Consider the following 123,331-nt stretch of genomic DNA (forward strand, 5'->3'; position numbering starts at 1 on the left):
ATACTGCCTTCATCACTACAGTAGTGGTCACAGCCATAAGAAAGTTGGGCTGGGGTGGGGAGGGGTAGAACACGGTGTTGGAAAGCTGGGAGCTAACTACTACCTCTAACTTCAGCTCCAGGAGATCTGATGCCCTCTTTTGGCCCCCATGGGCACCTGCACTCATACAATTAACCATATACATAAGAAAAAATTAAATGTTTTTTAAAAGAATTTTTTAGTCAGGCATAGTGGCACAAACCTATAATTCCAGAAATTGGGAGGCTGAAATAGGACTGGCAAGAATTTGAGGCCATAGTCTGAACTATGCAACAAAATCCTGTCTCAAAAATCCCAAGAAACAACATGTTGCCTGAGTAGATTAAGAGACAAGTCTTGTACATTTGCATTTATGGGACAACTGAACGAAGACAAGTGGTTTGTCATTGCACACCTATGGCTGCAACTACAAAGCTAGGTTCATAGTCATCTCCCATGATCATCCTTCAGTGATCACCCATCCCACCCCCAGTGAGAGACAATGTGGCAGGCAGGGGTAGCTGCCCTCGGAGAACTGTGTCCCACAAGCCCTTGAAGCCTTGTGAGAACTACATCCTGGACACACAACCAACTCCATATGGATGGAGAAATCCCTTCCTCTGCAGGGTCCCTGGGAGCATGGGCAGAGAAGGCAGCCAGAGGCTATGCACCTTCATCATCACTTTATTTGTTCTGTTTGCTCAAGAATATGACTATAAACTCTGGGAGCCATGGTGACAACACAACCCTAGCACCTGTGGTATACAGGTCTCCAAGTTGGACTCTCTGACTTGATATCTCTCAAGAGGCCCATCTGGTGACCCCCTCCATTACACACCCTCAGCTTAGAGTCCTGGTTAAAGAAGGCTCCAAAGGCCACAGCTCAGTACTGACTCCAGACCCACCACTTTGAGACCATCTTGGTGTTGTAACATCCTTCACTTCTGCTGCTGCAAGTTGGGTGAGGCCACAGGGTGCATGGGGCTTCTGTTTGCCCCACAGAGGGTAGAGAAAGAGTACTGACATGCCTCTCCTGGCCTGTGCTGAGACTGAACACAGGAGAGACCATGGGCCAGTGCCTTGGCTGACCAGGTAGAAGGACAGGGCAGGACCCTTGCTCTAGAGCAAGCTCCAGGCTCACTGAGGAGCTCACAGCCCTGGAGACGTGTCAGGAGCCAATATGTGCACACACCTACCTGCACACAAACATGTACACTCAGGTGCCCCTGGTGGAGTTGGGAATGGGCCCCCCACCTCCTCTGAAGCAGGGAGCATAAGGACGGGAGAAATGGGACAGCCCTATGGCAGGCATAAGGCCAGTAAAGAGGGAGAGGATCATGAGGCGGCTGAGGCCCCCTCCTTTTCAGCAGGTACACTGTCATTGGTGCTCCCCTCTTCCTCTGCAGTCCCAGTCCCTAGCAGGTCATCATCCGGCCCTGGGTGCCCATCCCCATTGTTGATGGCTCTGCCCTGGTGACTCTGCTGCTTCTGTCGCCGGGTCTCCTTGTACCTCATGGTGATGTCCCTGTAGGGCAGCAAAGCCACCTCACCATTTATCCCTGCAGCAGCCCCCAGCACATGCCCCAGACACCTGGACACCTTTGCTCTGTAAGAGGCTACAATTCTAGGAATGGCTGAGTAGAACTTAAGCTGAAGTGTCAGCTACAGGCAAGGCAGGCCATCTTGAACCTTAAGAACCTGAATCCACCAGGTAGAGCCAGAGACTCAAAGAGTACAGGGGCCAAGGCAGCTAGAGCCACAAGACAAGGGTGGGGAATCGATGGAAGGGGCAGACAGCACTCACAGTGAAGCTTGAAGGCCTGGGGTCCCACCCCCACTCACCGCAGGAAGAAGCGCCAGACAGTCCACGTAAGCACCAGGATGGAGCCAAGAGTCCAGCACTGGGAGATGTAGAAGGGCAGTGACAAGGTGAGTGTGTGCGGGTCATACTTCACCACGATGAGCAGCTCTGTGACTGTGATGGCCGCCACCAGCCAGGCCTGCTGGCCCAGCTTCCTGTGGGGCTTCCTGCAGAGAGGCAGCAGCTGCCTGGCTTGCTCAGCACCCCAAATGCCCTTGGGGCTCCCAGACTCCAGCCTCCCACCCCCTAGGCCTTATGGACGCCCTCACAGTTCATCCATGAAGTCATAGATCTCACGCATGGCCACACCACCCACGTTCACGAAGAAGACCAGGCGCAGGAGGACCAGGTAGTGTTCAGGGGGCATCCACAGCACAAACTTCAGGTAGAATGTGTTCAGCTCTGCCAGCAGGAACTAGAGGATGGGAGAAGGTCAGTTCGTCAGTTGAGAACTAACCATTGGTGGTGTGTGGACACACAGTCACCAGGATGGGAGAAGGTCAGTGGGTCAGTTGAGAACTAACCATTGGTGGTGTGTGGATACACCGTCACCAGGCTGCTGGGACTTACCACCAAGATGATGCCACACACGGCCAGCCAGCGGTGCAGGCTGGAGGCTGGCTTCCACTCAAAGCGTACCCAGCTGTAGGGCGTGAACTGAAAAGCAATCCTCTTCATCTTGCCCCTGGGAACCAGAGAGCCAGGAGCCTGAGGACAATGGCCAGGTCATAGAGCTACTGCCAGAATTTGTGAGCCAGTGCACATTGCCCTCCTCAGTAGACACAAGGCTCTGTCCTGTTCAAAATCCCACACAGCTACAGAGGAGGCTACTCGCATGCCTGAGGCACCCAAACAGGAGGGGAACCTCATTCCTTATTGTCCCCAGGTTTTTCCTCTTTTGTCATACCAGGGACCAGGGTCTCAATCTTCTTGTCCTCTACCTCTATGGTGCTGGGACTATCTAGAGCTCCTTCTCTCTTTTCCTTTTTTTTAATTTATTTTTTTGTTTTATCCAGGTTCTCTATTATGTAGCTCTGGCTGTCCAGGAACCTGCTATATAGACCAGGCTAACCTAGAACTCTATCTTCCTGCCTCTGCCTCCCAAGTGCTGGGATTAATGACATGCACTATCTCACCTTTGTTGTTGAGACAAAGTCTTAACTGTGTAGACTAGGCTGGCTTCCAATTCATAGAAATCTTCCTGCCTTCCTGGGATTAAAGGTGTATGTCACTCTGCCTGGCTTGAAACAAGGTTTCACGCAGCTAAGGCCAGCTAGCCTCAAACTTACTATACACCCGAGGATGACTGAATTCCTGGTCTGCCTTTACCACCCAAGTGCTGGGATTACCGCACATTTGGTTTATGTGGTTTGGGGGTTTGAACCTAGGGCTTCAGTTATGGCAGGTAAGCACTCTACTGAGCTATAACCTCAGCCCCCACTTCTCCATGGTTTTGAGGCTCACTGGATTGCCTAGACTAGCCTTAAACTTGTGTGCTCAAATAATTCTCCTGTGTCAGCTGCTGAAGCAATGGAATCTGTAGGTGTATACTATTTCTGGATCATTTTTTTCTTTTCTTTTCTTTCTTTTTCTTTTTTTTTTTTTTCAAGACAGGGTTTCTCTGTGTAGCTTTGGAGTCTATCCTGACACTAGCTCTGTAGACCGGGCTGGCCTCAAACTCACAGAAATCTGCCTGCCTCTGCCTCCCGAGTGCTGGGACTAATGTCGTGTGCCACTACCGCCTGGCTTATCATTGATTTTTCTTAAATATCACAACTAGCAGAGAAACTGGGTATAGGGGTACACAGTAGTACTCGCAGGAGTTGGGAGGTGGGGCGAGAGTCACTCTAGATGACAGTTTGAGGCCAACTTGAGTGGTATGAGAGGTGGACTGAAGAGGCCCATAGCCTCTTGAGAGAAGCAGGCCAGGGGGACAGATGGAGGAGTAACAACAGTTGACTCTACCACCCACTCTAATGTCTGAAGGACAAAGACCCATCTTGCTTGCCACCCTCCTGAAGCAGCGAGGCCTTGTGCTTGGGGGCCCAATGCTCTGTGGTTCCCTCTACAACCCCCAAGATGTACTTGTAGGTTGGAATGTTCCAGAGGCCCTGCCACTTATATGTCTTCAGGGACAGCCACTCGAGGGTCTTCATGCCACAGTAGATGCCCAGCCCGTTGCAGATGAGTACGTCCATGATCCACTGGGTCAGGAAAGGAGAGGTGTTAGCGTTGGGCCTGAGACGACAGGCCCAGGCCCCCCAGGCCGCGCCCTGCCCGCTGCGCCTACATGATCCCACCAGCACTCGCTGAAGTTGGGCAGCTGGTGCTCCAGGCTGTACTCCAGGAACTCGAACATCACACTGATGATCATGCACATCCACCAGTCGCGGATCATGAGGGTCTGTGAGGCGCCAGAAAGCACCCCATCAGGCTTTGCCACTCACTCCCTAGACTGTGCCCTTCCAACAAACAATCCCAGCCCCCAGCCCCCAGCCCCAGGGGTCCCTGCTATGTGTAGTAGATGGCGGCTGCCCTTCTAACTTTAAGATTGTCAGTCAACATGGAGGGGCCCAGGGGTTTGGCATTGAGCTCTGACAGGAGGCCTGGTTCAAGCTGTGTGCTGTGTGACTGACAGGCAGCACTGCTGTGGGGTGTGCCAGGAACCCAGGTTGACCTGGGCTCTCTGCCTTGCCATTTCCCCCATTTCCTTTTGCTAACTGGCCAGAGCTGGGAGCAGGACACAGATCTGAGCAGCAGGGTCAGCACTAGCACTTGAGTCCCACTGAGTAGAAACCCGGACGCTTCAGTATTGTACATCCTCTCCAGGATGCAATGCTTCCTCACCAGGGCTCACCCACCTACCAAGTGGCCTGGAACATGAAGGAAGCAGAACTAGAGAGAACCAGGGTGTCAGGCCAGCTAGGTCACCCTACCTTCAGATACCAGCCAATGAAGTGTGCAGGAACAAAGCCATCCAGCTTGTCCTGTAGGTAACAAGAATGTGACCCTGAGGCACAGCTCCCACCTCAGGCAGCCCCTCCCTCAGACAGTCTCCTCCCCTGTGGTATCTTGGGCAAGTCTCCAGGGAGCATACAACCTCATGCTGTGCAGAGGCTCAGAGCCACTCCCCTCCCCCTCACAACCCTCCAGGCTAATGCCAAGTCAGGGTCTGGCAAGTATGTTGCTGTGTGGACCCCTTCAGATGACCATGATGGTAAGAGAGGCATGATGCCTCTCTGTTGGATCCTCATCTAACATGAACAGGGCCAAGGGCCTGGACCCCATGTGCAGAGCCACACCACACTGCCCCGAAGGAGCCTGAGGAGGGTAGACAGTCTTGCAGGGTACCCTGTCTGATCCCATACACACAAGGACAGTCCTGGGGCTACTGAGGCCCTGCAGTTGAGAAGAACGCCCCTACCCAGATGTTGTGGAAGGGGTCAGTCTTGTTGTCAGCATCATAGATGAGGCAGTTGCCCCCGTAGTCCCTCTCTGGCAACGGGACTCCCAGCCTGGGATCCACATACTTCAGAAACTGCCGGCCATCCTGGACTGTCTGAAAGCAGAGCCATTAGTGTCGTCAGGCTCAGCAGGGCAGCCTGGATGGAGGAGTCTGTGCTGTGACTTCTATCTCGGTCAGCATGTCACAGGGACAGCAGCCCTTCCACTCCAGCTAAAGCCGGAGACCTGGGGGCACTTTGAATCCCAGTAAGCCATTAAGGCACAAATGCCAGCCCCCTACAACACTCTCCCAGGGCATACAGGACTAGATCCCTATCCAGAAGAGGTGGTCCTGCACTGCTGCCTTTCCACACACAGTCTAGGGCCATGCCCAAGGCCATTCTGCCAGGCACAATCCCATCTTTCTGGATATGCAGAAGCTGATAAGAGTTCTGTACCCTCAGTGGAGGAAGCACTTTTGGACATGAAAGAGGAGGGGCCCCTGGAGCAAACCACAAGCTAAGACCAAAAGGAGGCTCAAAAGCCCAGAGAGCAGATGATAGGGACCCAGCACAGACAGGAGAGGAAGGAAAGGGGAACAGACTGGCCAGCTGTGTGTCTAGCCCCTGACCTGAAGTCAGGGTTCACCTGTTCCTGGTGCAGAGACTCCACAGGTGGCCATCTTGGTAATGACATGTGTCCTGGAAACTAGCAAGACTTGAAGACATGTTGAGGCAGGAATGTTCCTGAAACCACCTTCCAGCATAGGCCCCGAGGCCTCAAATGAAGTCAGATAAGGTGAGTTCTGGGCTTGGCACAAATTTAGGATCAGGGGGTATCTGTTCCTAGGTTCAAAACACCTGTTGCCCCTGATCAACATGCAAAACCCTATGACCCCATGGCACTCTTGTAGAGAGCATGGTGGGCAGGAGGGAAGAGCCAGACTGCAGAAGGACCTTCAAGATAGAGTATTAAAACTGATACGATCATCGTAATGTGTTACACACATGGCCCATGCAAATAGAGCTGCTTTCTGTAGTACACCTGAGCAGCAAACCCAGTTCCCAGACTGCATTCTCTTAAACTGTCCTCCATCCCCCAGGGAAGGAACAGGACCCCAGGGAAAAGGCAGATTCCAGGGTTCAGACAGGGGGTGCAGACAATTGGAGCATCCTATGGTATGAGTCAGGAAGGGCCTCAACAAACAAACAAACAAAAAACCCCAAGAACTCCTAAAGAAGGGGTGTGTCAAACAAAATAGAAACTAAATGAGAGCTGCCAATGGCCTAAAGAACTTCAGTAAAATGGTGGGCGTGGTGGCGCACACCTTTAATCCCATCACTCGGGAGGCAGAGGCAGAGGCAGAGGCAGAGGCAGAGGCAGAGGCAGAGGCAGAGGCAGGCGGATCTCTGGTCTACAAGAGCTAGTTCCAGGACAACCTCCAAAGCCACAGAGAAACCCTGCCTCGAACCCCGCCCTCCCCAAAAAAGAACTTCAGTAAAAAATGTAAAAGCAGCATCTGATCACAACCCGAAACAAAATACCTTTGAGTCACACTGATCCCAACAAATTATTAGATAGTTAACACATGGTGGAAAAAGAGTCAGGTTTTCCTTAAGGGGAATTCTAATAACATGGAGACACAACCCCGAGGCAGTGCAGCTCAAGTCCTGCCTCCTCCTCCCACATGGATAGCACACAGAAACTTCCTTCTAGAGCACAGACAGAAATAGGCAGTGAAGGGCACCACATGGAGGGGACACTGAAAAATGTTGCATATCCACAATAAAGATCAGTCTTCCCTGCAGAAGCCTCATTCGGATGGCACATACCTTAACCCTGGTTAAATCCTAAGAAATACAACAGGCAAATTCAAATGAACTTGATGCCAAAGCCAGAAAAAACAGTTCCAGGAAATCAAAGATATGTGTCTTGTGACTATAGATGCAAAGACCGTAGGCAAAATACTAGAAGGCTGATTTCAGGCTACAGACAGGGTCATACACCATCACCTCATCTCAGGAATGCATCTTAGGTTCCAGTAAGAAAACCATGACAGGTATAGTGGTGCACATCTATGACCAAAGCACTCTGGATGTGTAAGCAGCAGGACTACTACAAGCTCAGGGCCAGCCTAGGCAACACAACAAGACCTTGTCTCAAAAACAAAACAGAACAGAACAACCCCAAATGAACTACATTTTAAAAGTTAATCAATATAGGGCTGGAGAGATGGCTCAGAGGTTAAGAGCATTCTGGCCATTCTTCCAGAGGTCCTGAGTTCAATTCCCAGCAACCACATGGGATCTATAATGAGATCTGGTGCCCTCTTCTGGCATGTAGGCACACATGCAGGCAGAACACTATAAATAATAATAATAATAATAACAACAACAACAACAACAACAACTTAAAAAATTAATCAGCCTGGCAGTGGTGGCACACACCTTTAATCCCAGCACCTGGAAGGCAGAGGCAGGAGGATCTCTGTGAGTTTGAAGCCAGCCTGGTCTACAGAGAGTGCCAAGATAGGCTCCAAAACTACACAGAGAAACCCTGTCTGGAAAAACAAAAACAAACAACAAAAAAAATCAATATAAATACCATCATCAATAAAGGAAAAAACTCACAATCATCTCACTTAACACAGAAAATACATTTGACAAAATCCAATAACCTAAAATCTAACAATAAAAATTTAACCAGCTACAACTGAACCGATTCCACTTAGTGAAGACTTCTGGGAAAGGTCAGAGCTCTCAGTACACTCAGGACAAAAAGGCTAGATACTCCTCTAAGATCAAGAGCCAGTTCAGGTGCCCATGCTTGTACTCTATTTCTGGAAGCCCCAGCTGGAGAAGTCAGGCAAGAGTAGGAAATAGAAGGCACCAGACAGCAAAGAAGTGTTACACAAATGGCCCACACAAATGGAGCTGCTTTCTGTAGTTGAGTACTGCGACACCTAACCAGCAAATCCAGTTCCCAGACTGCAGTCTGCAGGAAAGGAACGGGACGGTAGAGAAACAGCAGACGGCAGGAACTGGAAAGCAGCAAATCTTACAGAAGTATGGGAACCATTAAGTTCAGCAAGGACATGGGACACACAGGAATCTACATGAAAATAAACTGCATTTCTACATACAATTAACAAGCAATCCAGCCGGGCATTGGTGGCACACACCTTTAATCCCAGCACCGGGGAGGCAAAGGTAGGCGGATCTCTGTGAGTTCAAGGCTAGCCTGGTCTACAGAGATGAGTTCCAGGACAGGCTCCAAACAATACAGAGAAACCCTGTCTCGAAAAACAAAAACAAACAAAACAAAACAAAAAACCAACAAAAACAAACCAAGCAATTCAAAACAAAACTGAGAAAACAATTCCACTTAATAAAACACCAAAATGAGTAAAATACTTGGGAATAGTTAACAAAGGAAGTATAAACCTACACTATGAAAACTATAAAGTATAGTAGGAAGAAATTAAGGACCTAAATAAATGGGAAGACATCCCACGCTTATGGATCGCAAGAGTTAATAATGTTGGGATGGTAGTATTCTAAACTGATGCAACCCCTGTCAGCATCTCACCTGCTAGGGCTGGGGTGTGGCTCAGTAGTAGAGCGCTTGCCTAGCATGCAGGAGGCCTGGGTTCCATCCCCAGCACTGCAAAGAAAGAAAAAGAAATCTCATGGGCTCTTTTACATAGCCAGAAAGTGATTCTATCATTTGTTTGGAAATGGAGATCAGCTGACACAGGACAATCTTGAAAGAGAAGAACAAAGTGTAGAAGACTGCACTGTCACCTGGCCAATCGTATACCCACCAGCCTCTGCAGAGCTGCCAGCCCATGAGAAGCAAGGTCAGTCTGAGAACTACACAGTCCCGAGAAGCCCAGATGTGAACCTAGGTGTGCTGTGGTGTTTTCGAGTGGACCCCTGGCAGGAAAAACACAAAACCAAGAAGTGCCACCTTACATTCATTAGGGTCTAATTCCATTCACCAGCAGCAATTCCACCTCTGAGCACTCACACAACAGAACTGAAAGAAAGGGGATAAAGCAGCAGGAATTCTAAGTCAGTGCTGGTGGGATGCAAGTCAGCACAGCTATGCTGGAAGGCAGCCTGGCAGCTCCTCAAACTACTGAAGTGTGATGTAACCAGTGAGACCACTATGGCCTGTCCAGGACAGAAATGGAAATCTGTGTCCAGACAAGACCTGACAGGAGTGTTGAGAGTGGCTTGATTCACAGCAGCTCCAAATGGGAAACCAAAGGTCTCTCAGGTCTGCTGAGTGGGCAGAATGACACCCTGGAATGTCTCCCAGCCACAGGAAGAGGCCCTGTGCCGATGACACAGCTGGGTGGACCTCAGAGGAGTATCAAGGGTTCACATGGCCTGCTGGGTAGCTCCATTCACGGACTGTTCTGAGTCTTGACAGATGGCAGGTGTGGTAGAACAGAGACTATCAAGGGATTTGAGTGAATTTTCTAGAGATGGAACTGTTTTTGGTCCTCCTAGGATTTGTACATGCACAGGGATTCAGCCCTGAATAACTGCCACAGATGGCACAATAACAAACCTGGTCACTCACTCATGAAGCTCAGAGTTCAACGAGTGAACCATTAGTGAACACACAATTTAACACTCCAGCCCCACTCCACCCCCTGGTGAGCTGCCAGCCTCACCAGCTCTGTGGGTCCCAGGTAGGTCAAAGTTCCTGAAGCTGCAACTGCTCAGCTATAGGCCAGTGGCAAATCTGCTCAACTGCACATTTCCTGTCTTGAAATCAGATGAGCTATCTTCTCCATGTCTGTCCTGTTTGTATACAGACATGGCAGTAGCCTGTGCCTGCACCCACACTAAGACAGCCCTCCATATGGGCCCTTCTGATGTTCCAGCCTGGCTTCTTGCAGGGCTCTGGGGACTGACAATTCAAGGCCTCCTCTATTATCTATTCCTATTTTATCAACCAAGAAAAGCTGCTTACCTGGAAGAGGATGAAGATGAGAAACAACTCGTAGACCACACTAACACACAGCCAAAACCGCCAGTAAGCTACAACAAGATAACAGCAATGTCAGGGGCTCTGTTCTGGGGCTCTAGGCCCCACCCAGCCCCAGGAGGTTCTCGATCACAGGAAGTATTTTTCTAGGGGGTGCTCAGGTGTCCTTTGTAGAATCTTTATAAGCAAGGCCTAAATAAATTCTCTGAAATGCTTCCTCTACTCCCAGTCCTGAGGATTTAGTTCACTAAGTAAAGTACAGAGACCTATAATGTTGGGCAGAAGTGGTGATGGCAGGATCCCGCTCTCCTATGTACCACTCAAGCTGCTGACTTGCACCAGGTTCTGCTGGGCACCTTTTTCAGGGATGAAAACCTGTTCATTTTTTTAAAGCAAGAACAAGTATAGTTTTAGTTTCTAGAAGCAGGTGTTAGGCCTCTTGGTCGTGAACCTTGGTGTGTGCTGGCGCAGCAACACATGGTGAGGAGGCGGAAACTTTATCTTCTTGACCTGGACCTGCTTCACTGCCGGCCGTCGGTACTTGCCCTCTGAAATCTCTTCCACCTTCATCATGTTAATGGAGTGTGCACGGGCACGGTGCCGGGCACCCATGTCTTGGTGGTGCCTGAGGACTTCATGGTGGTCAGTCCTCCTTCGCAGCCAGCCCCTTCTTCATTGATTTAGGAAGGTACTTTAACACAAACCCTATCAGCAGATTTCTGATATTATAACACCGTCCACCCTCAATGGCACCACAGTATTGAAAAGCCAGGGAGGCTCCCTGCAATCGGGGTGTGTGACCTATCTACTTGGTTGAGAATGACCAATCCAGAGAGGAAACATGATGTGGGAAGCTCGTAATGGATTTGCTCATGTTATTCTGGGGTGCAGACGGAGGTTATGAATGTTCTTCACACCTGAAGTGGGGGGGAGCCTGTGTGAGAATCTCCCGAAGCTCTAGAGGTACAATGGCTGTTGAAGGTGGCAAGATGGGCTACACCACTGCAGTTTGTGTAGTGGGGGGAGGTCTCCTTAAAAGGAGGCAGATACCTAAAGCCACACATTCCAACAGGAACCCCACCCCCTTTTTTGTATTTTGAGATAGGGTTTCTCTGTATAGCCCTGACTATCCTAGAACTCACTCTGTAGATTGGGCTGGCCTTGAACTCACAGAGATCTGCCTGCCTCTGCCTCTCAAGTGCTGGGATTAAAGGCTGTGCCCACCCCAACATGTCTTATGCCATCAGTTCTGAGGCTGGCGTTATCTCTTCACTATTGCTGTTGCCTGCCTTTCCCATCTTTTCAAGGAAGAGCCCAAATCAGAAGTTAAACCACCTGAATCCCTGCCTCCTTTAGGCCCATCTCTAAATATCCAGCTGCCTTTACACCCTCTCCCAAATCCCCTGATCTATGGGTGTGGTGGCTTTGATGCCAGTGGCCCTTGTCCACCCAAATACAAAATATGAGAAGGAACACAGGCAATTTAGCAGTGCTGGTGATGACATCTGAACCCTAGCTTTGGACATAGCCACAGATAAAAGAAGCAGGCAAGGGGGATGGGGCTGGGGCTCAGTGGTGGTACACTTGTCTAGTATGCATGAGGCCCAGGGCTCAGCGCCTAGCACTTCACAGATAAAACAAAAACAAAAAATTGAACCAAGGAGGGAGGTTGTTTTAAAAGAACCAGAACCTGTTTCAAGGTGTCCACTTGGAATCACAGCCAATTAGTTTCCAAATAAAGCAACTCCCCAGACAGGTCAGCTGAAACCTCGTTTTGCTGCTCTAATGAGGCCAGGTAAGCAATGGCCCCAGCTGAGGCAGCCTGACTGGGTCTTCCTAAGTAGAGTGGAGGGCAGAGCCCTTCGTGAAGCCCTCCTGGAGTGGAACCCATTTGAGCTGTCCCTCCCATGGTGCTTCTTGTTGATGTCTCTCTCAGCTATGTCACATGCCTTTGGACTGGAGGCTCTGGGGGCTCCATGCTCAGTATATTAACAAAAAGTGAGATGGGAGGTGGCTAAGGACAGATTTCCTATATAAATTTGACAAAGAATAGTGAAACAGCCTGGAGCTTATGCAAAGCTACTACACTGGAAGGAAAGGCAGAGCAAAGCTCTCAAAGTAACTCCTAAGTGAGCATGCATGTTAAGAGGCAGAGGACTCCTGGGTCTGGCAACACACGCCTTTAGATCTCAGTACTTGGGAGACAGAGACAGGCAGATATCTGAGTTGAAGACCAGTCTGGTCTACAAGGATGGGTTCTAGGCAGCCAGGGCCACACAGCGAGACCCTGCCAAAAAACAAACAAACAAACAAACAAACAACAAAAGAAAAAAAAAAAGAAGAAAGGAGGAGGAGAAGGAGGAGGAGGAGGAGAAGGAAGTGGAGGAGGAGGAGGAGGAAGAGGAGGAGGAAGATGAGGAGGAGGAAGAGGAGGAGGAGGAGGAGGAGGAACATCCAAGTACTGGGAACCAGAGCAGTAGTCACTTAACTCAGAGTTCAGTGGGAGTCTCCAAAGCTCTCAACTATTTCAGACATGGTGACTTGTGCTTGCCAGGGTATAGGACTTATGTCCCTGAAGTAGAGAACCTGCATATCCCACAGACACTTGCAGTGTCTAGTTTGGTCCCATCTGTCATGTTGACTGAGATGTGGCATCCAAGAGAGAGGAAGTGTGCCTTACTGGATGGGCTTACAGTCCTATTCCAAACACAGGGCAAGCACCTAGCAATCAGCCCCATCCCCTTTTCATATGTAGTTTTATCGTAACATAGCAATGTGTACAACTTTAACACTAAAACTGAGCGTCTTTTCTTTCCAGTGAAAACCAAATATACAGGTGTGTGATAAAAATAAATTACAAAATAGAGAATGTCAACTGCAAATACTGAGTGACCATTAGGAGAGAAACTTATTTCAGAAGTGGCCATCTGAAAATATCACAGTTAAACATGTCAAAGGAGAAACCATGCTGCTAAAACAAACTGGGCACTTTTTAAGTACTTGGCTGTTCTGTGGCTCTGCTGCAAACCCTACTGAGGCATGGCTGGATAGGCTTAGAGGGCGGAGGCCACTCAATCAATAATCTAGCAGCAACCACAGACCACACAGACTACTCGGATCCCGGAAGGGCCCAGCTCAGAGTCTCTGGGCCACAGGGGAGTCTTGTTTACAGCTCAGAACTACCTACCTACCCTTGGCAGACATGCACCATCCTGAAGGCTAACAAACTCAGGGCTAAGCCCTTATCTCTGCTCCTACAATGGTTTGCTTTATAATCAGGTAAGTACACAGAGACATATGGGCAAATCTCAGACTGTCTAATTTATAAAACAATACAAAAGCAACAACAACAAAAACCCACAAACAAAACCTAGGAAAACCAGCAGTGCTGTGGTGCTCACTTGTGGTCCTAGTATTCAGGAAGGGAGGCAAGGAGATTCCTTGAATCCAGGAATTTGAGAATAGCCTGAGCAATAGTGAGACCCTCAAAAATAAGTAAATAAATAAATGTACACAACACATCCACATTTAAGTGTTTATTTTTTTTTAAATGCCTAAAAATAGTTTCTGTATTTCCACAGTTTATACTCCCATTGAGACAGAAAAGAAACATGTTTCTAAATATATGCTAAGGTCCTTAAGTTACACCAACCAAGTTGTGGCCTCAAGGGCCTCCTCATTTGAGTTCTGGCCAACTGAGGAGACAAGTGGGTAGCCTGTCACCTCCAGCTGAGGTTCACAGGGGGCAATCCAAATCCATGGATTTGTCAGGACTTGGGGAAGGGGTGATGGAAACAGCACCCAACAGCTACCCCTACATCTCCAGCCCCTCCTATGATCCCAGGGCACCTGGGCTGTAAGAACAAGGTGAGAGAGCCATAGGACAGGTGAGGGACAAGTGGAGGAGGTACAGGCAGCTTTCCCTGCCATGGAGGTAGCAGCCACAGGAGGAGCTGGCAGAGGGGGGAACAGGACATTCACATCCAGCAGCACAGACACAACAGCTGCTGGGAACAGAAGGGCTAGGTGGCACACATGTACAAAGAAACGGCAAGTTACCTGGATGAGGTCTGGAAAACGGCCCGTCTTTGGCTTGTGTGACTCCAAAACATAAGAAAACCAAAATACTGGCCACAATACCTCTGCAAATAAAGAACAAACAGCCTCTCAGTATGTGCAAGCTTCTTCTAGGCAAAGGAGGCAGCAGGGACCCCAGAGGACACCCATGTTAGGCCAGTCCCTGGCATGCAGGAGTAGCCCACAATTCAGTCTGGCAGCTACCAGGCAGGAGGCGGATCCACAATGGTTCCCTCTACCTCAACAGCCCACAAGCAGCACCTCTCATATGTCCTTGTGTTAGGTTTCTCATGTCATTCACAGTGCCACCACTTTCCACTTGGACACATGCTGATCAGACTCCATAAAGCCCCTGAAAAAACGGCAGGATCTAATGGCTATCTGATAGCACATGTCCAACAGGCCTTCCCAGAGTTTTTGTCCTTTTGAGTCACCACCTCCAACACCAATGTGCTCTTGGAAGTACAAGATGGAAGACTTAAGTATGGCACCTACGTGTGACCAAACAGCACAGAGTGCAGAAGCATGGATCCCATAGAGCCAGGGCTGTACTACAGTAGCGACAGCCCAGGGCTCTCCGTTCAGGCTGTAGCTGTGAAGCCACCGCCCCTGCTAAGGACTGGCTTGGATCAGTGTTCACAGGGTTACCAGTCCCACCCTGCCCTACCCTGCCCTCCACGGCACATGCGACTTTCTGGATTACTTTCCTACCGGGCTCCTCACCATGCTGTCAGGAACTGAGCCCTCGCTGCTTAGCTCTGCAGGGAGGAATCACAGGTGCACTAGCAAGAAAGACAGGAGGTGGGAAAGGCACCTGAAAAGGGCACTTTGAAGTGATATACCTCAAGCAAGACAAAGCCTGACTTAGCAGCTTTCCAGTGCAGACTGCAATACTGTTAGGTGAAGGGCAGTTAATAGTTCCCATTCCCAGCACGGGGAGGGGGCGCACAGAGGCAGACAGATCTCTGTGAGTTTGAAGCCAACTTGTTCTACAAATTGAGATCCAGGACAGCCAGAGCTGTAACACAGGAAAACCCTGTCTTGAAAAACAAAAACAAAATACAAAAAAGAATTCCCATTCCCAAGAGGACAGAAATAAAAAAGATCATGACAAAGTGATGCCACTGCTCTGCTTACCTGAGACAAGTCTGTGTCACACCCATCTGGGGCCATCAGTGTGCCTCAAGGACACAGTCATCCTGCGGTGCAAAGCAGCACATAGCCATGTAGGCTGGGTGGTGAGGAAACTTGACCACAGCTACAAGGCCTGGGTAAATAATCATTTACAAGGCTGAGTTGTAAGAAGTACCTAAGTACTTCAAAATATGTCGGCTGAGCAGATAGCATAAAAGGAAAACATATGCCTTATTTTTTTAAATAGACTTTTAACCAAATAAAGTTCACACTTTCCCCCATTTCTTCAGTTCCCCCTAAAGCCCTCCTCTGCCCAGGTGTCTGGGTAGGGACCCACATGATGGGTCTTCACATCTCTTGGGCTCCTCAGGTGGTGACAGGCTGTTTCTGGTGACCCAGCTGGATGTGAGCACAACTGCTCAGCCTGTTTGAAGACTTCCTTGTTGCTTTCCTCACAGTAAGAATATGGCTGTGGGCTTGGGGAGGAAAGCCCAGGGAGCAAACAAACACCCCTTGATCAACTATAGTCTCCACTGTCAACATCCATTGTCCATTAGGACTCTGATGCTGACCTTGAGCATGGCTGTTCTCTACAGCAGAGCAATCCTCCACCCCCTTGATGAGCTCTGGGGAAGGAGCAGAAAAAGCACAGGGCTTACAGTTTCCTCAGGTAGAGTCCATCCACATGGATTCTTCTCCATGGGGACCATGCCTCTTGTCCCTGTTTATTGATTTAATCACTCATCTCACTATGGACTTCTCCATATGAGACTTCATGCTTTGTTTGGGTAATGTTCTAGCATCACTTTACTGATTCTGTGGCTCAGTTCTTTGGGTTTTGGTCTCCCCCACCCCCCAAGGTTTCTGTGTGTACTCTTGGCTGTTATGGAACTCGCTCTGTAGATCAGGCTGGCTTCAAACTCAGAGATCCGACTGCCTCTGCCTCTGAGTGCTGGGATTAAAGGTGTGCATGGCTACCACCACAAATTTCTTTTTAAAAAGAAAACATTTTTTTGTTTGTTTTGGTGTACACCTTTAATCCCAGCACTTGGGAGGTAGAAACAGGTAGATTTCTGTGAGTTCAAAGCCAGTCTGATCTTCAGAGCTAGTTCCAGGACAGCCAAGGCTACACAAAGAAATCCTGTCTCAAAACCTATCCCCCACCCCCCAAAAAGAAAAATCTGAAAACAAACCACATCTATATTGAACTTGTATAGACCTTTTCCTCGTCATTGTCCGTCATGCACTAAACCAGCTCTGTATATAGCAGCCACATTTCATATTAGCTAGTATGTGCAATTTAGAGATGATTTTAGTAAATGAGAGATGTATGTCGCTATATACTGATAGCACTGTTCATAAAGAATTTGAGTGTTCACACATTTTATTATCTTTGGAGGATCCTAAAAAACCAACACTCCACAGATATCTGGGTAACTGTATGTGTGGATATAGGTTGGTGAAGACAAGTATATGGCATTCTCTGAACTCGGGGCCTAAAGCCAGCCTTACCCTAGTGGCAACAAATAACACCTAGCACCCAGATCTTGGATTGTGCTGTTCTTCAGGAAGAGACCCAGACTCCATGGAGTCCATTGTAATGCCAGGCAGAAAAGGCTCCAAATGGGTCTACAGGTTCCTGTTGTGTCTGAAACTCAGAAAAGCCTACAGTGTTCTCAGGTCGTTTCACAGCAATGGCCTCAGTCAAAACTGAGCAACAAGCCTGGCCGGCAGTGGTGGTGCATGCCTTTGATGCCAGCACCCAGGAGGCAGAGGCAGGCAGATCTCTGAGTTCAAGGCCAGTCTGGTCTACAGAAAAGAGTTCCAGGACAGCCAAGGCTACACAAAGAAACCCTGTCTTGAAAAACAAAAACAATTTAATCCCAGCACTCCGGAGGCAGGGGCGGGTGGATCTCTGTGAGTTCAAGGCCAGCCTGGTCTCCAGAGTACCAGGATAAAATTACTTACATTTATGTGCATGAGTGTTTGGCCTGCATGAATGTCTGTACTGTATGTATGCAGTGTGTATAGAGCCCAGAAGAAGGAATTAGAACTGGAGTTACAAACAGTTATGAGTTGCCATGTAGGTGCTGAGAACTGAACCTGGGTCCTTTGGGAGAGTAGCTGGTGCTCTTGCCCACTAAGCCATCTCTCCAGTCCCCTTTCAATTGTTTTCAGTGTTTGGCTGAACCCTCAGAGATAAAGCTGGTGGATATGGGAGGTTGAAGTGTTATACATAACATGCACTTCTACTCTTAACCACCTGTGTCTGTGTTGAGCTAAAGCTGAGTTTGTTTCTGATGTTTCCCAGTGGGGACAATTCTATCCTCTGTCAATGGTGACCTAAAAACTCTACTGGTTTCTGGCATCTGTCACACAATCAAAGACATAGCAGCAGCAACTGTACAGGTACCCATGGGCTCTTACAGCCTCTCTGCCTCTGTTCTTAAAGACTTCGTCTCCTGGCACTTCAGGAGTCTCAGTGCATCTATAAATTGATTCTCTTGCCAGTATGCCTTTCTTCTTAGGGTTCTAGCCACCATCTAAGATAGGGGTGTGTGTGTGTGTGTGTGTGTGTGTGTGTGTGTGTGTGTGTGTGTGTGTCACCTGGAATACCGTGTGTGTGTGTGTGTGTGTGTGTGTGTGTGTGTGTGTGTGTGTGTGTGTGTGTGTGTGTGTCACCTGGAATAGAACCTTGACAATGCAAAACAAATGCTCTACCATTGACCTCACCCTCAGAAGCCTTATGAGAGACCACATGTGAATTTAGTGGAATTACAGACATGGCTCAGAGATTAGGAATACTGACTGTTCTTCCAGAGGTCCTGAGTTCAATTCCCAGTAACCACATGGTGGCTCACAACAACCTGTAATGAGATCTGGTGCCCTCTTCTGGCCCGCAGGCATACATGCAGACAGAATACCATATGCATAATAAATACATCTTAAAAAAAAACACAGTTGTGGTAGCGCATGCCCGTAGGATTTGCTGAAGTAGGCAGAGGCAGGAGGATAACAAGTTTGAGGCCAGCCTGGGCTACACATTCAGAAAAAAAAAAAAAAGCTGGGTGTTTGTGGCGCATGCACTTGGGAGGCAGAGGCAGGCAAATCTCTGTGAGTTGGAAGCCATCCAACCTGGTCTACAGAGTGAGTTCCAGGCAGCCTCCAAAGCTACAGAGAAACCCTGTCTCAAAAAAAAAAAAAAAAAAAAAAAGCAATGGATGCTTGTCCAGGACTGGGGTTTGATTTCCAGCACCCACAATACAGCTTACAAACACCTTCAACTTCAGATCCAGGAGATCTGTCATGAGCACACAAAAGGTACACAAACAAAATATCCATACACATAAAATTGAGAGGGGGAGGGGAGGGAGGAGAGAGATTAGTTCTCTAAGCTGCTTTCCAAAGTAGACAGGCCACTCTGCAGCCCTATTAGTAATGAATGAGCTGTTGTTGTTGTTTCAAATCCTTATCAGTTTTTACATTTCAGTCCTCCTTGCAGGTGTGTGGTGGCATCTCCCTGTTTTAAGTCTGAGACAGTGGACATTTCATATGCTGTTTCCCTGTTTCCTCCTTGGTAAGGTATTTGTTCAGTACCCACCCCATCCACCCATCCACCCATCCATCCATCCAGTTATTTTGTCTTTCAGGACAGGGTTTTTCTGTGTAGCCCTGGCTGTCCTGGAACTCACTTTGTAGACCAGGCTGACCTTGAACTCATTGAGATCCACCTGCCTCTGCTTCCTGACTGCTTAATTTTTATTACTTTTAATTATTTATGTGTGTGTATGGGAGAATGTGCACATAAGTGCAGGTGCCAGGAAAGTGTTGGATCCCCTGAAGTTGGAGTTATAGACTGTTATGGATCACTAGCCATGGGTGCTGAGAACTGACCTTGGTTCCCCTTCAAGAATAGTGTGTACTCTCAACAGTTGAGCCATCGCTCTAGCCCTCTGTCTGGGTTTGTTTTACCCCTGACTCAAGTCTTATCTTACCCCCCCCCTTTTTTTTTTTTTTTTTTTTTTTTGGTTTTTCAAGACAGGGTTTCTCTGTGGCTTTGGAGGCTGTCCTGGAACTAGTTCTTGTAGACCAGGCTGGTCTTGAACTCAAAGAGATCCACCTGTCTCTGCTTCCTGAGTGCTCAGATTAAAGGCGTGTGCTACTAACGCCTGGCTTTTACCTTACTTTCTTCAGAACAGACTTATGCTGTCCAGACTGGTCTCCTATTCATGGGTTCAAGTAATTTCCTGCCTCAGACTCCAGAGCAGCTGGGAGTGCATATGTGTATCAACAAATTTTAATTGTGTTTGTTAAATTGTGTTTGCCCTTTTAAAAATGTGGGTTGGTTTTTGTTTTGTTTTTTGAGAAAAGAGGCAAGATCTTGCTATGCAGCCCAGACTGGCCTTGAACTTAGGGTTCTCCTACTTCCAGCTCCTGAGTTCTGAGATAATAGGTGTGTGCTTTTAAATCTGTACAATTTTTTGTTTGTTTGTTTTTGAGACAGTGTTTCTCTGTGTAGCTTTGGAGCCTATCCTGGCACTCACTCTGTAGACCAGGCTGGCCTCGAACTTACAGAGATCCACCTGCCTCTGCCTCCTGAGTGCTGGGATTAAAGGCGTACGCCACCAACTCCCAGTGAATTTTTAAAATTGTAACTGAAGTGAGGGAACATGAAGTGTCCCCAGGTCCCCAGACACACATATCACGAGCATCTGTGTGGCACAGCGCAACAGTCCTGACAGTCCACAAAGACACACATCCACTGTTGTGGAGAAGAAGCCAGACACAGAAAAGTAACATAGCAGCTCCACTCATGGGCCAGCAGCAGGTACACAGATGTGTGTGCCTCAATTTACCAAGCTGAAACTTCACTAGAAATGCATTAAATTATTGGCCAATAAGGTTATTTAGAAAGAAAAAACACTAAACAGTGGTCTGTGCCTGGAGTCCTAGCTCTTCAGGAGCCTGAGGCAAAAGGATTACTTGAACCTGGAGTTCAAGATCAGACTAGCAGCTGGGCATAGTAAAGCATGTCTTTAATCCCAACACTTAGGCAGCAGAGTTGAGTGGATCTCTGTGAGTTTGAGATTATCCTGGTCCATATAGCGAATTACAGGACAGCCAGAGACCCTGTCTGAAAAAACAATAACAACACACATACACATACACACACACCCCAAAAAACCCCAAACCAAAAAACCCAGACTGGCAATACAGTGACCCCCTCCTCCCTGGTCTCAAAAACAATGATACACAAGTTGAAATTAAAGACTTTTCAAAAGGAGCAGGAGAGATGGCATAGTAGTTAAAAGCACTGGTTGCTTTTATAGAGGACCTGGGTTCAGTTCCCAGCACCCACATCAGACAGCTCACACTACCTTTGGAACTCTAGTTCCAAAGGATCCAATGTTCTCTGGTATCTGTGGGCACTTACATGCACAGAGTACACATAACTCACACAGGCACACACACACATATATATATACACATAAAAAAATTAAATAAATCTTTAGAAAAAATTTAAAAAATAGCTGGGTACACACCTTTAATCCCAGCACTAGGAGTCAGAGGCAGGCAGATATCTGAGTTCAAGGCCAGCCTGGTCTACAGAGCAAGTTCTGTGTAGCCAGGGCTACACAGAAAAACCTTGTCTTGAGAAACAAAAAAAGAAAAATGTTGAAAATAAATCTTGGGGGTCCTGGAGAGATGGCTCAGTGGTTAAGAGCACTGATCGTTCTTCCAAAGGAAGAGGCCATTCCTGGGGATCTGACACCCTCACATAGACATATACAAAGGCAAAAATATCAATGCATATACAATACCAAATAAATTATAATAAACAAACAAATATTGGAGAGCCGGAGACAACTGAGTGGTTAAGAGCGTCTGTTGCTCTTACAGAGGACCTAGATTCAGATTCCAGCACCCATAAGGCAACTCACAACTGTCTACAGCTCCAGGGGATCCAACACCCTCTTCTGGCCTCTGAGGATACTCACCTGTACTAATACTAACACACACATTCACATAAATAAAAATGTTGGGTTTTTTTGTTTTTGTTTTTGGAGACAGGGTTTCCCTGTGGCTTTAGAGGCTGTCCTGGAACTAGCTCTTGTAGACGAGGCTGGTCTCAAACTCACAGAGATCCACCTGTCTCTGCCTCCTGAGTGCTGGGATTAAAGGTGTTCGCCACCAACGCCCGGCTAAAAAAATGAATTTTAAATGAAAAATAAGTAAGTCTTGGGGTTGTATCTTTGTAGTAGAGTGTTAGCCTGATGTATGTGAGGGTCTGTGTTCCATCCACAACACCACAAAAGTTATAAAATATTTTCTATAAGGGGGATGAGATGGCAAAAGCAGGTAACATGCCTGTCACTAAGCCTAACAATTGAGTTCAATCCCTGGGATGTGCATGGTAGAAGGAGAAAATTAACTCCTATAGGTTGTCCTCTGACACTTGTGCATGTGTGTATTTACACACTTGACACACTTGAACACTCATACACATGCACACAAGTAAAATAAATGCAATGACAAATATTTGATACATGAAGCCTACCCTAAGGGCATAAGAAAACTCCCACATATTCCCAGGGAGAAGAAAAGATTTCAGGCTCTATCAGAAGAATTACAGGCCAGTAATTCAGTTGCCTTCATGCTCTTAAAGAGAAAAGAGGGAGACAAAGAACATGAGGAATGGGTGTCTGGTGTCCCCTGGAGGAGTAGTGAGGCAGCTCTGCTGAGGTCAGTGCTAGAGGAAGAGTGGCCTCACCCACACAGGTCCACAGCGTCACCCTCCTTAAGCTTGGGGAGGTCTCAGTTTTTGGACTCTCCAGGGCCTGGGTCACTTAGTATTGACAACAGGACCAACATATTTGGTGAACAACAGCTCTGTAACTGCTCTGGCAGATGCTTGGTGCCATTCCAGGAAACCTTTGCATGTTCCTGCTCTTCAGAGTCAAGTTTGCTCTTCCTTGATACAACTCTTTTCCAGTGACATCAGAGCTGGGCATCTTTAGCTAATTTTACTTCTCATATAGATAACTCTTTTTGGGAGTGTAGAGTGTGGTGTTAAGGATTAAATCCTAGGCCCCTAAGCCATGCATTCAGTCCACGGAGAACAACTTCTGAGGTGTAGCCATATCCCATCTCTTTGGACTTGAGTAAGCCTTGCAGATACTACTGACCCTCCATGCCCAGGTACACAGAGATGGATTCAGAGAAGCAGACCAGACCCAGTTGTTCTCCAGGGTCTCACTATGTAGCAATAGCTGTCCTGGAACTCTAGCTTCAAACTCATAGAGATCTGCCTGCTCTGCTTCCCAGTGCCAGAAAAGTATGCACCACTATGTTCTTTTTTATTGTTTTTTGAGACAGCGTCTCATGTAGCCCAGGCTAGTCTTGAACTCACCATGTAGCCAAGATTAGCCTTGAACTTCTGATCCTCTTGCCTCTGTTTCCCAAGTGCGAGTTTTACATGTATGAGCAATCATACCTAGCTAAGACCAGTTCTACTCGAAAATTACCTGAGTAGGTATACGAACAACCAACAGTCTACTGCCTCCATACCACAGGGGCTAGTATACACAGATGGCCCCTCTGCTAGGACCAGGACAGGAAGGGCAAAACAGACCCTACCTAGCGGCACAAGTTCCTCTCTCAGTACTAGCTCATCTCCTTAAGAGCATGCTGAGCTCACAGGCCTACCCTGGGACTTAATAGTATGATGGAAGCCTTTCCAAGAAAGGAGGGGACACAGGCAGGCCTGTAGATGAGAATAAGCAGGAATGGCCAGTATAGGCACAGTTAAACATGATGGACTAGAGAAGGGCTGGTGGACCTGGAATCAAGCCATCACAAACTCAGAAAAATCAAGCAAACTCCTAAGAGGCTGACTGTGAGTTGGAAGTTACTAAACAGTAAAGAAAACTCACAAATAATGGGCTAGGAACAGCTGGGAAAACAGCTAGAGAGAAGGTACCTGTATTGCCCAAGACAGGCAGATGGAAGCCTGTGGGTCCAATAGCCCAACTGCAGTGTTTTACCAGAAGAACCCAGCTGTACCCAAGGGCAAAAGCTCCATTACAAGGTTCATTGTTGGTGGCTCTACATCCCAGATAGGCTGGATATCCTTATGTCACTCTCACAAGGCCCACAGATACTGAGGAGGTGGGAATGGCTACATCCACGTGTTCACACCACTTCCACTGTTACCCCATTCAATTCTTATAGCAAAGTACTAGAACTTCCAATTTTCAAAAACAAAATGTTGGCCTAAAAGTGTCAGGACCATGGAGGTTCCTGGAGGACAAACAACCAAGGTTGCCTTGAGACCTCAATAGGCCTCTCACATCTCCCTGTGCCTCGGTCTCTGCCCCTACTACATCCTCTCTGGTCTCCTCTGTAGCTCTCCCAGAGCAAGCAGGACCTGCGCAGTGATAGTAACTGACCTTCCTTGTCAGGCAGCATTCCAGGGCAGACACCCAGCTAGAGAATTAGAGGAGCAATAGAAGTCTGTCAGTGCTCTGGAGCAACCTGTCCCTCCCTGTACGCTAGGGACTGGCCCCAGAACCTGGCAATGCAGCAAGGACAGTGCTTGTGACCTACTGCTCTGGACAATCCTGAGAAGCAAGGTCACAGGTGGTCATTGAATGTCCACCTGGCCTCTTATATAGTTTGTCTAAATATTTAGAAAGTGCTGGCATCGAGCACAGGGCAGCAAGATGGCGGACAAAGAGAAAAAAAGAAAGAAAGCATCTTGGACCTGTCTAAGTACATTGACAAGACCATCTGAGTGAAGTTCCAGGGTGGCCGGGAAGCGAGTGAGATCCCGAAAGGGTTTGACCCACTGCTCAACCTGGTGATGGATTATATGGAGGTCCTGATGACCAGTACCAGCAGCTGGGGCTTGTGGTGGGCCGTGGCACCTCAGTGTTGCTCATCTGCCCCCCAGGACAGCATGGAAGCTATCCCCAACCCCTTCGTGCAGCAAAGCAAGATGCCTAGGTAGAGAGAGACCTGGCCCCAAGGACCTCCCTTCCTGCGTGAACTTTGGTGTTTTAGTTTCTGGTTTTTTTTTTTAAATATTGCCCACTTGAGCAAAAAAAAAAAAAAAAAGAAAGTGCTGGCATCAACACCACCTAGGGGGATCACCCTGAAGGCTGCTGCAAAACATCTGTGTCACTTGAAAGGTGATGTGTACCCAGGGTCCTGGGCAAGAAACACAACTTAGCTCCAAGGGAAGGTAGGGGAGCTAGTCACTTAGACACACAAGGAGAGTTTACAGCCTGGGCTGACCAGAGCACCACAGAACACACACCCTCCGCACACAAGCAGTTACCTCTTAGTGTTGTAGGCTGTATCCTGAGGGGTTTCTTCCAGGAGAGTCACATAGCCCAGTGAACAGGTGAGGATGAACAGCACAGTTAAGGTGTGGGCACGCCTGAATCCAAAACACACATACAGGTAGTATCAGAGCAGAGAGAGGGTCACCAAGGATACTTACTCACCCAGCACAGAAGAGGGTCTGGCCTGCACTCCTCTTTTCCATAGACCTTAAAAAATTACGTCAGCTCCTTGGTTACTTTACTGTTATTTTTTACTAGAATACTATCTTCTCATAGTTTTTGAAAGTATCCAGTAAGCTGAGGGCATCCTTGACTTTTTTTTTTTTTTTTTTAAAGACAGGGTTTCTCTGTGGTTTTGGAGGCTGTCCTGGCACTCGCTCTGTAGACCAGGTTCGCCTCGAACTCACAGAGATCCTCCTGCCTCTGCCTCCCAAGTGCTGGGATTAAAGGCGGGCACCACCACTGCCTGGCTGGGAGTACTCTTTTATTTCTCTTAAATATACCATGAATATCTGAAAAATAAATATCACCTTTCTCCTGAGGTAAATGTTCACCCTATTACTCACATAGTTACTAAGTACCTAGCCTCCCCTAACCTGGAAGAAGTGAAGCAGAAAGGGCATCAGCCAGACAAATTCACAGCAGGTAGACTTTGGAATGTTTCAATCAATGGTTGCTCTACCCTGGCTAGCTCACCACACACACACACACACACACACACACACACACACACACACACACACACACACACACACGAGAGAGCGAGAGAGAGAGAGAGAGAGAGAGAGAGAGAGAGAGAGAGAGAGTACGATTCCAGAGGCAGGCCATCTTCCCCTTCCAGAATGTCAGCTTTGTGAACTGGTGCCTCCTACTCCTCCCTGGTGTGGGCAGACACTGGGATGGACTGGGTCCCATGACCAGAACCAGGATGAGAGCTGACCTATGTAAATCTTGAGACTTCAGCCACTGCATGGGGCAAGCATGAGGACAAACTGGTTCTTTGCTATGAGTGGAAAATACCCAGTTGTTGTTCCTCCCTAGAGATGACCATGCTCCTCATGCTGAGTGGGTAGGAAGGCAGCCCTGCCAGAACCAACCAGGGAAACATGAAGGCGTTGCCAAGAAAGGAACAGGGCCTGCCCCAGGTCTGCAAAGAGACTCCTAGCCTGTTACACTGGCCTTCCTGACCTGCTGATCTGTTTAAAAGGTATGAATTGTCAAATCATGTTTGCTAGATGTGGACAAATCTAGGCAAGCCCTAGGCCACAGTGGCTGATTACCTGCACACGCCTGAAGCTGCAGAAATAAAGAACTACTGAGTGATGGTTGCCCCAACTCACCTAGAGGGCTTACCAGAGGCTCCAAGCTCTAAGATTCCTGGGCCACTGCAAACACATGGTACACACACGCATACACAGACAGAACATCAATACACACAAATAGAATAAAATTTTAAATAAATAAGTTCCAGGATTGTGTTAGGTTTTGAGCTCTTGTTTAATTTCCTGATATATTCCCTAAGACAGTAACGGCATTCAGTAGAGGTCTCTAAAATACATACTGAAGAATAACTGAATGAATAAATGAATATAAAACAAGAAAGGAAGCTAGGTGGTGGTGGCACACACCTTTAAGTCACAGCAGTTGGGAGGCAGAGGCAGGCCAGTCTCTGGGAGTTCCAGACCAGTCTGGCCTACAGAGCGAGTTCCTGGACTGACTTCACAGCTATTGAGAAACCCTGTCTAGAAAGAAAGAGCAGGGCGTTGGTGGCACAAACCTTTAATCTCAGAACTCGGGAGGCAGGTGGATCTCTGTGAGTTTGAGGCCAGTCTGGTCTACAAGAGCTAGTTCCAGGACAGCCTCCAAAGCAACAGAGAAACCCTGTCTAGAAAAGAAAAAAAGAAAGGAAGAAAGAAAGAAAGAAAAAAAAGCCTACTCCACGATTCTTTCTCCAGTGGCCAACAACTGTGTTAGGGGAGGCATGGTGGGGGCTACCTGACAGAGAATGGTATTGAAATATCCACTTGAGTAATTTATGGCCCATCATGAAATAAGACCAACTGGAATCTTTTATTTAAGCAGGAGACCAAAAGTAGGCTCCTGCCACAAAGAACTCTTTGCCCTGAAGGCAAGGCAGAGTTTATAAAAACAAAAACCAGGTGTGGGCCAGGGATTTCACAAGCATCATTTCCCTGCAAGGGAAAATGAACCCTTTGTCCTGTCAGGAAGGATGTGATGGAGATGGTGTGGGATCAATTATGGGGTTAGAGCCATGTGTCCTGTCAAGGAGGATAAGGTATGGGGTCAGTCCTGAGGTCAGGACAGCCTGACTTCTTCTAGATCATTTCAATGTTCAAAGGACCTCAAGGGTCAGAGACGTCCATTGGCACTATGTAGCACTCCTTATCCACAACTGCCTCCTGAGTGCTGGGATTTCTTCTTTCCCTTTTAATGTTTTCACAGTCACCAGAGAATATTGAAAAGAAGTGCTAGTTTGACCCCCTTGCAGAAGCTGTCCATACCCGGGAAAGGTGCTAATAATATAAGGTCCAGATGCAAAGCTGTCTCCCACATCCACCCACTTTCCTGCTACTTCAACTGTATCTCACCAGAGCCTCAGCTACCACTCCCACTTGCAAGCCAGAGATATAGGCCAGCATACGGCAGAGTCCCTCAGAGAGCCCTATCTATGTGATGGCACCTGCTCCTGAACTGTCCAACCACTTCCAGACCAGGCTTCTGTCCCTCTGATTTTTTGGGTTTTGTTTTGTTTTGTTTGTTTTTTTGGGACAGGGTTTCTCTGTGTAGCTTTGGTACTGGCACTTGCTCTGTAGACCAGACTGGCCTTGAACTCAGAGATCCGCCTGCTTCTGCCTCCCAAGTACTGGGATTAAAGGCGTGCGCCAAAGCCCGGCTTCTCTCACTCTGATTTAATGTGCTGTCAGCACTACCACAGCTCTTCTGTTCTCTCAAATCTACTTCCACTTAGCATCCCCAGAGGGTATGCATTTGTCTCTGTGCACTTGGGTCCCACTTGTCAGCAGAACTCACCCTGGGACTCCAATATTGCATAGGTGTGTGGAAACTTAGACAGACAGACAGACAGACAGACAGACAGACAGACAGACAGACAGACACACACACACACACACACACACACACACACACACACACACACAGCAAAACCATTCCTTTCATGAAGCATGCTCTCTGGTTTATGAGTTTTGTCATTTTTCACAAATGAGGAAAGGTGAAGGGTTAACCCAAGGTCATGGGATCACACATTAGACTGGTCAGCCAGGACAGTGGCATGGCCCTTCAAAGGAACAAAGCACCTGGAATTCCTAGGCACTCTTCCACTAAAGGTAGAGGAGGTAGCTCGACCCCTCAGGCCAGGGTCACCGGAAATGGTGGCAATTAACAAAACCCAGCACACAGATATGCCATACCCATCAGGCCAGTTCGGGGCAATGCCTCTGGGGTGGAGCAGGGGACAGCAACTGTCCAACGGAGAGGAAACCTGAATGTCACCAACATGTAGTGGCGAGGCCTTCCTGAGCTCATCCCGGGGCTCCCCCGACCCGAAAAACACTCACCATCTCGCACTCAGACGACCACGGGAGGATTCCACCGACTTGCCGGCCGCTGAACCCCGGGGCGGCGCTCCCCCGACTGATCCCGGCCCCTAGAGTCCCCAACACCAACCCAAACCGCCTGTCCCAAGCCCGGACCCTGGCGCGTGGAGCCCCTCACCAAAAAAAGGTGTTGGTGCCATCGTCGTAGACCTCGGACTCGGTGCTGCGACGGCCCTCGAGCAGCGGCGACCCGGATCCCGAGCCTCCGGCGACTCTGCGCTCGGCCCTCCGCATGGCGCCCAGCCTGCGCTGCCCGCCAGGCTGCGGGCGGCGGGCAGGGGTCGCGCTGCCGCCCGGCGGGGTCTCCGCGGGAGTGGGGCGGGGCCGTGAGGCATTGTGGGACGCGTAGTGCGCGCCGAGCCGCAGGGCATGCTGGGCGCTGGCGGCTCAGGTCCTAAGCGCTAGTGGGGAAAGACGCGGTCGGGTTGCTAGGAGACCGGCCGCGTGCACCTCCAGCCAGCGAGATGGTTCTAAGTGGCAGCCGCTGGGTGTTGATAGAGTTCCAAAGACAGGTGCCTGGGAACCTAAAGAGAGAATCAACTTAAGCTCTTGTGGTGTCCCAAGCATGCGAACTAAGCACTCGGGAAGCTGAGGCAGGAGTGCACGAATTCAAGGCCACCCTGGGTTTATTCAAACATTGTTTTAAAACGCGGGTAGGTGTGGTGGAGAGTTGGTTTAGCAGTTAAGAACACTGGTTGCGCTTCTAGAGGACCGGGTTCAATTCTCACACCTTACACTGCAGCTCACTATCTATTGTAACTTCAGTTCCAGTATACCCAATGCCCTCTCTTCTGGCCTCGGGGGCACTGCACACAGGTGGTGCACAGATGCATACATGCTGGCAAAACACACGATTTAAAAAAAAAAAAAAAAGTTAAAAGCCGGGCTTTGGTGGTGCACGCCTTTAATCCCAGCACTCGGGAGGCAGAGGCAGACGGATCTCTGTGAGTTCCAGGCTAGCCTGGTCTCCAGAGCGAGTGCCAGGATAGGCTCCAAAGCTACACAGAGAAACCCTGTCTCAACACCCCCCCCCGCAAAAAAATTAAAATTTTAGCCAGACGTGGTGGGAAATGCCTTTAATCAATCTGGTCTACATAGTAAGCTCCAGAGCAGCCAAAGCTATACAGTGAGACTCTGTCTCAATTTTTTAAATTAACTAACTAATTTATTTATTACTGTTTTAAATTAGCTGGATGAGTTATATTGGATAGTTGAAAAGAGTAGGGATAGTTCTTGAAAATACTCATTTCTGCCATAGAGTAGGGAATGGGTTACCTAACTTGCATGAGGGCATATGGTTTTTTTTTTTTTTTTCAATTTTATCAGTTGTGTTGGCATGTGGTGCCAAAGGCCTGAAATCCTAGCACTTTGGGGTGGAGGTGAGTAGATCAGGAAATTTGGGTCATCTTTTTCTGGAACTAGGAGTTAGACAGAGTCCCTGATAGGCAGACAGATAGGAAGAGAACCTACAAATAGATATTAAAGGTGGCAAATTTCAGCACACACCTTTAATCCCAGCACTCTGGAGGCAGAGGTAGGAGTATCTCCATGAGTTCAAGGCCAACCTGGTCTACAGAGCAAGTTCCAGGACAGCTAGGGCTACACAGAGAAACCCTGTCTCATAAACAAATAGACAAAGATGGGTAATTTCTGGTTTCTTTTTCACCCCCCCCAAAACTGAAACAAAAGTCTGGAAGCTTAAAAGAAAGGTCGGGGTGGGCTTCTTCTCTGATAGTAAAGGCCCCACTCTGCAGACGAACCTAACAAGTTCAAGGCCAGATAAAGACATCTTTGCTCAAAAATTGTACTCCTGTTGTGGACCTGTCAGCCTCCTTACTATTCTTCAAACTGACAAAGCATAAAAGCATAGGGGAGGGATACCGCCTTAGAGATCTTTAAAGCCTTCTGCCTATGTTGCTGGTATGGGCACAGTGGTCCAAATCTTTAATCTCAGGACCCAGAGGCAGGCAGATCTCTGTAAATTTGGAGGTCATTGTAATCTATATAGTGAGTTTCAGGCCAGTCTGGGCTATATAGTGAGATCCTGTCTCAAAGAAAGACCTGATTTGGGACTACTGTGTGGCTCCTGAGCGCAGAGGGTCTTTCTCTTTATGTGCCCTGTGTGCTTCCTCACCCTAATCAAGCCTTTCTTTACCCGCTAATTCTGTCTGCTGTATCTCAGATTTCTTCTTCTGCTGCTTATGCCTTTAACTTCTTTAATTGGCAGAGAAAAGAACATAGAAAGTGACTCTTGGCTACACTGCCAGATTGAGGTCAGCCTGGGGCTACAGGAGACCATCTTAAAAACCAAGAACAAATAAGCAAGCAAGCAAACAAACAAAATCACCAGTTATCTCAAAGGGAGGCAGAACCAGAGTTCCTTTATTCTACTAGTCTTTTTTTTTTTTTTTGAGTTGAAAAATAAGGGCTACCACAACTGCAAACATTTGATTTCATTCTCAATGGTTCATGTTTCTCCAAGACTTTTTTTATTATTTTAACTAAGAATTAAAACAAAGCTCACAAACCATCATATAATCTTTTTACAACAACAACAAAAAATTACACTTACTTGGGGAGGAGAATTAAGATTGTAAACTGGGGCCGGGCGGTGGTGGTGCACGCCTTTAGTCCCAGAACTCAGGAGGCAGAGGCAGGTGGATCTCTGTGAGTTCGAGGCCAGCCTGGTCTCCAGAGCGAGTGCCAGGATAGGCCCCAAAGCTACACAGAGAAAATCTATCTTGAAAAACCAAAAAAAAAAAAAAATTGTAAACTAGGAAAAGAAATTTAAGCAATCTTGTGAATTTATTATCTACTTCAGAATTTAAAGGCAAGAGTACTGTGGATACAATGAATTTCTTCTCAAACTGACAATATCTAGGTTTCAAGAAAATAAAGTTATAGCTAGGCATGGTGGCAAATACCTTCAGTCTCAGCACTCAGGAGGCAGAGACAGAACATCCAAAGGTCAGGCTACAAAGTGAGACTTTGTCTCAGTAAAATAAAAGAAAAAGAAAAAAGAAAAGAAAGACTGTTACATTGTTGTGCCCAAGTAGCAAAGATTCCCAGAGACCACCAGGAAGACAGACCCACTGAACTGTAACAGCAAGGTTTTATTGTTCATCCAACCATGACAGGGACCTTTCTGGCTAGCAGACACAGCAGCCTCCAGAGGGAGTGAAATTCCCTGTCTACTGCTAGGTTTTAAAGACAAAAGTTACAGGATTACATCAGTAGGAACGAGTTGGGTTCTGACTGGTTGACATTTGGGAACAATCAGGAGAATTTCTCAAAGTCATATTTAGGCATGAAATACCTGTGTACCAATTATTCTCATTGGTCAGTGCTAAGAGGGAACATTCTGTGGTTTCTATGGCTTTGTCTTGTTTCTTGTAGGTGGCCTGTTGTACATAGGTACCAATAGTTTTCAGAACTGTATCCTGGAGACTACAGGGGAGGTTTTGGTCTCCCCTGGAGTTTCTTTTGTGGCCAAACAGTTCCCAGGAACCAAGTATCTAGGAGGCTGGGGGAGGGCAGGGTCTGGAGTTTCTTTGTGTTCAGTTTTGGCCCTAGGCTCCGGGAGGCCAGAGGATCAGGAATTTCCATATATCAGAGGCCTACTTTTTTGTAGCCTGTCATGGCTGCTAAAACAGGGGCTGAGTGAGGGTCTGGTCCCTTCATTCCTAGAAGTGAAGCCTTTGAGTTTAGTTTACCCCTTTCAACATGTGAAAAAAAGAAACTCAGAGACAAATTTCTAGGATGAAATATCTTTTTTTTTTTTTTTTTTGGTTTTTTGAAACAGGGTTTCTCTGTGGCTTTGGAGGCTGTCCTGGAACTAGCTCTTGTAGACCAGGCTAGTCTCGAACTCACAGAGATCCATCTGCCTCTGCCTCCCGAGTGCTGAGATTAAAGGCATGTGCCACCACTGCCCGGCTAGGATGAAATATCTTAGTATGAGAACAATAAGAGGACCCAACACATGCTTCTGTGAAACTCTGCTTTGGGGGGAAAAAAAGGCTACACCTGTAGAACTTCATGATTGAGGAGAATTACAATGTTTCAGATCCTGATCCAAATTATCTTGAGCTGTCTTTAGTATCCTTAGTAGCCATTCATTCTTCACCTTTGTATTTACCCTAACATTCTTTTTGACTATTGGGTAAAACCTGGAGAATGTATTCTTTGTCAACCACAATCCTCCAACAAACCCAACACTATACTATACCCAATACACTACACTATACCCAATACTATCAGCATCTTAAGGCCTATCCCAGAGATTGTCCTGCTTTGCAGAAGCCTGCTTATCTGTGGTCTCTATCAGTGTACCTAGAAAATGCAGTAGCAATCCCTGAATGAAAAAGAGCCAAGTGGCACTTCAAAAAATGCATAAAGCACTGAATTTTAAGTAAAAGAAACTGTGAAATTTGATGTCATTTTATTTGTGATGTTGAGTGAACAAATAAAAACACAGCTGAAACTTTTAAAAAGATTGTGTGTGTGTGTGTGTGTGTGTGTGTGTGTGTTCTTGTGTTCTTGGCAAGAGTATAGTTGTGTATGTGGAAGCCAGAGGACAACATTTGGGAGCCAGTGCCAGTTCTTGCCTTCCATCCGTATGAAATATTAAAGATGAGTCTTTTCTTTTTTTTCTTTTTGGTTTTTCAAGACAGGATTTCTCTGTGTAGCTTTGGAGGCTGTCCTGGCACTCGCTCTGGAGACCAGGCTGGCCTCGAACTCACAGAGATCCGCCTGCCTCTGCCTCCTGAGTGCTGGATTAAAGGCATGCGCCATCAACACCCAGTTAAAGATGAGTTTTTTTTTTTCTATCAAATACTATAAAACTATGTTTAAAACAAGAACTCAAAAATTTTCCATCACCTTATAAAACATTTATGCAAATATTTTAATCCCCCCACAGTAAAACCTTCCTTTACTCACAGGCTTCAAACCTTCCAGGAGCTTGATGTCTGCAGCAGTCACACCTTTCCCCTTTCCTCCATTTCTTTTACAGGAGATGTCTTTAAAATTCACCAATCTTGAAAGACTGAGAGGTCAGACCCCAGCCAATGAGGAAAAAATACAGTCAGTGTTAAGCCCACAGATGGGAAGAAAAAGACCACCAACTCATGGCCAAATTAGTTAAAACAAGCAACTGGTTAAAGCAAACTTTTTATTCCTGAACACCGGCTGTCTCCCGATAAGGTGGGATTTGAGAAGTTAGCATTGGGTGTGAGGAAGACAATGCTTTTATAGCTCAGGGGAAGGGGGTTCCCAAATGGAGGATTTGGCAGGCAAAGTAGGGGCTACAGAAGCAAAACATAAACATATAAGTTAGTCCTAATGACCTCCTGAAACAAAGACATAGTAGTTGCAAGGTGGGCATAACAAGGTAGTCATAACAACAGGTGGCCATAACAAGGTAGTCATAGGTGGTTATATAACCCTTTGAAACAAAGGTAGGGTTGGTTATAAACAACTTTTTGAAACAAAGACATGATTGCCATTCCTGGAACAGGCAGTGCAGAACCATTTGTAGTTAAGGTGGGACATAGTCCAATCCTTGAGAAACAGAGGTTTAATTATAAACAGGAATGAACCTAGTTTTGTCTTTAAGATGGCTTTTAAGCCTAAGATGGAGGCAGGCTGGTTCTTCATCACCCATGGCATTAGAATAAAAATCAATTGTACTTTCTGTTTCCAACTGTTTGCTCCTGAGAGCACAGTCACGGGAAAAGTATACCCTTGTAGAGACACTTTAAGTAGAGTGGTAGGCTCTGGTTTTGACCTTGAACTTATTTCTCACCTTGTTGAGGCAAGATCTCTCATTACTGCTCTTGTACTGCATACTATAGGCTAGCTGGCTCTTGAGAAGAAGCTGACTCTCCAGAAGAATGCTCTTGTGCCTGCCTACCATCTCACCCATAGAAGCACTAGGATTACAGATGAATGCCCCAGAACTCTACTTCTTCTTTTTTAATTTCTTTTTTATTAGAACATCACTTTTTAAAAATTTATTTATTATGTATAAAACTTTCTACTTCCATGTACATCTGCACACCAGAAGATGGTACCAGATCTCATAATGGATGGTTGTGAGCCACCATGTGGTTGCTGGGGATTGAACTCAGGACCTCTGGAAGAGCAGTCAGTGCTCTTAACCTCTGAGTCATCTCTCCAGCCCCGAGAATATCACTTCTTACACGGGCTCCAAGGATCAAATTAGGGTCTTCAGGTTTGAGGAGCTAGCACTTTTAACCTTTCTGAGCCATCTCCTTGGTCCTGGGTAGGTTTTTATTGTGACATGGTCTTCCTATACACCCTCAGCTGGCCTGCAACTCATCGTGTAGTCCAGGTTGCCTAGGAGCCTACAGCAATCCTAATGCACAGGCTCTCAAGAGTTGAGATTACAGGCACATATCATCATACTCAGCTTCATTTGTTCAGGGTTTTGACCAGTGATTCCATTTGGAGTCTGTCAGCAGTGTAGGCTGAAGACACAGCTCCATGCTGAGGCCTTCGAAACTGAACTTCTTGACTACACCCTAGGAAATTTCAGGATGAGTCAGTATAAAGTAAAGTTGGAATTAATTAAGAAGAGAGTTTAACATAGATTTACACAGGGTGGGGGTGGGTAATAGGCCTATCGGGAATAGAATAGTATACACCCAAGTGGGAATGTGTATTTCTCAAGACAGTCCCCCTTAAGTAACTTTACAGTAGCTGTATGTTGGTGTCACCTGAAGTTACATCTCAAAGGGTTGCTACAGAATTTAAATGTGGTCATAGCCAGGCGGTGGTGGCACACGCCTTTAACCCCAGCACTTCAGAGGCAGAAGCAGGCAGATCTCTGTGAGTTCGAGACCAGCCTGGTCTGCAAGAGCTAGTTCCAGGACAGCCTCCAAAGCCACAGAGAAACCCTGTCTCAAAAAAACAAACAAACCAAAAAATGTGGTCATAAAGCAGGTCCTGATGTGCACTGGGTAGGATTGCAACTGATAATGTAAGACATTAGGTCACAAGGGTTGCATGGAGGTGGTTTTGATTGTTTTGGTTAGGTTTTTTGAGACAGGGTTTCTCTATGTAGCAGCCCCGGATGTCCTGGAACTCTTATTGACCAGGCTGGCCTTGAACTCAGAGTTTCACCTGCCTCTGCCTCCCTAGTGCTGGGATTAAAGGCATGAGCCACCATGCACCATGTCCAGCTGCTTGGAGCTTTTACTGTAAACTCCTGTTTGAGAACCTCAGAAAATTTCAGGTTCCAATATGGGAAAGAAGTAGGCCCACATTCTAAGGTCATATACACTCAGGGCTCAAGCATAGCTCATTGCTTTTTTTTTTTTTTTTTTTTTTTTTTTTTTTTGGTTTTTAGATACAGGGTTTCTCTGTATTGTTTTGGAGCCTGTCCTGGAACTTACTTTGTAGACCAGGCTGGCCTCTAACTCACAGAGATCCTCCTGTCTCTCTGCCTCCTGAGTGCTGCGATTAAAGGTGTGTGCCACCAACACCAGGCTGCTCATTGCTATTTTAATATTGTTATTTGAAAGTATTCTGTATAAAAGAAGTGTATTGTCTCTAAGTAGCCGGTCTTCACAGCAGATGTCAGTTGTGTTGGAATTCTTGACTCTTAGCTGGGTGGGAAGGGGCTCCTGTCCTTTCCCATGTCTCCCCCCCCCCGCCCCACCCGTCCTTTCTAGCCTGCCTCAATGTTTACAACTTTCACATTTCATTAAAATACTGAATACTGAACCTTGCTCTATACATAAATGTGTGAGTTTTCTGGCAAGAAGAGTGCTTGCCTCTGAGGCCCCTGCGGCCCATTGCTCCGGTCCGGTGTAGGCCCTGTGGTATCCGTGGGTGTGTGAATGGACAACACAAAGGAAGGCAGAGCAGGGCCTCAGTTTCCATCCTGTAATGAGCCTTGAAGCAGCTGAGAGCGTGATGGGGTGGGTGTCACCACGACTGCATTGTCTGGGACTGAGACAATGGCCTGTACTAACATATACTTGGCGAGGAGGTGATGTCACACCACGCGGGGTAGTGCCACGGATTTACACTGTTGCAGTCCCCAAGGGCGGCTCCCTCTGAGCCATCCTTCAGCGCCCTCTTCTTGTACCTCCCTTCCGAGCTACCTTGGTGGAGGGAGATAGCTTCCCTAGTGTGGGTGTTTCTCCTGAGCAGAGACCAAGTCCCTCCTTCCCAGGCATTGCTGGAGTGCCCGCAACCTTTTCAAACAGCAAAGGCAGCAACAACCCGCGACTGTTCGACGGGGGGCGGAGCCAGAGGCCGGCCGGCCGGCTCGGGGGCGTCGTCTGGGGCGGGCCTGGCACCTCTGGAAGGGCAGTTTGGGGCCGGCCCAGGGTCAAGAGGCGGGGCTTCGGTGGGCTGACATGACGGCCTGTGGGCGGGGCAAAGGGCGTGGCCGGGCTCTGAGCCGCTGGTGGGCAGGCGCTTCGAGGGCGGAGCCAAGATCTAAAGGTCGGGCCTGGAGAAGACTGCTCCGGGGCGGATCTGAATTTTTGGGGGCCGAGCCCTGCAGCTCCTGGGCGTTGGGTAGAGGAAGCCCCGGAAAGGGCGTGGTTTGGGAGGGGGCGTCCACCTTTTAGCCGGACCACGCTGTTCTGTGCTAATGTTAGTAATCACTGCCCCGGTCTGGCGACGTGTTATGGAAAATTCTCCAAGGTGAACAAATGTTTTACAAATCTTCACACCCTGTTCAGAAACTCCTAATACTTTAGAGGATCGCGAAGCTTCTACCCGAGTTCCAGGATTCTGCAGGCACTCCCTCCGCTTGTAGGTTCGCACCAGTGTCTCACCTCCGTCTTGTCTGCGAAAGCCCTCACCCCAGTCCCTAGAGAGTGGGACACAAAGTGGCCTTTTCTCGCCTGTGAAGCCTCATGTCAGGGACCCAAAGCTCTGGAGCCAGGCAGGGCTTAAAGGAAATGGCCACTTCCGGCCTTACCCTGGGAAGGAGGGCGCCAAAGCTCAAATGGGAGTGGTCTGGCCTGGCATCAGAGCCCAAGGTTTCCTTAGACCCAGGGAATCACATTGATGGTGGGAAATAGTGGAACACTGGCGGAAATGTTTTCTAAAAATACCCTTACAAGGAAAGAAAGCCTGTGTAAAGGAACAATGGCATGTTTCTACTGGTGTGGTAAATTATAAAGCTGAATGGATTACAGAAAACTCATTCCCAGCACACCTGCCACCTGAGAGTTTTTGTTTTGTTTTGTTTTTTGTTTTTTAAGGAGAAAAGTAGAGAAACCAAGTAGTTCTTGTAGGAAGGCCCTACCCTATGTGAAAAATACAAAGTCAGCTTTAGAGAGACCTGATAGGCAAGCAACCTGAGAGATGGTTAGATCTCCTCTTGCTTGGAACAAGACTGGGAACTAACCCAGAGAGAAGATGGGAAGCAGGTTCTTGGGGGGGGGGGCGGGGTTCCGAGACAGGGTTTCTCTGTGGCTTTGGAGGCTGTCCTGGAACTAGCTCTTGTAGACCAGGCTGGCCTCAAACTCACAGAAGATCTGCCTGCCTCTGCCTCCCGAGTGCTGGGATTAAAGGTGTGCGCCACCGCGCGGTGGGAAGCAGGTTCTTGGATGCACCCACTTCCACTCACTTAGAGGCATCTTGGTGAAAGCATGAGAGTGTTACCTATTCACATCTAAGCCATCAGGGTTGAGACACATTCCTGAAGGGCTGGAGGTCCTAGGTCAAGGGTAAGGCAGACAGTGCACACTCCTGTCTGTGGAGTTTCACTGCCCCCTGGAGCCCTTGTTGGCCTTGTCATCCAGTCCACAGTGAGGCCACTGGGTCCTGGTTAGCAACAGATGCCTCTTGATGAACTTTGGCCCTTGGAAGGCGCCAAGATTTGTAGCTGGAGAAATAAGGAAGGAGTGGAAAGGTCCATGGTCCACAAGGAAGAGCCAGAGCCCCGTGTGGCCTGGGCCAAAGTTCTCTGCCTAGAAAGGCAGGGCAACAACACAGCCAACAGCCAAGGAGGCCACACCTGCCACACCACAGCGGGGCCTCATCCATGACACTGTCACTTCCATCTCAGCTACACCCAGAACAGAGACCAAAGAATACAGCAAGTCTGGGAAAACAAGTTTTGTAATGCTAGATCATGATATGTTAATAAAGTAATTTAATAGTAAACATCAAATAGATGTGTGCTTGTGGAAGAAAATGTAAAAGAATTAATCCCAGCACTCAGGAGGCAGAGACAGGAGGATCTCTGTGAGTTCGAGACCAGCCTGGTCTACAAGAGCTAGTTCCAGGACAGGTTCCAAAGCCACAGAGAAACCCTGTCTCGAAATAACAAAAACAAAAAACAAAACAAAAAAAAAGAAAATGTAAAAGAAACAAACATGAGAAAGAATCAATTTACACAGACACAAATATCAATAAATTTGTGAACCTCCTTTACAGTTGAAATTTCATGTTTTAATTTCTTTGCTTTTCATTATAAGCATTTTTCTATTTATATTTTCATGGACTGTATTTTTTTTTTTTTTTTTGCAGTGTGTGGGATGGAATCCTGACCTCTAGTTTGCTATGCACACATGCTGCTGTTGACTTAAACTCCAGACCCAAATCATAATTTTGTTTGTTTTATTTTTTAGAGACAGGATCTTACTCTAGCCTTACCTGTCTCAAGGAAGTGCCCACATTCAGGGAAGTGAGTACAGCCAGGGCCAGTTTTAGCACCCTGATCTGGAGAGAAGTTGAGCCAGTCTTTTTTAGACAGTAATCCCCAAGACTGATCAACTACTTCAGAACTGTTTCTGGTGAGGCCCATAAACCTTGCTTCCTACAACTGTTCTGAGAGGAAAAGTTCAAAGTCATAAAGATATATATTGAGATATGTCTTTTGTATCCAAATTGTAAACCAGCCAGGCGGTGGTGGCACAAGCCTTTAATCCCAGCACTCGGGAGGCTGAGGCAGGTGGATCTCTGTAAGTTCGAGGCCAGCCTGGTTTACAGAGTGAGTTCCAGGACAGCCTTCAAAACAATACAGAGAAACCCTGTCTCAAAAAAAAAAAAAAAAAAAAAAAAAAAAAAAAAAAAAAAAAAAACCAACCAACCAAACAAACAAAAACAGAAAAAACAAATTGTAAACCATCTAGATGTTCAGTAACAGGAAAAAAATCTGAGTAGACATAGTTTATTTCACCCACTAAAACTTACGATCCTATAAGGTTGGTGGTACATATTGGAAATCCCAGAGTTCAAGAAGCTAATGCAAAAGGAACACTGCAAGTTCCAGGCCAGTGTGGACTGTATAGAAAATTTTAGTGAGACCTCTTCAGAAACAATGAAAGAAGAGAAAAATAGTGAGGATGGGTGCGGGGAGCCAGTGTCTTGGGCAGGTTGAAGTGGGAACCGGCAGAAAGATAAACAGCTGTAGCATGGGTCTTAGTTTGGATTCAACCCTTACTGATTCTCTTACAGGATGTTTGAGACAGGGTGTATGTCCATAGTTTGAGGCCGCTAGGTACCAAAGGGTTCTACTTTCTTCTTTAGAAAACAAAAACAAAACAAAAAAAACCCACATTCTCTAAGCTTCTTTGCCCTTGTGTGGTTATGTGACCAGGCATGTGAGGGGTGGGTACCCTCTGTTCTTCCCTCTTTCATCTGGCTGAGTGTGGATGCAATGCTCACAGGAGATTGAGCAGTCATCTTAGAACGGAGGGATGATAGGGATAGTTCCCTGCTGAAGGACTACATGTCCCAGCTTCCCTTGCAAACTACAGAAATAATTTCCACCCCTATAAGGGGCCACATCCTATTTCCCTCTGCAGGCATTTTGGCCATGCACACATGTGAGTGTCAAGATGCCCCCTTGCTGTGAACAAATATGGTCCCACAAAGGACAGACCAAGCCTCTCTATCTTTCTGCTTTCTGTTTCTCTACAGCTGCCTTTTTAAAATAATCTAACAAAGGGAATAAAGACCAAGTGTTTAAGGTGGCAAAACACAGTAAAGACCATCTGGGCCCTTGATAATTATGGATTGAACATGTTAGTCCTCATTGTCCAACTCCCGACTTCCTTTTTAGGAAAGAAAACACAGAAATAAGCTAAGCCACTGTCATTTATTTCCATGCATTGCCCATACACTAGTATGTCCTTCTGGGTTGGCTTCCTTACTTTGACTAGGAAAGGATCCTATATTTGAATGCTTAGCCACCAGGGATTGGGACTCTTTAGTGGGATTAGCAGGATTAGGTGTGGCCTTGTTGAAGGCAGTGTGTCTCTTGGGTTCTGACTCTTTCCCTTCTGCCTTGTGATCAAGATGTAGTTCTCAGCTACTGTACCAGTGCCACGCTCCCTGCCATGATGGTAATGCACTGAACCTCCGAAACTGTAAGGGAGCCCCCAATTCAATGCTTTTTTTTTTTTTTTAATAAGAGTTGCCTTGAAGCCAGGCGTTTGTGGAGCACACCTTTAATACCAGCACTCGGGAGGCAGAGGCAGGTAGATCTCTGTGAGTTCGAGGCCAACCTGGTCTACAGAGCCAGTTCCAGGACAGGCTCCAAAACAATACAGAGAAGCCCTGTCTTGAAAAAAAAAAACAAAAAAGAAAGAAAGAAAGAAAGAAAGAAAGAAAAGAAAGAAAAAAGAAAAAAGGTTGCTTTGGTCATGGTGTCTCTTCACAGAAATACAAGTGACTAAGACACAGTTACACAGTTTGCTCTCTCTCCCTCTCCCTTTCTCTCCTCTGATTTCTGTTTGTTTGTTTTTTTTTCCCTGACAGATCACAATTCAGTCCTAGAGCCTGCTACTGCACCTAAGCAGAAGAAGGGGCGTGTCATTCTTTCAAGAAACCTGAGCAAACATGTATCAACTCAATGGTTGAACTGCAGGAGAGTAATACATGGTGACACAGTGTTGAGCAGGTGACATTGGGTTCTTCCTAGCTTCCTAGCCAGCCACCCTGTGATACTTTCCGAGATCCTGTCCTGACTAGCAGCCTTGTCTCTGTGTCCTCAGCTTCACATTGGTTTTCAGATGTGACAACTGTCATATATGTAATGGCATTTACAGCTCGGTGTCCTATGTTCCCCGCCCCCATGGAGGCCATCCCCCCCCCCTTCTAGCTTCAGCGTCCTCAGGCTGCTCCCACGTGTTGGTTACTCTGAGGCTACTTCTCCAGCAGCTGACTCAGTGCACGCTGCACCGCGGGGCTCATGATCTCAGGATCTTCCCAAGATTTAAGGCTTTAGGTCATCACAGGTATATGAGAAGACAGCCACTTTTGGGACCTATCTTGCCATCCCCTTTCCCTTCTATGGAGCCAACAGTACATTTGGAGAGTCAGAAATGAACTCTGCAGATGTCTTGGGGGCAGGTGCTACTGGGTACTTGTCTGTTAAGGTCGTCTGTGTTACTGTTTTCACTGGAAAGGGAGAGCCATGGACCCCACCCTAGAGCAAATACATTCCTACAGGGAGAATGATAGGGAACCCCAGTGCTCTTATGCCTTCTTGCCCCACCCTCACCCTTGAAAGGAAGGTATTGAGGTTTCTGGACACTGGAAAGGATTCTCTTGGCGGGCCTGCTGCTGGCTCCTCCTCAGCACACTTGGGCAAGCTATCTATCAGAAGAGAGGGCGGGGCAAATCACACACGGAAGTCAGGTAACAGGCAGCAGCCTAGCAGTCACTCTCATACCTGCCAGCACCAGCATCCAAAGCCCCACGTTGACTCAGGGATCAGCCACCAGCATGCAGGTAAGCCTGGGTTCTAAAGATACATGCCTTCAGCCCCTACAGCTGTCACTCTTTCTTGGAAGGTTTGGTGACAGGCAGTTTCCCAACAGCCTGCCATCCAGGGAGAATGTGGCTAGAGCTGGATCAGGACCTATGGGGCATGAAGTAGCTTTCTAGCCCTATCTTGGAATTCTGGAGACCCCAAGACTGGGCTCCTATGAGTGTGTGACTCAGTGTTTTTCTGCCAGAGTTGTCTGTGCAAGGTGAGGACAGAGATGCTTTGGTGGAACCCTCCAGACCTGTGACTAGCACGAGTGGGAGGGACTATGTGCACGAGGATAGACTGGCCTGGGTAGCTGTGTGCCATGCTCTCTGGATCCTGCTCCAGTCAGAGGCCAGCCCTAATTGCTGAACTTGAAGTCTAGGTGTAGAGCAGAAGGTGAGGGGTGTGTGTGTGTGTGTGTGTGTGTGTGTGTGTGTGTGTGTGTGTTGGGGGCTACTTTTTAGAAAGCATCATTTCCCCTCTTGTCAACCAAAGAGGTCACCTGTGGCAGAGACCAGCACTGGCATCCCCAGGGAGGAGGGAAGGGCGAGGTAGAGAGTGAAACTAACTTCCCACTCATGCCCAGGCCTCCCAGTGTGGGCTGTATGGGTGGCTGCTCCCTCTGCTTTTACTCAGTCCTCTCACTGGGCCTTCCAGAACCCAGCTCTGGGAGCACTGCTCAAGCCAGCACATAGACAACCCTTAGCCTGGCCCCAGTACCCCCTTACCAGTCTCTTTTCCAAGCTGGTGATAGAAAGGGAGAGAATAAGCCTTTAGGTACCTAGAGGACTTGGTGGTCCCAGCTCCTGGTTGGATCTGAGCCTGCCCTCCAGTGTCTAAATTTCTCCCATGGCTCTCCATTGTTTTTATTGAAGTCTAAGAAACCTTCCCTAACCTGGCTTCTGTAAACTTTTAGTCTCACCTGTTAGCTCTGCCCTTGCTCTTTATACTCATGCAAAGTTGGTTGAGTCACCGGGAGTAGTGACTACTGAGTTCCCAGGGGTGCTGAGGACTGCGTCCTGTCAGGACAAGCATGTGGAGGGTCAGAGGACAGCTCTTTGGAGTCAGTTCTCTCCTTTGACCATGTGATCCTAGGCTTGCTGGCAGGTGCGTCTGCCTCCTGAGTTATCACACTGCTCTAGGACTGAGTTCTTTTTTTTTAAAATTTAATTTAATTAAATTAATTAATTAATTTTGTTTTTTTGAGACAGGATTTCTCTGTGGCTTTGGAGACTGTCCTGGAACTTGCTCTTGTAGACCAGGCTGGCCTCAAACTCACAGAGATCCACCTGCCTCTGCCTCCTGAGTGCTGGGATTAAAGGTTATGCCACCTCCTCCTGGCTAGAACTGAGTTCTTGAGAGCAACAGCTATTGTGTCCTCTGAGGTGCAAAGGACCGAGTCTCTGAAGGGCTGAGGACTGAGTAAAAATTCCAAGTACAATCTGCCTCTCAGGACTAACCCACATACATTTTCTCTCCCAGAAATGCTGCTCCAACCTCTTTTCCCCTCCTGCTAGTCTCTTGCCTTATGAGGTAAAGACTGGGACCAATTCTCCCACCAGGCAGACATGACTCCAGTCCCTATATGCATCTACACCATGCACGGCCCTCCAGGGATCAGCTCTGAGAACACAGAACAAATTGACTGTTTAGTGTCTAGGGATGAGCAGATGAGCCGACACACAAATGGATGGACTGATGGGAGACAGTCGGTTATAGACAGCTGCAAGGAGAGATGGAGAGACAGAGAGAGGGAGAGAGAGAGGGAGAGAGGGAGAGAGGGAGAGAGAGAGAGAGAGAGAGAGAGAGAGAGAGAGAGAGAGAGCGCCACAGGAGTTCCTGGGAAGCAGAGATGGTGCCCAGAAAGGCAGTGGGAAAGCAGAGCCCTTGGTAGAAGATGAGGCCTCTATATTGCACACTGTGGCAGAGCAGGTGGGTCCCCTGCGGAAAATGAAACTGAAGAGTGTGGTAGGTCTCAGAGCACTAGCAAGGGAGGTAAACATGACCTTAGGGTAAATCGGGCCACAGAGGGGGTGGGAAGTGAGATCCACAAGTCTTTTGTGTATGGCTGGGATGCAGTTATGTGTATGTGTACTATGTGCCCCCAGGTCAGGCTTGCTTTGGAGACAGATGGCAGCTGTATGCACAACTGTTGACCAGGATGGCGGAGAGGATTTGGGCGGTAGGGAACAGGACCGCTCAGCTCTGGCTCCCTGTATTCCTGGTCCTTCAAAGGGAGGATTCCTGAGGTGCTATGGTGTCCCACTCACTGGAGGGGTGGCCTGTGTCCATAACAAAGATCTAGGGGTCCTAGCTGAGCCCCTGAGCCCCAGCCCACTATGTGTGGCCTGTAGGATTGGGGGTGGGAAGGACCGGGGGAAAAGACAGGAATCTTAGTACCTGAGCATGTGATTGAGGAAAGCAATGATTTCCTCATTCCTTTCCTGTCTGTGTATGTTGTCAGGGTTCTTTGTTGCAGAGGTGATATCCTCTAGGTGAGGAAACTGAGTCTCTGAGAGGACTGATCCCATCAGAGCCAGGGTGTCTGTCTGCCTGAGCTTGAATCCTAGTCTGGCTGTGTAAGACAAGGTTGGCACTGAAGGTCCATGGCTCCAGTTGAGTGTATGGGGACAGCCCTGCCCCTACCTTGTGTATCCTGGAGTTCCAGGAGCCCACACAGTTTCTTGGAGGTGAAATCCAATGGATTAGGACCCAGAGGTTTTGAATATTTCAGGAACACTGAGCAAGCTGCTGGCTGGAGGTAAAGATAGCTTCACTAGCTGGTCCCACCATGAGCAACCCAAGGGCAGCACCGAGATTTTCATGGGTATCACCATCCACTGGGGATGAGCAAGATGTTGCCCTGTACACACACTGGCCCTAGACAGCTTGACCTTGAAATCTGGGTGCTGTGGCTGTGGGTGGGTTTGTAAGCCCAGTATGCATGAATGCTGAATTTAGTGGCTGGCCCTGTCTTGCTGTGGGCTGGAATGGATGAACCAGGGATACCTAGGGAATCTCTGGCCTAGCTGATAGATTGACCACTGTCCCTGTGCTATGGTGCAGCTAAAAGCTGTTAGAGCCCCCAGCTATGTAAATATTGCTTTGCCATGTATATATAAATAGTGGTCCTGCCCAGAGTTGCATCAGCTTATACTGGCTGAAGTGACATCCCCAGCCCCATGAGGCTCCAGGTAATTGTTCCAAAGCTGCACACATCTCTAGTGGGAAGGGGCTTTCTAATTTAAGTTTTGGGCTGACTAGAGACAGCCTTCAAAGGTATACTTTGTCGACAGTCTCCTCTTCCTAGGATCCCTCTCAGTTTGGGTTCCAAAGTCCTACAGGTTCCTGATTCTATCCTAGGTCTTATCTCCACTCTCTTATTCCATACATTTTAACTCTTTGGTCCCATGCTGATGATTGTAGCTTATGGAAAGGGAAGTCATGAGAGGATGTCTGCCCAGGTCCAAAGTCAAGCATATTTCACTCACCAGTTCATCCCACATGACACTTGCTATGAGCACTTGTGGTGGGTGGATTACATAAGGGTCCCCTGGCTACCTATCCTGTTGGTTGAGATGTCACCTTCTTCCCAAGTTGAGACATGGGTGCTCACCCTGTCTTGCTGCTCTAGGTATAGGTTTCTCTCCTGGAGAAGTTTCAATCACTGCCCACAATACCTGGATACAAGTGTCTGTGGGTAGTGGGTGGGAAGCCAAGAGAGCCCAGGAGTCTGGGGAATGTTGTCAGAGGAGGGAAGGTGGGAGCAGACAGAAATGCTCCCCTGGGAGCCCAGGTGGATGGGGAAGTATAGCACACAGGATGCACACAAGACAGGGAGATGAAGTTCTGAGGCCTGTACTCCCTCCAGCAGCTAAATGGAGATGCAGGCAGGGGCAGCACTAGCCCATCCTCAAACCAGAAGCTCCTTGGGGGATGTGTGAGTGTGTGTCTGTGCACTGACAGGGGTACCGTAGGGTGTGCACTCAGCAGCAAGACAAACAAATAAAACAAAGCAACTTAGGTTAAATTGAATCTCAGATAAATAATTTTCCCCCTCAGTATAAGTATACCCAGGCAACATTGGGATATACTTAAAAACAAACAAAATTTTTGTACTGCTTTGAGACAAGGTTTTGCTATGTAGATCAGGTTGGCCACAAACTCACTGCAACCCTCCAAATTGCTGGCGTGTGCCACCATGCCCATTGCAAAGCCTGTTTGTCTATCTGAAATTCCTACATAACTAGGTGGCCTGTATTTTATCTGGCAGCTCTTGAGCTGGCCTGTTGGAGCAGTATGGTGAGACTCTGGAGGAGGCAGGAGAAATGTGTTTGGGCAGGGGAAGCAGGAGCCAGACCTGACATTGGGGTGACTTCAGGGATGGTAAGATGCAGTGTGGGGATAGAGGCAGGGACCACTGAGGATGGACACTGCGAATTGGTAACAGGATAAGCAAGACTCGGGTCTGGACCATGGGATATGAGAAGAGCATCCCAGCCTGCTAGACAGTCAGAGAAACAGCTTCATTTGGCTCAGGTACCTCCTAGGCACCTGAGTGTACCTGGTTCTGAAACACTGGAGCCACAAGGTCCTTGTCACTCTGGAGTCCCTCCATCATCCCCTGTGTGTTGCTCTTAGGGACATGGACAGGATTGTGTCACCCATGCGCACAGAGCCAAAGGACACATCATGCGTTACAAAACTGGCATCCTCAGCATCTACCAAATGCTGTTTCCTTAGCCAGTGTGTCTGCCTATTCAACCCCTCCCTCAGCCTTCACTCCATCAGGTTCAGGAAAGAGCAACCTGCTCCAACCTGCCTGGCAGCCCCCACCTCCTCAATTCTCCCTCCCTGCTTCCTACAGCCCACATCCTCAGGAAAGAAGCCCCAACTGCCACCTAACTTCAGTTCTCAGGCACCTTGTTTGTTGAGAGAAAAATGAAGTCCTAAGAACCCAAGACCCATCACTCACTGAGACAGAGACCACAGCTCCCATCGTCCTGACTCTGCTCCCTCCCTTGATAGTGTAGTTTTGTTTATTGTTTTTTTTTTTTTTTTTTTTTTTTTTTTTTTTGAGACAGGATTTCACTATGTAGCCTTGGCTGTCCTGGAACTCCACTCTGTAGACCAGGATGACCTCAAACTCATAGAGATCTTCGTGCCTCTGCCTCCCGAGTTCTGAGATTAAAGGTGTGCCACCACCCAGCTGGTAGTGTAGTTTTATTATATCTGTGAGTGTTCCTAAAAATGTGCCACTTTACTTATGAAGATGAAAAAATTGAGACCAGCCTGGGAGTTATATTAAAACCCCATTTAAGAAAAACAAAAACCCAGGCATAGTGTCCTGTACCTGTAATTCCAGCACTCAGGAAGTAGAGGCAGAATGACCAAAAATTCAAGATCATCCTCCCTCTTAGCCAATTTGAGGCCTGGGTTACATGCCCTGGGTCAAAAAAACAAAAACAAAAACAAAAACAAAAACTGGATTGGGTATGTAGTTCAATTAGAAAGCCTGCCTACAGGCAGATCTCTGTGAGTTCGAGACCAGCCTAGTCTGTAAGAGCTAGTTCCAGGACAGCCTCCAAAGCCACAGAGAAACCCTGTCTCAAAAAACAAAAACAAAAACAAAAAAAAGAAAGCCTGCCTAGCACACATGAAATCCTGAATTCAATCCCGTGTACCACATAAACTAGGCTTGGCGGTGTCTGCTAGTAATTCCAGGGCTGGGGACACAGTGGCATGAGGATTAGCAGTTCAAGGTCATCCTGGACTACTGAAGTTAAATCAATCTAGGCTATATGAAACTCTATTTCCAAAAATGAAATAAAATTGCAGAGGACGTGGGTTCAATTCTCAGCACCCACACAGTGACTCACAAACGCCTATAATTCCTGTTCCAGAGCATTTGATGCCATTTTCTTACCTCCACCAGGACCAGGCACACATATGGAAAACAGACATACATGAAGGCAAACATTTGTGTAATAAAAAACAAATAAGGATATAAAAAAAAAGGACAGGCGGTGGTGGTATACACCTTTAATCCCAGCACTTGGGAGGCAGAGGCAGATGGATCTCTGAGTTCAAGAACAGCCTGGTCTACATAGTGAATTCCAGGCTAGCCGGGGCTACAAAATGAGATCCTGCTTCAAAGAGAGAGAGAGAGAGAGAGAGAGAGAGAGAGAGAGAGAGAGAGAGAGGGAGAGAGAGAGAGAGAAAGAGAGAGAAAGAAAAAGCATGTTGGAGAAATGGCTCAGTAGTTAAGAGCACTGGCTGGTCTTCTAGAGGATCCTGGTTCAATTCCAGGCACCCACACGGTGACTCACAGCTGTCTGTTTTGGTTCTTCAGTATTATCTACCATAAGCACCAGCCAGACAAATGGTACACAGACTTAGCTGGCAAAAATGCAGGCAAAATATCTATTCTATGCATATTATTTTTTAAAGAGATCATGGTAGATGTAGATTCCTAAGGTTTGTTTTCTTAAAAACAAGCTTGTTTGAGATTTTGGTTAGCAATAGAGCCCGAAGGTCATTCTGGTGTCCCCAGCCCTCCATTAGCTTCCCATGATTAAGCACAGGCTACATCTGTGCTGCCCAGCACTTCCAGTCACAAACCCTTGTGTCTTTTCTTGTCACTGTTCACCTATCCTTCCCCCCCCCCCCCCCCAGGCAGGGTTTCTCTGTGTAGCTTTGGAGCCTATCCTGGAACTAGCTCTTGTAGACTAGGCTGGTCTTGAACTCACAGAGATCTGCCTGCCTCTGCTTCCCGAGTGCTGGGGTTAAAGGCGTGCGCCACCAACACCCGGCACAATTCACCTATTCTTGTCATTCAGGAGTTTGTGTAGCTTTTAGTCACCATCTTCTTACTTCCCCTTGTCTTGGTGGCATGACTCCCGGACTCTCGTTGTCACAGGACCCTCTGAACTTCTCTGAGGACTTAGAGTGGGATGGATTATAGGCTTCAGGCAGCAGGACTGTCACTCACTTCCACATCCCTTTGTGCATCCCTGACTCCCAGGGATATAAGGGGCAACCACACCCTCCCTCATATGGACTGGGGTGATACTGGTGCCCACTGTGTTTCCCATGCTCACAGCTTTCTCTAGGCACTGAACCTAGCCTTCAGTGGGGAGAGATGTAAGCCTGTCTCCCAGAAGATCTGGGATCCTCACTGTGGTCCAGTAGAGAACAAGTCAGAAAAATCTCCAGTCCTCCTGATTCCACGCATGGCTCTCAATGAAGGGGAATATGCCTGTCCTTAGGTTCTTGTCTGTGTCCTCAAGGATGACCAGGACACAGGGTCTAGTACTGCCCAGTTAAAAACCCAATGCAAACCCCAAGTTTGTGTGAACCCCCAGCAGTACACAAGTGCATTCCTCATGTTCCCTGACTTTGTCATCTTCAGACTCTTAAAATGTATGCAGCTAGTGTCTTCTAGCCCTCTGACCTGCCACTTCTTGGTTGCCATTTCTTCACCCATCAAGTACTCACTACAACTCCCTTCAGTGACATCCCTGTGAGCCACTGTCTGTCTGCCACGGAGGAATGGCCCGTCTGACTTTCCTTAAAGCCCTGAAGGAACTCCTTGGTGTTTTCCACACAGACTGTGTTGGTTCTCTTGTCACCTTCTGCTACCTTGTGACATCCTTAGCCTCACCTCCACCAGGAATGACCTATTTGCTAACTAGTTTCTGGTAGACCAGTCCCCAGCTTGGTACAGAGTGGGGAGTCTTGCTTCTTTGTGTACCTGTGTGTGCCTGCTCAGAGAGTGTAGGAGGAGGCTTGTGAGGGGCTCATCTCCCCATTTTTCTCTGTTCCCCAGGGTGATGAGAGCCTCCAGATCTTTGTGGGCTCAGAAGGGGACAACTTGCCACTGATGGAAATGGGAACTTGTAGGGTGAGTCTGATCCGACCTCCCAGGCTTGATTCCACTGACCTCTCACTCTGTGTATTCTGGCTTGGTTATGGTCCTACCCTGCTCTCGTGTCCATGTCCTATGCTGGGTTCCTGCCCCTTACATTTTCACCTCCTGTGTTTTGTACTGGGTTCCACATTGACATTTTCTCCTATCAGTGTCCAGTGTTCTATTTCTACCCCATACCTTCTTCCTCCAGCTTGAGGCCTTTCATCAATGGGACTGTGTCCTGGTGGCTGATCTCCAGACTCAGGAAAACCAATGGCAACGGCAGAAGCAACAGCAGTTCCTGGAGAAACTTGAGAGCAAGGGCTTCCACTTCAAGGTGAGCTAGTTTGCATCAGGGGCCGAATCATGGGCCACAGAGTTGTGGGGAAAGTCATGTCATACGCCCCAGGAACAGGGGACAGGATAGTGCCTGTGGATGAGTTGGTTCCCCTGTGGCTCTCAAGATGATAAAGGACCAGAAGAAGGTGTTCTTTGGGATCCGAGCTGACAGTGGGATCTTTGACCTGTACCGGACTCTTCTCATGAAGCCTGAAGATCCTGGCCCCAGATCCAAACTGAACAATATGAACTCCATCCCAGCTACCACAAGGTGAGGATGTATCCAGAGCCCAGCCAGGAGAACCCTTGCCCTGTGTCCAGGCAGAACATAGGCCACATCCCACCAGAGGTAGGACAACACAGCTCCATACAGTCTTAGTGTGGATGTCACAGGGGATCAGACCCCATTCTTTGAGCAAGGCTCTGTGCCCCAGTTGTCATTTTGTAATAGTAATAATGATAGCTTGTACCAGGCTTTTTCTTTTAGGCCACCAACCAACTCCCAGATCATGGCATGGAGACTTATTATTAGTTTTGAATGCTCCGCCTAGCTTAAGCCCATTTCTGGCTAGCTCTTTTAACTCAATTAACCTGTTCTTCTTTATCTATCCTTTGCCTCGTGGCTTTATACCTTTCATTCCTTCTGTATATATTACTTTCACTGCTTCTCATGTCTGTCTGTCTGGCAGATGCCTGGTTTCTGGCCCTGGGCATCTCCCTCATTCTCTCCTCTCCTCTTCTTCCTCTTGTTCTTCTCCCCCACACCTAGATTTCTCCTTCTTATTCTCTCTGCCTGCCAGCCCCACCTATCCTTTCTCTGTCTAGCTGTTGGCCATTCAGTTCATTATTAGACCAATTAGGTGACTCAGGCAGGCTAGGTGAAGCAAATGCCGCACATCTTTACATAACTAAGCACACATCCTTACATTGTTAAACAATGCGGCGTAAACAAATGTAACCCATCTTCACTCAGTTCAAATAATATTCGACAACAACAGCTCACTTCTTGACACCCTGTGAAAACTCCTGGTTGTGGTCCTTCAGTCAGAGTCAGCAGTGAAGGGAGCAGACACCCCCTCCAGACTCTGAGGTCTTTATCTCCCATAGTTCTCTTCCTTATCAAAATCCCCTCTCTGGACATCTGGTCCTGACATTTGACAGGTAGAGCCTCCTGGGCCCCCAGTAACCTGCTCCTTCATGAACACTCATGCACTCCTTTCTGGTCCTTCTGTGTCACCTACCCCCACCTCTAGGCAGAGCTGTCTGGGGGCCTGGTTAGTTGACTCTGGCAAAGGATAGTCAGGGATTTAGGTTCCAAGCAACAGAGACTCATGAACACATTTTTGTGTGTGTGTGTGTGTGCTGGGGAGGATTGAGGAGAAATCAGAAGAGTAGAGACAGACACCTTGATGGGGATGAAGAAAGACAGCCTCACGGGGAGGGGGTGCTTTCTATGTGTTCACAAGGTGACTGTATCTCAGACACTTAGGATGTGTCTGAGTATGCCTGTGTGGCCTTTGGCAAGTTACCTTACCCTCTGAACATCAGTTTCCACATAAGCAGAATGATTCATAACCATGTAAGAAAGTTTGTACACATAAACACTCAGCATGTGCAGGCAATCATGGTCTTGACTCTGAACCTGGGAGAGATGTGGAAACCTAAAGTAAGGACAGGACCCTATCCTGGAGGCCAGGCAAACCTGACTCGAGCAGATTTTCAGGGTGATTTATGGACTCTAGGTTCTGATCAGTATCAGTGGGGTGCCTCTTCTAGAACAGAGAGGGCCTGGATGTGTGAAGAACAGGGCTTTAAGGGGAGGGGTCCACTAGGCTACCATGGGGCCATTCTGATCCTTAGTTTCTTGGGTTTCAGAATCCGAATTGTGAGTTTTGTCGTGAACAGCAAGATGAAACCTGGTGGTGAGCACAGAAGGGCAGGTGGCCTAGGAGGGTGCTGCTGTGGGCTGGATTCTCCTACCCTCCATTGCTCTCTGACTGAACCTCCCTGCAACTGCTAGACACCTTCGAGGATCTGGTGAAGCATGGAGTTTTTGAGACCATGTTTCCTCTGCACGAGGTGAGGGGTGACAAATTCAGAATGGGCCTGAGGGTGGGAACCTGGGGAAGGAAGCCAAGCTCTCATTGTCTGTCTCCCGTGACACAGGGAGAAAAAGACCTGAAGAAAAAATGGGCCCGATGGAGAAACATGTTCCGGAAACAGCCGATTGATGACATTAGGTAATACCACACCAAGCAGCTCACTTGTGGGCCACAGATATGTCTGTGCTCAAACCAGATAATCTGTGGCCCAGCAAATCCAGTCCTAAGTGAGAGATACAGTCCCCACTTATACTGATGCTAGGCAGTACCCACCCTCCTACCCTATTCTCCTATGCCTATACCCTACCAGGTACTGAGGCCACTGGGGAGGGTGGCCTTGATGGGGAAGCTTTCCCACAGGAACTACTTTGGCGAGAAGGTGGCTCTGTATTTTGCCTGGCTTGGCTGGTACACCTACATGCTGGTGCCTGCTGCTGTCGTGGGCCTCATCATCTTTCTGAGTGGCTTTGCCCTGTTTGATTCCAGCCAGATCAGGTGGGTTGGGACTTGAGACCTGCAGTCTTGTGGGCCAGCAATGCAAGTGGGAGCCTGGGTGGACCCTGCACCTGAGAATCACTGGTCTTGTCTCCATACTCACAGCAAAGAGATCTGTCAGGCCGAGGACATCTTCATGTGCCCCCTTGGCGACAACAGTCGCAGATACCAGCGGCTCTCAGAACTGTGCACTTTTGCGAAGGTTTGATGCTACTGGAATCTTTCCAGGGCTTATGCAAGGGTTGGTACAGTATGTCCATCTGGAAGTGGGGAAGACAAGGCACCTGGATGCCCTGAAGAGCCAGACTCTCCCTTCCCACTGGGGGACATGGTTAGGAGGCACAGCGTGAAGCCCTTTTGCTCCTGCCCTCAGCTCACTCATCTCTTTGACAACGATGGCACTGTGCTGTTTGCCATCTTCATGGCTCTGTGGGGTGAGTTGCTGCTGGGCATCCCTGGAGGGGCCTAGGGCCAGCCAACCTGAGCTCTTCAGCCACCCTGGCCTAGGTGTGCTGTGACACTTCCCTGTGCTCACTGCAGCCACGGTGTTTCTGGAGATCTGGAAGCGGCAGCGTGCCCGTGTGGTCCTGCACTGGGACTTGTATGGATGGGATGAGGAAGAGGTAAGAGGGGCCATCAGTATCAAGGTTGCTCGCTTCTGGTGTCCCATGTGGTCCCTACCTGTGTCCTTGTATCTGCTGACCTTCTGTGTCCTTGTATCTGCTGACCTTCCCAGGAAGAGATGGCCCTTGAGCTCATTAACTATCCAGACTGCAAGCTGAGAACACATCACCATTCCTACCTGAGCAGCACTATCATCCTGATCCTGTCCCTGCTCATGGTACTGCTGGGAACCGTGGTAAGGGCTGGACGGACACCCAGCCATCCCTACCCTTCACAGCCACCCCCACCACTTTGCAGATCTGTTTCATGATTGGCATGGCCCATGTGCTGGTTGTCTACCGTGTGCTGGCCGCTGCTCTCTTCAGCAGCCTCCTGGAGCAGCAGGTGACCACTGTCGTGGTAGTGACCGGAGCCGTGGTACACTACGTAATCATAGTCATCATGACTAAGGTAGCAGTCAGGCAGGGGAGGTGCTGGGAAATTCGACTGAAGTTCTAGGTAAGTCCCACTTGATTCATTCTTCCCTCAGGTCAACAAATATGTAGCCCTGAAGCTTTGCAACTTTGGTGAGAAAAGTCAAGCCTCTCTCTGGGAGCTGGGGAGGACTCAGGGCTGAGAGTCGTGGAGCTGTGATCAGACATGGGGTGGGGGCTTCCTGTTCTTCTGGGACCTCTCACTTGAGAGGTGTAGGTCATGATGTTGGATTGGTCTAGGGAAAGACAGAATAGCCGTGTCTCATTCCAGAGGATCCCAGGACCTTTTCAGAGCGAGAGAGCAAGTTCACTGTCAAGTTTTTCATCCTGCAGTTCTTTGCCCACTTCTCGTCTCTCATCTACATTGCCTTCATTCTGGGCAGGTATGTCACCACTGTTCCATACACCCATCCTCCACCCCAGGCCCCAGCTCCTTCAGCCCTCCTGGCTTGATCTCAGTCACGCACCGTTAATCCCAGCACTCAGGGTTGGGGGGCAGAGGCAGGTGGATCTCTGTGAGTTTGAGGCCAGCCTGGTCTACATGTTAAGCTCCGGGAGCCAAGACTAAGTAGAGAGACTCTGTCTCAAAAACTAGATAAAGTAAATAAATAAATATGAGAAATAAGTAAAAGTGGCCAGAATCTTGAGGCTGGGGATATAGCTCAGTTGTTGGAGTGCCTGTGTACTCCTACAACCTCTAGCACACATAAACTGGATGTGGTGGCATACTTCTGTAATTTCAGGACTCAATACTTGGAGGCAGGAGTGAGTTTTCGGTCAGCCTGGGCTACATACGACCCCGAATTAAAGAAAGAAAGAAAGAAAGAAAGAAAGAAAGAAAGAAAGAAAGAAAGAAAGAGAAAGAGAGAGAGGGAGGGAAGAAGAGAGAGAGAGAGAGAGAGAGAGAGAGAGAGAGAGAGAGAGAGAAAGCAAGCTTGCTTGGGAAGCATATATACCCAAATTGGAACAATACAGAGATGATTAGCATGGCCCCTGCACAAGGATGGCATTCAAATTTATGAAGTGTTTCATATTTAAATAATAAGAGCCAGTTGGTGGTAGTGCATGCCTTTAATCCCAGCACTCTGGAGCCAAAGGCAGGTGGATTTCTGTGAGTTCCAGGCCAGCCTAGTCTACTCAACTTCCTCACAGGCCTTGATTTTCTCCCTAGGATCAATGGTCACCCTGGGAAGTCCACACGCCTGGCTGGCCTGTGGAAGCTAGAGGAGGTCAGTCTCTCCTAAGACCCCACTGCCTAGTTCCTGAATCCCTCTCCTTCCTTGAGCTCTGTCCCTGACCTTCACATTGGCCCCACAGTGCCATCTCAGTGGCTGCATGATGGACCTGTTCATCCAGATGGCCATCATCATGGGACTGAAACAAACCCTGAGCAACTGTGTCGAGTACCTGCGCCCGTGAGGACCTCTTCCCACCCCAGTCCAGCCTCCCACACTGCCTGTCCCTGTGCCCTGCAGTCTTTCTGTATTATCCACACACTCTTGGTGCCCACAGGTTGTTGGTCCATAAATGGCGCTTAATGCGGGCTTATAAACATGGTCACGAGTCCAAAGACCCAGAACTGGAAGAGTGGCAGCGTAACTACCGCATGAATCCAGTCAACACCTTCAGCCTGTTTGATGAATTCATGGAGATGAGTACGTCAAGCTCCAGTGGGCTGAGCAGATGGGGTAGGTACGCCGGGTGAAAAGTGGGTGGCTGTCCTGGACCGAGGGTGTCATTTCCACCCCACAGTGATCCAGTATGGCTTCACCACCATCTTTGTGGCTGCCTTCCCACTGGCACCGCTGTTGGCACTCTTCAGCAACCTCGTGGAGATCCGCCTGGATGCCATCAAGATGGTCAGACTACAACGGCGCCTGGTTCCTCGAAAGGCTAAGGACATAGGTCAGAGGGCACACAAATTGTACAGTGGAGGAGAACAGTCCGGGCATCGGGAGGAGTAACTCCCAACCCTGGGTTTCTCACCAGTCAATGCCAGGCCACCTTGAAGCAACTTGTAAGAGCTGGGGCCCCTCCCCCTTACTCCAGAGACAGTCTCTAGGTGTTCCAGATATGGGAACCAAACCTCATGGGCTCAAACCCTAGAAAAAGGCAGGCTAGAATACACCTGACAAGGCCCTCCCTGAGCCTCCAGCATGTGGCTGAAGGTCTTGCAAACTCCAAGGGGACCATATGGAAAAGCTGGAGTCTGGTCACATGGGAGGGAAAAGAGAGCTCAAGGCCTCAGTCATCCTGAGTTTCCATAGTGAGAATGGGGTTTAGCTGCTAGATGTGGAAGGAGCATTAGGAAGACCCCCAGGAAGGGGCCCAGGTTTAGGAATCCTCATTTGGGTGGGGTCCAGGAGCTAGAGCGGGGATGGGGAAACCTGAGTCCTTCACTGCTCACATCAAGGAGAAGAGTGCGCAGCCACGCTATATCTGTTTTAGCTGGGATTTCCTTGCAGATAATTTGGCTCACATGGTTCCAGTGGGGCCATGAACAGAGATGTCACAAGGTTCCTTGAGCAATCAGGCTCTAAGCTTTTAGGGTGGGAGACTACCAGTGATCAGGACTGGCTGCTTCACTCCACTGTTGTGGTTCAGGGACCTGGCTGCAGGTACTGGAGACCATTGGAGTACTGGCAGTCATTGCCAATGGGATGGTCATCGCCTTCACCTCTGAGTTCATCCCCAGAGTAGTCTACAAGTACCGCTATGGCCCGTGTGGACAGAACAGGAACTTCACTGAAGAGTAAGGCATTAAACTGTCAAGCCCCCCCCCCCCCACCCGAGAGACTGGTTCTTCCAGTTAAGCTTAGACCTGGGGCTCTCCTGAGTATATCTGGGTGCTTCCAGGGCTTCTGGGACTGCACTGAGGCAGGGACTCTGCTACTCCTTGAACTGTGTACACAACTTACTTACCTTGGTTAGATCCCAAGAATAACTGATGGGCCTTTGTAGGGAGACAAGTACCAGGTCCTTTTGATAATGAGCAGGGAGCACCAAAATGGCTTCCCTGCAAAGTTATACACCTCTTTCATAATTCTGGCATGGGAAGGCAGAGCACACATGTGTCTAGCTCCCACTGCTCCTGCAGACTGGGGCTCTTTGCATCAGCCCTAGGAGTATTCTTCCAGCCTGGGAGGGAACACCGTTGGTGGCCCCTCAGCCTCTTTCACCCCTCCCAAGTGTGGCCTTGTGCTTGGACAGCAGGTCTTTTCTCATGAAGGGAAATGGAGAAGGCCTTCCATGGTATACCCTCCCCCTCATGTCCCCTAGATGCAGGTGAGTTCTTAGGAGGACCCCAGGCCATGAGTGTCCCATACTTCTCTCTCCCCAGCTGCCTCAAGGGCTATGTCAACCACAGCTTGTCTGTCTTCTATACCAAAGACTTACAGGACCACAGCAGGATGGAAGGCCAAGAAAATGTGACCGTGTGCAGGTTTGGAACCTCTTATTCCCCCATAAATGCCTTCTCAACTCCTGGTTCCTGACTTTAGGGACTTCCCTACCCCAGGTACCGGGACTACCGAAACGACCAGGGCTACAACTTTTCTGAGCAGTTCTGGTTCATTCTGGCCATCCGGCTGGCCTTCGTCATCCTCTTTGAGGTGGGTAGAACTGTAAGGGAGAGCCTAAGTAAAGGCAGGTCTCTCACTTTTCCTTCCCAGTCCCCAAATCCTAAAGGTTCTTTTTAGCCACTGACCTTGCTGGGCCTTTGATCTCTCTCCTACCCACAGCATGTCGCCTTGTGTATCAAGCTCATTGCTGCATGGTTTGTCCCCGATGTGCCCCAGTCAGTGAAGAACAAGGTTTTGGAGGAGAAGTACCGGATACTTCGGGAGAAAATGTGGTAGGGATGCAGTGGCTTCCTTGGCTGGGGGCAGGCAGGCCTGTGCCTGGAGGCAGGCCCGGCCTCTGACCCATACCAACTTCATCCTTCCTGCAGCTTCAATTCTAGAAGCACAGATGTATAGACAACCTGGGGCAGGTGGAGAAAGGCTGACGTCCAGGAGCCTGGACTAGGAGGGAGTCCCCATCTCTACAGCTTGCCCCGTCCATGACAATGTACACCGTGTGTTGAGGGAGGCTGTAAAATGGTCCATGTATATGTAGGGGCCTGGGTGGTCTGCATATATGTCAGTGAATGAAGATCATAGGAGGCCCTTGAATGTATGTCGGTATAATGTATATATGTTAACCACGGGAGTCTTTTGTATATGTAGAGGGTCACTGGAATTCCATGTATATTTATGGTATTTATGAATAGCACAGATGTGTATGTGGGGTTTGCTTCAACTTTCCTAGGGTTCAAGAAATGTGTCACAGACCTGACTTGAAACTCTTGAGTAGCCCTGGTACCCATAGAACTTCAGGCTGCTCATAAGATCCTATTGCAGTAAAATTAGCCCAAGGTCCATGGACCTCCTGGCTTCTGGGCCCCATATTATGCTCTGTGGCCTCCTGCTTGGTGGGAGGCCCAGAGACTAACTTCCAGCACCCCCCCCCCATTAGCTGGATTCCCCACCGCCGGTAAAACTTTTTACAAACGAAATAAACCTGTGTGTATTGATTTCTGAGCCTCATGATGTAGATCCAATTTCTAGGGATTATTTCTGCCCTGGGCTAGACAGAAGAAGGATGCCCATTGTAGGCAAGTCTGAACTGTAGTAGCCTCGGGCCAACTGACTTTTCTCTGGTTTGCCTCATCTCCTAGTCTATAAGGCACACATTATTGAAGAAGGTTCTCCTTTCCAAATAGCTGGATTTTAGGTTGGCAAGAGAAGACCCAGGATCAGTTATGGGTAGGGTGTGGATCAAGACAGACTTCCTGGACGAAAGGGGAGAGCCCAGGCTAGAGAGGCAGAACACCATACCGGTCGGTAGGGTGGCCTATTGCGGGCTGGGCTGGCTGGGCTGGTTTGGCCACTGCCCCAAAGCCGAAAAGGCTGAAGATCCCGAGGCTGAACTCCTGACAGTCTGCAGCACTAGCCTCAGGCATAAAGCGGGACACTAGGGTCCGCCCTCGCCCTGCCTGCGGGGCGGGGCTGCACCTGCCGTTGAGTCTGTCGCTGCTGCGCACCTAGGCCAGGTAAACGGCCCGCCTCCGCGCGACTTCCAGGTCTGAAAGCAGGTGGGTGACAGCCGTGAGTCAGATGCGTGGAGGTGAGTAGAGGTCGTGGTTCCTGAAGTCGCTCCAGTTCTAGGGTTGGGGACCTGGGCGCACTTTGCTCCGAGAAGCCTCGGGGCCATGGTCCTGCAGGAAGTAGCTCTGAACCAGGCAGGTTTCCCCAGCAGCCCGGAAGCTCGAGTGCGCGGCGTCTAGTCCCCTTCCCTGGCCCTGCTCTCTTGACTCTGCCCGACGTGGTCAATAGCTTCCTCTTGACTTCAGTGCAAGCCTGCAGAGGTGGGCCAGGGGCTCAAGACCCCACCTTTGCTCCCCTGAGCAATTCTAGGACACCCTGGGCCGACTGAGAGGCTGGCTGGGGCCCCGGGTCGCGGGGACCCCAGAAGAGCTTCCGCCTTCTGGAAGCGCCCCACTCGGTGCGCGCCCAAGCGCTCTCCGTGCGCGTCCCTGTCTTCTGCACTCTCCGTGCGCGTCCCCGTCTTCTGCTTGAAAGATCTGCTAGCAGCACCTGTTGGTTTCAGGGAAACAGGTCTTGCTCCACTCACAGAAGACGAAGGGCAAGTTGTAGGAGCATGATGAGTTCGGGGAATCGGTCTCCTTGAGGCCTTTTATGCACAGTTCTTCTTTTAAAAAATATATATTTGGGGTCCCAGCACACACCAAGACCAGGGGTGGCACAGGTCAAGAGTTGAGCAGGAGCAGCATTCTGGCTCGGATGCTGAGCAGCAAAACAGATCCACAAGAGGGGAGCGGGCCCTGGCTTGGGGTCCACAGGCCCAGGACACTAAGTCTTCCAACAGCACCGGTAGAACTCAAGGACTGGGCCTGGCGGGAGAAGAACCTGGGCTTTCCAAGAACCTCATAATATGGAGGCAATGCTGAGTGATGCGAGGGTCCAGCCTGGGCTTTAAATTCCGAGTCCCTGCCTGGAGCGCCTCCAAAGGACTGCAGGGGCAAGTGTTCGAGGCAATCTGGGCTTTTTATGCAAGACTGGCCTGAGGCTGGGGTACTGGATAAAGCACTGGTTCTCAACCTTTTCTTTCTTTCTTTCTTTCTTTCTTTCTTTCTTTCTTTCTTTCTTTCTTTCTCTCTCTCTCTCTCTCTCTCTCTCTCTCTCTCTCTCTCTTTCTTTCCTTCATTTTGTTTCTTTTGTTGTTTTTGGTGGTTTTTTTTTTTTTGTTTGTTTGTTAGTTTTGTTTTTTGAGGCAGGGTTTCTCTGTAGCTTTGGCGGCTGCCCTGGAACTCGTTCAGTAGACCAGGCTGACCTCGAACTCACAGAGATCCACTTGCCTGTGCTCCCCCACCCCCAGTGCTGGGATTAAAGATGTGTGCCACCACTGCCCGGCGTTTCTCAACCTTCTTAATGCTGCCACCAGTTAATACAGTTCTTCATGTTGTGGTGGCCCCCAACATAAAATTATTTTCATTGCTACTTTATAACTATAATCTTGCTACTGTTATGCATTGTAATGTAAATATCTGTCTTCTCTGATGGTCTTAGGCAACCCCTGTGAAAGGGACTTTAGAGCCCAAAAGGAGTCTCCACCCTTGGGTTGAGGGTGAGATAGAAGGTGGTAGATGTTAACAGAAGAAAGGAGAATAGTATCGACTCAAGACCCTTCGAGGGTCGCAGACACTAGGCTCAGGAGGCACAAACATTATGCCAGGCTTATTAGGAGGCAAAGGTGTTGGAGGGCACTGACCTCAGTACTGGGGTGCCTACCTTTTCATTTCTGACCTTGGTGCTCCTGAGCTTTGCTGTATTTTAGTTTCTTTTTTAATTTATTTTTATTTTATGTGCATTGGTGTTTGCCTGCATGTATGTCTGTGTGAGGATGCTGGATCCCCTGGAACTGGAGTTACAGACAGTTGTGAGCTGCCGTGTGGGTGCCAGGAATTGAATCCTGGGTTCTCTGGAGGAGTAGCCAGTGCTCTTAACCGCTGAGCCATCTCTCCAGCTCTGCATTTCAGTTTCTTTACTTACAATGTGGGAAGCACCTGGCAAGGTCAGCTAGTTACTATGTGAGATACTCAGGTAGCTACCTGCTCACAAGTGTAAAAGAAGGGGATTCTTGAGACTAAGGAACACCATTACCCAGAGGTCTGCTCCTGTATTGAGCATGCTTCTGGGTGGCCTGAACCAGGGGTAGGAAGACCACAGGAGAGTATCCAGGACCTACTTCTGCAACTGTGAGGGTGCAGGGAGGGACAGGAACTGGAGAAGACCCTTGTTCCATTCTGTAAATAATTCCCTTGGGCTGGGTGGCTCAAGTCACTCTGGAGTCAGTGGTAACAATGGGAGAAACCAGCTTTGTTCTTCCCCCACCCACCTGAGAGCCAGAGGCTTTTGGCTCTTGTGTTTGGCACTTTACCTCGAAAAGGGTCTCTTCTCTCTCACCCCAGCCCTAAGCTAATGTCTATGAGATACCACAGCCTGTCACAGCTATTCAGTCTTACGAGTCTATTGCCTGGGATGTGGACAGGGTAAGGACCAGAGAGATATGCTCTAGGTTTCATTATTGGTCACCAGTTTCTGAGAGATCCCCTTTGCTACACTAGGTCAGAGGTGAGTCATGCCTGGGGCTTTAGGGGGTAGGGACAGATAATATAATTCTTCCTCTCCACTCCTGAGTATAGTATAAAAAATGAGAGTGTTGCCAGGCTTGGAGCATACCTCTAATCTCAGAACTCAAGAGAAAGTGGCAGGTGGAGTTTTGTGAGTTCAGGTTAGCCTAATCTACATAGACTGTTCCAGGTCAACCAGGACTACACCAAGACCTGTGGCAAAAAGGTGTGTGAGGGGGTGAGGGATGGAATCTAGGAAGCCTCCTACCCAGTTGTATGTTTAGGACGAGTCTGGCTGGGGTCTCTTTGCCAGGATCTCTGTACATCACCCCAACCTCTGCCACTTGAAGTAACCACCTATGCTCTTGTACCGGAGCAAATGTAGTGCTTAGGGACTGGGGCAGTCCTGGGAGGAAGGGGCCTCTTAGAGTTACAGGAAGAGCCAGGCAAGGCGGGGCAAGGACCGCCAACATCCCGCCCCACCAGGGGAAGGGGTGGGTACCTGGGTGGGGTTTAGGCTTAGGAGAGGATGTGACTGTAAGGCCAGGAAACCAAGGGGGAAAGTTCTGACTAAAATATATGTCAACAAAAGCCAGGTCCTCGCCCAAGTTTGATCATGCATTGTGGATAGCCACACTACTGTGGCTCCTCTCTGGGGCCGAGCAAAGGGGACAATTTGCTCACAAGTGCATGTTACTGACCTCAATGACCATCTCTCCTCTGGAGGAAAGATCTGGAAACCAGGTGACTGTGCCTTCCCTATTGCTCTGAGTGATCCTGTGGCCTTGTGATCTGTCCTTGAAGGTAGGCTTGGCTGAGGAGAGGCCCATGGTGCTGAGCTGCATACAGGCACACTGTGTGTGTGTGCGTGTGTGCGTGTGTGTGTGTGTGTGTGTGTGTGTGTGTGTGTGTGGTGTGTGTGTGAGAGAGAGAGAGAGAGAGAGAGAGAGAGAGAGAGAGAGAGAGAGAACGACGAGTACTCATGTATCGCTGTGCTTGTGGGCCCTGAGGTATTTGGGAGTGAGTCTGTGAGGTGAGGTGCGTGCAGCCCATACATGTGTACACATTGGCCAAGGTGAACTCACTGTGACTGAGTGGGGGCCAGAGGGACTGTGTATGCATAGAATGTGAAAGAGAAGGGGGCAAAGGAGAGGACACCTGCTGCCTCAGTGAGTCACATCCTGGAGGGTTGGTCTTGATTTCTGGCAGTGTCTGTGGCTGCCTTTGCAGGAGTCAAGGTCTTCTGAGCTTGAGGAGGTTGAGGGCTATTGCAGGGCATGCTCTGGGACCTGCTGGGCTGGGGTATGTATTTCTGGTCACTCTGAGGGGTCAATTGAGAAGCCTGTCTTCTATAGGCCCTTGGTGGGTGGTTCTGCTTCCAGGACTGTAGTAGGACTGCCCTTCACCCCAAAGGATTTCTGGAAGGATCACCTTGCCACCTCTGACAGTAATGTGCCTCTGATTGAACTAGCTCCCAAGAAGACTGATGTCTACCCAAGCCTGAGCTTTCTGCCTGAGCATTACCCAGTGCAGAACAAAGGGAAACAGTATTTAAAAAAGTCTCTGGGGCTTTAGGTATAGGAGGGGCATCTGAGGTAGGCCAGGCCCAGGGTCTTGGGGCTTGACCCCATGTTCCTGCTGTCCATGTGTCTGTGCAGCATGGAGGAGGGAAGGAACTCAATTAAATGCTTGTTGTATAAAGAGAGTGAACTTGGGGCACCCAGGAAAGAGGGGTCACCTACGGCCCTGGGATGCTAAAGAAGAGAACCCTGAATTTCCTGCTGTCATGCCCCTGCAGAGCTTTAGAGTTCCAGGTGGAAGAATTGCTGTGGGCTGAGAATGGCCCAGGACCCTAGGTAAGAGTCATTTGTGTTTTTGGGTACCCAGAAGGGGTTCCCAAGGCTCTTCAGAGTGGCCTCTATACTAGCCTGGTCCCCATTTACCTCTCCTGACCCAGGTGAGCCTCAAGGTGTCTGCAGGTGTGATGTGTTCATTCACATGTCTTCACATGTCATTCACATGTGTGACTGCATCCAGAACAAAATCTTACAGTTAGGCTTCACTTATGGCTCATATCCCCTTAACCCCCAGGTCCTGGCCAGGTGACAAGCACCCATGCACCCACCTGCACACAGCAGCAGTCCATTACAGGGGACAACCAGGAATGAGGCTAACTGCTATCTCCTGAGGTCAGATCCATCTTGGAGCATGTCTGCTGTATCCCTGAGTCACCACAGTGGCTCCAGGACAAGTGAAGGTGGTCCATGCCACTGCCCCTCCCAAGCTGGTGAGGCAGAGTCTGCTCTGGCCTTGTGGTGTCTAGGAGTTCACACAGCACTCTGAGACTGGCCGAAGTTACAAGAAAAGCTCTCTGGTGTGCAGCCAGTGCTGCTAGTGGCTGACAGTTACTGGTTAACTCATCCTGTTCCTGTTTAACTTGTCCCCTGGGGATGGTGACAGCCTCTGACCTCCAGGTACCCTGTCCAGCTGGCTGAATAGACAGAAAGGAGTCCTTCTCAGCTTCCAGTGGACCCATCTGCTCGGTTAAGGAGCCCCTGTGGAGCCAGGGGTGGAACCAGTGTTCGGCCTGAAGAGGCCCTGGAAGAGCCATGGCAGGTAGGCAGGTCAGAGAGGGCCATGACCAAGTCTCCACCCCAGTTTCTGCCTGTCAGGCTGGCTTCACATTGCACTCTCTGCTGAGCTCTGTGCTTGGATACATGCCAGAGGTCAAAGCCTATGCTCATCCCTTCTCTCTAGCACTTGGTTCTGAACTCAGGGCAGGCAGGGATGATGAGAGCCTCTACTTTTCTCATGCCTGAGGCCTACAGAAGAGGCGTACAAGAATCAGTAAGCCTGCCAGCACTTGGGAGGCAGAGACAAAGCGAGTTCCAGGACAGCCAGGGCTGTTACACAGAGAAACCTTGCCTCGGGGGAGTGGGGGATATCAGTAAGTCTAGGAATCTCGGGGGGGGGGGGTTGATATCTTGGGGGTGTGGGTGTTAAATGAGGTGATGCAGTGTACCTCTCCAGTCTTCTGGTAGGGTCATCATCCTCGCTTAAAGTTGAAAAAGTTTAGGCCTCAGGAAAGTGGGAAAGCAGGTCTGTGGTTAGTGGAGGGGGATCCTGGAAGCCCAGGCTCCATCTTGCCCTGTCCCTGCGAAAGATGCTTGCATATGTATTCTTTCAACATTTGGTGTTTATAGTCACTGCAGCTCTTCAGTAGAAGCCATCCAGGCTGAGGGAGGTGGGAACTGGCCCTGCTCTGAGGGGATAGTGTGGAGGCTGGACTCATGTCCAGTAGGGCTAAGCTAACAGATGGGCCCCTGGGGCCGGGCTGGCTCAGCTCAAACATGACTGGCCATTCCTCTCCCTGTTAATGTTCTCCCTGAGCACAAGGCTGTCACATGAGAGCTAGAAGAGCACAACTGGCCACTACTGAGGGAAGAATGCAAGCCTGGGCTCTGGTCTGTAGGACCATGGATGGATGTAGTGTGGTCACTGACACTACTTTCCCATTGCCTTGTTTATCTCCTTGATCATAGAGCATCTATGAATAGGATGGGAGAAGGCATCCCAGAATGGCTGACCTGTTGTTCTCTTCCTGCAGGTGTCTGTGACAGGGCCCTTCATTTCCTCTCCCCACCTGAAGACCAAGCCTTGGGACCTGCCCTTGGCAGCGCAGTTGCTTTGAATTGCACAGCTTGGGTGGTCTCTAGGCCCCAGTGTCCCCAGCCCTCAGTACAGTGGCTAAAAGATGGTCTTCCATTGGGCAATGGAAGCCACTTCAGCCTCCATCAGGATTTTTGGTAAGAGACTGAGGTTTCCAGGGTTAGAGTAACCACCAAGATATACCATGGCCAGCAGCCTTTCCAACCTACAACCTGGACAAGGGCTCTGTAGTACCTGAGCAAAGTTGACTTTGAGAACAGGTCCAAAGTTCCCTCATGACCCCTGTGTATATCTTGTAGACTGTCTGAGAATAGGATTCTAAGTCCTGAGTAGCCCACTCAGGACTAGCTAAGCCTGCAACCAGAGGATCCCCAGGACCCAGACCCAAATTCTGATCACCTAGCTCAAATCTGCAATCTGCTTGGGTGGATCCTAGACAGTTGGGACTTGGGCATCCACTGGTGTCCTTGGTCCCAAGGTGAGGGTTTGGCTTGTTTTTCCCAGGGTCAGTGCCAACTTCTCACGAGTTGTGTCCAGTGTCCTGGTGCTCAACTTGACCAATGCTGAGGACTATGGGAGCTTCACCTGCTCTGTCTGGAATGTCAGCTCGCACTCCTTCACTCTCTGGAAAGCTGGTGAGGGAGTTCAGGTTGTTGGAGGGCAAGGGTTTCCTGAAGTCCTGAGGTTAAGGGAATAGTGATTCCTCCTGTCTGCAGGCCCTGCTGGCCATGTGGTTGCAGTGCTGGCCTCCCTCCTTGTCCTGCTGGTTCTGCTGCTGGTGGCCCTGCTCTATGTTAAGTGTCGCCTCAACGTGCTGCTTTGGTACCAAGACGCCTATGGGGAGGTGGAGATGAACGGTGGGTTTGTGGGGTCCTGCATGGATTAGGGCACAAGATTCTGTCAAGGGCCTTACTGAGGTGCCGGCTGCATGCTATGCTCAGCCCTGGGAGGAGGGAGTTGCAGCTCTAGAGGGCTTTAGGTGTACTGTCTGGAAGGGCACAGAGCTGGGGTCAACAGAAGAAAGCGTTCTGGGGTCTGGTTCCCTTGTTCAGAGAAGTGCTGGGCATGGGGTAGGAGTATCTCTGTAACTGGCCGCGCTGAACGGCCTTCTCTGCAGATGGGAAGTTATACGATGCCTACGTGTCCTACAGCGACTGCCCGGAGGACCGCAAATTTGTGAATTTTATTCTGAAGCCTCAGCTGGAGCGGCGTCGGGGATACAAGCTCTTCCTGGAGGACCGCGATCTTTTGCCGCGCGCTGGTACCGCCCCTGCCCGGCCGCCTGGTCCCCACCCTCTTCCCTGAGTCCCGCCCTTGTCACTGGCCCCGCCTCTCATCCGCCGGCCTACGCCCTTGCCCACAGAGCCCTCTGCCGACCTCCTGGTGAACCTGAGTCGGTGTCGGCGCCTCATCGTGGTTCTTTCAGACGCCTTTCTGGGCCGGGCCTGGTGTAGCCAGAGCTTCCGGTGCGTCGTCGGGTGCTTGGCTTGGGGTGGGGGACTGGGAGGCCTGGCCGTGTCCCGCCTGACGGTCTGGTCCCCGCAGGGAGGGACTGTGCCGCCTACTGGAGCTCACGCGCAGACCTATCTTCATCACCTTCGAGGGCCAGAGGCGTGAGCCCATCCACCCTGCTCTCCGCCTCCTGCGCCAGCACCGCCACCTCGTAACCCTGTTGCTTTGGAAGCCTGGCTCTGTGGTGCGAGGGCTGGGGGTTTGTGAGTGGGTGCCTGAGGTGCTGGAGGGCCGGCAGTGCTCTATGAGTCTGGGTGGCTAGAGGCTTCCAGTTCATAAATCCCCATGTGTTTATACTGACGGTCCAAACTTGGCCCCCCAGGCGCCTTCCTCCGATTTTTGGAAAGAGCTACAGCTGGCACTGCCACGGAAGGTGCAATACAGGCCGGTGGAGGGAGACCCCCAGACGCGACTCCAGGATGACAAAGATCCTATGCTAATCGTGAGAGGACGAGCTGCCCAGGGCCGGGCCATGGAGCTGGATCCAGATCCTGAGGGAGACCTGGGTATGCTCATCTGGCCTCACTGCAGATTAGTTGGCCAGATACAGCTACAGTGTCCTAGTCCGGCATGGAGAGATCCTGCCTCCTGTAGAGGCTTGACCTCCAATGGCAGTGCTCCTAACTGCCTCTTATTGGGGAGGGGCTTTGCCCCTAGACCTCTGTGGGTAAGCGTGTGTGTGTGTGTGTGTGTGTGTGTGTGTGTGTGTGTGTGTGTGTGTGTGTATTTCTAGTGTCATTGTGGCTGGTGGGTGAGCATGGAGTAACCCGCTTCTAATCACAGATCCTCAGGCCTTGTGGTGTCCCGCAGGTGTACGTGGACCTGTCTTTGGGGAGCCCCCGACTCCACTGCATTCAAGCAGGGTCTCCGAAGGAGAGGGCCATGGCAGTGAGATGGATGTGTCTGACCTTGGCTCTCGAAACTACAGTGCACGAACAGACTTCTACTGCCTGGTGTCTGAGGATGACGTGTAGCCCTTACCCTAGCAGCCCAGATCATGGGGTCATGGTGGCAGCTTCCAGGGTAGAAGCAGACACCCCTTCTCCCTAGGACCCCAGTCTTGCCTGTTGCTCTGGACCCCTCAGGGAAGGAGTGTGGCTCCAGGGTGTCACAAAATAAAATCCTCTTTGTTCCCGCCTGGGCCTGTTTTCTCTTCTGGGTGGTAACTGCTATGTCTCCTCTTCCATCATGAGGCCCTGACCCTTCTTTTCATCCTCACCAGCATGGGGTTTCCCAAGCTGCTGGCCACTCAAATTTGCCTTCTATTCTCAGCCCCCTGGCATATCCCTTGCTCCAATAGTCCCTGGTATCCCTTCTTGGTTCTTGGTTGGTGTGACTGCCCCTAGCCCCTTCTCATCTGGGCAGGTCCTTCAGTAGGAAGCTACTGTTGATAATTTTACAAGGAAAAATGGGTAGCCTTGTTCCTTATGCTGCTGGACTTCAAGCCTTGGGCAGCCAATCTGATCCTCTAGCCTGGGCACCTCCTAGCATCAGCTCGGGTGGACAGAGGGTGTTGGATGTGTTTACGGTATGGATACTGCTCATGAAGTCCTCTGCTCTGCTATGTCTATGCCTCAGATAGCAGTAAGGCTGGCCATCCCTACTGTCTACTCCTTTCTCTGTCCTGTATCTTCTGCCTTGGGAGGCCTGTGTGTGGGCCTGGAGTTGTGTCTTCTGGGACAATGCACACTTGAGGATCTGTGGCCTGTCATGGAAACACATGGAGCTGGGGCTATGTTCAAAACCACTTTTATTCCCAGTGTCACTGTCACAAGGCTGCCAGGCCACAGGCAGCCCCACTGGCCGTGCCATTGTGACTAAATCACCACCCGGAGCACCAGAGCAGCTCAAGCCCCACCCCCTTCCCCTGCCCTGCAGAAGCCTATCAATCCCCAGTTGCAAGCCCCCATTCTTTCCTGGTGGCCCTGGTCCCTCATGGGTACACACAGGACTCCAGAGATAGAGAGTTCCTGTGGCCATCAGCAACTCTTCCATGGACTGTGGAACAGTAGGAGCTGAGCCTATCTGTTGGAAGCTGAATCACTTCACCTCCAGGAGGCTTCACCTATGGGCCCAGGAAGTCCTCCTTCCGATAGCCCTTCTGCAGGGAACAGGGGACAGGGAGATCAGGACTGCCTTTGCTGTCCCTGAAATTCTGCCTTCCCCATAATGTTCTGGGCATAGCCTGGGCCCCTTTTCTCTGCATTCCAGGCTTGTGTCCCTCCCCTGGTGACCTACAAGCTTACACTGGACTCCATGCCCCAAGACCCTGTTCCCGGGCTCTGTTAAACATACCGCCCTGAAGTCACGGTGGAGCTTGCTGTACTGCCAGAGGTTGGCCAAGAGACTGGAGGCTGCCCGGGAGGACTTCTCACTGTCAGGGCTGGGGACATTCAAGAGGGTCAGGGTCAAGGCTAGGAGGTAGGGTGTACCTTGGCCATGTTGCTGTGGGTTGGGTTGTTCCTCACCTGTCCCTCTTTTTTTTGATGAAGACCAGCTTTCGAAGCCCATCAAAGTAGAGCAGGTCCCGGGCAGCAATGGGACTGGCTACCACCAGGTTGTTGAGTACAGCTATGATGTTGACCAGCACCTCAGCTGGGGGACACTTCTCACCCACACTGCCAGGAAGCTTCTCAATCAGGTGGCTCACTACCTTTGTGGCTGATAAGAGGTTAGATGGAGGCTGATGAGACATATTCCCTGCTGCCTTGGCACCCAGAACCCCTGCCTCCCCTGGGGGCTGGCACACACACCTTCCCACTCTATCTGACTTGCTAGCTGGAAGCCAGCTCCTTGGGAGACATGGGCTGTGTGCTGGACCAGGGGCAGAACAACTCACACATCTCATCCTTGTTCCTGGCATTCCGAGACAGGTTTCGGATGAGGCCAGTCAGTGAGCGCAGTTGGTTGTGATCAGCAGTGCGAACTCGGTCCAGCAATGGGTTCAGGATGCGCTCCTGTTCCAGGGCCAGGCGGCTCAGCACTCCTGCCCACTGCAGGGAAAGGCGGGAATGTGGTAAAGTCCAGCAGCACCCCAGCCCTGCCTCGAGATGAGGCAGAACCACTTCCTCACTTCTTGCCTGCTACCTCTGCCTAATCTGCAAACTCAGGACAAGACCAGGTAACACTTGTGCTCAGAATATCAGAACCCAAATTCACAGAACCCCCCCTGCCCTGTTCCTCAGGCTGAACGTAGGTCTTATTATATGTCTTACTCTTAGGGATCCTTTCCCCAACAGACCATGAACTCCTAGGGTGTGGTTCCCATCCATGTGCCCCATTGCATAGCACAGGACCGGGAATTGGGCTTGTCAGCTCACTGACCCTGCGGTCACCAGCGGTGATATTCTGTAGTGCCCCTGCAGCCGCCTCTGTTGTATGCCGGTTTAGTTCACAGCGCTGCAGCAGTCGGTTATACAGCCCCACAATCTGGGGGCTCCACAGCCACTCAAGGCCCTTGGGATCCTTAGACACTTCCGCAAAGGTGAGTGCATCAGCTGTTAGAGGAAGCTGTGTGGGAGGACACAGGGGTCAACCATGGCCAAGGGTGCACCTGAGGTCAGGGCATCAGGCTGGCACTCCTGTTCCTGGCCTCCCAGGTCTGTGCTCACCTCGCGCAGCCTCCTACTCTGTGGTGTAAAGCAGCCCACCACTTCACCAGGAGGTGCCCCCGTCATGTCCCTGCGGCCCCGGCCTTCAAGCCGCTGTAGTGCTGATGGTGGCATCTCATCATAGAGGCGGTAAGACAAGTTCCTCAGCACACAGACAGCATTTTCCACACTCTGCAGGGAACAGAGGGGGGTCAGAGTGGGCCGAAGCCCCTGGGCCCCCTTGGCTCACCAGCTGCCCCTCACCTTGTCCTCACACTTGCCCACGTCCAGGGCATGGTTGATGTAGGTGACCAGAGCATCCACTAGCCCATGGCACTCACGCATCTTCTGGCGAGTGGCCTGGGAGGCTGAGCTGAGGTTCCTGGGGATGGAGGCAGATCAGAGCTCCCCCAGGGATACCAACACAGTCACCCCAGGGACCCTAGAATGCCACCCTCAGGACCCTTAACTTGAAACCCCTGTCCTGGAGATGAAGTCATCAGGCACTGATCCTGACTTGGGACAGGCTCCTGTGCCATCCTGTTCCTAGACACCTACCAGACACTTCCGGCCCTGCCCTTCACTTTCCCCATTTCCCATCGACTTCTCAAAGGTTAGGAAGATGGATATCAGGACAAGGGACTTGATTTAGTGAGTCATAAAGCTCCAGGGTGTTCTGATATCTATGCTTGGTAGTCACACCTGGCCTCTCCCACTCTTGCCTCAGCCCCTAAACTTTTCCCTACTGGTTACTTCTCCCTGCAGGCTTGGATAACTGTCCTTGTCTAGGTGGCAAATGAACATACTTCTAGAAGCTTCCCTGATCCTTCTCTGGCACCCGGTTCCTTCCCCTCAGCATCTCCAGGCCCAGTGCCTCCACTTAGCATACCTGAGGAAGCCAGTAGCATTGTAGAATATCTCCGCCTCAGAGGCATTCTGCTGGATGAGGGGGGGCCCCCCTGCCCCTGACAGGGGGCTTAGCACCAGGTCTGTGAGCTGCTCCAGTGTATCTCGGGCTAGGCGGTCCTTCAGGTGGTCACTGGAGGACAGATTCCACAGGATCCCTGCACAAGAGGCGGGGCAATGTCAGCTCCCTGGCCCTTCTGCTTACCCTGAGGATGGTACGGAGGAGGCTCTCCCTGCTTCTTTTTATAAAAGATTTACTTCTTTTTTTTCCCCCCTGAGATATGGTTTCTCTGTGTAGCTTTGGAGCCTATCCTGGCACTCACTCTGTAGACCAGGCTGGCCTCAAACTCATAGAGATTTGCTTGCCTCTGCCTCCCCAGTCCTGGGATTAAAGGCGTATGCCACCAAGACCCGGTTTAAAGATTTACTTATTTTGTAAAGTATGTGTGTGTCCATGCATGGGTATATTATAAGCAAATGAGTAAGGTACCCGTGGAGTCCAGAAGAGGGTGCCAGATCACCTGGAGCTGAAGTTACGTGCAGTTATGAGCTGCCTGTAGGTGTTGAGAACAGAAGATGGGTCCCTTTGAAGAGCAGCAAACATTCTTTATTTACTGAGCCATTTTTTCAGCTCTTGCCCTCACATTTTCTTGGCCTTACTCTAGAGCTGCCCTGGAGAGGTCCTCAGTATGACCTTTGGAAGCATGGACAGGAACAGAGCAAGAGGAACAAACAAAGTGTAGGGGGATTTGAAGGCCTGGGAGTGGAAATGACTGGGGAGAGAGAGCCTTGGCTAGAAGATAATGCTCTGTTGTAGAGCACTTGTAGGCCCTGCTTGTATGCATGAAGCCCTGAGTGCCACACACAGCACCACAGAAAATAAGGGTAAAAGCCAAAAAAAAAAAAAAAAAGTTTTGTATGTGTGATACTTGCAATCCCAGAACTTAGGAAGCTAAAATAGAAGAATGGCTGTGAGTTTGAGTCCATCCTGGGCTACATGGAGAGACCGTCTCTCATAAACAATAGCCAGGCATTGTGGTACATGCCTTTAATCCCAGCATTTGGGAAACACAGGCAAGCAGATTTCTGTGGATCTGAGGCAAACCTGATCTACATAATGAGTTCCAGGTCAGTCAGAACTACAAAGTGAGACCCTGTCTCATAAACAGACAATATACACAACAATAACGTCAAGCACCAACAACAACAAGTTTAGTTTATTGTGATGGCTCATGACAGGCATGAGCCTTCACAGTAAGGTGTTTGTAGGTAGAAGGCCTAGGTAGAAGGATTGCCATGAGCTTATGGCCAGCGTCTAATACATAGTGAGACAGAAGCCAGTTTGGTGTGCAGAGTGGAACAATACAAATGGGGTGGGGTGGGCTGGGGACATGGCTCAGTGGTTAAGAGCACAGGCTGATCTTCCAGAGGATCTGGATTCATCTCCCAGCAACTACATGGTGTCTCACAATCATCTGTAACTTTAGTTCCAGGAGAGCTGAAGCCCTCTTCTCACCTCCATGGGCACTGGGCATGCATGTGGTATACAGACATTCATGCAAGCAAAAGATTCATATACATAAAATGAAGTAAATAAATTGAATATATATACCAACACGCACACAATTCAGGGGCTGGAGAAATGGCTCAATGGATAAAAGTGTTTGCTGCTCTTGTTGAAGACACAGATTTGGTTCCAATTACCTATATGGTTTTTAATGACTGTGACTCTAGTTTCAGGGAATCCAATGCTCTCTCCTGACACGTGCGGGTACCAGGCATATATAGGGTAAACGAAGACACATGGAGGCAAAAACTTCATATACATAATAAAAATAAACAAATCATTAAAAAATAAGGAAATAGGCCAGGCATGATGATGTCACCTATCTTTAAACCTAGCACTCAGGAGGCAGGCAGATCTCTATGAATTTGGGACTAGCCTGGTCTACATAATGAGTTTCAAGACAGCCAAGGCTACATAGTGAGTTCCTGTCTCAGTAAAAATAAATTAAAAAATGGGCTGGCAAAAAGGCTCAGCAGGTAAAGGTGCTTTCTGCACAAGCCCAATTACTTGAGTTTGACTCCCCAGATCCCATGGTTGAAGGAGTTGTCCTCTGACCTTCACACGGATGCCTGGGGCATGCATGGGTGTACACAAAATAGTAATAAATAAGATAAACAACAAAAAAACCCAACCCCCCAAAAAATTCAATATGGGACAGGGAAGGCATAAGATGAAGACAGATTGTTGAGAACAAGGAAGGGAAAGAGGGGAGTAGAGGAAGAGAAGAGCAGGGACAAGACAGGAGAGCGCAGAGGAGGGGACTGATGATGAAGCTGGAGGGACAAGGGTACCTGTAACGTTTTTGCGTAGCTCATCATCCTGCTCTCGAAGTGTCCGCAACAGTTCGAAAATGCCATTCTCTTCTACCAGAGCCAGCTTGTTGTCTGCATTGTCGTAAATAAGGTTGCGCATGGCACCTGTGGCATGGCGCTGCACCTCTTGGTTGGCGTGGTTAAAGAGCTTCACCAGTCTAGGCACCGCCTGAAGGCTGCGAGCCTGTGGCACATATATACAGGTGTATGTGGACATATGCAGACTGAAAATGCAGGCAGAAATGTCCACATGCATGGAAATAAGTGCATATGTCCGTAGGTGACCCAGATGGTGCAGGTGATATGCAAGTCTGTACATAACGTATGCAAATGTATTGGGGGGGGTGCAGGTGCCTGGAAATGGTGACTCTGGATGCTACAGGTGTATGCAGGACTGCGCATGCATATTCGGGTATATGGAGGTAATCCAAGTATATGTCTCGGATGCATATATGTGCCACAGGCGCCATGTATATGTGTGTAGGTGTATATAGGTGATGCAGGTATGTACAAACAGGGCATCTCTGCCCGTTCTCCGTTGAGGATATGGAGTGGTGAGGTTTGCTCAGCCAGCCTAGTGATCAGCAGGGAGGGCCAAGGAGCAGAGGTCAGAAGGGGTGGGGGCTGGTGAAGACAGTCATTAAGGGCATCTGGGGACGGTGGGACAGTCACCGAGAGATAACAGGGGACAGTCAGTGGAATATGTCACCTGCTTCTTGGCTGCTGCATCACTGTAGCACCTGTGCTGGATATAAGCCGCTCCTAGCACCTGCAGGTTGGGGTCTGAGGCCATGAGGTACTTGACTGCTGAGGGCAGGTCAATGTCATCAAAGCTGCAGAACCAGGACTTAGTCAGTGTTCAGGTAGACCTTAGGATTGGGCCAGGCTGTCCCCTCCCTGCTTCAAGCCCAGCTCCTTACCCACTGCTGAGCCTCTGCAGGGTGCGATGGCCTGTGTAGCTGTCCAATCCACGTACATCTGGCAGGTGACCTGAGTCAGCCAGGCTGAGACTGAGACTGCGCACAGATGGGGCTCGGGCCACGGGTTCCAGGCCGGTACCTGACACTGACCCAGTGACTCCACGGCTTCGGTGGCTGCTCTGAAATCTCTGCAGGGTTCGCATGGCGGGTGCACGGATGGTCCGGCTGGGTTGGCCCTCGGTTGCCTCTGGCCAGTCCAGGCCTCCTGCCCTGCTAGAGCCAGAGCTGGCCTGGCGCTCATAAGCATAGGCCCTGTAGGTGGAGGCAGCTGCAGGCTCCAGTTGCTCAGATACCACACTGTAGCGATCGTCCAGGCCCCCAGGCCCCAGCCTCAGCGAGCGCAGGGACAACGTGTCATAATCGGCTCTGCTGGCTCCTCCACCTCGCTCGTGGAAGGACACTGGGCGGGTGGGCATGGGTGGAGTGGGCTGGGCACTCCCATATCCCACAGCCCCAAAGGCACTGCCCCCATTGTGGGCAGAGCTCAACCTCCGACTGCAGCTCAGGTCCACGGCTGAGCGGGAGGACCAGGAGGCTGGGCTGTAGGCCGGCTTGGCGATGGGCCGGATGGTCTATGGGAGGGGAGGGCACAGTGAAGGGGTATCTGGGGTTTACCCGGTGTCCTCCCCTTCTGATACAGAGCTCCCAGCTTCCCCTGTGGAGCCTCCCACTCAGTGTGGACTGCAGAGCTAAATCCCTGACTCACCGAGGTCTTGTCTCCACTCAGGCCCTGGGATCGGGAGCTGAAGCCAGCCTGCATAGTGTGGTATTGACCCCTCGGCATGCCTGTGGACAGGGATAGTGACAGCCTGACCATGACAAATAGCAAAGTGTTGGCTTTTCTTCTCCCTTCTGCCAGAGGTCTCTGATCGTAACCCTGAGAGTCACATCAGACCCAGAGCAGGGAGGCCAAGTGGGCTTTGGGGCTAATGCCTTGCCCATGGTTCTACTGTGGCTGCGGCTTGGTTTCATTCAATCTGTTCTGGTAGGCCCCCTTTCCCTAGAACTCCAAAGTTCCTTCTCTGCTCCAAGGAATCCAGACTACTCATCTTACTGACCTCTGGCCTGCCTGGAGAATTCGCCAAGGTTCTCCATAAGCTGTCCAGTCCCCGCCAGAGTACAGCATCTGGCTCCCCCCAGAAAGCCAGCCCAGCCTGCCCCAACCCACAATGACCTCCTTTGAAATCCTCTTGTGCCCAGACTCCATCTGTACTACAGTCACAGGGTAGTGACATTGTGTAGGCCAAGGATGTAGTCTCTCTGGATCCATCTGCTCTAATGGACAGTGGGAGAGCCACCTGGTAGAGCCTGAGGCAGGGACCACACCTACCCATCCAGCTGCATATTAGCTGCGGACAGGGAGTCAGCCCAGCTCCGTGGTCAGTGGACAGAAAGGTGGGTGAGTGGGTGGGGAGGACTGGTCAGAAGCTTGGAATGATATGTAGATGAAGGGATTGGTGGGAAAGAGGGAGGTGAGAGGGTCACATAGGTGTACAGAAAAACTCGCAGCCAGATGAACAGAGAGATAGTGGGTGCAGAGGTGAGACCACCCAGGAAACATCATCCCAAGAGTGGATGGTAATATAGTGGGCAGGGCTCGGGTGGACTCAGCCTCTGCCAAGGGTTTTAGGAAGGGCTCCCTGAGCAAGGGCTACTACTACTACAGAGGTCAGTATGGGTATGGGGAAGGGGCCTTCACTCCTCCCAACCCTGCCCAGGGGGTGGACAGTCTGGTGTTCCCCAGATCCACCCAGGTTAATGAGGCTTCTGGGCAGGGGCTGTTAACCCTTTGACGCTAGTGAGGGCCAGCCTAGGGGGCACACCCCAGCCTGGGGACCTTACGCCCACCCCCAAATTACTATCCTCCTCCCCCTAATTGGCAGGGTATCCAGGTGGTAATTAACCCCTCCCTCTGTCCTCCCCCACCCCATGACCCCTGGGCATCAACTTGGCTCCAGTAAGGCTTATGCTCAGGAAGATTTCAGGCAGCAATCCAATTCCTGACCAGCCCTTCTGCCAGACAGCCCTCTCCCTCTGGCTAGTAGCTAGAGGCCAGAGGTGGACCACTGTGAACTGGGGTCTAGACCTCTGAACAGAGGTCTATTGTACTGTCTGAATTTAATGCCTGTTGTTGTAGCCTGGCAGGTAGGGAAATGATGTTTATGGAATGACTACCTTGAACCCAGCACATCTGAGTGACCCCTCTAACACACACACACACACACACACACACACACACACACAGAGAGAGAGAGAGAGAGAGAGAGAGAGAGAGAGAGAGAGAGAGAGAGAGAGACGCCCCTGAAGAGTACCCTGCAGGCTATTCTCATGAAGAGTATCTGGGTCACTCCTGGTAGGCCCAGTTCTGTAATTCCTCAGGGAGCCCCTGCTCCAGACAGACCTGGGCTCTATCTAGGATCATCGCTCTCTCATACAACTGTTAAACTCACTCCCATCTGGTTAGAAGGCACTCTGGCCTCTCTGTCTGGGACCTCAAGCGAGCCTGTGGTGATGAGGGAATGTATTGGGGGTTGCCAATAGGTGGGCCTGGTTGTTCTCCTTGAGCCTCCCGGGTTTTCCCAACTTAGAGAGTGGGGCACCCAGCCTTAGACCCCTGTCTTGGCTGGGGAGGAGGTATGCCCCACCCAGGCTGTTCCCCATGCCTACTGGGGCGGGGCGGTGACTCAGAGCAGGCCTCAGTGAGGTGAGTCAAGGCCTGAACCCCGAGCTCGTACGGCCTCTGCCCCTGACACCAACACTACTGCCCTAGCCACCTCTACCTGCCACTGTCACCACTACCACCTACATTACCCTTTGTTGCCCACCATGCCCAAGCTGGCGTACCTCTGGTGATCTCGGTGGCGCCATCAAGCTCGGTAGACCCATTGTGCCGCGACTGCTGGCCTAACTGCAGGAGGCGGGCTCGGACTTGCTCCTGGACTCTGGCAGCTCGAAGCCTATCAGCCTCCGGCCCCTCAGCACCCCGGCGATCCAGCTGCAGGTCCGAGGGCAGTGCCAGGGAGCAAACACCAGTCTCAGGCTGCAGGGCAGACAGCAGGAAGTTACCCTCCTGCATAGTGACAGGGGCGACTATCCACCCCACCTGTCCTGGGCCTCTTCCCAGTCTTGTCCCTCAAGGCTCAGTTCCAGAAGTCTCTTCCTGGCTGGCCTTCTTAGACAGACGCCCGCCCAGCCCAGAGCTTGGCTGGGGGCGGGGATACCTGGGCCAGGTGGGAGGGAGGGGCCTCTGCCTGCTTAAGGTGGAATTTGGGCGGAAGAACAGGCCCAGCGCGTCCTCAAGTCATGGCCCGGCCTTCTCTTTCCTCCTATCCGAGAACAGGGCCACAGGGACTTGGGTTCTACTTGCTCTCCGCCTTCCAAGCCCAGACCAAGCCCCGTGGGAGCCAGCGATCTAAGTTTGAGAGTAGGACAGGGAGCCTGTGGAGGCCTGTCACTCCAAGCCATATGAGAAGGGGTGTCCCAGTCTGGGGGTTGGGCGCTCTAGAGCATCAAAAACCAGGCAGCCTCCAAGACATCTGGGCCCAGGGCTTGGCGAAGTCCAGGCAGGGTTAGCATCCAGAGACAGTTTTGTGTTTATAGAGTCCTGGTAAAGGATAAAGAACTAGAGTGCTGGAATTTTTTAAAGTCAAAAGCAGCCCCATGAAGGATCTAAACCTGGGCCCTACAACTCAATAAGACTGCCCAGTGAGGTAGATAAATGTCCACCCAGTGACCTGCAAACCTAGAAACTCACTCAGCCTCTACCTCTACAGAGGCTTCAGAAGGGTTGCCTGGCCCTCTCTGGCACCTCTCCCCAGCTTCTGCCCCCCAGGCCTGGGGTGGGAGGCCCGTTCCCAACATATGAGTCAGGGCAGGCAGGCGGAGCCGCCCTAGGGGGTTGACTCAGAGGGGCCTAGGCTCAAGTCAGCGCCTGCCAGGCTGGGGGGCCAGGAGGTTGGGGGTGGGGGAGCTAGCTTAGAGAAAATGGGAGGGCTGGGAGTGAGGGGCATCAGAGCTTGTCCCTAGAAGGTCTCCCAAGCACCCCTGTCAGGTAGACTAGCTTGTGATTAGGCTTGGCAACCAGGTAGGTGTGTGGCGAGGGAGGGTTAAAGGAAAAGGCTAGGAGAACTGGAAGATGGGGACAAGTTGCCTCCGCATGCCCCATGTACTTCCCTTAAACATTCCTGGGACTCTATCCTAAGGCTCTGTCTTCCCAGAACCTAGTCCCTGGGCTCAGCTTGAACTCTGCCTCCCACACCAGGCCCTTAGCCTTGAGTCCCATCTTTTAAAGACATTTGCTTTAACAGCTTGTGGCTAGGAACAGAAGCCTGGAAGTGGAGAGTGCTCTGAGAAAATAGAGAGCATCAGAGACAAGGTTAGGGTGAGTAGGAAGGGCTGGAGGGTGGGAGTCAGAGGTTTCGGGGGTTGGGGGGGAGTATGGAGGGTGAAGCCCCTCCAGGAGAGACGCTGGCTTGGGTCTACTGGTCATGGGTGGAGGCAAGGGCTGGGCAACCTACCTTGCTGCTGGCCTGGATCCCACAGGCCCCTTGGCTCATTCTGGAGGCCACTGCTGTAGGACAACTCCTCCTGGGCTCCATCCGGGTCCGAGATCCTGTGGTGGGCTCCATCAGGGCCCAGCTCCTGTGGGCAACAGCTTCTGTTTGGAGATGGTACCGTGGGGGCACCCAAGGGTGGGGTGGGAACATTGCACACCCATCTCATCAGACCGGTTGCTTCCCTGGGAGACGTGTTTCGTGTGGAAAAATCCTGGGAGACAAGTTTGTGCGGCGCCGTGCGGCCTGGAGGCACACGCCTGGTCTGAAGAGGCCCGCCCTGCATGCCCTAGGTCTACCCAGAGCCCTACAGCAGCCAGGCTGGGGAGCAGAGGGGGCAGAGGGTTCCAGGAGAATGCAAGGTGGATGGCCTTAATCACACATGACTTCAGGGGGTTTAGGTGTGGCTGTAGCCAGACAAGGTGGTACCAGGCGAGCAGCTGGATGGAAGGCCTGTCATTTTGGGGGGTCCACTTGGCAGAGGGCTGTAGGTGCCACAGCTCTGACCAGTCTCCTTAAGGACATGGGGACTGAGAGCTGCGTCCACCTCTGAGGCTCAGTGTCCCTAAAAAGCTTGGAATCTTGGGTACTTCCTTTAATGGCTATATGGCTTAAGGGATCAGTAATGCTCACTGTGTCTGTTCCTCTCAGCCCTGTGTTTGGATCTGTATCTGACCCCTGTGACCAGCATCCCCTCAATTTCTTCGAGTGTTCCTCTCCCTTTTCTTGGAGACAAGATGGGAAGGATGCAGCAGGGCTTCCAGGAGGAGCTTAGAGATGGATGGTTGAATTTCTGCTATAATCAGGCTAGAACCTGGAACTCAGGGTCATGAAGAGTGAGTAAAGCTGTTGGTAGGTTCTCAGATTGGGGGGGGGAGTTCTGAATGGAGGAGGAGTGGGAGAATTTTGCTTGCTACATGTGGGCGGGCGCTTGAGGGAAGAGCTGGGGGAGGGATGCCGTGAGTGATCCTATGGGCTGGGAGACTGTGCTAGCATAAGCTGGAGGGACGAGCTTACAAGGAGTGGAAGTTGAATGCCCAGCAGAGTGTCAGGATAGTAACATCAGAGTTTCCCAAACACAATGTCATGAGTATGCTAGGGCACAGACAGGTTAAGGAGGTTCCTGGTGCTCATGAAGCCCGAGGGGCAGGGTGAGGGCATGCCGGCACTGCTTTGGGATGAGTTGATGAACTGGCTGGGTGTAGTAGCCTGACCTGAGACCTGCGGTGCACGTCCTTGTGCTGGTGATGTCCAGAAGTCTGAGAGTCATCATACCTGCTCAAAGACCACCTCTTTGACAAAGCCTGCTCAGCCTTGTCCCATAGGTGTCACTCTTTGTCCCCAGACATTATGGCCCCCTATCCCATCCTGGGCCCATGGATATGATGGTTTTGTCATCACTGCCCATGCTCCAATCCCAGACTTATGCCCCAGGGGTGGAAGGTAACCGAGGAGTGCCAGTTCAGGTCACCAACACATGTGGGGACATGTCCATCTGCCTGTCAGTCCATCCACATTAGTCCACTCATTGGTCAAGTTCACCGCTTCTTGTGCACCAGGCACTTCTGAAGGAGGCTCCTGTGACACGGCACCCAGGACTTCTCCCTGAGTATTCCCTTCTGGGCTTGCAGTGATGAGAGCACTGCAGGGTAATGGCCAGTTTGTGGCAAAGTACCAAAGCAGAACCAAGTACCAAAGACAGCAGCACAGTAATGAGGTAAAAATGGGAGGTCATGTGCTTGTGTGCTCGTGTGTGTGTGTGTGTGTGTGTGTGTGTGTGTGTGTGTGTGTGTGTGTGTGAAGTTAGCCTCTGTAGAAAAGGAATTAGGAATTAGGAGGGAAAAGTCGGGTGGCATCCTGCAGAAGGGGTGGTGATAGGAGGAACTGCCCCATGGCAGTGAGTGTGGCTAATGCTGACCCCTGAATGATGATGTACCTCTAGGCAGGGTGATGAGTTCTTTGTTCATACTCTGCCCTTAATCCTCACAGAAACCCCAGGAGAGTGGAGCTATGACTACCTCCATTTATAGATGGTGAAACCAAGGCTCCATAAGGCTAAACGAGTTTCCATCAATTACACAAATTGTAAAGCAAGCCAGAATTTGTCTCTGTCTCTCTGCCTCTGTCTCCCTCTCTCTGTGTCTCTGTCTTTCTGTCTCTCTCTGTGTCTCTGTCTCTCTCTGTTTCTCTCTGTCTCTGTCTCTCTCTGTGTCTCTGTCTCTCTCTGTGTCTCTGTCTCTGTCTCTCTCTCTCTCTTCCCTCTCTCTTTAGCCAGAATTTCGGGTTTCTCTGTGTAGCTCTGGCTGGCCCACAGTTCTCTATGTAGACCAGGCTGGTTTTGAACTCACAGAGATCTTCCTGCCCCTGCTTCCTGAGTGATGGGAATAAAGGCATGTGCCAGCACACGTAGCATCTAGAGATATTTCTAACTTTGAGTAGCAGCAGAATGGAGTGATCAGGGTGTTGCTCTCTGGCAGAATGGGGTCTTGGTAGAGTTGTTGATGGTCATCTCTGTCTGGGCCACTTCCTGGACACTTCCTCCAAGGAGACAGTCTGTTTCTCTTAGTGGTGGGGTTTCAGTCTGTCTTGAAGACAGCATCTTTGGTCCTGTGAGTCCCCTCCTGAGGCTACTGCCTCTATGGAGCTCTTGACTGGCCCTAGTGCTTGCTTGAGGATCGCTTTTTTTTTTTTGAGAAAGGCTAGGAGAAATTCCCTGGCTGTCTGGAATTTACTCTGTAGACCAGGCTGGCCTTAAACTCACAGAGATACACCTTCCTCGGGTCTCCAGGGTGCTGGGGCTAATGGCATGCGCTACCAGGCCTGGCTACTTGAGGCTCACATCTATTTATTTATTTATTTATTTATTTATTTATTTATTTATTTATTTCAAGACCAGGTTTCTCTGTGTAGCTTTGGAGCCTGTCTTGGAACTCACTCTGTAGACTAGGCTGGCCTCAAACTCACAAAGATCTGCCTGCCTCTGCATCCCGAATGCTGGGATTAAAAGCATGCACCGCCACCGTCTGGAGAGATCTTGCTGAGTTCCACAGCGAGCTACCTCCCAGGTTAGTATAACCTTCCACCACCCTGTTTTTGCCATGGAGGTCTCTTTGGAAACCCAGCGGCTTCGCTTGCATACATAGTGATCACTCTTGGGATGGTGTTTCCTTTGACTCTGGCCTCTGTTTACTTTAGGAAAATCTTCTTTTGTTTTATCACCTATTTTTCCCCCTTTCACCTCTCATGGTTTCTCTGTGCTTTGTCAGCTACTGTCTTTTCATGGGTCACTTTTGCAGTTCTTTTCTTTTCTTTTTTAATATTTTATTTATTGTGAATACAACCTTCTGTTTCCATGTATATCTGCACACCAGAAGAGGGCACCAGATCTCATAACGGATGGTTGTGAGTCACCATGTGGTTGCTGAGAATTGAACTCAGGACCTCTGGAAGAGCAGTCAGTGCTCTTAAACTCTGTGTCATCTCTCCAGCCCTTGTAGTCTTTTCTATACAGTTCTAGTTGGCTAGAACTCACCCTCTAAAGCAGACTGGCTTCTAACTTGTGTCCATCCTCCTGCCTCAGCCTCCTGAATCCTGGGATTACAGCTGTGTGCCACTATGCCTGGTTCTCTTCTATCTATGTTATTTAGCATTTCATTCTGTATGCTGGTGTTTTGTTTGTTTGTTTGTTTGTTTTTTGTTTTTTCGAGACAGGGTTTCTCTGTGGCTTTGGAGGCTGTCCTGGAACTAACTCTTGTAGACCAGGCTGGTCTCGACTCACAGAGATCTGCCTGCCTTTGCCTCCCGAGTCCTGGGATTAAAGGCATGCACCATCATCAATTTTCTAAATTTTCCTCAAATTATCTGTTTGTTCCCCAGTCCCCAGAGGGCGAGGAAAGCCTTTGCAGGCTTGCTTTTCCTGCCCACAACAAATGCAGTACCACTCAGATATACTACTTTCTTTTCTGGCCTAATTCATTATAGCACTTGCCATTAACTGATACTATGATGCTAGACATTATACTAGTGTGTCTTCTGGGTGCAGCACCCAACAGCACCACCCAGTACTGTGCTAGGATGTAAGTTCTCCAAGGATAAGTTCTGTCTTCTGGCTGGTGCTCATTGAAAACACTCCAGGAGGCACACACCTTTGGGAGCAGAGCACTGGTGGAGAGACAGGTGGATCTTTGTGAGTTAGAGACCAGCTGGGTCTACATGGTGAGAACTGGAACAGCCAGGGCTACCTAGAGAGACCCTGGGGGAGGGAGGAGGAGGAAGAGAGGGAGGGATGTGCTAATGTGAATTTATAGTGTGAGCATGGCCTGCTGGTTTGGGCTTCTGATACTAATCTGTTTCACTTTCCTTTTACTTATGGCTCCTTTTTTCCCCCTTTCCTTGTTGTTTGAGAATGTTTCTTTGTTGATATCATGGATTCTCCACCCCACTTTGACACAGTCTTGCTGTGTCAAACTCTAGACCTTCCTGCTTAGTGTCCTGAGTGGTGGAGCTTGTATGTGTGCATCATCATACCTGGTTTGTTGTTGCTGTTTAATATAAAAGGATTTTATTTTTATTTATGTGTATGTATATATATTTGTGTATGTGTGTGTGTACCTTGGGTCCTCTGGATCTGAAAGTTACAGGAAATTGTGAACTGACTGATGTGGATGCCAGGAAGCTAACTCAGATTCTCTGGAAGAGCAACAGTGCTTAAGCGCTGAGCTGTCTCTCTAGCTTATGTTTTGTGTGTACATGGGTGAATGTCTTGCCTGCATGTATGTATGTATTGTACCACATGGGTGTGTATGCCTGGTGTGTGTGGAGATCAGAAGAGGGTGTTGGATCACTTGGAACTGGAGTCCTGGATGGTTGTGAGCCACCATGTGGACTGGGAACTGAGTTCTATCCTCTGCAAGAGCAGCAAATGTTAACTGCCTACCCAGTTCTCCAGCCCAGCCCATATTATTATTTTTTTTAAGAGAGGTTCTTTTCTTTAACTGGTAGTACTTTATTTAAAAACATTTTTTATAAAGCTTTTGGGACAGGGTTTCTCCACGTAGCCCTGGCTGTCCTGGAACTCGCTCTGTTGACCAGGCTGACCTCAGACTCAGAGATGCCTCTGCCTCCCAAGTGCTGGGATTAAAGGTGTGTGCCATGCCACCCAGAATTGCACCTTCTTTTTTATTTTTTGAGATAGGGTCATATGTATCTGGGCCACAGAGATATGACAAATCTTTCTCCCAGCTGCTGGGATTAAGGGTGTGTGCCTGGCTTGTAGCACACCTGCTTCTTTTAATGTTTTTTAAAGGATATATATATATATATATATATATATATATATATATATATTGCCTACACACATATGTATGTGTACCAGGTGACCTGAGATAGCAAGAGGGTGCTGGATCCCTGATGCTGGGGTTGAGGATAATTGTGACTCACCTAGTGGGTACTGGAAGCTAGTGAACCCAGGTTGTCTGCAAGAGCAATAAGTGCTCTTAACCACTGAGCCGTCTCTCCAGCCCCTACAACATGTATTCTTAAATCCAATGCTTTTCTTGTAAAACATCTGTAACTAGGAGCACTTTCATCTGAACTAGATACAGAGAAGGCAATGTGGGTGACTGGGGGCTTCAGTGTGTCTGCTCTGGCTGTGTGGGTCGTCCCCTGTGGAGTGACAACTCAAGGTCACACTGGAAACTTGGTGTCTTCACATATGCTAGCTCAGCAACAGTTCCTGTGTGGGAAGGTCTCATGCAATGTCTGTTCTGAGTAGCTGGACTCCACAGAAACCAGGTGGAAACACAGAAGCTAAGGGCAGGAAGTGGGTGTGGGAGGGGAGGGAAGCTGCACTGCACACAGCCACCCTGGTAACCAGGGCTCTGCCTCACAAGAGAACAGTCACAGAGAACAAGTCAGAACTAAAAAAAATATTTCATTTCATTCTGAATAAAAAACAGAACAGACAGAACTCTTGTAAATTCTGAAAACAATGTCATTGCTACGGAAAATTTCACAGAAATCATCAGGGAGTGTGGGGACCAAGGTACCAGCCCTGCCATGAAGGCTGCCTATCTGGAGTCGCAGAAGAGGCTTGAAGGAACCAGTGCAGGCAGTAGTAGAGCCTGAATCAGGCTCAGGGTGCAGCATCTAGCTGCTGCCTCAAAACCCAGTGACACAGAGAGGGCTGCCGGGTCTTCAGGATCGCTGTGTGCGGGTACCTTTGTGGCTGCGTGTGGTCCACATGCCCCGCTTCGAGTGGTAGTGGTGGTAAAAGTGGCGCAGTCGAAGCCTCTCCACCTCCAGCCCTGCCTGCAGGACCCTGGGACGGGTGGGAGGGATGTCAGAGCCCTGGTTCAGGTGCTATGGCTCAGGGCTGCCCTGAGACTGCAGGGGCCTGGGGTGTGAGGGGCTCTTGGGAGTGGGGCTCTCCAATGGGAGGAAGATGAGATGTCTCAGCATGAGGTAGGGGAGGGCAATCACCTGTCCAGAAGTTCCCAGTCCTCGCCTCCCCACTGATCACGGAACTCCTCAGTGTTCATGCCTCCTACTCGGTCGAAGTCCGACTTATAGATACCAAAGAGGCCAAAGCCATTCACTTCCCAGTAACCTTGGGGTGGGGAGGGTGACGATCAGGCAGTGGTCCTTCATGTTTTCTCCCCACAGAGGACCTCAGCAGGAATTCCAAGAAGCCTCCTTATTTTGGAGACTCTTAGGGGCCTGGGTATTTGATCATAACCCACAGAGGAAAGGGTTGTATGAAAGCCGCACAACCCTGCGCTTCTGGATACTTACTATGAGCTACCGATAGGGTCCTGGGCTTACCCGGGAAGTTGCCTGGGGAACACTCAGGTCCTTACCATGTGGGTCCCACGGCGAACTCCCACATCCCAGGCGCATGACCACAGGGGCGAAGGCCAGCTTGCCCTCCACACAGTGCTTGCGGATGCTGTCCAGGATGTTAGGCGGGAAGTGGATGTGCAGGTCACAGAGGAAAACGATGCTGCTGGGGTCCTGTGGGTTGGGAGGTCTGAGCCCTGCCCACCTCCCCAAGGCGAGCTCAGCACCCTCATTTCTCTCCCTGAAGCCCTTGACTGGCCCACAGACCTCCACTGCGTCCACTCCAGTTTGCAGGCCCGCCGAGCGTTCAAAGTTTCCAGTTCGTTTCAGGTACTGGTACCTGGGGAAGTGAAGGGGTCACAGGGAGGTAGATGGAAATCAGCACAGCCCACCCCCCACTCAAGATCGTTGGCCTCACTAGGTGGTGGCGGCAGTCATTACCGAGGTAGCTGAGCCACGCGCAAGGCCCGCTCCACATCCATGTCCTCGCTCTCAAAGTCCACTAAGATGATGTTGAAGTTGGAGTCCCCTGTGCGCACGTGCAGCGCGGTCATATCTGCCAGGAACTGTACCACCCAGCGAGCCTGGTTCTTCACTGGAAGAGAGGGTGCCACTGAGCCAGCGTGACTGGACAGCATGGTTTCTCATTTGGAAGATGCTTTTCACAGTCACCTATGCCCTTGGTATCCCACACCAGCACCGAGGCATACATACCTGGCACAATGAAGTGAACCATGACATCCTGACGCCAGGCCAGATGCAAGGGCCGGCAGAGCTCTGGGCGACTGTCTGGGCGGATCGAGGCGGCAGGAGGGGGCTCAGGGCTTTCTCCATACTCATCCCCGATACGTGCTCCAGGCAATCGCAGGAAGACATACTCCGATAGACGCTGGCGGCTGCCTCCGCGCTCTTGCAATTCCAGTTCCAGGAGGAAGCGGCTTCCACGTGCAGAATCCCGGCGCTTCTCCACGTTGACAATGCGCAGAAGAGAGAAGCGCCTGCCAGGCAGGGCTGATTAGCCAAGGGGCATAATTCCATTTAACACCCTCTGCCCTGCCCACTTCACCCCAGAACCACAGCCTCAGACTGCATATAACACCTGCAACCTGCTCCATCCTCCTCAGACACAGGTTGACCTTCCCATATCTCCCTTTCTCAGTCCAGCAGTTAAGTAGGGAAGGCTGCACTAGGAGGTGCTGTGAGCCCAGATTGTCATGGTCTCCCAGATGACTTCCTTGCCTGATTTTCTTTATCCTGGGGTGCTGTCTCAGTCCTCTCCTGCTATGATTAACCTCCTACAGAGCTGTCAGGAGGATGATGATGGTCCTCCCCTGGGGGCACCCCATCTCCAGCAGGCCCCTCCATTTTGTCTCAGGCAAGAGTTCTCAGACCTGGGGCTACTCACTCTTCTTCCTACCTTCTTGTGCCGGTTAGTGCTTCTCTACAGTAACCCATCAGTGTGACTTCAGATGGGACCAGACTCATGTGTGTGACTCACTGCCCACCCCAAGTCAGAAACCTCTGCCCTCAAAACCACTCTTGGTTACTCCTTGGGGCTACCCACACCCTAGCACCCAGATGTGCAAAAGTGAGGTTATGCCTTGACCACTCAGGGTAGACAGTCCAGTAAAGAGACCATGGAACTGTCCCCACAAGCTGCTTTCAGGAAATCTCTGAACTACATGGGACTGTCCTGCATCCCTAATGATGAGAGGGCCTTAGGCTACCTCATCACTGCCCTGTTTGAGGACTGTCACGTTCTTGTCCTTTGGAGCAGCAGCACACCTATGTACAGTCACCATCCTGTTCAAAACTTCCCGTTGAGCCTGGCTCCTTCTTTCCATTGGCTAGACACCTTGTCTTGATGTCCTTGATTTTTTTCAAGGCCCACACAGGTTTCTACCTTTCCTCAAGGCTGACAATGTACAGAGCAGACTCTCATAAGAACTCCCTCAAAGACAAATTATGATCCTAATCTCCCTCAAAATGGGGTAGAATCTTGGATTCCTAAAACCTGAGAGGCCAAGGGGTCAGTGGGACAAGAGCCCTAGGCTCTCTCCCTTGAGTTAGACATAGTCCCCTAGACCCTACAATGCTCTATGAGGAGAGCTTTTGGTGGTCCTGAGCTCAACCCTTCAGTGTCTCTGAACCCTGAAAAGACTGCCTGTGACCTGGCTGAGCCTGAAAACTGTTCCTTGTAGTCTGGATTCATCCTAGAGTCTAGGTTCAAGGTGATGGATTTGGGGCTTGGCAGTGAAGGGATATGAAGCCAGTTTTGAGTGGAGCTCCAGAGAGCCCTTCAACCTGGGCAAAGCAGAACAGTAAAACACTCCTCACTGGAGAAGGAAAAGGGGGTCAGAGAGCCGCTGAGAGCCAAGGAAGGTCTGAGGTTCCTGCGGGGAACAGCATGCCCTCTCTCCAAGCAGCAACCTGCCCCATACCCGCCATGGCGTGCATTAAGCCGCTCCATGTACTGAGCCACCACATCCACCGCCTCCGCCTCAGGAAGCTGCAGGTTCCCCGAGACGTTGCAGCGCAGGTCGTTCCAGTCAGAACGCAGCAGCTCGAAGTCCATGGCACCCACGCTGAATGTGCGCTGCCAGTTAATGGCATCCTCGCGCCAGCGGCCCATGGGCCGCCCAGCAGCCTGTTCCTCCTCTTCCTCACTATCTTCTGATGTAGCCTCATCACCAGGGGCCCCATCATCCTCCCCTTCTTCACCCTCTCCAGGCAGCTGTGGCCTGGACACCTGAGACAAGCTCAGGAAGGAAGTCACAGGCTGTGTTTCCGCTGAGGAGTTCAAGTCCACTGTGGGCACCATGAGTCCCTGACCATGCAACTGGCCCTCTTGGCCTCCCTGGGTGGTCTTTGCCCTGACTGGGGGCTTTAGTTCTGTGACCTTGGAGCCACTGGTCCTATAGCCCTGGGTCCGCGGTGGATGTGGGGGTGTCCGCAGCTGCACTCTGGGCAGAGGCTTGGGGTGTAGGAAGATGCCAGGGAAGGGCGGCCAGGGTGAGTCTCTCAGTGCCCTTGGGGAAGTCCGCTGTCCAGGTCGCACCCTGGTCACATACACCTTTGAGGGAGACTTCTCCACAGTTCGGGGAGGTGGAGCTCTCCCCAAGAAAAGGGGCAGGGAGCGTGAGGCCCAATTCAGTGCCCGGGAGTGTCTGGGGGTCTGCTCATCCAGAGGACTGGTCATGGGTAGGGTAGGGGTGTCTGTAGTTCCAGGGGAGGCTGTTGGGGTGGGGGTCTTGTGACTCTGTCGTAGGGATGCATCAGTGGGCTCCAGACTGTCTAACAGTTCCTGCTCATCCTCGTCATCAAGGAAGTCTGTAGAGAGTGTCTGGTAAGTAAAGTAAGTATCTGGCAGATGGGTGGGAAGACAGCAGGAGTGGGGCACTCACCATCCGGGTTGAGGAAGAGGAAGGCTCTACGCTGAATTTCTTCATCTTCCTCTCCTTCCTCCTTGTCCATCTTCATGTATTTATAGAACCCAAACCTGAAGGAGAAAGGGCATCAGAGACCTTCCTCATTGAGGCTCCTCCTCCTCACTTCTGATAGGACAACCCCCGCCCCCAACCTACCTTTCCAGGTATAGTGGGGACTCACGGTAGAAGCACTTGTTGTCTGTCTCCATGTGAGTGAGGCGGGTGTGGTCATTGGGATAGATGAAGGACAGGTACACCTGTAGGCGGGGCCAAGAGCTTAGGGGCAGGGCTTGGGGGAAAGGGTTGCTTTAGGAAGCCTCTCTCGCTGGGCACTTACAAACTGTAGTCCTTGGTATCTGGCTATGGGAAAATCCTTGAGGACATAGGTAGGCGCATAGGCACAGGGCTCCAGTACATTCTCCAGGCTCAGAGGTTCCATCCGAGGAGCTATAACAAAAGAGCGGTCACTTGGTGGCCTGGCCCTCACCCCACTCCATCCTTACCCTCCTCCGGAGCCTCCTCTCACTGAGGAAGAAGGTGTCCCTGGGGTCTGGCTGCAGCATGTCGGCACTGGGTTCCTCGTGTGGTGGGTATCCCCCTACATGGCTGGCTGGAGACTGAGGCACGTGGGTCACATGGTCCATCTTCAGAGATGACTCATCTGAGAGTAGAAGGATGTCTGGAACTTGAGCCTACCCTTCCCTATCCCCATGCTGAGCCCATCAGAACCCAGCCATTCCCCTGAGGAAGTACCCAGCCCGCACCTGTGTACAGGGATATGTGAGCAGAGCCAATGATCTCGAACTTCAGACCAGGCAGGAAAGCTCGCCACTGGGGGTGTGGGGATAGGAAAGAGGTTGGGTCATGGTAGGCAGCTTTCCTTAGTTCAGGGGTGAGGGACTAGAGAGTGAAAATCCTCCAAGGATGTAGGAAGCTCAGTGGGTAGAGAGGGAGGGAGGGGGTGCTTAAGGAAGAGGCACCTGACAGAAGCCCCAAAAGGTTGAGGGGCTCCAGGGGAGCAGATCCAGGCCCCATCCAACTTCCTTCCCTCCCTCCTCCTTTTCTCCAAGGATTGCTGGTTATAAACTATGACCCCATTTTCTCTCTGGCTTTGCATGTTGCCTTCCTGAGGCCAATGCTGGACTCTTCCTTGGCCCCAGACCTAAGACCTGCCACCAGATGGCCTCCCCATGCCCCAGCTCCATGGTTGCTCCTGAGTCTCCCTGTAGACGTGTCCCTCCCACCTCTATAAGTCTGGGGTTCTGGGGGGCTGACTCTGCACTTCTGTTGCCAGCTTATCTTAGACCGTTATACCAACACCCCTGATTCCCTAGGACCATCAAAACTCCAAGTCTCCATGCTACTGAGTTGGGGTGACATGTAATATCCTACAGTGCTGAGGCTGAGAACCCCCATTCCTACTGTGGTCACTGCACCTCGTCCTCCAGGCTCTTCCATCTTGCTGCGAAACCCTTCTCCCTACCTCCCAGCTACCCGTCTTTCTTCCCCGTGATGGCTGATACTGATTTTCCACCAGACAGGATATACAATCACTGGAGACAAACTCCTGGGCAAGTCTGTGAGGGATTATCTAGATGAGGTTAATCAGGGGAGAAGACCTACCCTAAAATGTGAGCAGTACCATTCCATGGACTGTGGTCCAAAACTGAATAGAAAGGAGAAAGTGAGCTGAGCACCAGCCATCCATCTCTCTCTGTTCCAGACTGCAGATGCAATGTGACCAGTTGCCTCACACACCTGCCGCCAGGACGCCCCCTCCACAATGGCCTGAACCCTCAAACTTCGAGCCCAAACAAACCCTTCCTTAAGTTGCTTCTTGCCAAGTACTTAGTTACATCGATAATCATGGCAATAAAAAGGTAACAATATACTTTCCAAGGTTCTACCTCTTAGCTTCCCAATGTTCCACAGAGGCCAGAGGGATTCCTGGCATGCAAACCTCACTGCTCCACTCTCACACATAGTCTGAGCAGTTCAGCACCAGCATTTACAGGTCTGGCCTGATCTGGTTACCAGACTTCTTGGAGTCTCAGATGCTAGAAAATGGGGGCCAGTTCTCCAGGTACAGACTTTACATGCTATACTTCCTGCTGTACACTTTCTTTCCCACATCTCCTGGTGAAGGGTCACTTTTCAGTGTAGCCTCTCTGAGCGTCACAACGTGCCCTCCGGACCCTGAATATCTGCTTTATCTCCTAGACTGGAAATCCCTTTGGGCTTTGGACCACCCTGCAGTGACTGTCCAATAAGGACATGGGAAGTGGATGGGAGAGCTGTGGTCTTTGGAGCTCCTCCAGGGGGCAGGCCACACTCACACCCACTTCCACGTGGTCTGAGCCCTTGTCGTCTTGCTTGTGAAGCAGTTCAAAGTAGTATCTCCGGGAGGCCATGAGCCTGTGGACATAAGGAGTTGGGGTTGTCTCCCACCAAACAGATTAAGAGCCCGGAGAGTGGAGAAGGACTCTCACATCCCTCTAGGAGGGTCCCTCAGGAAGATGACACTTTGTGTAGTATGGGCAAGGGTGATACCCAGCCTCCCTCTCACATGCCAACACATATGTAATACACATGAGATGCATGCACCCTTAGTTACTCACCGCCGAGGCTTAGACACCTGGGAGCTGAACTTGGTGAATTCTCCAGGTGCTGTCCATTCAGAGCCAGTCTAGGGAAGACACAAGTGGGGGTTAGAGGAGCGATCACTTTTTCCTTGTGGGCATCTGACACATTCGGTCTGCATTTTTAAGAGGCTGCAAGAGGCCCAGTGGAGACAGGTGTGGTGCTGATAGAGGAGCTAGGGCAAGAGGGCAGAACCTACCTTGCCCACAAAGGCTACAAGCTGGGCAGCAGCTGGGCTCTCATCCAAGCTTAGCCAGAACTCAGAGTTGTCATCCGAAGCCACAGAGAACTGGATGTCTCCTAGTCCATGGGACAGAGGCTCAGGAAGCTGGACTGTTCAAGACATCATGTCCCTGGCATACCCCACCTACTCACCATCTCTGGCTGGGTGGATGAAGCCGAAAATCCGGAGTCCATAGTTCTTCCACTTAGGGGACACAGCTAACTTTGTCACAGTAGTGCGAGTCTGCCAGTAGTGCAACAGCCATCGAATCACAGTTCATTGCATGCCATGCCCACTTTGCCCACCCATCCTTTCCTGAGGTACTTACATGAGGAAACAGCGGGAAGTGTAGGTTCCTTCTCAAGTGGCCCACAGCACCTCCACACCAGTCCTCAAATACATGCAGGTTCACCTGACCCTTGAACTGGGGCCAGAGGGGACTTTAGCTGTTATACAGACTGCCTCACCCCTCTTCCTCCCAGCCCAGCCCCAGGCCCATTCAACCCAACAGAGCTCACCTCTTCCCGCCATGGAGGTGTCTGGTGGGTGAGGTTCAGTGGTGGTGGCTTCCTAGCTCCTCCAGGAAACAGCATGTTTGGAACCCGCCCCTCAGGCTGCAGGAAAGGGTAGCCATGTCAGAGTTCTAAAGGCAGGAAATGTCACAACTGCACAGTCCATCTAGGTACACACAGCAAAGCAGAACTTCACAGTCCCACTTATGCATATCACCTAAGTCCTCTCCACATAGACACCCCCAGCCAATTCGCCCAGGCAGATATGCACTGAAAGACACACAACATAAGCAGGTCACCCATTACCCAGACACAGTATCCAGGCTGGGCTGCTGAAGCTCACATACAACTCCTGGCTCTATCCAGGAGAGTGACCTCTTGTGCATAGTTATTTCTGGTCACCGCTTACCGCCTGCTCCTCTTCATGACTTTCACTGGAGTCCTCTGCCCTCTGCGTGGATGATACCAGTCGGACACCCCTGCTGTCTGTCACACCAGTCAGCTTCTCACCATCTGCAAGTGGCATGTGAAGTGTGTCAGGGCCCAGACTCTCTAAGGTCGGTATCTTTGTTGTTAGGGTCAGCTGGAGGGGTGGGGGCAGGAAGAATTGCTGAAGCTCCTGAACTTATGCTCCTTCATTTGGGGGCCCTTCTAGAACCCACCTTGGGTGGGCAGTGCAAAGTAAGAGTCCTTCACCAGCTCTTCTCCATTCCCAGATGAACGCTGGGAGCAGGACAAATATACACTCAGGATACTGTGAAACTACAAGCGCACCCCTATCTGGTGATCTCCTGAATGGCTTTGCCTTGGGAAGAATTGCAGATAGCCTAGCACCCTTGGTGCCTTTCCCATGTGCTAGGGTGTTTGCCTCCTGACTCTCCCCAGGTCTATATGAAGAAATGTCCACAACTGCCCCTCCAGTTGGGGGTAGACCACCCCTGTACCTTGTTTTGTCCCACTTCCTGGACCTTCTCTCTAAGCTGTGTGACTACTGCATGCCTGGGTGTCCACTCTTTTGGACATGAGTCTTCAAAGGCAGGCTTATCCCAGTCCTGTCCCTTCTGGTGCTCCCAGGAATACTTCCTGTTTTAAACTATGCTTTGCACCCACATCGGCCCTTTGGTGCAGATCTCAGAAGTCAGGCTCTTGTGCAGGCACAGCTGATACAGATATCAGATGTCTCTAGGTGAGGGCTGCCTGTGGTCTCCTCCCTTGAAATTCCTGTGGTGCCTCTCACTTGCTTCACATTTAGATCCTTTCCTGACCAGACAGGAAGTGAGCAACCAAGACTTGCACGGTCAAATTCCCAGAGCCTGGTCTGTATACCCACAGCCCATCAAGCTAAGTCCAGGCATCTGGAGTACAATGGGAACCTTCTGTAGTGGGGTCTCAGCCCAGGCCACCATCACCATCTTGCAGGAGCTAAGCCTCAGCACAGAGGGTATGCGGACAGGCTTCTGCCTCAACCTGACTTGGAGAAATCTGGAAGCAGAGGTTGCTGGACACCCACTGAATGTTGCCTGCACTGAAGCCTGACTACAGTTAGAAAAGCCTTAGGCACATGCAGCTGCTCAGCTTCTCACAGGCCTTGTGGGATCCCAGGTGGCCAGACAAGAAATGGGCTTCAGCCCAGAGTAGTGGGGGGGGGGGTTCGGGGGGCCCATCTGGGCAGCCCAGGTTGCTTCTAGCAGTGCCACTGGGCAGCACTGATCTTCCAGGATCCAGAATAGATTCAGAATAGGAGCAGTCTGAGCTAGCTGCCCTAATGACCCAACCTTCAGCACTGGGGCTCCCTGTCTTCACCCCTTCCTGGTTGGTGTCAGAATCAAAATGCTCAGGAAGTCAGCCAGGAAGGGAGGCCTGTGGCTGTTGAGAAACCCACAGGGGAGAGCTGTCCCGGGCTGGGGTTATTAGGTACAAGGTCAGCTCCGGATCCAGACCCATCAGCTCACAGCTGAGGCAAGGCTTCTCTTAGGGATAGAGTTGTGCCAGGATTATCTTGAGGATGTCACAGTCATAAGGTACATGATTGGGATGACCTGCAGACTTTCTTTGGGGCTGGGATCTGTCTCGGGTCCTTGGCCCAGAATCTAGTGAAAGATGTATGGAAACAGGTGTCAGGCACACGAGGAGACAGAGGGCCTTCTGCTGGTAGAAGACGGGAGAAGGGCTGAACAGGGAGTTTTGGATCCATCAGGTGGAGGGACCAGGATGTCATAAGTCAGTGTCACTGCTCTGAGTCTCTTAGAGGAGAGACACTTGCTCTCCTCCTTCACAAGACTCAGAGACAGCCTGGCTGGGCTCTAGCCAGCTTGGTTGTGCTTCTCAGGTTCATTCTCTGGTCTTTTTCTACCTAGCTGTCATGGATGCTCAGCCTGCTCTGGAGCTTTTCCACCAAAGTGTGGGTCAATGGCCACCATCTCCAGAGGCTCTCCCTACTTCTAGCCCACAGGGCTCACCAGGCCTGAGTTGCTTTGTGCATCCTCTACCCACTCTTAAATGTGCAGACTACAAGCATTTACTCAAGTTAGCTTTGGTCCCTAGCACTCAGGCATCTCAGTCCACAGTCACAGGTGTACCCAGGGTTTCCAACTGTTTTGGCCACTCTAGGCAGCTAGATCCCTCAACGCCACCCTTACCCCCACAGCAGACAAGGAAACTGAGGCCCTGCTAAGTAGGCAAGGGCCTGCCAGGCCTCTTGGCTGAAGGCACGGGTGCCCGCAATAGCCCACCGTTAACTCCATCACCACTGGATCTAAACCAGATTCCAGGGTCCGAAAAGGTTAGGGATGCGCTCCAAGAGCCCCCCCACCCCACCCCCGGCATTACTGCTGACGTAATAGAGAATCCCGCCGAACAGAGCCGCGACCCCTCCCCCAATAGAGCGGAGCTGGGAGGAGCAGAACAGCGGGGGCTCTGGGCAGTCAGACCCCCGCGCCTTGGGAGGCCCAGGCCCTCACGCCGCCGCACGCCCTCGCGTACCTCGCCCGTAGCCCAGCCGCTGGCGCAGCGCGCGGCCCGGGCGCACCAGGCTCCGGTGCACGTACGTGAGCCACGCGGCGCAGGTGAGCAGCAGCAACAGCAGCAGCAGCTTCATCTGCTTGCGGACCTTCTTCACCGGGAACCACGGCATCGCGGGCGTCACACTCTGGGGCGTCGCTGCGGCCCCCCGGCCCCGCCTGCCCCGCCCCACATCCCCCGGCCCACCCTGCTGCGCTCAGCGCCTGCAGCCCCGCATGGCCCTTTGTCCGCTGCTGGGGCTACGGGATTCGGTCGCGACGCCCAGGCTGCTAGGAAAGCGGTCGGGGTGGGCGGCAGGAGCGGCTCCTTGAGACGCTCCCCCGCCCGCCCCTCCCGGCTGCTCACGCTCCTCTGGCCGCCGCGGGACCGAGCAGCATCCACGCTGCGGCGCTACCCACCGTGAAACGGGACCGGCGGCCGCGTAGCCTGAGCCAATCGGCCGCGGCCAGCCCGCGTACAACCAATTCATGATGCTCGGAGGCGGGGCGGCGCGTTAGGGTGTGCCAGTGGTCCTCACGACGCGCGCACTCACCTGGTCTGCGCCGGCCGCGCGCCCGGGCATGCGGGGGATTGCGGGGACCGGATCCGCGGTGAGGGACACCAGGGACGTTCGGGGAGAGGGATGTAAGAGGTCGTTGTTACCGAGGAGGCCTTGACAGGGGCGAAGGGGTGCTGCGGAAGCCAGCTGTATGTCTGGGGAAACCTTGGGGATAATGAGCTCGCTTAGAAAGCTTGCTGACCAAAGAAGAGCTCAGTTTAGCTCTCAGTGGGACTTGAACCAGGCTGCGGTGTTCTCGTTTAACTGTGATGGAGGGCAGGTGGGTAGAGGGTGGTGCTGTCGAGATTGCTTTAGTTGTGCACTTTATTTGCTTTCTTGCTGGCGCATCTAAACCCTCCTGACTACCACCGCTCTTCCATCTTGTAACCAGCCGATTCTTGTTGAGGTTCCAGCCCATTGACCACAGTACTTCAATTGGTGTAGCAGAAGCTGCTGTGAACTTGCAGAACTCGTGTGTTAGGAATGTGGACTGGACGTTTGAATAGTCTCCCCTCCATGACCTTAAGTGGAAAGATGCCATCGGAACGGGGTGGGGCCACGTAGAGACCTTCTCACCCTGGAGTGGTTGTGCACCAGTGGAGATGACTGGGCACCTTCCTGTGTCTGTTCTAAGGGGTAGCCTCCGGCTCAGGAAGTAGTGGAACCACCCCACACCAACATGCATCACTGTCAACCCACTGGTCCTGTTTGTGAGGCTGCTTTGCTCTTTCCTCTTTCTTCTTCCTCCCTTCCCTTCCCTTCCCTTCCCTTCCCTTCCCTTCCCTTCCCTTCCCTTCCCTTCCCTTCCCTTCCCTTCCTTTTTATTTTATTATTTTATTTTTTATTTTTATTTTTTTTGAGACAGAGACAGGGTCTCACTATGTAGCCTTAGCTGGCCTGGAGCTCTTAGACATCTGCCTGTCTCTGCCTCCTAAGTGCTGGGGTTGAAGGCATGTGTCACCACCCCTGGCTTGCCTGGCTTGTCTTTTGTTTTAACATTGCCCCACCATCACTGTGTAACTTTGAGACATAAAATCAAATTAACCACATTTTTGTCCTTACAAAGTGTGTGTGTGTGTGTGTGTGTGTGTGTTAACTTTGTTCCAACCATCAGCTGCTGTTCTCATCAGCTTGCCCCCTTGTTCTGATTTGTTTCTGTTGCCTGCATTTGTATATATCCTAAACATTGTTTCAAACAAGTGTTCTGTTTCTCACACACCTACATGTTGTAGCTGCTTTTGTATCCTCATAGTCATAGTATTGTTACAACTGGAAGACTTGGTGCAATAGTGAACAATAGATAAGATCTCTGCTTTCGTGGAACTTAGTTTTATTGGGCAGAGACAAAATAAGCAGCATTTTAAAGAAAGCAAATGTTAGAGAACAAGTACCGGCAGTGAAGTGTTTGGGAACCTTCCTTGGTCCCTAGCTAGGGAATTCCTCTGTTTATCTGGAATCCAGCAAGCAGTGTAAAGGTGGATGCAGAACAATTGAGTAGGCAATCTTTGACCAACTAGACAGCTGTTCCGCTTGCTAACACGTCTGGCTGTGATCACATCTCACCCCAACCACAGACGGAAGTGTTCCAGTCTAACCAAGCTGACAAAAGACAACAGTCCTCCTGATGAAAGTATGCATGAACATTTAAAAAAAGCAAAAAAAACTACTAAAAAAATTAAATTGTTTATGTGTATGGGTGTTTTGCCTGTATGCATGTCTGCTGCACCGTCTGTGTACCTGGTGCCCACAGAGACCAGAAAAGGGTGTTGGATATCCTGGATAACCGCCAGGAGATAATTGGTCATGTGAGTGCTGAAAACTCAACCTGACTCCTCTGCAAAGCAACCAGTGCTCTTAACTGCTGAGCCATCACTTCAGCTCCTACAACTATGTTTTTTTGTTTTTTGCTTTTTCCTACAACTATGTTTAATCAAAGTAAAACCACAGTTAAAGTCTGCTAACCAAAATCGGCTGTATCTCCAGAGGAATCCGATCAAAATTTCACATTCACCTTTGGGTGCTATTCATTCCTGTAGCTGAGTCACACTCCCTGAACACGTCCATGAGGTAAATGATGCAAACACAGGAACACATTAGCCACTGTGAATGCATGTTGTGTTAGATGGGAGGGGAACCAGAGAAGGAAAAAGGAGGCAAAGGAATTGGTCACCAGAGGGTAAGGAAAAGCACTTACCATTCAGTCACGGGACTATAGTGGCATTGACAACTACCCTTCTTCTTCTTCTTCTTCTTCTTCTTCTTCTTCTTCTTCTTCTTCTTCTTCTTCTTCTTCTTCTTCTTCTTCTTCTTCTTCTTCTTCTTCTTCTTCTTCTTCTTCTTCTTTCTTCTTCTTCTTCTTCTTCTTCTTCTTCTTCTTCCTCCTCCTCCTCCTCCTCCTCCTCCTCCTCCTCCTCCTCCTCCTCCTCCTCCTCCTCCTCCTCCTCCTCCTCCTCTTCCTCCTCCTCTCCTCCTCTCTTCTTTTAGATTTATTTATTACATATACAGTGTTGTGTCTGTATGTATGCCTGCATGCCAGAAGAGGGCGCCAGATCTCATAGATGGTTGTGAGCCATCATGTGGTTACTAGGAATTGAATTCAGGACCTCTGTAAGAGCAGCCACTACTCTTAACTGCTGAGCCATCTCTCCAGCCCCACAACTACCCATTTTGATGGAGCATTCTAATACCTTTGCCCTCTGAAAAAGGCTGAGGGTCTTTGCCTGGTGTGGAAAAAACCTAAGCCTGCATTCCCAAAAGGTCTGTACAGAATAGATCTAGTTTTCTGTAGTTATTTCCCACAGGACTTACAGGTGCTAAGGGACACCCTCAAGGAATTCCTGCCTTCTGAATCTCTCATTTTTTTTTTCTATAACATGGCCCTGATCTCCCTTTGATAGGGCCTAGTGTCCTGGACAGCACAGTGATGTTCTCTCGGTAGATCGCTTGCCATGACAGCATTTTGTAGGATATGCCCCCTGGTAGAACACTTGCATTTGCTCAGTACTGAAGGGGCCCAGAGAACCAGGTACTTTTAATTTTAACCTAGGGAGGTCATGGATGACCAACATGAATTGATTGGGACCTTGGGATCTGAGATCACTAGACCAGTAGAGCTCAAAATTTCAGGGACAGGAAACAAGATAATTACACTGTTTCTCCTCCTGATGCCTGCACCTGTGGACCCTGCCTGTGGTGAGCTGTAGGATGGACACTGATCTAGAGCATTGGGCCTATCCTGGGTACATCCCAGCCCCACAGTGTGGCCACTCTGCTGGAACCAAAACAGCTTCTAGGAGCCGTTTTACTGTTCAGTGGGAACATGGCCAGAAAATGAGTTCTCTAGAGAGACTGATGCTGTGTGAAGAGGCCCTCCTCTCAGTCCATAAATTGCCATTGGCAGAAGCATTCAGGCTGCCGGAGAAGGTGCATACACAAGCAGAGTAAGCAAGTATCCTAGGAGAGCAAAGCTCCACGGCCTTCAGGATGGAAGGGCTTGGTGCCATTCTCAGCTGCAGTAGCCATAACTGAATGAGCCCCTGTGCTGGGAAATCCAAGTTCTGATATGCATTGGTTTGCTTTCTCTGTTCCTGCGATAAAACATTCTGACAAAAAGCAGCTTGGGGAGGGAAGGGTTTATTTAGGTTTGCAAATTACAGTCTATCATGGAGGAAAGCCAGGGCAGGTGCTCAAGCAGGAATCTGGAAGCAGGAACTGAAGCAGAGACAGTGGAGGAATACTGCTTACTGACTTGCTTGGCTACTTTTCATATACAACCCAGGCCCACCTGGCCTAAGGATAGCACCACCCCCAGTGGGCTGGACCTTCCTCCATCAATTAGCAATTTTGAAAATGCCCTACAGACAGGTCCACAAATCAATTCTTCAGTTGAGGGTCCCTCTTCCCAGGTGACTCCAGTTTGTGTCAAGTTGAAAAAAAAAAAAAAAAAAAAAGCCGGCACCTGAGGTTGTGTCTAACATGCATTCATGCTGCCACTGTGCTCGGCTACTTTTCTCCCTGGTTAAGAGCAGTGTGCTTGGGGGAAATGTGATAATTCCACGGATGGGCTGTCCCATTCACTTTGTTCTTAGTGCTTGGGTCAGTATTCACATGGGAGAGCTCCCCATGGAGTCTTTGGTGTGTATAGCTTCAGAGGAGCTTCTTCAGAGGAGAGCCACTCTTGCCATAGCTTCAGACGATATGGCAGGAGTGGCTCTTGCCTTATTCATGGTCTGCTTCCTGGAGTTGCCTACTTGGGCCTCTAGGACCATATTATATCTCATTTCATTAGTGAGGGTTCCTACAATGAGCTCCACCCTGAGGTTTAGTGGGTCAGATGTGCTAATAGTGGCTTAGGATGGACACTCGTTATCTAGGGCATCAGTTGGAACCAGGCTAATTCTCTTCTGATGAGGGGAGTACTTTGCCAAAATCCATGCAATAATCATCTGAAGAGCTAGCCAGAGGCTCCACTGGGTTAGTTTGTTGACAGCTTGGACTTATTGTAGAGCCCTCACCTCAACTGAAGGTTTTGTTTACTTTTAGTTTGTGTGTAGGAGTTTTTGTCTGCATGTATTCATATATGCCACTTGCACTCAATACCCTCTGAGGCCAGGAGAGTACATTGCAGTCTTTTGAAACTGGAGTTACAGATGGTTGTGAGGCCCCAGGTGGATGCTGGGAATCAAACCCTGGTCCTGTGCAAGAGTAGTAAGTGCTCATAATTGCGGAGCCTTCTCTTGTTTGGGGCTCTTCAGTTAGAGGATTGCAGTGAGCACTCTGTCAGGAGTGACTGATATCCAAGCCAAACAACTTTGAATTCAGCCCTTCACAAAAGATCATTCCAGTTGGACTTATTGACGGTTTGTACCCCTTATAGAGGAGGGGTGGAAAGGGTTATGAAACTCTCACTTGAGAATCCAACTGTTCTCTACCATCTATTGTATGTAACTCTGCCTTAGTTGCTGGTTGATCTTGGGGAGGGGCTAGAATATATAGGCTGGGGACAAGTGAAGCTCTCCATCTGTGCTGCTATGGGAAGCTTTTATCCCTGCTGAGTAAGGCTTTGCAAGTGTGGCCTGATGGGTGAGGAACATCCATGCCTCTGTAAACAAATCCTCACCTACTCGAGGGTGCCTTTAATCCCAGTAGCCTTTAATCCCAGCACTCGGGAGGCAGAGGCAGGTGGATCTCTGTGAGTTCGAGGCCAGCCTGGTCCCCAGAGTGAGTGCCAGGATAGGCTACAAAGCTACAGAGAAACCCTGTCTCGAAAAACCAAAAAAAAAAAAAAAAAAAGGAAGTCGGACAAGCCCACTGGTTCTCCTCCCACAATTGGGAGGAATTGTGCTTGTGCCTTGGTTTGTCACTGGGACATTAGGAGAAAGAGTAGACATTTATTATATCTCTCCCTGGGAAGGAATTTTAGCAGGTTGGTAAAAAAAAAAAAACTGTCTCTCAAATAACAGGCATGTATCAAGCATGCTGTCTGTCCTATGCTTGAGGAGACTGGATGCACTGGACCCTGGTATCTTAGTTACTTTTCTATTGCTATGAAGACACAGCAAGACTAATGCAACTTAAAATAAAACATTTATTGGAATTTATGGTTTCAGAGGGCTAGAGTCCGAGATCATCATACTGGGGAGTATGGCAGCAAGCAGGCTCTTATGGACCTGGAGTAGTAGCTAAAAGCTTCATTTGGACATGTAAGTTGGATGCAGAGAGAGAACTAGGAATGGTATAGGTGTTTGAAACTTCAAAAACCATCCCCAGTGATACACCTCTTCTAACAAGGCCACACTTCCTAATCCTTCCCAAACAATTTCACCAACTGGGGGGCCAAACATTCCAATGTATGAGCCGATGGGCACCATTCTCGTTCAAGCCACCACACCTGGAATTCCAGAGATAGTGAGTCCCAGGCTCTGTGAGTTTCACTCTTCAACACTGAACTCTACTAAGAAAGATAGTAACATCTGATGTGGGATGTCCTTATGTCTGTTTCGAATATGTGTTGCTTTTATTGGTTGATAAATAAAGCTGAGTTGGCCAATGCCCACGCAGAATAGAGCCAGGCAGGAAATCTAAACAAAGATGTGGGAAGAAAAAAAGGTAGGGTTGGGAAGACGCCATGTAGCCACTGAGGAAGAAAGATGTAGGGTAACAAACCACAAGCTTCGTGGCAAAATACAGGGTAATAGAAATGGGTTAATTTAATTGTGAGAGTCAGTCATCAAGAAGCCCGAGCCATTGACCAAACAATTATAACTAATATTAAGCCTCTGAGTGGTTATTTGGGAACTGGTGGGCAAGACAGAAAACATCCAACTACAAACATCTACTTCCTGTCTGCCAAGTGCCGTCACCATTGTGTCACCACTGTGATGGGGAGGAAAGGCAATGAAGGTCCCTATGAAGTAGGAGACAATTCTGTAATAGAGCATCAGTCCTAGGAGGAAAAAAAAGGGCCATGAAGGTAGAGCTGTCTATTGAAAGTAATGTCTTCATCCTCACTAATTCATCCTCATACTTTTATAACAAGTATAGAGAAAGGGCACTTGCACTCAGTCCAGCCATGGGGTGGGGGTAGAGATGTGTTGTAAGTGTTCTGTAGCAGTGAAACTAATCAGGAAAGGTAGTTGCCAGAGCCATGGTCTGGTCACATTTACTGTAACAATCCTTCATTCTTAAGAAGTACTGTTTTCTATATAGGCCAAGCAGAGGTGAAGTGTAGGGTGATGCAGAACCATAGCAAGTCTTTTATGGGAGCACATGCCCCAGGATGCGTACACTTTCACTGTCCTGGTTTCTAGGTGTAGGCATTTCAACAACTTCTGGCTGGGCTGGGGTCCTTCCTTTATGCCTGAGCCATAGGAAACTAAACAAAGCGTGGGCCCAGGAAGCCCTAGCCCTTCTGAGAGCTGGGCCTGGGTGAGAGCCCATGAACACACTGAACTCCATAAGCCCCTTTGCCAGGTGGATTTCAGGTTCCTAGGAATCCATCAATTCAGAGCCAAAGTCCCTGGAAGCTCTCCTTGTTTCCTCTTCCCAGGCTCAGATTAACACAAGCAGAGTGATCATTCCTTCTGGTGATGGTATGGTCTGACTTGACTCTCATCACAGACGCAGACATCCCCACTTCATATGCTGGGGTCCTCGATTCCAGTGTTATGGTTTGAAGTGGTATCTGGGGTAGGTAACCAGAGTAAGGTCAAGTTTCTTGTAAGGGGGCTCAGTTCCCACCTGCTCAAGAACAGAACCGACTTCTGGCCTCCAGAGCAGTGAGAAGTTCATTTCTTTCTCTATGTATGGATCCAACCTGCCCTGGCTGCAGGCATTGTGGGTTGTAACTACCATGATGCATTGGGTCACCCTAGTTTCTTTTTCACTACAAAGTTTTTCTGGCAAACTATAAACAGGCAAAACTATGAGGGTCGTGCTGCTGGTGCTAGCTGTGCCAGAATGTGCTCAATGTCATTGTTAACAGCTTGAGATAAATCAAGGGCATTCTGGCATTGATGGGATCACTTTTGTCTTGTCCATGTTCTTCTGACTCCGATTTTGAGGATCCGGCCTGGTGGTGGTGGTGCACACCTTTAATCCCAGCACTTGGGAGGCAGAGGCAGGCGGATCTCTGTGAGTTTGAGACCAGCCTGGTCTCCAAATCGAGTTCTAGGACAGCTAAGGCTGTTACACAAAGAAACCCTGTCTCGAAAAAAAAAAAAATGGGTTTATCCACTGGGCTTTCTACTACCCAGGGCCATACTTTGGTCAGTGAGTCCCCAGAATCTCAACTTTGCAGTTGTGGGAGTATCAGCCTGTTTCTCTGGACTTGAACATCTTGAGGCCTGTTCCCATGCCCTAACACCAGAACCCTTCAGGACTTGGTTATGAATGTCCTAGCTGACCAGCAAGTTTCTGCTTACTGAGTTTCTGTAAGTGAATACTGTTCTAAGAAACTTGGTTCATGGGGTAGGGGTCTCTTTCTCCAACATTGGCCTTGAACTCACAGTCTTCCTCCTGTGATGAGGTTACAATTGTATACCACATTTTGCCTCAATTCCTTTTTTTTTTTTTTTTTTTTTTTTTTTGCACCACCATGTAACTGGTTGGCCTGGATAGAGGGAAACTTTAACAGCTGCCTTTTGATATTATTACTCTGGACACTGTTACAAACTCACTAGCAGCAAGGATGTTTGTAGCATAGGCATTATGAGTGTGTGTGTGTGTGTGTGTGTGTGTGTGTGTGTGAGTGTGTGTGTGTCTCTGTGTGAGAGTGTGTCTGTGTGTGAGTGTGTGTGTCAGTGTGTCTGTGTGTGTGTCAGTGTGTCTGTGTGTGTGTCAGTGTGTCTGTGTGTGAGTGTGTGTGCGCCTGTGTGTGAGTGTGTGTGTGTCAGTGTGTCTGTGTGTCTGTCTGGGTGTGTGTGAGTGCCTCTCTGTGTGTGAATGTGCACGGGCTGGTACACACACACACACACACACACACACACACACACACACACACACATGCCCTCTCACATGCCCATTTTAGGTGCATTGTAAAGACAAGAGGACAACTTCAGCTGTCCTTCCTCAAGTGCCATCCACCTTGTTTTTTGAGATAGGGTCTTTCAGTGTCATGGAACTCACTCACCTAGAAGGCTAGAGTGGCTGGCCATTAAGTTCCAGGATCTGCCTGTCGCCACCTCCCTGATGCTAGGATATAAGCATGGCATGCCCAGAATTTGCTACATAGGTTGTAAGAGATCACACTGGTCCTCATGTTTGCAAGACTTCCTACTGAACTTTTAAAAAAAAATTTATATATATTTGAATTACAGCCCCTCTGCTGTGAGTAGTTTTCCTTCCTTTTTCTCCTCCTCCTTCTTCTACTCCTCCTCCTCACCCCCCTTCTTCTTCTTTGTCTTACTATGTAACCTTGGCTGGCCTGGAGCATGCACTGTAGACCAGACTGGCCTCTAGCTTGTAGCAATCTGCCTGCCTCTGCCTCCTGAGTGTGAGGATTAAAGGTGTGCACCATCATGCCAGGTTCTGCTTCTTTAACTACTACCCAGTATAGTTGTCATTCTCGCTCATCTTTGGAGGTGAAGGCCCTTTGGCCCTGCCTTGCTGTGGTCCCACTTTAGTGGCAGTATTACCAGAGCTCCTAAAGCTTTCGGAAGCTCCTTGCCAATCAGTCTCAGGGGACCTATGAATCGGGAGGATCTTCCATATGTTTCTGGGGGAGAGCATTCAGGAAAGGATTGGGTAAACAAACACAAAGTCCAGCTGTGTGGCAGTTTGAAAAGTAGAACTGGGAGCTGGATGTGGTAGTGCACGCCTTTAATCTCAGAATTTGGGAGGCAGAGGTAGATGGATGTCTATGCATTCAAGGTCAGCCTAGTCTACAGAGCAAATTCCAGGTCAGCCAGAGTTACATAGTGACCCTGTGGCAGCATATTATTTTAAGGTGTGTGACTTTTGTTTATGCTGCATTTTTTTAACTCTGTGAAGCTGTGATTGTTTGCCTGTCTAAAACACCTGATGGTCTAATAAAGAGCTGAATGGCCAATAGTGAGGCAGGAGCAAGGGTAAGCAAGCTTGACAGGCAGGGAATATAAATAAGACAAACAAGGAACAGAGGAGCAATGGGAGAACAAGAAGAGGAGGACATCAGGGGCCAGCCATGCAGCTACCCAGCCAACCACAGAGTAAGAGTGAAAGTAAGGTAGAAGAAAGATAAAAGCCCCAAGACAAGCCGGGCATTGGTGGCACACGCCTTTAATCCCAGCACTCAGGAGATAGAGGCAGGTGATCTCTGTGAGTTTGAGGCCAGCCTGGTCTACAGCGTGAGTTCCAGGACAGCCAAGGCTATACAGAGAAACCTTGTCTCAAAAAACAAACAAAATAGAATCAAGGCAAAGTGTAGTGCACACTTGTAGCCTTAGCATGGGAGGCTGGGGGAAGAAGACTGTGAATTCCAGGCCAGCCTGGGATTCATAGACTCCCCCAGATAATAACAAATTTTTAGAACACTATTACAATACAGAGTTTCAAGCCATAATTTTGCTTTCCTTCCTGTGATATATTTGTTACTCTGTGTGTGTAGTGCATGCATGTATTGTGTGTGTGTGTGTGTGTGTGTGTGTGTGAGAGAGAGAGAGAGAGAGAGAGAGAGAGAGAGAGAGAGAGAGAGAGAGAGAGAGAGAGAGGGAGAGGGAGAGAATGTATTGGTGTACTTAGAGGCCAGGGGAAGACATCAAGTGTCCTCCTCTATCACTTCTCTTATTGTCTTGAGACAAGATTTCTTTCTAAATCTGGAGGCTTCTGGTTTTTGGCTAGTCTGGCTTTCCAAGCAAGCCCCAGCCATCCTCCTCAGTGCTTAGGTTACAGGCCCTCATGGCCTGACTTCTAGGGCCAGGAAGTCAGGTCCTCATGTTTATGCAATCAGTGCTGTATCAATGCTATCTCCCCAGGCAAACACACTATTTAAACTGAAGTTCAAGCTCTATTCATATTTCCTCTGTTTTCTCATATTTCCCACAGTGTCCTCCTCTGCCCCAGATACCCATCCAGGGTCTAAGATAACACGAGTCATCACATCTCTTCAGGTGATGACAGAGGCAGTCTTTGATGACCTAAGTGGTTGAGAACAAGACTGGTCAGTCTCAGGCTGGGGAAATCCTGAGATTCGGGGGGACTTGGGAAGGGAGACTCCAAAGGCAATGTCCCCAGGGGTCCTCACTGTTCTGCTCCGTGGCTCAGGACTGCTGATACTGACAGATGTTTGTTGTGTCTCTTCGGAAAGGCGAGGAAAGAGTGGAGGTTTAATATCTCGGTGGAACCTCTTCTTTGCTGTAGGATTCTTTGTAAGAGCCGCTCCCATTCGTTGATTTGGTCTCCAAGACGGGACTCCTGGACATTACTGTCATGCTTTTTGGGTATTCCAACACCCCATGTTCATCTTGCTGCTCGAATTGCTCAGCTTTGACCACCAGAGGGCTCTTTTGTCTGGTTCCCGTGTTGCTGTGACAACCTGTCTTTATGGTCTTTGTTTTTCTGAGTTCTTGAGTTTATGGCATTTGGGGACTTTCAAGGCTCATCTTTGGGCCTTTTCAGTCCTGGAACCTGCCATTGGCCCTATTTCTCTGTTTTACCCTTAATTCTTGTGGAGGTGGCTGTCTTTTCCTGGAGATGAGTTGGTTTCAGGGACTTGTACCCAAACTGCCTTTGTGACTCTCATCCTCTCCAACCCTACGCTGCTCCTTACACCCTGCTCCAGATCCTAGGGCCAACAGGACCCGGACCTCCGTTTCCTGTCGCAGTTACGCCTTCCTCCAATTACTGTGCCTGGATTTTTGGCTTCAATATAACCAGGAATGCTTGACATCTGGAAGAAATGAGGGTGCCTGGGTCCTGCTGAAATGAAAGGCGTACCTTCTGGGGCAGCCCACTCCCCTCACCTACCCCCGTCCACCCCTCATCCTATCCCACTCCTTCTCCCCCTCCCCTGGGCTCCACCCTTCTGTCCCTGAGTTTCATGTTGTTAGAATGGTCACCAGGTGGCGCCGCAGGCTCGCTGTTTGGGCCTCGGAGTGTTCAGGGCTTCGCCCCTGGTCAGGATCTGTGTCAGGCTGCGACGCATCTGCCAGAGTGCTCTGGAGTGCTGTTGGGAGTGAGTGGCACATTTTCTGATGTGCTTGGAGCCTGGGGCACGATGTCAGGAGGGTATGTCCACAGTCTCCTCGAATACAGAGGCCCCTAGTCTCCAGGCTGCAGGAAAGGACAGGGTCCGTGGATCGGGAGGGCAGGGGGATGGGAGAATGTGGGCATTCAGCCATTTACGCTGGAGGTCAAAGAAGGGGTGCGTGGGAATGTGTCGGGAACATGTGGAGACAGAAGAAGGGGCACACAGGGAGCAGGCCCGTTTGGATGAGGGTAGGAGTGGGTGAGGGGCTAGAGCTGGAGAACTGTGGTGCACCCGGGCATGTTCGGACGTGGGAGGACAGAAGACTGGCTGCATCCCAGCTTTCCGCCTCCTCTTTTCCGAGAAGTGACAGTGACTGCCTGGTAGAGCTTGCCAGGGAAGGGACCCAGCGAATGGGGGCCTGGGGGAGGGAGTTCCCAAAGAACGGGGTAGGAGGAGGAGGGGACCAAAAGAATCAAGCCCCAGGGGAGGGAGATCCCAGAGGAGGAGCGGGGAGGGGTAGGAAGAGTCCTGGGACTGGGGTTGGGGGTGCAGCGCGGGAGCTGGGAAGGTAAGGAGTCAGGGATAGGTCTGAGGTTGAGGGCCTCTGGAGCTCTCTGACTCTACAGAGAAAGAGGGCCCAGAACACGGGAGGCAGCGCCTGCTCCCTTCCCCCCGGAAGAATGTTCACCCTGTTTGTCCAGATCCCAGCTTCTGCCCTTGGTCCTAGAATCGTTCAGCACAGTGTAGATATTAGGGAGTCCCTGGTGGGGGAGCTGCTAAGAGTCCCTTCCATGCCTTCAGAGGGAGGCTGGAGGAAGGAAAACCTCAACCTTGTAAATTCATAGCTGGCAGCCTCTCAAGAGAACCAGTGACAGGAGAAGAAGAAAGGCCACTTGTGGCTGGGTCTCTGTCCTGAGCAGTAAGTACTAAATTTAGCAGCACTAAATTTTAGAATGACCAGACAGTCCAATGAGCAGCTCAGGACTCAGATGGGGAAATGATTTGGTGTGGCCACTCCAGGTCCCCTTTCTGTGTGTCCTGTCGGTGGAACCCTCTGCTCAGCCTCCCTGAGCACAGCAGGCAGAGTTCCTTAGGCCAAAGGTCACACCAGTTGAAGGGTCATTCTGGACTGTGACACTGCAGGCTTCTCTTCCTGTGGTTTAGGGAGCTACATGTTTTGGGTCTCATTCAAAGATCCTTGTTCTCTGACAGCTTCCAAGAACCTGGCAGACTCCCTGTTAGCTTGGAGTGGGGTGGGGTTCATAGCAGACCAGAAGCCCTCCCAGCTAGGAATGTGACAGCTCCCACAGGGGAGCTGAAGTTGTTTCAGGTTTAGGCCTCTCCAGGGCCATTTGGCCTCTTTCCTCACAGGCAGGAAGCCACAGAGTCTCTAAGGAAACATATCGTCCTCACACTGGAGCAGAAAACTGATGTGACCACTAAACTAACTTAGCCAGCTAACTAACTGAGCTGACCAAACTACCCACAACCTGAAGTGAACACACTTGCTGCAGCAACCTTTATCTTCCACTAACCTAAATCACCCCCCATCTCGATGCCACCCCTAGACCTTACCACCCTTATTCACAGATGAGTTTATCTTTGACTTTCCTTTAGACTTAAGGGCTCTTTGTCTCAAGGCTTGCCTAGCATGCACCAGGCCCTTGGTATGACCGCCAAAACAGCATAAAGGGGGTATGGCAACACACACACATTTAATTCCAGCATTTGGGAGGTGGGGGCAGGATGATCAGACGTTCCAGGTCATCCTGGGTTCTGCCTTTAAAAAAATTAATTTGTGAGCACATTGTACTTTGGTTATTTATTCTAATCTCTTCCTCATAGGCTGGCCAGATGGCTCAAAAGGTCAGGGCATTTAGGCCCATGCCCCACATGGTAGGAGAGAACCGTCCTGTGACTTCCACTTTTATTTTATTTAAGTTTTTATTTTGGAATATTCTGATCATGGTTTCCATTTTCCCAGTTCCTGGCAAATCTTCCCCAATCATCCAACTCCACATTCTTTTTCAATCTTAGAAAAGAAACAGGCAAAAAACAAAAAAACAAAAAAACAAAAAACCAAACCAAACCAAACCAAACCAAACAAAACCCAAAACAAAATCTCCAAAGCCAAAATTAAAAAAAAAAAAACACATACAAATAAAACCCATAAAAACACATATTTAGAAATCATATAAGCAACAGTGAAACCCTGTCTCCAAAAACCAAAAAAAACAGAAATCATATAAGCAAAAGACCAATATGTCAAAAAAAATGCACAAACAAAGCAATATGTGATAATGTCTACTACCATTGAGTTCATTTGTGTTGGCCATCTGCTAGGCATGGGGCTTACCCTTAAGTGAGGTTAATATATCCAGGGAGACTCCATTGGAGAAAATTGATTTTTCATTTGAAAGTGGATATCAAGTGGAGAGAGCTTCTTGGTTAGGGCTGGGAGTTCATGGCCACTTTCCTGTCTCAGTGCTGGGACCCCATCTGGCTTGAAGCTGTGCAGGCCCTGTGCGTGGTGCCACGGTCTCAGTGAGTTCATATATGTGTCAGACTGTTTTCTTGGTGTCATCCATACTCCCCCTCCCCCTTTCCTTTATTATAACGAAGCGTCATGTTATTGGGTCAGGACCCCTGTCTTAGGACAACTGAGGGGTTGCGTCCCTCCCTCTGGTGCCATGCCTGTTGAGCTGGCCTCTGCGGCCTCTGTGTGGCGTGGTATCCATCGGAGGGTCCCTCAGGCTCCTGTCATTGAGTATCCTGCCCTGGATGTGGGGAGGCGGGATTAGGGGGCCCGAGGGCCCCAGACCAGACCTATTAATTCCAGGATGTCCAGGCAGGCAACAAACGTCAAGCTTACTGATCTGGTGCGGCTAGTGGTTAGTGGGGTCAAAAAAGAAAAGGGAAGGGAGGGATAGAGGGGTCGGGGCATGCTGTTCCATTCAAAACGCTCCACGGATTCCAAGGCGCAGAGGCTGGGGAGAAGAGGAGAAGCCAAGGGCTCTCGCAGGCGTTAATTCCTCCGTCAGTGCTGGTTCCTCAGCTACCTCTAAATCCCATGTCTGGAGCGATGGTAGTGAACAGTAACAGGCTCCTTAATCATGGCATCCATCTGTGTCTTAACAAATCTGGTTAGTTTTGCAAAGGCCCAAGGGCCGAATGACCTAAGGAGGAGTAGACCCATAAGGGGTCCCAGGACACTTGGCAAAAGAGTTGATAGCCAGGGAGAAGTAGAGAACCAGTTCTCATACCATGATTCTTGTTGTTCCCTCTGCTTTTAACTGATTTCTAGGTTAGTCTTTACTTTCTCTATGCTGTCTTGTACCAGTCCAGTCTTATCCTTATAAAAACAGCATTCCTCTTTGAGAGCCGCACAGAGGCCTCCTTCTTTAAGAAAGACGAGGTCAAGACCTCTCCTATTTTGTAACACCACCTCAGATAGGGAAACCAATGAGTCCTTTAAATTTTGTAATCCTGTTTGTAATTCCTTTATATTTTTGTCCACTGCCATAAACAGTTGTGCATATTGCTGTCTAGAGGTGACAAGGGAGGCTATCACCGTCCCTTTCCCTGCAGCTCCTAGTCCTAAAATGACAGCCAGGGTAATGGCCAAAATAGGTTCTCTTTTCTGTGGAGACTTCATCACCCCTCTCCCAAACTGGGAGGAGGTCTTCAGGGTCATGTATGGATAAGCAAGGCATCAGTTGTACAAGTACACAGTAATCGAGTTCATGTAAAAACTGGGCAGTAATAATGTAGGTGGTGAGTCCCAGAGAGCAAGCAAAATAAGTTCCATCAGGTGCAGCTACATATGTAGATGACTGGCTAATGATGACAGTTTGGTTGCACATTGGCTGTAAGGGTTCTGGGAAACGGAGTTCTGGTCCTCTAATATAGAGGCCTTTGCCTGAGATCTGGCTTAAGTTCAAGCCCTCATGGTTCACTGAATGTCATCTTAGTGAGTAAGTCTTATTGGTGAAGGTAAGGTTTTCGAAGGTCAGCATGCCCTCATAGAAGGGTGGCCGAGGGGAAAAGCAAATCCAGCATTCCTGATAGCGAGAATTATTAAGGGACTGTAAGGCTAAAGCAGAAGCATTTACCATGGATAGAATGAGTTCCACTGAGGAGGCAGGTCCTTGGGGTAACATGGGCTGAAAAATCATGGTGTAGATAGAGGGACTTCTTGTAGCAGGGAGGCTCGAGGGGCGGGCAGCTTTAGGGAGTGAGTCACGTAAAACTGTGGCAGCTTTAGGGAGTGCGCCATGTAAAACTGTGTTGGGGCCCATCGCTATCGTCTGAGCCCGGGGAACAGATTTTGTTAGTTTTATCTTAAAGGTTAAGCCAATGTCTCGACCTAGCCAGTATACACGAAGCCCCCATTCCAGGCCCCTAGAGTTGGCCCAGTCATATCTCCTTCCTGGGTCAGGCGCCACTTGACCCGTCCAGCAGGTCCAGTTATTCAGGGTCTGAAGAGGTACTGCCTGAAAAGAATCATGGGCGGGAGAAAGAAAGGAAACCAAGCAGCATCAGTTTTGTCAAGGTCTCATTTATTAAAGAAGCAGTAAGACTTATATAGGAATGTGGCAAGGAGGGAGTGGGGAGGGAGGAGGGAGAGGGGAGTGGGGAGGGAGGAGGGAGTGGGGAGGGAGGAGGGAGGAGGGGTGGGGAGGAGGGAGTGGGGAGGAGGGAGTGGGGAGGAGGGAGTGGGGAGGGAGGAGGGAGTGGGGAGGGAGAGAGGAGCAAGCATGTAGCGGGGCTGGCTCCCGGGATGAGCGGGATGAGCGGGATGAGTGGGATGAGTGGGGCCTGCAGCGACATGGAGGAGGAGGTGAGGAGGGAGCAGGGAGTTAGTAATCTGGTGTTTTGTGCAAACGGCTATCTAAAGAATGTCTGCTGCCTGAGAACATCCTATGTCTCTTGTTTTCAGAGCTGCTTATCTCTAACCGGAATAGAACAGCCAGCTGTGGCAGTTGCCAGGTGGCAGGTCTTTCAAGGACGGCCCCTTGACTTATGGCTCCCAACACCCACCCTTCCTTCTGCCTTCTCTTCCACATAGATTCCTGAGCCCTGAGGGAAGGTGTTTGATGACATCTCAGTAAAGACTGAGTGTTCCAGAACCTTTCACTCTCCGCATTGACCAGATGTGGTTCTCTGAGTTCCTTCCCAACTTTTGCAAAAGGAAGCTTCCCAGATGATGGCTAAGCAAAGGCACTGATCTGAGTCACAGCCCAGTGTGTCTGACTTCTACTTAGAAAAAAAAAAGTAAAGCATAAACAAATAAACCTACCCCAAACACCTCAGAACAAAACAGTTTGATCTTGTGAACATCCCCACAGTGTGTATGTAAAGTTAGTGCAAAAATTTATGTTTTTCTCTTGTTAAACAAGAAAGCGATTAGCTGTGCTCTTATATCTAGCAAAGAGCCCATCTAGGCATTAAGTGAGCCACAGGGCATGACCATCCCTACCCTGTTCCAAATAGGAAGAACCCTCCTGGCTTCTCCAAATGATGACGACCTCCCAACAGCCGTTTGTCTTTGTCTGCCATTCCAGGCTCAGCCTCTTGTTCTTGCAACTAGTTAGACCTTGTGCTGAGTCACCCATATGGCGAAGGCCTAACCACCAGGCTGGGCATTCCTTCCTCTAGCTTCCTCCTCAACAGACCGTAGCCTCAAGAGGGTCCTGGTGCTGCCCATGTCAGGGGTAGAGTGGAATGGACACGGGGAGTGTTTGTCCCCTAGCATCCCAACATGAAAACAAAACAGCTCATTCATTAGGCATGCAGGGACAGCCATTGAAATGTCCATGTGAGTATAAACCCTTTCCAAAGAGCCAAAGTCAGCACATCGTGTCAGGAACATGGACATATTTTGTGTTTTTCCATGATGTCAGAGTTTATTGAATAAAAATAAGTTCACAAACTATGTTAGTTGGTTTTATTGGCTGCAATTTGAAGTGATGCAGATTTCTCTTGACAGTATGGCCATGATGTTCAGAATTCCTTTATTTGTTTGTTTTTAGGCAGGGTCTCATTAAGTAGCCACAGCTGCCCTGGAACTCAATAGTAGACTAAGCTGGCCTCTATCTCACAGAGATCTATCTGCCTCTACTGCCTGATTGCTGGGAGTAAAGTCCTGTACTACTATGCTCAGGCTTTATTTTAGGACTTTTTGGGGGGGAGAAAGGGAGGTTTTTTTTGTTTTGTTTTTTTGTTTTTTTTTTTTGAGACAGGGTTTCTCTGTATAACAGCTCTGACTGTCCTGGAACTCATTTTGTAGACCAGGCTGGCTTTGAACTCAAAGAGATCAGCCCCACCTCTGCCTCCCGGGTGCTGGGATTAAAAGTGTGTGCCACTACTGCCTGGCTTATATTATTTTTGTTTGTTTTTTTTCGAGACAGGGTTTCTCTGTGGCTTTGGATCCTGTCCTGGAACTAGCTCTTGTAGACCAGGCTGGTCTTGAACTCACAGAGTCGACCTGCCTCTGAGGTCTCCTGAGTGCTGGGATCAAAGGCGTGTGCCACCAACCCCTGGTTCTGGCTTATATTCTTATTTGCTAATATTAACCTAGATCATATATTACATTTTATACAACTATATACAGATCACAGTTTAAAGACACCTTCCTGAAGGCAGAGGCAGAGAGCTGACGTAGATGGTTAGATTTTTTTTCCTTAAATTTTTTTTTTTTACATTGTTTTGAGATAGGGTCTTACTGTGTAGCTCTGACTGTCATGGAACTCATATGTAGACTAGGTTGGCCTTGAACTCACAGAGCTCCTTTTGCCTCTGCCTCCAGAATGCTGGGATAAAAGGCATCTACCTCCATGCCTGCCTGGTTAGGTAAGATTTTAAGGAACTCAGAGAGCAGCAGTAGGTAACAGAGCCCAGGTGCAGAGCTGAGCTGTTACAAGGTAAGTTCAAGAGACAGACACATCATTCAGTAGGGATTATACTGAGCTGAAGCCCCAGGGGCAGAAGTTCTCTGCCTATCTGCTCCTTTGTGCAGCCATTGGACCGTTGAGCGACTGGTTGGTGGGGTACTGCCACCCCAGTGTTACATGTCCCCCATTTTACATGAGCTAGGTGAGAGAGTGACACCCTTTGGTTGGTCTGACGTGTTTAATAAGTCAACAAGCCTGGCTTTTCTGAGATGCTTTTAATTTGGTTCATGTAATCCTGATCTATTTTGATAATGTCATGGGCGGTATTCCTTAACTTGTGTGAACAAGTTTTAATCAGTTTGTGCTTGGTGATTGATGCTGGACAGGTAGGGGTGTGTATGCTCATGCACGTGTGCTTGTGCACAAATGAGATACAATTTTCCTGTGTGTGTGTGTCTGTGTGTGTGTGTGTGGACACAAAGGAGATACAATTGTCCTGTGTGTGTGCACAAATGAGATAAAATTGTCTTGTATGTGTGCATAAATAAAATACAATTGTCCTGTGTGTGTGTGTGTGTGTGTGTGTGTGTGTGTGTGTGTGTGTGTGTGCGTGCGCATACAAATGAGATACAATTGTCCTGCCTCTGTACCCTGAGTGAAGCCTAATGCTGCTTTGTCAAATGTAGTCTTCCAGGGCAAGGCACAGCCTAAAGTCACTATTCTACTCAGTATGGAGTGTCTTAAGCCATACTGAGACATACTCCAGCAGGGCACAGCTGATATCCATAAATGTCCCAGGGAAATGTTTTAGTGCAAGAATGAACCTTTCCCTTAAGTAAGTCAAACCCCAAGGACCCTACAATTTTATTGATTTGTTCATATTTGAGATAGAGTCTTGCTATGTAACTCATGCTGGCCTTCAGCTCATGATCACCTTGCTAGGATTTCAGGCCTGAACCACCACATTCTTAAGGACAAATCCAAAATAGATTGCAATGGAGAAATATTCTCAACATGTGACAATAACAGAACTTGATCAAGAAAAACAAAGTGTTCCACTGCTGCTTCTGATTACCACTTGTTGTTGCTGTGGCTCATGATTTTCAGGCTTCTCCAGAGCTGGCACAGGGCCCTGGTGGGATGGACTCGTTGGTATGTGCAGAGAGGAGATGGTTTCCTGCCCTGGGGAGCTGGGACCAGCAGGGCAGGGCCCTGGAGCTGGTTTCTTGGCAGCAAGTCTGAACTGCAGCCTGGAAGCCTGCCTCACTGGGAGACTCTTGTTTAACAGTCAGGAAACCCGAGTTGCTGTTTGTTTTATTTAAAAAATCTTTCTTGGTGTTTCATGTGTCCTGCCTCAGCCGAGGTTGCCCTGACCACTGGCTTTTAGTCCCCGCCTGGGGAGGTGGGGCTTGAGACCCTCTGGCTATAGCAATAGACCCAAAGTCTCTTTCAAAAAAGTTAGTTACTTGGATGAGGTAAGTTTCATGGCACTAAGTTGACAAATACAGTTTGTAAGGGAATTTTCAGGAGAAAAGCCAGAGTTCCTCAGGTCCTAGAGTCTATGAAGGAAAGGAGGGCCTGGAAGGGAAAGGTTCTGGTCAGTCCAGAGTGGGGGAAGAACAGACCGTTCCTCCCTCAAATCCACTCTTGAGCAGCTGGCTGCCAGGAACCATTCCTCCCTGGGGCCTACTGTCTGGCTTTGAATAGGAAGGTTAGAAGGGGGGGTTTCAGCTTCCCACCCCTTTCTCATCAGGGTTTGTGGAAGAAGAGGAGTAGAGCTTTGGTTACCCACAGACTAGCCAGCCCTGGACACTGGGCCTTGGTACAGATGGGTCAGTGACCCCCACAGGGGATTCTCAGAAGCAGCTCCTGGGTCCAAGAATGGGAACAAAAGCAAGGAAGGGCACAGACAGGCAGCTCAGGCTACCCCACAGACTGGGCTCATACTAAAAAAGCCCAGGGACACAGAGACACAGGTGCTGAGCAAGAGCAGGAGGCTGTAGAAGAAGCTCAGCTAAAGCTGGCCATGCCCTCTGCATGGATATAGACAGGGGGTGGGGGTGGGGTGGGGGGTGGGCAGAGAGAACATAGTAAATCCAGATTTGAACTGAACACTGGAGACATGTGGTGTGTGAGGTAAATGTAGATTCTTCAGTGAATGGTGCTGGGCAGCGGGGGGGGGGGGGGGGGGGGGGCTAGGGTAGCTGGGGGGTCCTGGGGCAAGACAACAAGAGACCTGTATTTCAGACCATACACAAGAGAAACACAACCGATCAAGGATCTCAACATGAAAGCTGAGACCACACAAGCTTCAGAGCACAGGGAAGATTCTCTAGCCTCAATGTTGACAAGTTTTCCTAAGGAAGACTTAAAAGGCCAGATGCAGCAAAGAAATAGAAGAATGCACATGGTTATATAAATATGTTAAAATTTATATGGCAAAATGCCATAAACAGACTAAAAAGAAAACTGACACACAAGGACAAAATATAAAAAGCTTTGGGGGCTGGATTTGTATCTCAGCAGTCAGTGAGCTTGCTTAACAGGCACAAAACCTGGGTTCGACCTTCAGCCTTGCATAAATCAGGAGTGGTAGCAAATGCCTGTAATCCTGGCAATACAGAGGTGGATGGACAGGAACATTGGGCCTTAAATGCCACCCTCAGCCATCCAGGGATACATGAGACCCTGCCTCAACAACAAATTAATAAATACAACTTTTACCATAAATTGGGTGTGGTGGTTCAGACCTATCTGTCATCTTAGCTGTTGGGAGGTTGAGCAGAGAGATAGTGAGTTAGAGGCTGTCCTGGGCTCCATAGTGAGAATCTGTTTCAAGAGAAGACAGCTGGGTGGTGGTGGTGCGCGCCTTTAATCCCAGCACTCGAGAAGCAAAGGCAGGAGGATCTCTGTGAGTTTGAGGCCAGCCTGGTCTACAGAGCTAGTGCCAGGACAATGCTCCAAAGCTACACAGAGAAACCCTGCCTCTCTAGGAAAACCAAATTGTTTGTTGTTATAAAATACCCCAACAACAACAACTCAAGGAAGAAGGGTTTATCTTGTCTCGGGGTTGCAGGTTACAGTCAATTAAGGCAGCAAGAGCTTGAAGCATTTGGTCCCACTAAGTCTGCAGTCAGAAAAGAGCAACCAATGTAAGCATGCAGCTAGCACCCAGCTCACTTTCTCCATTCTGTGCAGTTCAGAATCCCTTGGCCAGGGAATAGCCCCACTGACAATTCGTTTTTCCTACATCAATTCACTAATGGAGATAATCTGATTCTAGGCTCTGGCAAGTTCCCTTCTGGGTTAGAAACCTCTTTTCTTTCCAGATTAAGATATTGGAGTGAGTGTATTATATTATAGGCATATGTGAGTGTTTGGTTGGAACCCTCAGCTTGCCCCTTCAGGATCTGGTCTTTCTCTCTCTCTCTAAACCCTGCCAGCTCAGAGCCTCTGAACAAGAAAAGGGGCCAAAAAGCCCAGTTCTGAAATTTCAGTCATTACTGCAGCTTCCTCCCCTGATGCCACAAGCCACCAAGTCCTCACCCGAGCACTTAGTTTTTGACATACTTGGGCACAAACCCAGCTTGTGGTGGACACCTCATCTATCATTTGACAACAACCCTTAAGATCTCCCTGCTTTGGTTTGGGGGTGTGACTTCTCTGGCCTCGATCTCTGGGAGAACCCACACAGGAGTTGTTTTGCTCATTGTTCAAATATACCAGTTGGTATACATTTTCATTTCAGGTTGATCTGGCTTACTGCATCAGTGGAGAAACTTAGTAGGGGGGCAGGTGTCAGATAACTGATTAGTGAGAGCCTAGATAAGAATTAGCTCTGTCTGTTGTGAAGTTGTGTGGAAGGTAGAGATTTAGCTTCTAGCACGTGTGGGCTTGTTGGATCCACTTGAAGTATAGCATATCCTGTTGTATAAGGGGCTTGTTTTGGGGTAGTACCAGCCTGGGGCCTTTTGCAGGGAGTAATCAAAGCTATGAGCAAGACTGAAGGAGATCTGAGGATATAGAGAAGTTTGTGGGGAGGAGTGTTGTGGAGTCGAGGGATGGGCATAGTTCATACACAGGTTGGGATCTAATATGTAAGCATGGAGAAGCTATACCCTGGATGGGGAAGTGTTGTTGGGAAAGCATGGTGACTGATGAGGTCCTTGAGTGAGCCTGTAGTAAGAATGTGTAGGAGGCTGGGAAATGAGATTTTCTTTGCTTTCGGGGCAAGTAGTACAATTGCAGCCAAGGTCTGGAGGCAGGGTAGCCATCCTCTGGTCACCATGTCTAGCTGTTTGGAGAAATGGGCTATGGGACTATATGTGCCCCCTCCCCCTTTTTGGCAGAGTATTGCAGAGTTTGCCCTTGGCTACCATGTATAAGCGACAGAAGGGCTTATATAGGTCTGTAAGTGTTAGCATAAGGCCATGTGAAAGAGTGGAGTTTAGTAGGTTTGTGGGACAAAGAAGGAATTGGGGGACAAGAGTGGCTCCTCCAGCGGTCCCTTAGTGGCTTCATAAAGAGGCCGAACAGTGAGAGAGAGATTGGGGATCCATATATGGAAAAAATTAAGGAGACCTAGTAATGCAAGCAGTTTGCACTTGGATTGTGGGATGGGGTAGGCAAGGTGTTCCTCTCTCCTGGTTTGGGGCACTGTTCTTCCCTCTTGTGAGATTGAGAGTCCCAGGTAGGTGACTGATAGCTGGCAGATTTTGGGACTTTGTGGCTAGTCCAGGACCTCCAGAAGATCAACCCCGCCATTGTTCCCCACTTCCCCATGGTTGCTAATCCCCATTCGCTCCTCTCCTCCATCCTTCCTGGACTAGGCAATAAGAACCACTGGTCTTTTTGATACCCGGAATAGGAATGCTATGAGGAGATCTGGTGAGAGTTAAAAGGGTTGCTTGTAGTAGTCCCTCAACAATAGGCTTAAGACCATGGTGGGTGGTGGGGATGGGGAGAATATTGGTCCTGGACAAAAAAGGCAGAAGGGTCTCTCCAGGTTCTGAGGACAGCATTGTGATGGTTAGCTATTAAAGGGTCTGAAGTGTCCCAGATTAGAGGGTTGACCAAGGGCAAGAAGGTAGGGGTAGAGGTCTGGTTTTGGGTGGGGATGCCACCTGAGTCCAGTCTAAGGGAAAAAATGGTGGATATTCTCAGGGGAGACATGTATATGGAAAGCTTAAGCTTAGACAAGAGATCCTAGTCTAAAAGTAGGAGTGGGCATTGAGACATTAGGATAACAGAATGCGTGAAGCTTGTGTTGCCAAACTGGCAGACTAAATCAGGTGTACAGAGTGGATTATAGGGAGTTCCTGAGACTCCTATTATTGCTAAGTTAGTAGTTTTAGTTGGCCCATGCCACTTGGTAAGGAGAAAGAAAGCCCCTGTGTCTAGTCTAATATGAGAGAGATAATTCTACCAGCCACACACTGCACCCTTTACCCTGAGTTCTGATGAGCCAAGATAGGATCCAGTTGGGGACCAAGAACTCAGGTCCCTTCACTGGATCAAGGCATTGGCCAAGGAATGTCAACAGGAGTCAGGGGAGTGCCAGGGCACCCCAACAGATGACCCATCTTCCAGTAGCCCTATTATCCATTGTTGGAACAAGCCTTGGAAGGTGGCTGTGGGCTAGGGCATTCCCTAGCCCAGTGGCCAGTTTGATTGCATTGAAAAGCAAGGACAGAGGTGTGAGGGAGCTGGGACAGCAGGTGGTGAGTTGAGCTTTGTTTTGTTGAGAGCTGCTGCCAGCAATTGGAAACAGGCATGGTAGTCTCTCCTATCCTCATGTTCCTTCTTGACGTCATCCTCTCTGTTAGTAAAAACTTTAAAAGCCACATCTAGGAGTCATTTTTGTTTTGTTTTGTTTTTGAGACAGAGTTTCTCTGTATAACAGTCCTGGCTGTCCTAGAACTTGCTTTGTAGACCAGGATGGCCTGGAAATCAGAGATCCACCTGCCTTTGCTGGGATATGCCACCTACCACTGCTTGGTCTAGGAGTCATCTTGAGGAGTTAGGGGTCCCTTTTGTAATCTTTAGCACATGTGTCCATTGTCTGGGACAGTTTGACCCAGGAAATGGACACAGAGTAAAAAAGTTCCTGGGGGACGGGTGTGACTGACTTCCACATTAGTATTCTTTGTTATTGCCTCAATAAGATGGGTTAAGCAAAGAGTGTGGTTTCCACTGGGGCCCTGAGTGACTTTTTAAAAAAGATTTATTTATTATGTATACAGTATTCTGCTTGCAGGTATGCCTACATGCCAGAAGAAAGCATCAGATCTCATTACAGATGGTTGTGAGCCACCATATGGTTGCTGGGAATTGAACTCAGGACCTCTGGAAGAGCAGCCAGTGCTCTTAGCCTCTGAGCCATCTCTCCATCCCATGAGTGACCTCTTTTAGTGTGTCAAAGTTAACTCTAGAGTGAGCATTATGTTGAATGCCCTTCCCTAAATAAGTTACAATTAACTGCTAACAGGTGTTCCTTCCCAGTACCAGTGTGCTGATAATTGCAACTTGTGTCCCTCAAAGGGACCGCCTCCTTCCTGAGGTGAGGGTGTCATTCTGTTGATGGTGTTCATCAGTGTCCCTGACTGCCTGCAGGTGTAGTCCTTTTCATCATGGGTGAGGAATAGAGGTCAGGATATAGTAGATATTGTTAACCCCACTGACCCAAATTTTTGACCAAATTAACCAAGCTTTATTTCCCATCAGACACAGCTGTCTTCCGAAAGTGGGGTTTGAAAGAACAGCATTGAACATAGGAGAAAACTGGATTTATATATCTTTAAAACTGTAAGACGAAGGGCGTTGGTGGCGCACACCTTTAATCCCAGCACTCGGGAGGCAGAGGCAGGCGGATCTCTGTGAGTTCGAGGCCAGCCTGGTCTACAGAGCGAGTGCCAGGATAGGCTCCAAAGCTACACAGAGAAACCCTGTCTAGAAAAACAAAAAACAAAACAAAACAAAAAAAACCCTACAAGATTAGGGGGTTTTCCAGGGTTGGGGGATTTCCAGAGATAATTTTGGTTACATAGGAACTTGGCAGAACATCTCAAAATTATTCGGCAGAATATCTTGTTAAGTTGGAAGTCAAGGTATAGGGTGTTCAACGTGTCAAATTAAGAAAATGGGTCAAGGCATGGTCAAACCTAAGTTTACAGAAAACAGGAATGAACTTATTCTGACCTTGTAACCAGCTGGCTTCTAATTTTAGCAGTCAGGCTGGTCCATCAATGTCTGCCAGGTGAGACCATAGATTTGAGTTATTCAGGTACATTGTGTTTGAAAATGGGGTTGTTTTTTCAGAGAGTGACCCAAGATTTTGTTCTATGACATTTATTTCTGCCAGTTTGAAAGGTACTTGGACTGAGGTGGGGCCATCCCTTCCTGACACCTCAAGTGGTAGGGACCTTGTTACCTTGGATCAAATGTGAGGAGGGGAGGGTAACTGGGGAGGAGGTTGGGGCAAAGTGAGTGTCTACAGGGCCTGGTTGTGTGGAAATTGGAGCAGCTGATTATATATATATATATATATATATATATATATATATATATATCAGCCAATAAAAGTGTTCCCTTGAATTTTTGTGTGTGACTTGAGAAAATTAATTGACTCCAAGAAGTCTGTCTGACTGTTTAGCCTGCCATCCAGAAGCATGGATGGGGGCCATGTCCTGGGGCTGTCACTGGCATCTGAAGTGTATATGTGTGTGTGGTAGTGGGGTGGGTCAGTATTCTGGTCTCAGCCCTGACCTGTGGGATCTGATGTTCTGTCTGAAGGACTGACCACCTAAAAGCCTCAGGTGGGCTGAGAAAGCCCAGACAGGAACACTTAGTTGACACCTAAGGGCTCTTAGGACCCCACGTGCTTCTGATGAGATCTAGCACCAATATCCTGCAGAGGTTGGTCTGTCTTCTTTTATTTCGGCATCGCTTGACAATGCCAGAACAGAATTGAGTGAGAAGATACCCAGCTGGTGATGTTATTACCACAGTCCAGGGGTCTTGACTGGGTTTGTTTTCTCTAACTGGGTTTGTTTTCTCTGCCAGCTAAAGAATTAAAAGGCAAAAA

The 123,331-nt window shown here is 49.6% G+C and overlaps 5 protein-coding genes, 1 long non-coding RNA gene and 2 other non-coding genes across 16 annotated transcripts; 5 read left to right on the forward strand and 3 right to left on the reverse strand.

Annotated features, from left to right (window-relative positions):
* Positions 1 to 686: 686 nt before the first annotated feature.
* Positions 687 to 28,841, reverse strand: Ptdss2 (phosphatidylserine synthase 2). The gene is given in 12 exon segments (NM_001246707.1): positions 687 to 1,543; positions 1,861 to 2,046; positions 2,149 to 2,294; positions 2,450 to 2,564; positions 3,965 to 4,083; positions 4,170 to 4,283; positions 4,816 to 4,866; positions 5,304 to 5,438; positions 10,310 to 10,377; positions 14,384 to 14,466; positions 24,876 to 24,977; positions 28,636 to 28,841. Coding segments are annotated over 12 exon segments (1,425 nt in total). The 5' UTR covers positions 28,752 to 28,841; the 3' UTR covers positions 687 to 1,353.
* On the forward strand, positions 8,922 to 8,992 carry Trnaa-agc. The gene has a single exon. It is a non-coding gene; the product is annotated as a tRNA-Ala (tRNA).
* A 20,977-nt stretch (positions 28,842 to 49,818) lies between the features above and the next one.
* Positions 49,819 to 58,729, forward strand: Ano9 (anoctamin 9). The gene is made up of 24 exons (XM_035441604.1): positions 49,819 to 49,881; positions 50,096 to 50,170; positions 50,388 to 50,513; positions 50,641 to 50,786; positions 52,391 to 52,437; positions 52,536 to 52,594; positions 52,682 to 52,755; positions 52,978 to 53,112; positions 53,218 to 53,314; positions 53,486 to 53,546; positions 53,653 to 53,735; positions 53,849 to 53,953; positions 54,034 to 54,186; positions 54,266 to 54,302; positions 54,481 to 54,592; positions 55,381 to 55,438; positions 55,527 to 55,624; positions 55,722 to 55,864; positions 55,962 to 56,114; positions 56,814 to 56,961; positions 57,550 to 57,651; positions 57,727 to 57,820; positions 57,950 to 58,062; positions 58,159 to 58,729. The coding sequence occupies exons 1-24, from the start codon at positions 49,819 to 49,821 to the stop codon at positions 58,184 to 58,186; spliced, it is 2,310 nt and encodes a 769-aa protein (XP_035297495.1). The 3' UTR covers positions 58,187 to 58,729.
* LOC113831102 lies at positions 55,145 to 55,247 on the forward strand. The gene has a single exon (XR_003484061.1). It is a non-coding gene; the product is annotated as a U6 spliceosomal RNA (small nuclear RNA).
* A 3,690-nt stretch (positions 58,730 to 62,419) lies between the features above and the next one.
* Positions 62,420 to 68,224, forward strand: Sigirr (single Ig and TIR domain containing). Of its 3 annotated transcripts, none has more exons than XM_027409015.2 (10): positions 62,420 to 62,706; positions 64,377 to 64,518; positions 65,510 to 65,708; positions 66,076 to 66,206; positions 66,288 to 66,428; positions 66,689 to 66,832; positions 66,935 to 67,037; positions 67,117 to 67,267; positions 67,406 to 67,589; positions 67,894 to 68,224. In XM_027409015.2, the coding sequence occupies exons 2-10, from the start codon at positions 64,512 to 64,514 to the stop codon at positions 68,055 to 68,057; spliced, it is 1,224 nt and encodes a 407-aa protein (XP_027264816.1). In that variant the 5' UTR covers positions 62,420 to 62,706; positions 64,377 to 64,511; the 3' UTR covers positions 68,058 to 68,224. The 3 variants fall into 3 exon arrangements, with proteins under 3 accessions (XP_027264816.1, XP_027264817.1, XP_027264818.1); XM_027409016.2 differs by having other exon boundaries at positions 62,420 to 62,646; positions 64,363 to 64,518; XM_027409017.2 differs by having other exon boundaries at positions 62,420 to 62,646.
* A 592-nt stretch (positions 68,225 to 68,816) lies between these two features.
* Positions 68,817 to 80,256, reverse strand: Pkp3 (plakophilin 3). Of its 4 annotated transcripts, XM_027409006.2 has the most exons (15): positions 80,125 to 80,256; positions 79,456 to 79,579; positions 77,783 to 77,978; positions 75,645 to 75,724; positions 74,879 to 75,510; positions 74,668 to 74,791; positions 73,938 to 74,142; positions 71,563 to 71,737; positions 70,938 to 71,055; positions 70,695 to 70,865; positions 70,408 to 70,593; positions 69,923 to 70,076; positions 69,552 to 69,744; positions 69,379 to 69,466; positions 68,817 to 69,184 (listed from the first exon to the last, which is right to left on the reverse strand). In XM_027409006.2, the coding sequence occupies exons 2-15, from the start codon at positions 79,564 to 79,566 to the stop codon at positions 69,149 to 69,151; spliced, it is 2,469 nt and encodes an 822-aa protein (XP_027264807.1). In that variant the 5' UTR covers positions 79,567 to 79,579; positions 80,125 to 80,256; the 3' UTR covers positions 68,817 to 69,148. The 4 variants fall into 4 exon arrangements, with proteins under 4 accessions (XP_027264807.1, XP_027264806.1, XP_027264809.1 ...); XM_027409005.2 differs by having other exon boundaries at positions 79,456 to 80,146; XM_027409008.2 differs by lacking the exons at positions 79,456 to 79,579; positions 80,125 to 80,256 and adding an exon at positions 78,693 to 78,804.
* Positions 78,872 to 91,647, forward strand: LOC113831101. 4 transcript variants are annotated; one of them, XR_004769070.1, is made up of 7 exons: positions 78,872 to 79,022; positions 79,246 to 79,319; positions 80,143 to 80,327; positions 86,576 to 86,658; positions 86,750 to 89,683; positions 89,819 to 89,920; positions 91,480 to 91,647. It is a non-coding gene; the product is annotated as an uncharacterized LOC113831101 (long non-coding RNA). The 4 variants fall into 4 exon arrangements; XR_003484016.2 differs by having other exon boundaries at positions 78,872 to 79,319; positions 80,143 to 80,343; XR_004769069.1 differs by having other exon boundaries at positions 78,872 to 79,319.
* On the reverse strand, positions 85,417 to 93,705 carry B4galnt4 (beta-1,4-N-acetyl-galactosaminyltransferase 4). Its single transcript, XM_035442120.1, has 19 exons — positions 93,541 to 93,705; positions 93,138 to 93,233; positions 92,948 to 93,043; positions 92,772 to 92,862; positions 92,596 to 92,696; positions 92,375 to 92,442; positions 92,093 to 92,171; positions 90,521 to 90,587; positions 90,283 to 90,417; positions 90,094 to 90,203; positions 89,913 to 90,013; positions 89,733 to 89,827; positions 88,770 to 89,658; positions 87,043 to 87,326; positions 86,770 to 86,923; positions 86,596 to 86,668; positions 86,349 to 86,502; positions 85,972 to 86,098; positions 85,417 to 85,810 (listed from the first exon to the last, which is right to left on the reverse strand). Exons 1-19 carry the CDS (start codon positions 93,655 to 93,657, stop codon positions 85,687 to 85,689), a joined length of 2,961 nt encoding a protein of 986 aa, XP_035298011.1. The 5' UTR covers positions 93,658 to 93,705; the 3' UTR covers positions 85,417 to 85,686.
* Between the last annotated feature and the right edge of the window lie 29,626 nt (positions 93,706 to 123,331).

Source organism: Cricetulus griseus, chromosome 3 (genome assembly GCF_003668045.3).
Source record: "Cricetulus griseus strain 17A/GY chromosome 3, alternate assembly CriGri-PICRH-1.0, whole genome shotgun sequence".
Classification (NCBI taxonomy): Eukaryota; Metazoa; Chordata; class Mammalia; order Rodentia; family Cricetidae; genus Cricetulus; species Cricetulus griseus.

Excerpts from the sequence above, each read along its gene's own strand:
- Ano9 (XM_035441604.1), top strand. The coding sequence starts at position 49,819 with ATGGCCCGTCTGACTTTCCTTAAAGCCCTGAAGGAACTCCTTGGTGTT. Across the intron at positions 49,882-50,095 it reads GTGTTTTCCACACAGACTGT|GGTGATGAGAGCCTCCAGAT; the intron begins GTTGGTTCTCTT and ends TCTGTTCCCCAG. Across the intron at positions 52,438-52,535 it reads CAGCAAGATGAAACCTGGTG|ACACCTTCGAGGATCTGGTG; the intron begins GTGAGCACAGAA and ends TGCAACTGCTAG.
- Sigirr (XM_027409015.2), top strand. Across the intron at positions 66,207-66,287 it reads CTTCACTCTCTGGAAAGCTG|GCCCTGCTGGCCATGTGGTT; the intron begins GTGAGGGAGTTC and ends TCCTGTCTGCAG. Across the intron at positions 67,038-67,116 it reads TGGTGTAGCCAGAGCTTCCG|GGAGGGACTGTGCCGCCTAC; the intron begins GTGCGTCGTCGG and ends TGGTCCCCGCAG.
- Pkp3 (XM_027409005.2), bottom strand. The coding sequence starts at position 79,644 with ATGTTCCCACCCCACCCTTGGGTGCCCCCACGGTACCATCTCCAAACA. Across the intron at positions 74,143-74,667 it reads ATGCAGCAGCCAAGAAGCAG|GCTCGCAGCCTTCAGGCGGT; the intron begins GTGACATATTCC and ends TATGTGCCACAG. Across the intron at positions 70,594-70,694 it reads AGAGTAGGAGGCTGCGCGAG|CTTCCTCTAACAGCTGATGC; the intron begins GTGAGCACAGAC and ends CCTCCCACACAG.
- B4galnt4 (XM_035442120.1), bottom strand. The coding sequence starts at position 93,657 with ATGCCACTTGCAGATGGTGAGAAGCTGACTGGTGTGACAGACAGCAGG. Across the intron at positions 90,418-90,520 it reads TCACATATCCCTGTACACAG|ATGAGTCATCTCTGAAGATG; the intron begins GTGCGGGCTGGG and ends TTCTACTCTCAG. Across the intron at positions 86,669-86,769 it reads CGCGTGGCTCAGCTACCTCG|GTACCAGTACCTGAAACGAA; the intron begins GTAATGACTGCC and ends TCACTTCCCCAG.